This window comes from the organism of the source record quoted next, unplaced genomic scaffold (genome assembly GCF_019419815.1).
Source record: "Pyrus x bretschneideri cultivar Hongxiangsu unplaced genomic scaffold, Pyrus_bretschneideri_v1 Contig20, whole genome shotgun sequence".
In the NCBI taxonomy this organism is placed as follows: Eukaryota; Viridiplantae; Streptophyta; class Magnoliopsida; order Rosales; family Rosaceae; genus Pyrus; species Pyrus x bretschneideri.
In genome coordinates this window covers 4,737,647-4,879,760 of record NW_025999502.1, presented here as the reverse complement: position 1 = coordinate 4,879,760, position 142,114 = coordinate 4,737,647, and the positions used below count along the sequence as shown (strand labels likewise).

At 35.9% G+C, this 142,114-nt stretch overlaps 14 protein-coding genes, 1 long non-coding RNA gene and 1 other non-coding gene across 25 annotated transcripts; 7 read left to right on the top strand and 9 right to left on the bottom strand.

The window, feature by feature from the left end:
* Window positions 1–4,815: 4,815 nt before the first annotated feature.
* Window positions 4,816–16,135, bottom strand: LOC103945354 (sister chromatid cohesion protein PDS5 homolog D). 2 transcript variants are annotated; one of them, XM_048583935.1, is made up of 13 exons: window positions 15,858–16,135; window positions 13,978–14,181; window positions 13,657–13,838; window positions 11,622–11,748; window positions 11,304–11,501; window positions 9,890–10,942; window positions 9,672–9,761; window positions 8,034–8,107; window positions 7,195–7,246; window positions 6,901–6,981; window positions 6,756–6,799; window positions 6,033–6,107; window positions 4,816–5,869 (listed from the first exon to the last, which is right to left on the bottom strand). In XM_048583935.1, the coding sequence occupies exons 1-13, from the start codon at window positions 15,960–15,962 to the stop codon at window positions 5,029–5,031; spliced, it is 3,126 nt and encodes a 1,041-aa protein (XP_048439892.1). In that variant the 5' UTR covers window positions 15,963–16,135; the 3' UTR covers window positions 4,816–5,028. The 2 variants fall into 2 exon arrangements, with proteins under 2 accessions (XP_048439892.1, XP_009354186.2); XM_009355911.2 differs by having other exon boundaries at window positions 4,816–5,878; window positions 15,858–16,134.
* A 1,668-nt stretch (window positions 16,136–17,803) lies between these two features.
* Window positions 17,804–17,921, bottom strand: LOC125477183. The gene has a single exon (XR_007258349.1). It is a non-coding gene; the product is annotated as a 5S ribosomal RNA (ribosomal RNA).
* Window positions 17,922–18,475: 554 nt separating this feature from the next.
* LOC103945353 (probable CCR4-associated factor 1 homolog 7) lies at window positions 18,476–20,006 on the bottom strand. 2 transcript variants are annotated; one of them, XM_048583709.1, is made up of 2 exons: window positions 19,766–20,006; window positions 18,476–19,512 (listed from the first exon to the last, which is right to left on the bottom strand). In XM_048583709.1, exon 2 carries the CDS (start codon window positions 19,497–19,499, stop codon window positions 18,675–18,677), a length of 825 nt encoding a protein of 274 aa, XP_048439666.1. In that variant the 5' UTR covers window positions 19,500–19,512; window positions 19,766–20,006; the 3' UTR covers window positions 18,476–18,674. The 2 variants fall into 2 exon arrangements, with proteins under 2 accessions (XP_048439666.1, XP_009354185.1); XM_009355910.3 differs by having other exon boundaries at window positions 18,476–19,640; window positions 19,766–20,005.
* A 1,297-nt stretch (window positions 20,007–21,303) lies between these two features.
* On the bottom strand, window positions 21,304–28,320 carry LOC125477100 (factor of DNA methylation 1-like). Of its 2 annotated transcripts, none has more exons than XM_048583934.1 (8): window positions 28,092–28,320; window positions 26,427–27,336; window positions 26,075–26,256; window positions 25,171–25,260; window positions 24,791–25,078; window positions 23,292–23,504; window positions 22,318–22,555; window positions 21,304–21,554 (listed from the first exon to the last, which is right to left on the bottom strand). In XM_048583934.1, exons 2-7 carry the CDS (start codon window positions 27,325–27,327, stop codon window positions 22,325–22,327), a joined length of 1,905 nt encoding a protein of 634 aa, XP_048439891.1. In that variant the 5' UTR covers window positions 27,328–27,336; window positions 28,092–28,320; the 3' UTR covers window positions 21,304–21,554; window positions 22,318–22,324. The 2 variants fall into 2 exon arrangements, with proteins under 2 accessions (XP_048439891.1, XP_048439890.1); XM_048583933.1 differs by having other exon boundaries at window positions 21,304–21,562; window positions 28,092–28,319.
* A 2,324-nt stretch (window positions 28,321–30,644) lies between these two features.
* LOC125477043 (factor of DNA methylation 1-like) lies at window positions 30,645–37,791 on the top strand. The gene is made up of 8 exons (XM_048583796.1): window positions 30,645–30,737; window positions 31,824–32,730; window positions 32,921–33,102; window positions 33,901–33,990; window positions 34,089–34,376; window positions 34,974–35,186; window positions 36,124–36,361; window positions 37,005–37,791. The coding sequence occupies exons 2-7, from the start codon at window positions 31,833–31,835 to the stop codon at window positions 36,352–36,354; spliced, it is 1,902 nt and encodes a 633-aa protein (XP_048439753.1). The 5' UTR covers window positions 30,645–30,737; window positions 31,824–31,832; the 3' UTR covers window positions 36,355–36,361; window positions 37,005–37,791.
* Window positions 37,792–40,128: 2,337 nt separating this feature from the next.
* LOC125477097 (aquaporin NIP6-1) lies at window positions 40,129–45,175 on the top strand. Its single transcript, XM_048583926.1, has 5 exons — window positions 40,129–40,651; window positions 40,951–41,175; window positions 41,429–41,623; window positions 44,064–44,125; window positions 44,480–45,175. Exons 1-5 carry the CDS (start codon window positions 40,412–40,414, stop codon window positions 44,676–44,678), a joined length of 921 nt encoding a protein of 306 aa, XP_048439883.1. The 5' UTR covers window positions 40,129–40,411; the 3' UTR covers window positions 44,679–45,175.
* On the bottom strand, window positions 44,563–48,045 carry LOC125477099. 2 transcript variants are annotated; one of them, XM_048583932.1, is made up of 3 exons: window positions 47,343–48,045; window positions 46,644–46,682; window positions 44,564–44,700 (listed from the first exon to the last, which is right to left on the bottom strand). In XM_048583932.1, the coding sequence occupies exon 1, from the start codon at window positions 47,930–47,932 to the stop codon at window positions 47,594–47,596; it is 339 nt and encodes a 112-aa protein (XP_048439889.1). In that variant the 5' UTR covers window positions 47,933–48,045; the 3' UTR covers window positions 44,564–44,700; window positions 46,644–46,682; window positions 47,343–47,593. The 2 variants fall into 2 exon arrangements, with proteins under 2 accessions (XP_048439888.1, XP_048439889.1); XM_048583931.1 differs by lacking the exon at window positions 46,644–46,682 and having other exon boundaries at window positions 44,563–44,700.
* A 279-nt stretch (window positions 48,046–48,324) lies between these two features.
* LOC125477098 (60S ribosomal protein L7-1-like) lies at window positions 48,325–51,490 on the bottom strand. Of its 3 annotated transcripts, none has more exons than XM_048583930.1 (6): window positions 51,295–51,490; window positions 50,858–51,058; window positions 50,130–50,227; window positions 49,901–50,038; window positions 48,770–48,872; window positions 48,325–48,673 (listed from the first exon to the last, which is right to left on the bottom strand). In XM_048583930.1, exons 2-6 carry the CDS (start codon window positions 51,041–51,043, stop codon window positions 48,458–48,460), a joined length of 741 nt encoding a protein of 246 aa, XP_048439887.1. In that variant the 5' UTR covers window positions 51,044–51,058; window positions 51,295–51,490; the 3' UTR covers window positions 48,325–48,457. The 3 variants fall into 3 exon arrangements, with proteins under 3 accessions (XP_048439887.1, XP_048439886.1, XP_048439885.1); XM_048583929.1 differs by having other exon boundaries at window positions 50,858–51,049; window positions 51,295–51,489; XM_048583928.1 differs by having other exon boundaries at window positions 50,858–51,052; window positions 51,295–51,488.
* A 6,451-nt stretch (window positions 51,491–57,941) lies between these two features.
* Window positions 57,942–59,387, top strand: LOC125477144 (zinc finger protein 3-like). The gene has a single exon (XM_048584080.1). The coding sequence runs from the start codon at window positions 58,334–58,336 to the stop codon at window positions 59,141–59,143; it is 810 nt and encodes a 269-aa protein (XP_048440037.1). The 5' UTR covers window positions 57,942–58,333; the 3' UTR covers window positions 59,144–59,387.
* A 4,422-nt stretch (window positions 59,388–63,809) lies between these two features.
* Window positions 63,810–65,949, bottom strand: LOC125477136 (uncharacterized protein At2g39795, mitochondrial). The gene is made up of 3 exons (XM_048584054.1): window positions 65,634–65,949; window positions 64,599–64,930; window positions 63,810–64,296 (listed from the first exon to the last, which is right to left on the bottom strand). Exons 1-3 carry the CDS (start codon window positions 65,883–65,885, stop codon window positions 64,128–64,130), a joined length of 753 nt encoding a protein of 250 aa, XP_048440011.1. The 5' UTR covers window positions 65,886–65,949; the 3' UTR covers window positions 63,810–64,127.
* A 385-nt stretch (window positions 65,950–66,334) lies between these two features.
* On the bottom strand, window positions 66,335–70,828 carry LOC125477137. The gene is made up of 4 exons (XM_048584055.1): window positions 69,246–70,828; window positions 68,458–68,507; window positions 68,331–68,383; window positions 66,335–67,344 (listed from the first exon to the last, which is right to left on the bottom strand). Exons 1-4 carry the CDS (start codon window positions 69,476–69,478, stop codon window positions 67,003–67,005), a joined length of 678 nt encoding a protein of 225 aa, XP_048440012.1. The 5' UTR covers window positions 69,479–70,828; the 3' UTR covers window positions 66,335–67,002.
* Window positions 70,829–83,023: 12,195 nt separating this feature from the next.
* Window positions 83,024–85,314, top strand: LOC125477122 (deSI-like protein At4g17486). Its single transcript, XM_048584002.1, has 3 exons — window positions 83,024–83,676; window positions 84,110–84,397; window positions 84,785–85,314. Exons 1-3 carry the CDS (start codon window positions 83,529–83,531, stop codon window positions 85,030–85,032), a joined length of 684 nt encoding a protein of 227 aa, XP_048439959.1. The 5' UTR covers window positions 83,024–83,528; the 3' UTR covers window positions 85,033–85,314.
* Window positions 85,315–86,128: 814 nt separating this feature from the next.
* On the bottom strand, window positions 86,129–90,336 carry LOC125477123 (DCN1-like protein 4). 4 transcript variants are annotated; one of them, XM_048584003.1, is made up of 10 exons: window positions 90,178–90,336; window positions 88,927–89,008; window positions 88,237–88,311; window positions 88,113–88,149; window positions 87,388–87,471; window positions 87,213–87,273; window positions 86,992–87,098; window positions 86,830–86,895; window positions 86,473–86,621; window positions 86,129–86,382 (listed from the first exon to the last, which is right to left on the bottom strand). In XM_048584003.1, exons 1-9 carry the CDS (start codon window positions 90,188–90,190, stop codon window positions 86,520–86,522), a joined length of 627 nt encoding a protein of 208 aa, XP_048439960.1. In that variant the 5' UTR covers window positions 90,191–90,336; the 3' UTR covers window positions 86,129–86,382; window positions 86,473–86,519. The 4 variants fall into 4 exon arrangements, with proteins under 4 accessions (XP_048439960.1, XP_048439961.1, XP_048439962.1 ...); XM_048584004.1 differs by having other exon boundaries at window positions 86,129–86,377; XM_048584005.1 differs by having other exon boundaries at window positions 86,477–86,621.
* An 11,496-nt stretch (window positions 90,337–101,832) lies between these two features.
* Window positions 101,833–102,880, top strand: LOC125477156 (ethylene-responsive transcription factor ERF003-like). The gene is made up of 2 exons (XM_048584108.1): window positions 101,833–102,021; window positions 102,236–102,880. Exons 1-2 carry the CDS (start codon window positions 101,939–101,941, stop codon window positions 102,738–102,740), a joined length of 588 nt encoding a protein of 195 aa, XP_048440065.1. The 5' UTR covers window positions 101,833–101,938; the 3' UTR covers window positions 102,741–102,880.
* Window positions 102,881–105,630: 2,750 nt separating this feature from the next.
* On the top strand, window positions 105,631–106,475 carry LOC125477162. Its single transcript, XR_007258335.1, has 2 exons — window positions 105,631–105,996; window positions 106,147–106,475. It is a non-coding gene; the product is annotated as an uncharacterized LOC125477162 (long non-coding RNA).
* Window positions 106,476–115,314: 8,839 nt separating this feature from the next.
* LOC125477166 (1-aminocyclopropane-1-carboxylate synthase 1-like) lies at window positions 115,315–120,835 on the top strand. Its single transcript, XM_048584123.1, has 4 exons — window positions 115,315–115,662; window positions 116,194–116,324; window positions 118,707–118,838; window positions 119,391–120,835. Exons 1-4 carry the CDS (start codon window positions 115,492–115,494, stop codon window positions 119,392–119,394), a joined length of 438 nt encoding a protein of 145 aa, XP_048440080.1. The 5' UTR covers window positions 115,315–115,491; the 3' UTR covers window positions 119,395–120,835.
* Window positions 120,836–142,114: the final 21,279 nt, after the last annotated feature.

Below are 142,114 nucleotides of genomic sequence, written 5' to 3'. Positions count from 1 at the left end.
AGAAATAAGTGCAAATACACATATGCATGATAGTCATCTGAGTTAACTTTTAGATGAAATCATTTAGAAAAATAAAAGGAGCATTGTAGATATGGCAAAATTTTCATAATCCTTCGGTGTTTTGTTATTTTTAAAAGTCGTGAGAAAATTTAAAAATAAGTAAGCCTATAAATATTTACTAAACAGATTTAATGTTTCACATTGAAGTGACACAGTTTTTAGGAAAAAAATAATCTCAAACTGGACCTTAATAACGTGTGATTGGGTATCAACTACCACTTTGGCACTTCAATTTTTTTTTTCAAATGCTATTATTCTGAAGGGGAAATAATGGTGTAAGGTGAAATGACCTGAAATGTCAATACAAAGCGAAAGTCAAAACTTTTATTTGGGGCAAAGGTAAGAGAGTCCGGACTCAACAACTATTTTTTTACAAGACAAGGCCTTTGGAGGGAAGAATCATTGACAATAGGGGATCTCCAAAGAGACTCTTAAACCTACCTAACTTAAAGCTTCAATACTAAAGAGTCATTATTCCTTTCATGACGACATCATGTGACATTATTTTACTATACTGTGTCAAAATTCAACCGTTCATGTTTTTTATTATCATTTAAAGTTATAACTTAAAGCTTCAATACTAAAGAGTCATTATTCCTTTCATGACGACATCATGTGACATTATTTTACTATACTGTGTCAAAATTCAACCGTTCATGTTTTTTATTATCATTTAAAGTTATCTTTAGAAAAATTAATTAAAATTGGAGACTGTTAAACAATCCATATGTGTGGAATAAATTGGTGACCACTATAACCCATAACATCTTCATAATCAACTTTCAACTTGCTTGATTCATCTGGATGATTAAACAATTTTCTAATCGAATAAAATTCTTCAGTTTGAATGATGATTTTTAGATGATGACAAAGAAAAGGAACAATTTGCATTATCAAGTTTTTACGATTACATAATGTCATATCAATCATGTAAAAAATAATGACTTCTTACATGTAAAAGTCAAGTCATATCCATCATATCCATGCTAAACCACCAAGTTCTCAAGGCTACTTTTAAAGCATCCTCCGCATATTGTACTGGGAAATTTTACAGTACTCCTACATAAAAAGTATTTGTCAATGCTTAAATAAACTACAAAATCTCTCTAATTTTCTCGAATTTCTTAACTTTTAGAATTCTTTAAAATCGATTCCTAATTAAATACACCTGGAATGTTATAAATTCTTTAAAATCTTAATTGAATACACCCGGATTTCTAAGGATTTTAATAAACTATCTTAAAATTCTGATTGAGTACCCTTTAAATTTAAGAGAATTAATTAAAATTCTGATTGAATACCCGTATATTTATTAATAAAATTAAATCCTTCAAATTCCCAATTGAAGACACTATAATGTTTGAACTACAAGCCACTTAATACTATGGTCTACTGGTATTCCTCTTCACTTATAAGTGAGAGGTCTTAAGAATTCTTGCCAAAGGCGAAATCGAATCAAATTATTATGGCTCACACATATCTCATCCTTTGCAAATAACATATGTTCACCACTTAAACTTCATAATCACAACCGTCAATTTCTTATTCTTTATTTGAAGATCGCACCTATCCAAAAATCATTTAGAATCGAAGATCATTTGGTCATCCAAATGTATGGACTAAATGAGTGGTTCATCACGAATATGTCATTTGGTACTCATATCGTCGTTGGTTTGTTCCATACATTTGGATGCATAAATAATCTTTGATTCAAATGACTTTTAGTAGGGACCTTCAAATGAAGATTAAGAAATTGAACATTTTCGATTAGTGAATTTATATGGTGAAGATACGTTATTCACAAATAGGTAAGATATGTGCATTCTCCTAGAATGGGATGCAAGCATTATCATATAGTTAATAACACAAATGACATTGTTATTACTGTAACAAAATTAGTGTTTACATTGTAGACATCATATTACACGGTTAAAATAAGTTGTTACGTGTCAAGGTAAGTGCATTATAAAATTATCATTCGAAGTAAAGGGTACCCATACTCTTTATCTTTATATATAAAGCCAACAAACCCTTTTGGGGTCACAAGCTTCACCAAATTTTTTTGGACAAAAATGCCCCCAAAACAAAAAATTTCAAAAGCAACCCAAAATAATGTAGGGGTATTTTCGTCATTTTAATAGTGTTTTTTTAATAATTAATTCTTTTTGTACAATTTTTTTTAATTAGTACCTCACAATAGACTAGCAATAATGTAATTTAATAAGTTGTTCATTAAATATTATTTTCTCTATTTTTAAACACGTTCAAAACATCTTAAGAGACGTATAATGATGGTTATAAAAAATGTCTTTCGCACGTTCAATTGATTGGTTTTTTTTTTTTTTGAATAAACGATATTATCTACACTGAGGGGGTGGGGGTGGGCTTAGCCTCATAATAAACTAACAATAATGTGATTCAATCAGTTATTTATTAAATATTATTTTCTCTATTCTTAATGTAAATTCAATAGAATGTAGATGGAAATTAAAGGACCAATTTTATTATATGAATTTAGCTACTTTGATTGGTTTGTGAGGGGTTTTTTCTAGTATGATCTAAGATTATTCATTTACTTCAAATATTTGACTTTCCTTTTGTCAATTCACGTATATAAATACATTTAAAACATATAAGTCACACGTAGCACGCCGTAATTTAAAAAATATATTCTACACGCGCGTGAGCGCGTGCATGAAGGCTAATTTATTTTAAGGGTGGCATAGACTAACCCACAAGAAATTAGCTTTCAAAATGCCAAAACACCTAACTATAAACTCTCACCAACCTCCATGTCTTTGTCCATGCGCGTGCATGAAGGCTAATTTATTTTAAGGGTGCCGTAGACTAACCCACAAGATATTAGCTTTCAAAATGTCAAAATACCTAACTATAAACTCTCACCAACCTCCATGTCTATCTTTGTCAATTGCGTGACATGATGACATGATAACAATTAACAAGGATGTACTACCACCAATAGAGGATTAACGCATATATTTCATTCTTCTAACTAAAGCTTCTACCCATTATTTTTTTTAACAAACGATATTATTTAAGGGAATGAGCTTAACCTTACAATGGACTAGTAATAATATAGTTCAAATCTTCTTTTGGTGAGAATTGAATCTAACACATCTCACTTACAATTAAAAAGGAATACCACTGAACTGTAGAATATCACTAGACTATAGTACTAAGTGACTAAATGACATCCTAAGTTATACTATACACACCACAAGTGTCCAATCCAACCAAGAAACTTCAAGACCTTAAATCATTATATTATAGGGGATGGATCCGTAACACGATATTTTTTTACATAGATTTTAAACCATTACATTATCCCCTATCAATAGTTAAGATTTAACCTAATATGCCAATTAATTTGACTTTTTAGAAATTAAATATATATTGGAAATAAAAACATGAAACCTTTTTTAATTATGACTCTGATTTTCTCTCCTAATCCCATTAACTTTCCATTTTTTCCCTGTTCTTTTCTCTTGGTCTTCACCAACAATCTCTTCTGTTCTCTATTTTTATTGAAAATTAACCGCAGATTTAAGTTCAAACTTCATACAGTGCTGACAAAAAAAAAACCTTCCATCTCTCTTCTCTATCCATCCTCAATTGAGATAATTATTTGGTTCTGCTAATCAAATTTTTAAGAGGAAATTGTAGCAATGACATATCAACTTTAACTCAATTGGAGTAATGGTCACTCAACTAAAATTTGTAACCATTGGTCCCTTAACTCATCAAAACGTGCAGATATGGTCATTTTCGTTAATTTCGTCAGAACTTCCATCAAAATGAGTCACGTATCACGCACGTGAGGTTGAATCAAAGGGCAAATGCAAAACAATCTTATGGAGTTCACATGTGGGGTTTCTAGCAATTAAAATCCCAGATTCCAGTAATCCAATAAGCTAAACAAAGTTCAAGACAAAAAAATTGTGCAAACTTGAATTATCCAACAAATTGTTCATACATGAAACATGTATATAAACAGAGACTCGATTTAATAAGAATTTGAAGTCAGGACTGTTGCTTCGCTGCGCATCGCGCAATGTGGCTTCGTGATTTGGACTCTTCATTTTTCCAAGCTCACTTTAGTATCATTCCTGCAAAATAATAACCAAATCGAAAATCATTGGTAAAGTTCATCTCACGCCATAGTGTTTTATTGAAAGGCTGTATCACTTGATTGTGATCATTGTTTGTGATCATTCAACAAGGACCTAAAAGATAGACACATCATGAGACCAGATTACATAGAATTGGAGAGAGAGAGAGAGAGAGAGAGAGAGAGAGAGAAATACCTGGTAGGATGGTATTGGAAAAATGAACCGAGATACAGACCTCACTTAAGTCCACCAAATGCTGAGTACGGTTTGAGCTCAGACAAATAAAAATAACGCCACACAGTCCTGCATTTTCTTTTGAATCGGACCAACTATCTAGTCCAAGGTAATGCCATGCACAGGACAGCCTAGCCCCACCCTTTAATAATTCCATCAAATGTGCCAAGATTGCATAGTATGGGCAAAAACTCTTTTCGTTTTCTGCTTTTAGTATAACTTGATTATTATGGTACATTCTTTCCTACGAGTATGTATTTCTGCGCGAGCGCACGAGAGAGAGAGAGAGAGAGAGAGAGAGAGAGAGAGAGAGAGAGAGAGAGTACACATATGAAATCATACAGTTCTCATGTCCAAAGGAAAAACCCATAAATGGTGATGGGAATGAATCTAAGAGAGAGCGAATAGCGCTTCTGCAACGGTTTATATATTACTTCATATAAAACCTACATCAAATGGAAAAACCACTGTCTGGGTGCATGTTACTGTGTATACAAAAGAAACAAAACAGAGACTAGCCGACACTTACGTTACTAGAGCTAAAATCATGCACTTTCGAGCTTGCCCATCAATCGCTACCTGTCATCTCTATATGCACTTTAGTCTAACTAACGTTAAGTGATCTTGCGTTCTCTGCACCCTTGCCCAATTCCATCAGTTCTTTGAAGCATTCCCTACCAGAAGGTTCAATATCGACTTTTGGACTCTCTCCCTTCAATAAGGTCATAGTCTCCGGTGTGAGCTGTGCAGAGTCAATACCAGTCTTCATACCAGCCTCCAATTCACCAGCATACATTTGGCCATTATCCTTCAATCCGGCATTTTCCTTGGCTTGACCCCCCTCTCGTTCATCAATAACTTTATGGTCACCTACTGCAGCAGAGTCAATACCAGCCTTCATATCTGCCTTCGATTTACCAGCAGACATTTGGCCATTATCCTTCAATCCGTCATTTTCCACGGCTTGATCCCCTTCATGTTCATCAATAACCTTATGCTCACCTACTGTGGCAGAGTCAATACCAGTCTTCATATTGGCCTGCACTGCACCAGCAGATATTTGGCCATTATCCTTCAATCCGTCATTTTCCTTGGCTTGCTCACCTTCACATTCATCAATAACTTTATGCTCACCTACTGTGGCAGAGTCAATACCAGTTTTCATATTGGCCTCCAATTTACCAACAGATATTTGGCCATTATCCTTTACTCCGTCATTTTCCTTGGCTTGATCATCCTCACGTTCATCAATAACTTTATGCTCGCCTACTGTGGCAGAGCCAATACCAGTCTTCATATTCGCCTCCAATTTACCAGCAGATATTTGGCCATCATCCTTCAATCCGTCATTTTCCTTGGTTTGATCACCGTCACATTCATTGGTAACTTTATGCCCACCTAGTACAAAACAGTCTGCAGATTTGCTTCCAGCTGAGACTCCACGTCTAGACATCCTTCAAATGAAATTTCAGTTAGGGACCAAAAGAAATAACAGTTCAAGACAATCTGAAAGCAACCAACTCTCTGCGCAAGATTGTTGATTGGATACTCATGTGGCATCCTCAAGTCAAGAGCAGGTCTAAGAGTAGGTGAAAGAGGAAAGCCAACCTTTTTGAGGACAGACCGGTGTTTGTTTGTTTTGATGGCTCTGATTTTGGTTTCCGTTTTCTCTTTTGTGGTAGTCTGATCAAGATGCACAACCGAATCATTAATAAGATTAGAGAGGCATGTACATGGAAGCAGCCACACTGTGCTAGGCGAGGTAAATACGATATCAACCATTTGGTGTGAAGAATGACTTATGAGCAATCTAAGCTATACTCTGCATAAAATCTTTGACTGTATTGAATTAAGGTTGTGGTTACTTATTTTCCACTGCTAGGGTACTTTTGAAAGCCTATTGCATTGATCCTTTAGTTTGAAAACTCAATATATAGTAATATGAAATTGCATCTGTATTATTAGGTTAACCACTAAAAGAAGAAGCAAAACTTATATGGAAAAAAAAAATTATAGTGAAAATACATTCAAAACTCTATTAAGGGAGCTCATTACTGTCATATAATTGTGACAAATACTCAAGAAAAACTTTTTGTGTGTTGTCGTGCAAAAATGCAAAGGACATCCAAGGTTTGTCCAGAACACGATGAGAATTTCAGGAGTAATGATGACAAGAAAGATTAGTTGTGCTTCCCCTAATTGTCTAAAGCGGCCAGAGAGAATCAGTTTTGCAAACACCAGTTTAACCATAAAAGACAGACACTTGTCAGAGGCACAAGAGAGTGAATTTTCTATGAAGTTAACTGATATTATTTAGGGAATAATACTTACGTATCAGAAGCAGCAGAAGGTTTTAGCAGATTCTCCAATTCGACCTGTTGAAGAAAAAGAAAAGTTACGCAGGATAGGGAATAATAACACCAATGAATAAAATATGAATAACAAAAAAAAGTGCAATTTAAGGCACAACACATACGTCTGGCAAATCATCTCCAATCAGTTTCCAGCGCTGCTTTTTGAGGTTCAGGTTTTCTTCATCCCCATCAGCATACAACACCTGTGCAAGAAGTCAAACAGAAAAAAGTTACGCATCATGCTAAGAAAATTATGAAATGAACCGTAACTGTCAGGCTAGATGACCAAGGAGATCATGTCTATAACTCAAGGACTCTAGTAGTGGAAGATCTTCGATCTAACATTTCATCTTTGTGATACGCAAAAGAAGACAGACAATATAGCATGAAGACCAAAGATCATAAATCCAACTCACCAAGTGTTTCTTTTTGGCAGGGTCGTAAGAAGAAACAACACCTTCATAAAACCTGCAGAGAGAAATTTCATGCAAGAAAATAATCATTTGGGGTTTAAAACTCCAGCGTCAAGACTTAGTGGGGCCATATAAAAAAGCATTGAAAAATCGCATCAAGAATAAAGCATTAACCCAAGAGGGATTTGACTCTTCTGGCAGTTTGGGAAGCCAAAAATTTCACCCATGGGGTATCTACTGAAGGGATCATAAGCGGACACAAAATAACACATCAAAACCTCCTGCAAGTCATGGTCAAGTTACTGACTTCTTGCATTGGATCAAGAACAGAGATATGGATTCCGCAGCAAACAATACAAATCCAAAATTCAGTGCCAAAGAATCACATTCATCATTTTTTGAACCCCAAAACGTCCTGTTTTATGACATACTATATCAACCTTCTCCGTCATATGAGATAGACCTGACCCAGGAATGAAGAAACAAAACCCATTTACAATAATTTCAATATTGACAAATCCTAACCAAGATTTTGCAAAACCCTAACCAGATTCTGTACAAAACTACAAACAAAATGGCAAGTCCCCTCTTGAGCGAAGCATACCCAATTATAATATCCACAAGCATATTCATCAGTGTCCACTCGAATCCACTGAAAGTCATGGAGCCTTTTTATTATAGCAAAATGTTATTTGATAATGTTTCCAAGTCCTAAAGGCATTAGTGATCAATAAAACCTAGCAAACATAGAAACATGAAAACAACTGACGGTATAAGGTGAAAGTAAATATTGACTAACTACAAATAGAATGTCATTTTATCATCAGTTCTGCAATACTCACTTTTTGTCCTGTGGCCACCAAACCTTTATTCTTCTGTCAACCAACCGTTCACCGAGATCAGGCATTTGAGAGGCCTAAATTGGAAAAGTTGAATTTACAAAAACAAAAAATTATTAAATATACCAATAAATGAATAGATAAAAGGGGATGTGTGAGCTTAGAAGTTAGAAGAAACTGAAATTCGTTACCTGGAAGCATGTTCTTAAAACAATACATTCAAATTAGTAAGGATATGTAATAGCTAACAGAAAATACCTGCCTAGCATGCTGCATACTTGACTAAATACATCAGGGGGGAAATGGACATTTGGTATTCAGGAAAGCATCCACCAAACTTAGTTTAAGAGTAAATGAAGTAAGAAACATATTTATTTCTGTCTTTTGGTTGCATTAGCCCACCCCAAGGGCTTAAACAAGCACATATTGATTGTGCATTTTCACGATAATGGGAAGGTGATTATTCCCATATAGTAGGACACAATACTTTAACCACTTACATAAAAATAATAATAAAGGTGACAGACTTGTTGGTGTTTTTCCACCTATAGTGCTGATAGATTAGTAAAAGGTTAAACTTATTGAAAAGAATGTGTAACAAATCATGCAAAAAGAGATGTAAACTAATACATATTGGCACAAAAATAACTGCAGAAAGCATGTATAAGCATAAAGGTTTTTCCACAAATGAACACCACGGTTCCAAATCCAATGCGCTCTCCTTAATATCTTTACTTCTCTAGTTAGAACTTATTCTAGTGTAACTATAAACTATAAAGAGAGATACATGTTAACTTTGGAGGATTCCCAAGTTCAAAAAGTACACCATAGTACCAAATCCAAATCCAATGTGAGCTCCTTAAGATATTAAATCTCCAGTTGAAAATTGAAATCCGCAGAGACTACCCATACCTCACTGTTTCTGCTCTATTAACTAAGGCCCGTTAAAGAAGTAAGAAACGAGGAAAAATATTATAAGACCGCAATACATTACTAAAATGCATTGGCCTTGCTACTAGTTTAATACTGTCCTTATCATCAAGGGAAAGAAAGCATGAATTATCAATTTTAATGCCACTACTTAACTCAAATACACCTGATTTCAGAACTTTGTTGTTGGACTGAATATTCCAACGTACAAAGACCAAACTGAACAATAACAGCTTTTTTTTTTTTTGTCCATATCTTCTGACAAAAAGCAGAGGCATGGAAGGAGATATTGAGAACCTTTTACATATTAGTCACTGAGATTTTACTCAGGTTATATCTTTTGTAATCCAATAACAGTGTTAATAATACTGTTCATTTGCACTGCTTCGTCTACAAGACGATGCTAAAAGGGCCATTTAGATTGAAATAAAAAAGTTGAGGGCCACTAAAGTATACAGCCAACCTAATGTTGTTCATCTACACTTTTTAATTAATATTACTCAAACAATGGTCCAAAGTGACAAAGTGAGGATAATGGTTGAGTTGAATGACCAAAAATATATTAAAAAAAAATAAAAACAAACAAACAAACAAACAAACAATACCAAAAGTATACTTTTTGTTCAAAAGAGAAAAAAATTGTAAGCATGATTTAGCACCAAAGTATAACTAAGCATACTTTAAATTGCAAATGAAGTTTAGAATCCTTACCTCTTCCTTTTCAATGATACGCTTCCTCTTGAGAACCACTTTAGGGGTTCCTTCATTATCTTCATTCATTTTTTTCGCAGACTCAGAAATCTTTTGCAGAAGTGGATAATTTCATATGGGAGACCCAGCCAAATATAGAAGAAAATTCAAAGTCATTACTAGTGACAACTTAAAATTTCAATATCTATTTATTTTTGCATCATTGTCAGAGAAAGTACCTTGCTACCAGATGCTTCAGCACTCTCCTTTTGAGAAGCATAATTCCCCCTACTTTTCTTAATACGACGATGGACAGATGATGGATCAGTGGTACTCTTCGTTTCAACATCTAAAGACGACTGTTGTTGTGATGCTTTATCAGGATCACTAGGAACTTCAGATTCCTTATCTGTGACCACATTTACCGAAGAACGAATGCAGCCCTCATTTGATTTTTCAGCAAGTCTAACATCTCTAAGCTGCTCCCGTAGTTTTTCTCCTATGTTAACAGTCCCCTTATATTTCTTTCTCAGCTTGGGCTTTTCTTCTTGAGGAGTTCTCTCCTCAATTTGAGCAATTGAGAGCTCTTGCTTCACAGCTGAAAGGGAACTAGGATCAGCAGCATGGTCTGCTACAACTTTCTTCTTCGGTCGGCGCCTTATGTGTTGGGATCCACCAAGAGGGTTGTTCGGAAGAAACAGAGAAGCTCCTACATCCCTTTCAGTTTTAGGTTTGGAACCAGGTGGCTCCCTCACATTTTTAAGCATCAAGGGCACATCAGCCTTTGCATGAAGAAGATCATTTGTAGGTGAAGGATTAGACACCTTGTAATCAGACTTACCGCTGGCAGATGGTTTTTGAGTTTTTCTCCCACTACTAATCCAAGAATGGTCATAGCCTTCCGCTGGGTTCATTAAAGAATTTGGCTTCCTGCCTCTCTTTTTTGGGGCCGAGGATGGCTCAATTTCTGATTTAACAGCGTTCAGAGAGAGTGAATTGTTGGGTTGAGCATTGTCATATCCTTCTTCTGAACCCTTCAAAGATTTTGATTTCTGACCTCTCTTCTTGGGAGCCGAGCATGGCGCAGTTGCTGATTTGATAGCTTCTGAAGAGGAGTTGTCTGGTTTAGCACTATCTCTTGAATCAACAACCTTGGAGGGTTTAGTACGATGGCAATGCTGTAATCTTGCAGTAGAATTTTTATGTCTGATGTGTTCATCCTCAGTAGAAGTGGCTACAGTCTTTTCAACTTCTCTGGGACAAACAGCAATGGCCTTGGGGCCCTCGGTCACCTGGATAATGAAGAAGTTTTTTTATTGATGAGTGTAAGTTTCAAATGAAAAAGGAAAAAGAAAGGAAAACAAAGAGGAGAGGAATGGACATAACAGTAAATATACATGAACAAATCATTCAGTACTTCCTAATTCACATACAAGCACACATGCACAAAGACTTATGTCATAACTCATAAGCTAGATCATACAACTTTCCTCCCAATAACTTTTCCTGACATGCCATGTAATATAAGCAAAGCAGTGTCATTCCAATTTCTCTAACAATCTCTACATAGAAAGTAGCATAACAGTAAATATATATATATATATATATATGTATGAACACATCAAGTCTGACAATATCACCAGTTTGGCTTACCAGAATCTTCACAGAATCATTAACATGATCATGTTTCACAGCTTGACATCCATTTTGGCATATAGAAGCCACTATTTGAGCATAATCATCCAAAGCAGTGTCCATGGACTTCACTGCTTCCACTAGATAAGGTTTAAGCTTAGCTGAAGAATTGTCTATAACCTTCTCCCCCAATTTCCATGAAAAAGGTGAAACAGTCTGAAAAAGTAACAGGCATCTTAAGTGAAGAAACGGAATGATTTATAACAACTTAATAATAATAATTCATAAAAAAGAACAGAACAAAACAAAAAAAGATGTAAAGGAGAAGATTATGACCTGATTTTCCTTTCTAACACTGGATAGAAGAGCTTTGACAAGATCCACAGGAATTTCTTCACTTTCATCTAAAACCATGGTCATAATAGTTTCCATGGCTGAAAATACAGAATGTGGATGATTGGACCTTAACATTAATCAAGTAGAAGCCATAAGTTGTAAATCATTTGAAAGAAATACATGAACTACTGTATTTGAGATAGTAGACAAAGCTTCAAGTTGTCATTAAAATCAAAACACACCACGCACAGAGAGATTGTCTATTTTATAACTTACTGTTTATATGAATAATTCTACAGAAAATAAATAGCATGAACACCACAGATACAATGATTGTCTATTTTATAACTCCATACACCTTCTCTGTCATTAGAAGTAAACAAAGAAGACCCTGTTTCTTTCCTCCACAATCATGTCTTCTGAGAAAAGATTCAATTGAGAATGCTCAGCATAGTTATTTTAACTTTTCCCTTTCACTTCGAAAATTTGGTGTAGATTCCATCTGTTTTGGTGGTGACGGTTTGGCCTAAAAACTGCTAATCTTTGCTAGCAGGTTTGGGTTGAGGGACACAAGAAGGCTATGGAACAAAGTTCAGTTTCGGGCTCTTTGAGCTTCTGTCTCTAATGATTTTAGGCTTATTTCTTTCTCTTATATTTGGTGGGACTGGAAGTTTGTGGTGCTGTAGTCCTTTTAGCCTGTTTGGCTTTTTAAGCTGGTTCTGTTTCTCTCCCGCTTTCTTTTCTTTTAGTGGTCTTCTAGACCACTTTCTTTTGCCCTTTGTTTTTTACACTATTCTAAAAATCCCTATCTAGCGCCGCCTAGGCGTTAGGCAGCTGGCCACCGCCCCGATTAATGCCTAGGCGTTTGAAAATTAAGAAAGGGCACATAGACCTGCTAAGGCGCCCGCCTAGACCGCCTAGGCACCCGCCTAGGCTGCCCAGACCCTCCTAGGTTGCAACTCACTTGGGCAGAAAATAGGTAACTTTCATTTTGCATTTTATTTTTTTCAATAAATTGTAAGAGACTTGTCGAATACTTAAATGAGCACACATTATATGCTTGTTCCCCATGTTTTCATTATGTTCCAATACTTCATAATATATGTGTCATTCTAGTTTGTAGTTTATGATGAAATTTTATATATTTTAAGTATAAACATACACTTATTTATATGAAATATAATGGATTTAGTTAAATCTGCCTAGTCCGCCTAGGCGCCTAGGCGCTAGGCCTCAGCTCGCCACCCGACTAGCGCCTAGCGTCTTTTAGAACCTTGGTTTTTTAGTCAAATGAGAGTAAAAGTTCAAAATGGATCTTTGAGAGCAGAAAGTATCTACAAGAGAAACTGTGAAGATGATGATCTGATGAGGAAAATTGTCTAAATTCATTACGCAAATGAAACTATGAATAAATTTTCCAGTGTTTTTTTGTTATTCCCTCTTCTTGGAGTGCAGATAGGAAACCCTACAAATCTCTGGCTCAAGATCAGTGCAGACCATACAATCTGAAGAAACTCATCAATAATTTCTAGGTGCATAAAACATACAGTTTTACCTCGCTAACTCTGATTAGCTAACTGTGGTTTGACGGAAAACATGCCCAGTATTAACGTGAAAATTCTGCCCCACTTCAGAATAGCATGCTCTTGATACGGACAATAAAAGACAAGAAACCTCTAGGAATCAACTTGAAATAACAAAAATAAAAACCCTACTATTCCATGCAAACAATTGCCTAACTATTAATAAGAAGTGGAGCAGTACAGTTTTTCTCATGCCATTCACGATATATAAATATGTGACACGAAAATTCCTATGCTTCCATATCAAAATACCAGATAATATTACAGAAGTTTCTGGTAGTTGTATATATCTAATATATATTAAAGCTCATTATATGAGAGAAAACTTCACTTACCAAAAATGAAAGTTTACAACAAATTTCATTTCTCAATTCAACCACGATTCACATTCCAGCAAAGCATCATCAGAAGTCAATAAGTAACATCATAAACAGCATGAATAAAGCTCTTACTGGGTTATTTTCAGGAAATGTTGAAACATCTTAAGAATTAATGCACTGCAACCAAGGTCCAGCATCAGCAAGCTTGACCTGACCTTTGCCACAATATGAAGAATGGAAACTGCCTTTCTATAAAAGGGACTGGAAACATACGAAAGTTTCTCAAAAGCTGCTACAGTCAGCTGAAAGATTTCCTGTTCAACCAATAAATGGAAAATGAAGTCCTAAGAGCCCATAAAATTAAAATATATGCATTGGAGGATGCAAGATGTAGAACTTCAAAATGATTAACGATTACTTTAGATTGAAGACAGTTTACTAGAGCAACAATACCTTCATCCATTCATCATTGTATGGAGGAACCGGTGCTGTTATTCTCGTAAGCTCAGTAATGCAAGAAGCAACATATAGCTTCACATCCATATCTGAGTGCCTAAACAGCTCATCAGAAATTAATGCCTTCATTATCGGTAGGAGTGCATCTTGCATGGACCTGTGTGGTGCTTGCTCAACATTTGACAACAAACCCTCAGCTTCCTAAAATACAAAAAAAAAAACAGAGGATCTCAGGTTTTCGCAATCTGAAAAGCCATAAAGAAAAAAGAAAAATACATGAGATAGGTATAACGAACAAAACAACTAAATGAGGACAAATCATAAATAGATTTATGCATATCATCAAGACAGAACAATTAACTACTGCATTTGTAATTATCTAGTAAAATCTGTGAAAGAGCAAGGTGGACTAGACATGCTTGAAGCACCACAAGAATCAGCAATATCACTATAGCAAAGTTCTTAGGTACGAGCCGTTAACCATGTAAAGCAGCCGCTTCCATCTTCCAGTTCTCACTGGCTAAATCTTCTAGAGAAGATAGGCTTCCAAGAAATAAGCCATATGTGAGCAATATGATTTAGTGCAGACAGAATACTAAGGAGTAATAAACCAACTGAATGGCATCGAAGATAAACTTTATCTAATTTAAGAAAATGATCATCTCAAGCCTTAGAATACTAAGGAGTAATAAACCAACTGAATGGCATCGAAGATAAACTTTATCTAATTTAAGAAAATGATCATCTCAAGCCTTACTTGTCAGACGTAGAGGAAAAGTGTATATCAATTTCAAAACAGGCTAAACCCCTCTCACATGCAAGCCAGTCCAAAAAAGGGCAGCCTACTGTGACTGTTTCTAGGGAGACAGTTTTCACAACTTGAACCCGAGAACCACTAGGTTGCTTGGGCAAGCCAAATTGCTGCTCAAAGATAAGCACTCAATGAAGGTGAGTCTAATAACCCAAAATATGTAGGGCCTTGTGAAACTAAGAGACTAAAAAGAAAAACCACAGATAATCAAGTTTAAGACCAGACGAACAAACAGGCTCTAACAATAAGGAAAGATCATCAATAAGTTTAAACCTTTGGAAATGTACCATCATCAAGTAAACAAACATGTCTTTGCAATTGGACCTATCAATATCTAAGTATGATTTTATTTAGGCATCTCGCAGATTATCAAATCTGAACAGAAATGATGAGGAGGTACTTATTGGAAGTGTATAGAAATCATTAATTTACTTATTATGAATTTGCGTAACGTCATAGAAGGTTAAACAACCTACACCGCCACGCATGCACACACACGCAACATCTTTTAACAAGCAACAGTATACATTCATTATCTTTTGATAAGCAACAATGTGAATCAAATATTCAAATATGAAAAATCATAGGCAACAAGAAATTGGGAAATAAAAGTCATCTGTTCATTTAAAACACAATAGTGACTGGAGCAAACAAACATCAACAAGAAACCGAAACCACATTAAAAGGCCAATTTTTAGGTAAAAATTGGGCAAAAATAAGCCCCCATTTAAGCCCGACTCTAAAGAATTCAGAAAATGATGATCAACCCATCTCAAGCCATCACTCATTTGTATTCTAACGTTTTCAATTAGCCCAAAAGAAACCCAAATACACACACAGAAACCTATAAAACACCAACAGTCAGTAATTCAACAAAATGATGATCAACCCACTTCAGCATTCCGGTGAATTCATCAAACCCAACAAAGAAAATTAGCTCAGTAAACATGTATATGACCATATGTGTGTATCTATCTGTGTGTGTTGTCTAAGCAGTAAAATACAACACAGAGAGAGAGGGAGAGAGAGAGAGAGAGAGAGAGAGAGAGGGTATAGGGGGCATTACACCAAGGAATTTGAGAAGCTCCTCGGTAGCAGAAGGAGGGTTGAGGAGAATATTTCCAGCCTCCTTGAGCTGCTCCTCCAGCTCTTTCTCAGAGGAACAAGACATTTCAACAACCACCCAGAAAACAAAGCAGCCAAGTTTTAGGGATTTAAGCCCGAGTGTTGGGCACCCTACTCTCTCTCTCTCTCTCTCTCTCTCTCTCTCCAGTTAGTGTCCTGGGTTTTTTCGGTTATGCCTCGCACGCCATCAAAATCCCATCCTTTGTGCACATTGGCGCTTTCGTTCTCGAACGCTGGCCTAAAATAAGAGATGATTTTGATACCCTTTTTTTAGCTTCTTACACACTTTTATTTTATTATAACGGTCGATTTTGTTTGATTTATTCAATGTGATGGATAACAATAAAAGAGCGGGTGAGACGAGATGTGAAAATCAATTTGGTCAAATTACAAGTTTGCCCTTGTAATATTTGAATTTGGAGGGTAATGGTATGATTTTGATGGTATTGTATTGGCTAATAAAGTCATTGTAGCACCAATTTTAGGTGAAATAAGTTACATGCCATATGTTCTTAGATACGGTCATTAAAAACTGTATCCTGGTTGGAGACATAGAATTAGGACACGTTTGATGAATTTTCTAGAATTTCTATTCTCATAAACCATGAAAATGCAAGATTGCCCTTTTTATATAGAAAAAAAATTTATTAAAACAAAAAAATCTCTTGTACAACCGTTGTTATTACAATCGAAAATAAAAGCATATCTAATACAACGTTTTTAAACTTAAGTCACCCTTTTAAACTTAATTCAATTAATTATTTCCTCCAACTAAGTAATCTAAGTAATTAGTTCGTAATACCTTAATTCAAGAATGCGGTCAGCGATCAATTAGTAACTATATCGATAAGAGACAAAAATTAGCGTTTAACAAAAAAGAGAAATAGTAACTATATCGATAAGAGACAATGAGATGACTACTCTTTTAATTGTTTTAACGGATTTAAACCCCTATTTAGGACTCTTAAATTTGATGAGTTACATTTTAAATATGCAAAAAAATAAAATAAAGTCTTGTCATGTCATGTCAGCTATCACAACACACATCATATCAGAGCAAAAATTGAAAAGCATATCAATTCCCTTTAACTTTTAAGAATGACAAAACTATGTAAGTTGACCAAAATCAAAATCTAGTGGAGTGGGAACTTTACTTTAGGATATACACATTATTATTTTCCAAAAATATAGTAAGGCAAAATAAAACCAATACGGTCAAAGAAATATTTAAACTCATATTATTTTTATTACATCAAACTTACTTTTTACACTTATATTGTATTTAGGTATAGTCCACTTTGAATGTGAATAATATCGTTTGTTTAAAATAAAAATCCTAAATTACCCACAAACTCAGTCTAATATGTAAATTAATCTTTACGCCGAATTAAAAAAACCAAAATCTAAACCCTAATTGGTGGGAAAGTCGAAGTAGAGATAACGTTGAATGGCGCTAATCATGGCCTTGGATTTGTTCATTGTTTTCAAAATAGAAACTGCGGCTGCGCCTCAAATTGTGGTGGAAGGCAGCAACAAAACCTTAGAATGGGAATTTGGCTTGCTTGAAGTAGAAATGGGTGAATTTAAACGAAAATATTCATTAGAAATTCCATGGAATCCCTAGTTGCATATCTTAAGTGTTTGGGAAAATTATTACGAGGAAATTATCATAAAATACTACAATGAAATAATATTATTTTAAGAAACACGTGAACAATTAGGTTGAGACGCGAGTTTTTCGGTTTTTTTTTTTAAAGATTCAAGCCCATTACGGTTTGACAAAATCCACAAACTGATGCAACACCATATCCCTCAACTTCGACCTCCAGGATACAAACAACAACAACACAACAAAGCTTTTTCCCACTAGGTGGGGTCGGCTGTGGGGGGATGCAACACGAGGATTTCTTAGGAGGTCACCCATACTAGTACTACTCTCGCCAAACTCGCTTAACTTCGGAGTTTAGATGGAATCCGGTGCATGTGAGTTGGTATGATCGCATCCCAAGGATTCAACGTAAGATAGGAATGCCGATTGTTGACTACTTGACGCCCTCCCTCTCCTCCTTTATCCAGACTTAAGACCAACAATGTCAGATAAACTTACACAGGTAGAGTTGAGGATGCATAAGCCCAACAAAATTGTTGTGTGACTCAAATCTATATACACAAAAGGAAGATGGAGAAAATGGAAATTGTTGTGTGACTCGAATCTATCTACACAAGAAGAAGATGGAGAAAATGGAAAAGATGATGGCGAATACCCTCCTTCGATTAGAAGCCATGGAACTGAAATGTGGTGGATGTCCTGTTGTCAAAGTTCGGCAGAGATTGTCAAATCTTGCATCTTTGAGTTTGAACCCTTGCAGGAGAGCTCTAAAACTTCAAAGTCGCCATCTATTCGTAAAAAAGAGCGTGTTTTTTCTCTATGAAAGCGTATTAAGGTTGAGTTATTATAGGAGAAGGCAAACAGAGTAAGGGTGTTAGCCATAACAGAACGTAATTGTTTTCACACGTCAACAGTTGAATTAACCTATCCTGAACGGATGCTTCAAAGTCTAAAAAACAAACATCCGAACCATGCTTTTATATGCAAATGCAACCCAATCCGTGAGTCGAATAATCGAAAAAAGTGCAAGCAATGAGAAGTACCAAAGTTGTGCCAAATTTGTACATGAAGATGCAGTATCAGACACAGACAAGGTTAAGAAAGAAACCAGCTTTCTCATCATGTTCTCTTTTTCCTGTTATTTTCTCTTCAGAAAGTATCCTGTCCATTATCCACACCTAAACCATACAAGACACCAGCATACTTCTCCATCGAACCGCTAAAGAAACTCTCTTTCAGTTTTCTGAACGTACAGGACGTGAGCAAACTATCCGAACCTGCCTGGTGACAAATGCCAACTCTCTCCACTTCCAACAGTTCCGCGAGCTTGTTCAACCCGCCATGGAGGCTATTGCAAAACTTCATCAGATGCTTGATATCGTATATTTTTGGAAAGTATATGTTGATCAAATTAAAGAACCCTGCTTGAGTTTGGGGCGAGTTCTGGCAGGTCAAAAGCTTTAGCAGGTATCCAAAATCATAGCCGCTATGGAAAGTGACCCAATGCACGTTATCATTCAACACAATCCCAGACGACATTAGGAGCTCCCCAAACCGCTTTGCATCAATACCCTTTTCGTTGTTCTTCTTAAAATCGATGCCGCTTTGGCGCAGAAGCTCAATAGAATCACTGGAGAATACATCCTTATTGAGATTGAACTCGCGGAAATTGAACTGCCAAATGCATTGTTTATCAGTTCCACAAGAGGGAAAATTCCCTTGCTCATCGGAAAATGTGAGGCCGAGCTGAATCAGCTTGAGCATATCCACATTGTCCTTCAAGGTCTGGTAATGGTAGTCGTAACTGTTCTTGAAATTGCCCACCGGACGAATAACAATGCCCGGAAACTCGGTGTCCATGGCGACATACGGATAATCATCGACAATTTTGCGTATCAAAGCAAATTCCTCCTCCAGATTGTCGTTCCACACCTCACGAATATGAATCGAATCGATTTTCGGTAAGAGCGGCATTCCTCTGTAAAAACTAAAAAACCCACCAAGAATTTGGACTACAGCCGTGAGATTTGAAAACCCCCAAGTGACAGATTCAATCAAAAACGCACGTAGCGGATCCAATTGAATCCACTAGATTTACATGAACCCCAATCAATTCTGTTACACAGCAATTAAAAACGATACGAACCCATCAAAAATCATTCAACAAAACTCCAAGCTTTTGATTAATTGATCGAAATATGCATTAGATTATATACAAACACACAAAAATAAGAACCAACCTCGAATCAAAGGAAAGTCAACATGGCATCACAAATCCGACCGTGGGTAGGACTGAGAACTTGCGGGCTCAAAGGAGAAGGAAGCCAGAAAGCGAGGTTTCTAGAGAGAGAGAGAGAGAGAGAGAAACAGAGGGATATGGTGAGAGAGAAGATGTGCTTCCAGATTTTTTGTTTTGGTTATGTTTTTGGTTTGTTCTTGGCTTCTTGCGCTCAACGACGGGCAGAGAAAGAGAAGAAGAAAGAACAAACAGAGATAATGAATACAAAAGCGATAATATAAAAATATTTTTTTTTAAAAAAGGACAGAGGATTTTTATTTTTCAGGTGAAAGTGACATGGCCTTGTTGGCCGTGGGATCCACTAGGTCAGCCTCTTGCCACTTTGCAAAACTTAATTGGTTGGCTGTGGACAGGTGCAAGGCAATGGAAGGGGTTTGTGTCATCGATCCCGTGCACTGTCACAGTTGTGGCCCGAGATAGCACAGTGTCATGTGCAGCAAAATTAACATGTAAGATTGCGTATGCTACCGTAATAGTATATTTGTCGCATTTGAGCTTTATCTCGTAAAAAGAGATGCTGATAATCCACACCTATAAAATTAGTAGAGAAACTCTCGGGCAAGTATTATGTGCCATGAAAGTTTTTGTCTAATGGAAAGAGATGGCGAACGGGAACAGATTAGATTGAATACAATCATTATCTACCAGTGTGTGATCCATCACTTGCATGTTTCTCGACATATTATCATTAAAAATAAATAAGAAATGAAACAACGGATAATCTTAGAATCTAAACAATTATTGATTTTTGAGAATTTTGGCTTTGATAATTTTTAAAAGACAAGCTAAGAATCGAATGATTTCAATTATTGAATCACCTCTAAAACAAGGTTTTAAAAGACGCTACGCGTTTATCGGGGACAATGGGCTGGGATCTAGGGCCTAGGTGGCTAGACCGAGGTTTAGACAGACATTACAGATTTATGTAAATTTATTATATATTATATAATTAAGTACTTATTTATTGTTAAAAAAAAACACATATAATTGCATTGAGATACATAAATTGCAAAATAAAATGACATAAATTATAAAGTATTAGAACCTATTGAAAATATGAGGGACAATCATATAATGAGTGTTCATCCAAATATTCAACAAGTCACTAAAACATTATTGAAAAATTAAAATGCCAAATGAAAGTTATAAATTTTTTGTTTAAGTGAAAATAGCAACCTTAGCGCATGCCTAGGCGGGCTAGGCGAACGCCTAAGTGGGTCTAAACGCATTTTCTTAATTTTCAAATGCCTAAGGACTAATCGGGACAGTGGCCAGCCAGCTAACGCCCCAGGCTCCGAAGCTAAGCAGAGGTTTTTAGAACAGTGCTCCAAACTCCTCCATTTTAAAAATACAAGCACCATTCAACCGAGCTTTGGGTTGGATCAGAAATCAAAATAGCTACATGCACCACATTTCCCTCCAACTTGCTCCAAAATATTTTCTGATTCGAAACAGAATTTTCACGCTGGAATCAGAATCTCCAATCCAACAACGTCAAATTATAATTATTTTGTCCAGGAGGTACTCTCTTGGCATTCATAATTCAAAAGTAGTAGCGTAGTCAATAGAGTCATCAATAGAGGTTCACAAGCACTACAGTAGATGCAACTAGACAAAGTAGAGTCCCTACGAAACATGATTTCCCTGCCATCCGATCCAACCGCTGGTTGTAGATTTACCATCGACCCTCGCTGCTCTGGATTTCCTCTTCTGCCCTCCTGCTACCAGGCCTGCCACACTACACCTCACATTGTGTGAGAAACAAATCTTGACAATGGTTGGAAGAATGGTTTTGTTTCCAACAGTTGATTCTATACACAAATGTGTTACCCAAATCCTCGAGATTCAAGTCATTTAAACGCAGTTGCGTGTTTGCAACAACAATATGCTTAGGTTGAATTCGTACAAGATGCATAGAGATATAAAAACGAACGGAAGAAAATCATAAGTTACTAGTTCCCCTACAAACTTTATAATACAAGAACACCAGAAAGGCAGAAACCACCACACTTGCTCTAACAGGAATTCTACTAGACAGAGATTGCTAAACATAAATGTGTTCTGTTTTGTTTTTCTTTTGTAAGGCATGAGAATTGCTTTTCAATCAACTATTATCCCCACCACAAACTACATATTCTCTACACTGAGTGAAACATGTCTCCAAACTTGAGCCTCTTAATTTTCAAAAGACAAACTGATTAAAATGGAACACGAATCAACAGCAATATCTAAAGTGGTTTGATGTATTGCAAAGGACGTCAAATGTATGTCTCTATCGAATTTCTAATAATCATTTTAAATAACAGCTGAAATCATTGGTGTAATAATGAATGCATCAAACCAGAAAATGAAATTAACAGTAAAAGGAAATTGTTAATTCGACAAGGCAATACGAAAACAGAAATTTTTTTAATCTAACAAATTGCCCACAACAAGAGGACAACAATCCAATATATTGAGAAAAATTCAACTTCCAAATAATAATGAACTAACCTTCACTTCATGTTCTCTTTCGCTTGAGTGTCTTAATACTCTTTAAGACAAAACTGATAACCTCCTTCAGTGTAGCTTTCCTTCCTTCTTTAAAGTTCCAAAGTTCAGAGATAACATACCTCCCACTTGGATTGTAGTCATTAAGTTCTTTCAAGGCTGTAACGACACACTCATGTATCTCATTGCCCCACTCCTCCTTCAGATTCCGTAGCTTCTCATCTTCCTCATCAAGTATTTCCTGCATCACATTGCATCTCAGCAAATTAATCATCTTCTAACCACCTTCCAATTGTCCTAATGAAGGGGTGATTTAACACAACAGTAACATAATTACATATAGCATCTTCATATGCATAAAAACTTGAATCTCTAAAAAAATTTCTTCATTGTATCCTCAATAAGGAAATTGTTATTCAGCAAAACTTTTACCCAATATATTTGAACACAAAACAGAGGAAAAAAAACACTCATATTACGGAGTTATTAATAAGGCTACTCTGATTCATGCCCAGGTATAAGAAAAAAATATATACACATATCAATGTCAAAATGCAAGCTAACAGAAGACTTGGTGCAAAACCGAGCGCAGTGGCGTTCTAGGATTCATACAGCCGACCCTACTTAGTGGGATAAGGCTTTGTTGTTCCATGTTTGAATATTTTGTAGACAGGTAGGGTGATAGTGGGAAATGAAAGAATCTCGAGTGCAGGAAAGATCAACAAAGAAAGGGTGCCTAGTTCTTGCAAAATACTAATTTATGTTTCAGAATTGGTATATTGATATTACTAAAAGACCAAGAAATAGTTGAAAACAAAATAGGAATATTGTGTGTATGTGTGTTTTGAAATAACGAGTTACTAGATAAGCTTTTTATCATGATATCACTGCAAGTTGGGAGTTCACATCTCCACTTTCATTGTTGGTTAATAAATGAGTTCGGAAACCATCAATTTGATGGTATTCAAAAGACATACCTTGGGCTCTTCATTGACTGTTATAACTTTGAAAGGATGCCAATCAGGATTTGTCAGATTATCCTGCCACAAGGAGCATAGAGTGGAGGCCTGCACCTGTGCTTCCTCAAGAGTGAATCGTTCCTTGCATGTGTTCATGAAGGGCTTCTGATCAAGATCACCCATTCTCTTTATCCCAATATTAGATCGACCACTCAACATTTCACTCAAACCCTGGATAAACAAGTAAGAGCTTTCATGACTTCATTATCTCTCTTTATCATAAGATGAAAATATGCTAATTACAAATAATTTTTCCAGTATTTTCGTTTTATAAGTATGAACCAAACAATTATGCCAAACAGAAAACACAACTAGCAGCATATTTCCGAACTCTATATTATACTCTGGTCTGAGCCACAAGATTATGCCAAACAAAAAGCACGTGAGATTTGATGATTACTAAACAGAATTTATCATAGATTACTAACTCATCACCCTAAAGTGCTTTGGCCATTTCTTTTTCTTTCTTAATGTACTTTTCCCAGCCTCCGATTCCATTACCTTCCAAGGCAATGTAGTGTGGAAAGAATAATCATAATAAGTCACTATGTTAACATTAGAAAGTGGGATATACGTTTCATAGAATATCAAAAGTATGCATAAGTTTGTGTCTATACAAAACAAATAAATAAACATGTGTATATACTATATTATTATTATTATTATTATTATTATATATATATATATAGAGAGAGAGAGAGAGAGAGAGAGAGAGAGTAATGGGTTCTTGTGCGTTGTATTGCCAAACTATCAATCAAAGTACAAAATTAAGATGGTTCCACCTTGTCACTATTCCAGTTTGATAATCAAGAAGCATAACTTGTGAGACAATCTAATAAAAGAATATCTCTATCCACACACACAAACATACATTTACAGATATAGTCCACCATTATAAAGGTGACTTCACGTTTGTGGGATCCCGCCAATCTACCAGAGAGTAAAATTATGTTAAATAAACTGTAACCATTTAGAGTTTAGGAATCAGCTCTCATGTTTTTGGCCAAGTTTACTCTTCCCCACCTAGATTAATAAACCCTGTCAATACACTGAAACAAAAGATTATGAAGAAAAAAGTAAAATGTGAAGGGTCCAATGTTCTGAACCATATATTTTAAGGCTTCCCAACAATCATCCTCGCGAAAAATCAAAAACATCTAAAACCTACTGTCTTTCGACAAAGAAATTGGCGAACAGTGTTTCAACAAACCAAGTAATGATCAGATGATAACCAAAATGGCTAAACCAGTTCCACTTCGGTTGGTTTTCTTGGATGATCTTAATTGAGCACTTAAAAAACCGTACAGTTTTCATTGTGGAACCACAGTGTGGGTCCAGCCCCAACAATATGGTCCTTACTTTTCTTAAAGTGTGGGCATCCTTATAACAGGGTATATAAAATAAATATAACTATCAATAAACAAAGTTCGAACTAAAATGGAGGAAGAAATGCATACCGCTATTAATTCTTTACGCGCTTCTTGTAACTCATCATTGCTTTGGCGTTCTTTGGTGATAAGAGTTTGATTTAGAGATTCTAAATCCTCAAGTTCATCAACTTTTTCCCCCAATTCATCTTCCATTTCTTTTATCTTCGATTGAACCGCAGCATCATCTTGATCCCCCAGATGCTTCATCACCTCTAATTTCCCTTTTAACTCTTCAATCTCCATCTCTAGCTTCTGTTTAGCATCCAGTTGCTTTTCTAACTCAAGTATTTTATTTAAGGCATCCTCTTTTTCTCTCTGAAAAGTTCAGATTCCTAGTCAGTGAAAACCATAGAAACACAGATATAGCAAGGAAATTTTCCTATTGAGCTTAACATTACATTTCACACCTTTTGCTCTTCAACCAGCCTCAAGACACTCTCATCAGCCTTTTTCTGCTCCTCGGAAGCCAATTGGAGTGAATTGTTTCTCTCATCATTCTGGAAGGGCAGAAACTATTTTAGTACCCAGAACACAAACCAAGCAACGGCTTTACCTACCGGCTGTGCATTTCTAAATTTGATTTTTTTAGCACATGGCTGTGTTTGAATTACTAGACAAGTTTACAGGAGCTTAGTTTGTATGATTATGACGATAAACTCTTGACCCATTTACAAACCAAACTGGATATTGAAACCTCCATAAAATAAAAACCAATATGAAGCAGAACTCACATAATTTTGATGCATCCCATAAATTAAATGGATATAATGAATCATTATGACAAATGGACTGTTTACTACTTAACTCCTAATGCAGACAATTAACCCCTTCTATTGAGGTCTCAAACTGTTCCAGTCTCCCATTAATCACATATGAAACTGGGTATGACTTAAATCTTATACAGACAGGAAATGATTCTAATACTACTTGATTAAACATGCATACATTTAGCCCCATTTATAGAGGTGTAGAACTCTTTCAGACTCCTATAACTGCATAGGAATTTAGTACGTTCCAACTCCATTAATTAAGCTATAGTTGGAACAGTTAATGATTGAGTAGGTAAAACAGCTTTCATCAAGTTATAGAATTTGACAATTCAAATTCTTGAAATATCTACAGACCTGATTAACTAATAAAATTAAATCCAACTAGACAAAATTCGTCTGTTTTTGTAGCTAATTGACAGAATACAGGTAAATCAAAAAGAAATGCAACATATGGACTGCTGGTAAACAAGTAGATTCAATGCTTACCTTAAATTATTACAATGCAAAATATAGAGTAGTACAAGTATGTGATATATGTTACCTTCTTTTTATCCTCGTCAAGTTTTTGCCTCTCACGCTCAGTCACTGCTTCACGTTTGTTTAATTCTTTGCTCCAGGTATCAAGTTTCTTTTTCTTAGACTCCAGCTCATAATTCAATTTCTCTTGCTCCTCTAATATTCTCTGAACATTATTTCTTGCCATTTGCTGCATCTTCCTCGTTTCTGATAAGCTCGAAAACAGTTCGTCAAGGAACCCCAACAATGCCATATATATAAGAGAATCAAGCAAAGATATAAAATTCACCACAAATGCATAGGCACATTTAAACACGAGCATGTGCTTCACACATGCCCATCAAAAAACAAAGCACAGGAGAAGGGCCAGGACAAACCTTTAACAAAGTCATTGTGCAGCCGATCTTTCTCTTCAAGCATCCTACTTAAGGACAGTGTCCTCTCATTGTACTTGTACCGCAGTTCATCCAGATTCTCATTTGTCATATCAATTTTATTGGCCAGGCTTGCCACAACATCATTTCTTTTTCTAGCTGCTTCCTGTACAATGTCAGACACCGTTCTAAGCTCTCCTGTCTTGCGAAGAAACTCTCCTATCTGCCCTTGGGAATGATAATCATCAGCGCGCGCGCACCACCCATAGATGCTTGAGCCAGGCTGTTCCTTTCTTGCATTCCAATCCTTTTTACTTTGACAGTCGGTTTCAAACATCTTCTCAAAATCAGTAGCATTCCCAAAACCACTCCAATCTTTACTGAAATATACCACAGCGCATGCAGCAGGATCGCCTTCGTTCCACAAAGTATGAACTTCTGAAGGTTTACATTTTGAAAACTTTCTCATCCAGTATCCAGAATCTAGAAGATCTTTTCCATCCTTTGGCTGGCTCACTATGTTTACAACAATGCCAGTCCAAGGCCACACGTAGAGATCTTCTTGCTTTTCTTGCTGTGCGACAGGTGCCGGTAAAATTGGACGTTGTATTTGGTCTCCTTCACTGGCTAGGTCATTCTCCAAGTAGATTGACAAGGCAAGGTGGTTGGCTTTCTGTTTTGCATTTCTGAGAGCAGAACCTTTGGCCACCCCTGAAGCATGTTGGAAGAGTTCGTTGAATTTGTAATCTTGTTTCTTCTTCCCCGCACAAAATGGGCATCTAAGAGTCCCATTAGGACCCTTTACTTTATATTTTCCCTCCCGCAACAGCTCGTAGGGTTTATCTTTGTATTCATGGATCTCGGAATCACTAATATCAGATTCATCTTCAGAGCTGTAGTCCATCTGGATTGTCTACAAGCATCACAAATCATTGTTAGAAAACGGACTTAGTTTGGCTAATCCATAAAACTCCAAACCCACAAAACCAGAATACTTTATAGGAGACAGTTTAATGGCCATTACAACATGATGTCACTCCGAAAGGTCAAAGTAATAAAAATTTTGAGCAAAAGGAAAAATTCAACAGACAATCAAAGGCTTTAAACGTGTTTAAACTAATGAATTCAATCTGCAAATTACTCAAGAATCAGAACAGTTTCTCAACAAAATCCCAAAAAATTAAACAGTTTCCCTCATTTTACAAAACCCGTTGAACAAAGTATTTTGAAATGCGATAAACTACATTTCAAAAATAAATTTTATGCTTCAATCTTCAATCTCATAAACTGCATTTCAAATGTGAAATCGAATTGAATAAAATGTTACCCACAAAAAATAGGGTTAAGTACAAAAAGCTACCCAACCTTTTTTTCTGGGTGATTCCAAATTAGTCTCAACCTTTTAAAACATTACAAATAACTACCTAATGTTTTGAAAATCAGACATCTGTTATTTGGAATGTTTTAAAAGCATAGGACCAGATTGGAATCAACTTTTGAAAATTGGGCAACAATCTGGACTTAACCCTCAAAAATAAATACAGAATTCGCTAACCCACAAAATTTGAGGCCACATTTCAACATGAAAACAGCAGTAGATCGATATAATCAAACAAATCTTCAGCTCAAAAGCGCGCAGATTGTAGCGAGAAAAAGAGAGAGACTTACATTGGAGGGCGACAGTCGATGAGGGCAAATGGGTCTGTCTTCCTCTTCGTCTTCTTAGGGCGAACGAGTAGAACGTTCAGCACTCAGTAGGAAGCCCTAAATACTGGTTCCGAGGTGAGGTGAGGTGACGATCACGTGCCTTCAGGCGAATCAGGCCTATCGGACTGTTGCAGAAGTGAGCCAGTGACTGAGGGAAATCCCTCTTTCTACTACTGGGTAGTTGACATTCCCGATGCGTTAAAAGACACCCTATTTTAACTTGTATGAAAATACATAACTTTACGTGGAACTCGATTTTAATCTTATTTTTTCGTTAAAATTTAAATTTCTACATTTAAACATTTATAACATGATTTTTGCTTCAATTTATCTAAATTATGTACATATACCATTTAAAATATTTACAATTAACAATATGACACATCCGTTTAATTTAATTTCCTTCACATTTTCATTAAATACGAGCTCGTGACCTTCATGGAAAGGGACTCTATTTGGAGGCATTCTCGTAGTTCACAGGCTTACAGTATAATATACCTTTTTACTTGAAAAAAATTCTTCTATATTTGTTAATTCTCGTAGTTTATGATGTACGATGAAGGGATATGATTGACAAATCTATGGGATCTTCACAAAAATGATCCCAATTCCTAAGGAAGGACCAAACTGGACCGCACTAAACTATTTGATTTTTGCAGTTTTGAAATGGTTTAGGTTTGAAACTAAACTACAAGCTAAAAAACGGTTGGTTTCGATTCTATCTAGAACTGAGTCAAACCGAACCAAATTGCATAAAATAAAAATATTTAATTTAATAACCAATTAGGTGTTGGGGTGTGATTGGGTATTGTGAACACTCGAAGTATAAGGTGGGAACAAAGGCTTGATCTATGCGTTGTTGGAGTCAGTCACTTAATTAATTATATCGACATTTAAGCATTCAATTCGGACTTCTAAATATATTAGATTTTATGGGGCTCGTTTGGCATGGACTAATTGGTACCACATTAAGTCATTCGATGACTAAGAAGAAGAACAAGCAAAGAAGGAGGATGGGATGTAGAAGTTCAATAAGGATATATATGCTTTGGTGGAATACTTGGCTAGGCCTCGACTTTTCACCAAGAGCAACTGTTCTTTGTTCTCGCTTTGATTTTGTTTAACATGTGGATGAATCAACCGATATGGCTAATGATTGTGTAAATCCCATGCGATGAAACTTTATAGTTTTAATTTGTGAGTTAAAATTAAAGGACTATTACTACAATTTTCTCTTAAAAAAAAAGTAAGATGGTTTCAATTGTCATTTTCCTCTACAACTAAGGGGGTCCCACAGATAAGATCAGATTCAATGTTTTTTTATTACAACAATATATTTTACACTAAGGAGAGTAAATTCGGCTAAGTCATACAATGGACAACCTAATTGGTATCAAATTTATCATCCACGAGATTCAAACCTAAGACCTCTTACTTACAAGTGAAAAAAATAGCATTAGATTGTAAGATCATATTCGATGTTTGAAACTCCCCTTTACATCTTTCTCTTTTTATAAATTCAAATCAAAATTTTCAATAATAAAAGCACTCATCTTTAAGGTTTAAATGCTTAATTTGTTCTTTCATTAGAAATTTAAATAATTTTGTAAGAGAATACATGCGTCATTAAAATCGAAGTTATTTCTTAGCAGTTTGGACGTAACACAAAACCATTTTCGTATTGTCTTGAAAATGCTTTTTTGATTTCTGCATGCCAAATGCAGCCTAAGAAAAAAAAATATAGAAAAGCTTATGAAAATGCATTTCCAATTTCGACAGGGAAGTGTTATTGACATTTTAAAAATCTTATTCTACACTCCTCATAATTGTATTTTTCTTTCCAAATATAAAAAATCTGGAATGTACAATGAAATTTTTGAAGTACTAATAATAATTTTAATTTCCGCATACCAAATGGAGTCTAAGAAAGAAATGCATTTCCGATGTCCGCATACCAAATGCAGCCTAGGGAATGTAGCTTCTTTAGGGTTTTGTGTTTTGTGTGCGCTGGACTCCAAAGCTGACTTTGGGCTTTTTTGTGTTTTGTGGTCCATTTTCTTTTCTTGTGCTTACCATGTATCTTGGCCTTTACGTTTGTAATTGTTATTTGTTAGAAATGTATTTTACCGTTTGACCCCAAAAGAGCCCATATAGAAGTTAAAATTAACAAAAGTAATGAAAATTAGGAGGACCGACCGTCTCTCTCCCGCATATTAAATATATTTTACCATTCATCTAATTATTCGATACGTATTTTTTACTTAATTTTAGTTTTTCAAAGTTGAAAGCTTAACATTTAATGTGAAAGTTAGGTGAAAAAAACACATGACAAATAAAAATAATGTTAAAAAAACTAAATTTACTGACAAAATTTTAGAAATTAAAAAATTGATGATTGGTTTATTACTCAAGCGTTAATAAATATGTTCCAATTTATATTGATGATATATCATTTAATTTATAAATTTTATCAATAAATTTAATCTTTGGATAAATAATTAAGTAAATGGTGAGCATGGTGTGTGCTCACCTTTCACATAAACAAAGAAGCTGAAGAGAAAGAGACGCTTTTGGACCTCACTGTCGCACTCTCTCTCTCTCTCTACTGTAAGTCTCTCTTTCTCTCACTACAATCTGCACTTCCTTGCTGAAAAATTTGTTTGTTATGCTGATCGTATGCTACCTGCATGTTGAATTCGGCTCCAAATTTGTGGTTAGCGATGAAATTTTTTGTTTTGGGGAGCAGTATTTTTTTTGTTTGGCATTTCAAAAACAACTTGTGTGATTGAGCAATGTAGGGAAGGTGACGTCGTTCAATTTTAGTGAGAGAAACTCATGCGCTAATTTCCCTTCCGCAGACATTTGTAAACACGATTAAGCCATTTGATTGAACATACGAGTTTCAGATGACTTCTTTTCTGTGACTTATGAGTGAAACTGATGCTGTAATGACCACTAAACTATTTTCTTGCAATTTTTCCAGTAATGGGTTTCATGATGTTCGGATTTTTGCAAGCAAGTCGGTTTCCTAAAGTTGATTTGTGATGCTTGTACACAATCCAGATGGACTACAGCTCCGGAGATGAATCCTATTATTTAGTTATTTTCGTCATTGAGCTTGAGCCTATCTTTTTTTTTTTTTTTTTCCTGCGAAATATGTAGTTCTTTTATTGCAAATGAAATGTAGTTAATCCGGTTGAAGATTGAAGGATGAGTTTTACTGAAGATTCAGTTACTTTGTTGAGAACATGTTTAGAGTTCAGAACAATGGTTAGAGAAATCTGGTTTTGTAAATATGAAGCTTTTTGATTCTTGAGTAATTAATTTGCACAAAAACAATTCCCTTTCTTGGGTTTTTGTATTCATTAGTTTCAATATTTTCTTTTGCTCAATTCTTTTATGGGAACTTTAACGAAAAGCTTCAGGTATTGTTCACTTTGATGAAAAACCACATTTTTACACTAAAAAATCAATCCGGTATTATTCACTTTACCCTTTATTTTGTCCTTATTATTAAAACTCAAAGTTTTCAAGCACTTTTCATTAGTTTTCATTTTTTTATTGCTTTGACCTTTCGGAGTGAAATCATGCTTGAAGCTGTCTCCTTGCAAGTATGCAAGCTTAGCGGGTTTGCTGTTTTCTGGATTAGCGAAATCAAGTCTGTTTTCTAACAATGGTTTGTGATGCTTGTAGGCAATCCACATGGACTACAGCTCTGAAGATGAATCCGATATTAGTGAGTCCGAGATCAATGACTACAAAGATAAACCATATGAGCGATTAAGGGAGGGAATGTATATAGTAAAGGGTCCTAATGGAGCTCTCAGATGCCCATTTTGTGTGGGGAAGAAGAAGCAGGATTACAAGTTTAAGGAACTGTTCCAGCATGCATCTGGAGTGGCTAAAGGTTCTGCTAACAGGAGTGCGAAACAGAAGGCAAATCACCTTGCCTTGGCCATCTATTTGGAGACTGATCTAGCAAGTGAAGCAGACCCAACAGAACTTCCAGTTTTGCCTACACCTGTCGCTCACCAAGAGAAGGAAGAAGATCTCTATGTGTGGCCTTGGACTGGCATCATTGCAAACATAGTGAGCCAACCAAAGGACCCAAAAGATCTTGATTCTCGATACTGGTTGAGAAGGTTTGCTCAATTTAGACCTACCGAAGTTCATACATTGTGTACTGAAGAGGATCGAGCTACATGTGCTGTGGTTTACTTTAATGCAGATTGGACTGGTTTGGGGAATGCGACAGATTTTGAGAAAATGTTTGAAACAGATCATCGCAGTAAAATGGATTGGAATACAAGAAAGCAACAGCCTGGCTCAAGCATCTACGGGTGGTGTGCACGTGCTGATGATTATCATTCCCAAGGGCCAATTGGGGAGTTTCTTCGCAAAACTGGAAAGTTAAGAACAGTATCGGACATTGTCCAGGAAGCAGCTCAAAACAGAAATGATGAGGTGGCCAACCTAGCCAACAAAATTGAGTTGACAAATGAAAACCTGTTGAAAGCACAGTACAAGTACAATGAGAAGACGATGTCTTTAAGTAGGATGCTTAAAGAAAAAGACAAGCTACACAATGACTTTGTTAAAGGTTTGTTCTCACCCCTTTCTGTGGTTGTGTTTTGCTTGTGTTTATCAGCATGTGTAAACAATTGTCTGCTTTAAACTTCCCCTTGCATTTATGGGGCACTATTTGATTTTCTTACATCATATATGGTATTGTTGGGTCCTGTTGGACATTCTGTTACCGTTCTTTGCTGACTTGTTTTTGCGCTTATCAGAAACGAAGAAGATACAGGACATAGCAAAACATAATGTCAAGAGAATATTAGAGGAACAAGAGAAACTGAATCATGAGTTGGAATATAAGAAAAAGAAACTTGATACCTGGAGCAAAGAATTAAACAAACGTGAAGCACTGACTGAGCGTGAGAGACAAAAACTTGATGAGGATAAGAAGAAGGTAACACATGTTACATTCTTGTACCACTAAATATTACTTATATTAAGAATTTAACTAACCATTTTATCTACTTGATTTCTTGCAGTCCATGTGTTGCAGTTTTGTTTGCTATCCCCAGTTTCGGTCTATTAGCTGCAGATTGGTTAAATGCAATCTAGATAGAAATTGTTCTCTAACTTATAATGGGAGCTTTAGATATTTCAAGAACTTGAATTGTTAAATTATGTAACCCATTGAATGCTTTGATAACTACTCAATCATTTAAGTCTTTCAAGTATAGCTTAATTACTGATGTTGGAGTCTACTCGGTTTCCTATGTACTTATAGGAGTCTGAATGAGTTCTAGTCCTCTATTAATGGGGCTGACTGTGAGCATTATTAATCAAGTACTAATATAATCATTTCCCATATGTACAAGGTGTAAGTCATACCCAGTTTCCTATGCGATTATTGAGAGACTAAAGGAACCCGAAACCTCATTGGAGGGGGTTGTTGGATTTTTTGCGAGTGTAGTAGTCAAGACTTATTTTGATTATATCAAATCCATTATTCCATTCTGGGATAGGTAAATAAATTTTAGTTTACTTTTGTGTGTGTGTGTGTGTGTGGTTGATTTCCTGTTTGGTTTTTAAATTTTGTCAACAGGTAATCCTCATAGTCTTACAAGTTACGATTGTCCTACTAAGAAACACAACTGTGCACATATCTGATTTCCTTGTGCAAAAAAAGAAGGGAGGAAAATGAACGTGATAGTGTATTCATCTGTTTTGGGTACTAATATAGTTTTTGCCTGTCCAGAATGATGAGAGAAACAATTCCCTTAATTTAGCTTCTGAGGAGCAGAAAAAGGCTGATGCGAGTGTCTTGAGGCTGGTTGAACAACAAAAGGTGTGTGAATTTTATGTTAATCTCACTAGAAACTGTCAAGCTTCCTTTCTAGTTTGTTTTCTGTGGTTTTTCACTGACTTGGAATTTTAACTTTTCAGAGGGAAAAAGAGGATGCCTTAAATAAAATACTTGAGTTAGAAATGCAGTTGGATGCCAAACAGAAGTTGGAAATGGAGATTGAAGAGATAAAAGGGAAACTAGAGGTGATGAAGCATCTTGGGGATCAAGATGATGATGCAGTTCAATCGAAGATAAAAAAAATGGAAGATGAATTGGGGGAAAAAGTTGATGAACTTGAGGATTTAGAATCTTTAAATCAAACTCTAATCACCAAAGAACGCCAAAGCAATGATGAGTTACAAGAGGCTCGCAAAGTATTAATAGCAGTATGTCTACCTTTTTTCTTTGTATTTCGGGCTTTATTAGTTAGTAGTTATTCTTAGTTTGTGTATTGTCTTGTATGGAGGCCTTCATTTTACAAAAGTAAGGACCATATTGTTGCGGTTGACCCCACAACGTGACCATCCATTTTTTAAGTACCCAAATAAGATCATTCAAGGGAAATAACCAAATTGGAACTGGTTTATCCATTTGGTCATCATCCTGTCATTCTATATTCGTCAATCACTTTGGAAAACTTAAATGGCTAAGTTGTTTTAGATTTGTTATATTCTTGCAAGGATGATTGATGGGAAGCCTATTGAATCATTGGACCACATTGCAGAGTATACCCACAATATGTTCTTATTTCTCTTCTAAGACAAAGAGTTCTCCTACTCTTACACATTTAGACATACAAATTCCAGACTAGAATATAGTTTTGTACACCTATTCCGCACGTTAATTTCATACATATAAAACCAAAAATAATTTATCACTATCTTGTTAGAAAAGGAAAAGAAGAAAAAAGAGATATGTTATTAGTATATGTTTCATCATATGATTCAGATAGTGAAGTCATAAAGCTCTTACTTCATCTCTAGGGTTTAAGTGAATTGTTGAGCGGTCGATCTCATATTGGGATAAAGAGAATGGGTGATCTCGATCAGAAACCCTTCTTGAAAGCATGCAAGGAACGGTACTCTCTTGAGGAAGCAGAGGTGCAGGCCTTCACTCAATGCTCCTTATGGCAAAATAATCTGACAAATTCAGAGTGGCATCCATTCAAGATTGTAACTGTTACTGAGCAGCCCCAGGTATGTCTTTTGAATACTGTAAACTTGATGGTTCTGGGACTCAGTTAATAAACAATAATGCAATTGAAAATGTGGAATGCAACAATGTTATCATGTTAAAACACTCATCTAGCGACTTGTTATTTCACTTGTAAATGTATGTTTCAACAGATTCTTGGTTCTTTAGTAATATCGTGATACTAATTCTGAAGCATAAATTAGTATTTAGCAAGTACCTTTTTTTTTTTCTTTCTTTCTTTGATCTTCCCTGCTTTAGTCAACAAGGTTGAAACTTCCAGGAAAAAAACTTCGAATTGGGAGGGCGATCCTCCCGGTAAACTGATCATACGCCAAACCGACACAGGTTGAAGTTACAAGACACATGGTTTATAAGACTCAGACGGGTTGGGTTGAGCTGGTTTATTTGAATACTTAGCTGGCAGTTTTGAATTTAAGAAAATTTTAATTGGACTGGCGGGCGATGTTAAAATAGTAATGTCATTCCTGTGGACTGAATGGAATTTCATTTGTGTCCCTATCTCTCCGTTTGGCAAGGGTCCAGCTCAGTTTCTAACATTCTCAATTGAATGGTAGGAGTTATGCTATGTGCTTCTGAAACTTTACACTGACAGTCATACATACGTATTTTATTACATACCTGGGCGTGTTACAGAGTATCCTTGCAAATGTATCGTATTGATAAAGTACGCACTGTGATTTTTGTTCTTTTTGGTTTTTGTTATTGTGCATTGAAAAATATTGGGTACAAGTTGGGCCGAACAACGTTTTCCTTGTGGAGGATGCATGGAGAAAAAATTTCAAGAGAGAAGTTTATAACTTTTATGCATGATAACATGTATTATTATTATTATTATTTTCGTGCCAAATCACCTGTACATTAGGACAATTGGAGGGTGGTTAGAATATGATTAATTTGCTCCGGTGCTGTGTGATGCAGGAAATAGTCAATGAGGAAGATGAGAAACTGAGAAGTCTGAAGGAGGATTGGGGCACTGATATATATGAGTGTGTCGTGACAGCCCTGAAAGAACTCAATGAGTACAATCCAAGTGGGAGGTATGTTATCCCTGAACTGTGGAATTTTAAAGAAGGAAGGAAAGCCACGTTGAAGGAGGTTATCTCTTTTGTTTTAAAGAATATAAAGACACTCAAGCGAAAGAGAATGTGAAGTGAAGGTTAGTTTCGTTATTATCTGAAAGTCAACTTTTTTTCTCAAGACATTGAATATTTCTCTTCTTGGGGCTTATTACTGCATGAAAAAAATTTGTGTTTTTTTGATTCCCTTGCTAGATTCGCTTTTAAAACAGGATGCTAGTTTTTTTTACTGTTATTATCGTTTTCTATTTTGAAGTATTCATGATTCTAACAACGAAAAGCTTTCGCTTCTATTTATTTCAAAAGACTATTAGAAAGTAGAAACAGACTTGCATGTCCTCTGCAGACTGCAAGTAAGAGTAATATCGGCAGTCTTATCAACCGGCAATTTTGGCAAGTTCTAAAATAAAAGAGAGCTTCAACAATACTGGCCTGTATGTGTCAATAATTTAGCACGCATTGAAAGGCTTGGATATTTGTTAGTTTTTGAGAATATACCTCAAACCACTTTGAATATTGAAGCTCCTGTCTAGTACAGTTCAGTTACAGCAGTCCCATGAGAACAAGTATGGTAGTTTCTGGTGTTTTATCGTCAAAATTTGGGTGGAACTAGTATAAACTGCTGGAACCACAGTGGAGTTGAAACCATTCAGCCAACCATCATTGGTTTACTCACGCGCATCTTGTCACGGTATCTTTTCTTACTTAGGTTTGTTTTGAAAGGCAATGTTAGCAGAGGTAGATGAAATACGGAGCGCAGTACATATACAGACTAGTTGGATGGACAGAGCAACGGGGCAGGGCACCGTGTTCTTTTTGGGGGCTGTATTTACGTGTTTAAGTTTCGCCTCTGCGATTACAAGAGCTTGCCGTAATTGCAGTAACAATACTTTTGACTGCTTATGAACCTCAAGTTATCTTTGTAAACATGCTTTCACCATCTCTGTTGTCCATAGCTTTTACAAACTTTACAGTAATGAATGCGTTTTGCCGTTTTGGTGATCAGCCGTGGGCATGCTTGAAGCAAATACTAAGAAGTCATAACTAAGACCGACGAAACGGAAAAAGAAGCTTTCTGCTGCCGGGAGCTGAACCTGGATGATAACTTCAATCCAAATTATACAAGCCTCATTACAGGAGGGGAGATTCGAACTCAGAACATCAAAACATCGAATGCGAGGGCAAATGTTCTTAATCAGTTGAGCCGCAATCTCTAGTTTAGAAGATTTCTTAATAACGATGGCTAACATAAAATCAACAAATAAAACTCAAAGAAAAAGGACAGAATATCGTGATGAAACCTAATCTGCTATTCTGCGGTAAAAGGAGATCAAACGATTGGAAGGGAAGGGAGGTACGCACGAATAGATGGTCACATGAAGATGAGAATTTTTGTTGTTTATGCCCGGCCCCTATACTTATTCTTCCGTAAAAGAGAGATTTTTCAATGTGTCTGGTACACGTGTCGGTATGTCATACATACAAAAGGGGAGTTATTTATATTTTCAATTATTCCTTTACTTTTATAATTACATATGACGTGTGTGGTCGTGTCAAACACATTAAAAAATCTTTCCCACAAAAAACCCCTTTTAAGCTTTTTCCACTTGCATAATATGTTCAAACATTCCCTTTATGCTCTCTTCTCCTTTCCATCAGAATTTTTTCTTTATGTTTTTTTTTGGTGCAAAATCACTGAAAGTATAATTATCCCATTATCCCGTATTCACTTGAATGGGCATGTGGTTTGGTTCTACTGCATACACAAAAGAGTTGAAATTACGGGTAATGCTAGAGAGATTAAATTTGTAGACAAAATTTTACAAATTAAATGACATGGAAATTGATGGTTGGATTATAACTTAAGCATTAATAAACGTGTTCATTTCTATTGGTGTCATATTATTTAGTTGGCAAATTTTGTCTACAAATTGTCTCCCTAAAATTACCCTGAAATTAATATTGAAATAAAAAAAACATAGGGGATAAGAGGAAACTTGCCAAAATTGTACATATAAATTCTAAGACATGTATAAGGGAGGTAGGAAAAGCATATTCTTACCATTATAAGGAATCATTTACACTAGCTTACAAGGTGTGAGTCGTAATAATTAGACATCAAATTCATCATCTATGCATGTCGAATCTGGAATGTCCCATTTTTCTTCCTATGGCTAATGAAAGAATCACTTTTCTTCCTATGGCTATTACATGAAGAATTATATCTCTTTATTACGTGAAGAGTTATATCTTCTGGCAACTAATGAAAGAATCACTTTTATTCCAATGGCTATTACGTGAAGAGTTATAAGAGTTATATCTTCCAGTAGCTAATGAAAGAATTATTTTTATTCCTATGGCTATTACGTGAAGAGTTGACTTTTATTCCTATGGCTATTACGTGAAGAGTTATATCTTCCGGTAGCTAATGAAAGAATCACTTTTATTCCTATGGTTATTATGTAAAGAGTTATATCTCTTTATTTTCCAGCACGAAGAGTTATACCTCTTTCTTCGAGCTCGAAGAGTAACACCTCTTCCTTCCAATACGAAGAGATACATTTTCAGCGGCTGGCACATTCAATGTTTTCACGCTCAAAAATATGTTTCCATACCATTCGATCAACACCATTTTCTATAATGATATTTTCGTAATATATATATAAAACTAGAAATCAAAGAATTCTTCCATATTTGAAAATATATAAAACTAGAAATAATACTCAATCAATCTTTCTATTAATTTTAATTATACATATTTTCATGCATACAAGAAGGCATCTTTCGATTTTAATCTTAAATTAGTGTATCTCAAGATTCTAATAAATACTATAGTGGTCTACCTTAAACTATGTATTATCAATCAAAACTGGAAAATATCACACACATGCATATTTTAGCGTTCTGAGATAACTCTGTATCTAGTTAGCTATTATGGCCATGTGCTACAACCTGGTTTTATAAACATTTATAAAAGAAAACTCTAAACCTATTGGTAGAAGCGGCACCATTTCCTCATCATTATCTGAAAATCATCTCTAAAAATTTTCATTTGACTTGGAGACGGCCCATATGAATCAAACAAATTGACAATTATGAGGGTATTATTTACCATAACAATTATGAGGGTATTATTTACCATAACCATCGATGTGTTCGACACATATGAATGACGGAACAGTCTCCAAATTAAATAATTTTTTCTAGAAATGATCTTTAGGTGATGGAAAAAAAAAACAAACAGTTCAAATTATAGCTTTTATAAGATAAATTATGTCATGGTATCATATAAAAAGGAACAATTAATTACATATAAGCAGCTAAATATTATCTTTGAGTATCGTCTCTCCATAAGAATGAATAAATCTTAGCAATGGCTTCATGTGGCAATAATACGAGGATAACAGACATATCAAACAAATTCCCTCTAATAATTAACCCAAACAACGCAGTACACACCCATCCATTTCCGAAGATTTAAGACTAATTTGGAAGTACTTTTAAAATGACTGAAAGTACTTTTAGAGAAAATATTTTTGAGTTCCAAAAGCATTGGAAGCACTTCAAGTGTTTTTTTTTTTTAAGATTCACTTGTATATTTATCAAGAATTAGTCCAAAAAATAGTCACAAAAAACGTTTTTAAAAACACTTCCAAACTTACATTTACCTTGTCATCACTTAAAGTTGCTTTTCTTCCCTCCAATTTACTGCCATTATCTTTCTTTCTTTCATTTGATATCTTTCTCCTTTCTTATTTCCTCACCATGTGACGGGTTTTTGGCATACACAATTATTGAGTTAAAGATACTCAATCACTATTTTGCATATATTTTGAAACCAAAGATAAAATAAAGCAAGAAAATAAACAAATCTCAGTTTCTCACCGTCCACTTCCTCATCTCCAGCAGTTCCAACCACTTCTTTTACGCAATTTTTTCCCCTTGGGATTCTCCAAGTCAACCTGCAGCCTAACACTACTACTCTATATAACGACAGATCCCCCTCAATGTAACTAAAAGCTCAAACTTTCTCTTCAAAACATATAGACAATCCAGTGCAACTGAAAGCTTAAACTTTCCCTTCTCTTTTCTCTTTTCTCTCTGTTTTTTATTGGAGTTATATACAACTGATGGATAATAGTGAGGAAGTTCCATCAGCTCCTTCGACTCCTGTAACACCAGGGACTCCTGGTGCCCCTCTCTTTGGCGGGTTCAAGCCAGATCTCAGAAGTAGTGGGATTGGTAGGAAATCCCTCCTCGGGAGCTGCGGCAGCTGCTTTACTGTTGATCCTTGGGCTTTGGAAGATGGCACATTGCAGCCTAAAGTTTCCTGTGCACTGCCTTACCCTCCTGTGTCACTTGCACGAAAGGTAATTCACTAAAACCCCAATTGTACTCAAGTTCATAGTTCGAATCCCTCATTTCGTTGTTTTTTGGGCTTGTAACACCCCATAATCCGATGTCAAAGTTGGAATCTCTCTTTTTTCTCGTTTTTATCAAAAGTTGGGTCGTTTAGTAAATCAACCGTACATACTCTTAGTAGTTCAGGCGATATTTGTGCAATTTTTGCGTCGCATGTGCTTAAAGAATATTTATCAAATTTGAGATCTAAGACTAACCCATTTTTGTTTGATGCCTAATCTGTGATGGGTCGGTGCCAAAAAACCAGGTGGGAGCTGAATTCTTAGGCACTTTCATACTAATATTTGCTGGGACAGCCACAGCCATAGTGAACCAAAAGACACAAGGGTCAGAGTCCCTGCTCGGCCTTGCAGCCTCCACCGGTCTCGCTGTCATGATTGTCATTCTCTCGACAGGCCACATTTCTGGGGCCCATCTCAACCCCTCAGTCACCATTGCCTTTGCTGCACTGAAACACTTCTCGTGGAAACATGTGAGTGATGAGCTATGAACACACAAATGCCACTGCATCTTAGAACTAATTACCAACATGCCAGTCCTCTAGACCTTCTGGATAGTGATGTTCACGCTCCCGGTTTCTCGTCCGTTGATTCTCTTTTTAATTATTCAATCGTAAGACTAGAGAAACAAAAAGATTAGTACATAAGAGAGAAAATGAGGGTGCAAAAATCATTTCTAACGTTCAACTTTCCGGCTAATGATGGCTGGGGTATGGTTTTTGGCAGGTGCCGTTATATGTGGGAGCACAAGTTGCGGCGTCAGTTTGTGCTGCGTTTGCGTTGAAGGTGATATTTCATCCAATCATGGGAGGTGGAGTGACAGTTCCTTCAGGGAGTTGGAGCCAGGCTTTTGCCTTGGAATTCATGATTAGTTTCAACCTCATGTTTGTTGTTACTGCTGTGGCCACCGACACTAGAGCAGTAAGTTCGTCTCCCTATTTTAATTTTTATCTTTTTCCAAATTCAAACTCTTTCTTTTTAGAAATAAATATAGTTTGTATTAAAAAAAAGGGGTTTTTCGATCTAGGTCCAAAAACAAAGGTAGTTTTTTAACTAAGTCCAGTTATCCAATTACATATTTTTATACCAATTTTGCCTTTTTAGATAAAAATATTTAAATTCTTTAATTTTTGTATCATTTATTCAGTTTTTAATTTTGAATATTTAAATACTAACTAAAATATTATCTAGTAACCACCTAATGATGTTTACCTATAAAACCGATAAAATTTAGTAACTACCTATTGTATAGGAAGAAAAATACTTTATACCAACAAAACAGATGTAATCTACCTACAAAAAAAAAAAAATAAACTACCTATTGTATAGGAAGAAAAATGCTTTATACCTACACAATAGATATAATCTACCAACAAAATAAAAATAAACTACCTATTTTATAGGAAGAAAAATGCTGAACCTCCATGGCAGAACATTAGAATAGAAATATGATATAATATACCTCTATTAAAGGAACAAATACTAAACAAAAAAAAAGGAACAAATACTAAGTTTCAGTTTACCTTTATGATACGCACAAAAATACAATAAAGCAAATATAAATGCATGATACTGTATTATTGCTTGCAATTGATACTGTATTGCTGAAGGAATATGTAAAAAAATTGTGAAAGCTATGTAAAAATTGAAATTGTCATGAAAGAATTTGGAGGGAGGAACACAAAATATCACCCATGAAATATGATAGAAGAAAGAGGATGATTGATTCCATGATCTAACAAAGGAAATTGTTTAGAAGAAGGAAAAAAAGGAGGGATGAAACGGACTGGGGGTTGAGATTTTATTGCTATAACTAATCCTACAATTAAGGAATTAGTTAAATCACAAATAATCATATAATTAAGAAATTTTGAATATTTACTACAATTTATAAGTCTAAGGGATAAATATGGTACAAATTATAAATAAGCTTACGTGGAATATCAATTATTGGACCTATTTCAATGCAATGGACTAATTATAGTAATGGCTCACAAAATTGTATCTATATCAAATTATTCCTAAAAAAAAATAGTATAAATAACGAGTATAGTAATTTTCAATTTGAGTTTGAACAGAAAATAAGACTCTTAACCGTTCGAGCTACAAAATCTATATATTCTATTAAGAGATACACAATACTTACATAAGAAAGGCAAAATAGTAATTTTGTATCTTTTGAGAAAATGACAATTATATCCCCATTTTCCGTATTTTACCTTACTTTTGATACACAATATTTACATAAAAAGGGTAAAATGGTAATTACATAATATTAGGAAAAATATGCCCTTATTAAGAGATCTCATCATCATTGTCTCACATTCTGTTTAAAAAATTTAAAAATTAATCACACTCCTTAATCAAAAAAAAAAAAAAATGAAATTGTTCACACACAAAGTATGTACTCATCTTCTAGTATCTATTAAAATTATGGAAGTTTTAACGAAAAACCCATTATATTGTTCACTTTAACGAAAAACCATATTTTTACACTAAAAAAATCAATCATGGTACTATTTACTTTACCTTTTAGTTTGTCCTTATCATTAAAACTCAAAGTTTTCAAGTCATTTTCATTAGTTTTCCTTAAAGTTATTGCTTTTGAGGAAAAAAATTTGTGACATTTAATTGTTGGCAAAAGATTAGATATATAGAGTAGTTGAAAAATTGGTCCCCAATATTATATTTAATTAAATCTGCATCCAGACAACACACCCTTCTAGGATTAAGGAGACAGGAATCCCATTATTAAATATGTTTATCAACAATTGCATGAGACAAGGGTCAATTTTCTATGAATAAGTATGGGTTAAATTCGGATAACTATTCAATCAATATTAAGTAATGATGTTTGTAGCATTAAATGATGAGGTGGGCAAATACTAAACTTGGTCTCTACTATTCATAGTCTTTGGAGAGCTGATTCCCCAAATTTATCATTTTAGACTAAGTCCAGCTGTAAATTTACTTAGCTAAACTGTGTCAAATTGAAGAGTTAAAACTCCATAAATGACTTGAGAGTAAAAACGCTAGTGAACCTAACAAATGTCCCTTCAAAACATTGGGTTGTTATTTGAAATGTTTTAAAAGGTTACAACAGATTTAGAATCACCTTTAAAAGTTGGGTAGAATTTTATTTTATTTTTTTTTTTGGGTTTTGGTAAATCTTGACGGTACGAGAAAATTTTATTGAGGGTAGTTATCCCGACTTAGCCCATATAATATTAAAAGTTTATATCTCACCTTAACCTTAAGAAGTAGAAACTAGAAACACATCCAAAGAATTAAATATGTAAAATTATTAATAAAACAGCACATGCATACATGACTGACAGATCAAATTTTTAACCATATACAGGTTGGAGAATTGGCGGGAATCGCGGTGGGAGCAACTGTCATGCTTAACATACTCATAGCTGGGTATGTCACTACTCCAACCCACTACTCCCTCTACAATATCTTACTTTTGGGCTGAATAATGAATCTATAATCCTAAGAACATAATTTAGTTATGCCCGATCGTATATTCCTTTGTGTCTGTCTCCCATCATGTTAAACGAGCTAGACACGAGGAGATACACACATCGGGATCCCCATTTATTCACAACGAGTAAGCAATTGCCATGTTATATGCCATATCATATGTTAATGCACTCGGATCACACAATTCACAGGCAAAACGAATGCATTCTTAAACTTACGTAGAAACACACATCAATGCTATTTCAGGATGATCTCTTGAAAAGTTTCGTTTTCTTTTTCACAATTGTGCAGGGAAACAACAGGAGCTTCAATGAACCCAGTGAGAACGTTAGGGCCAGCCATAGCTGCAAACAATTACAAAGCAATATGGGTCTACCTCACTGCACCATTTCTTGGGGCGCTCTTTGGGGCGGGAACCTATACGGCTGTCAAGCTGCCTGAAGATGTTGACAGTATTGAAAAGCCTTCACCAAGGAGCTTCAGAAGATGACTGATCGACATTCTCATCAGGCCTGCATCAATCATCCAGAAGCTCGGATAAGGATATAATGCAGATGGTGTTGCAAAGGGAAGTGAGATAAAGTACAGTTGCATGATGATCTCTGGTGGGTACATACATATATAATACAAATGAAATAGTCTGTATCGATAATTTGCCAAGATACGCATTCTCTCCCATCCCACTCCAAGAAATAAGAAATTTAAAAAGTATAAGAGTATAAATATGAGAATTGACCCCCTTATTTGGTAAAATGAGGGCATATGAGATTGACATATTGTGGTCCTTTCTTAATATACAAGGTTTGTGAGAAAAAGAGATTTCGAGGAGTTCAAGCAGTGTTACTTTCAAGGTTTCGTAGTTTCCCAAACTACCAAAATTCACTTAATGTGCATAAAGGACCGTATCTACTATATTTTGTCACATTTCTCTCCAGTCATTTCAAAGTTCAAAATCAAATAAAAATTCCATACAGATCTGGTTTTGCACTTTTTAGCATAAATAGTATATGCAATCAATTGATGTGTAAATATGCTCCGAAGGCATGAGAATTACAATGACAGCCTACTAACTCAATAAGAAGCTATCCCGCTTATTCTACCCCCAAAGAATGCATCTTTTCTAATTTCAACACCGACACCAACAGTTGATACACATAAGTTATATTGGACTTGGGTTGAAGTTTCTGGGCTTGAAATGCCCAATATATCTAATTAGATGCATAACCTGTCTATGCAATCATAGGAGCCATGCATACAATTAAAAGGAATATAGTTCCTTTGAGTAAAGAAATAGGTGCATAACATTCAACCACAAGAACAACAACAAAGCCTTATCCCACTAAGTGGGGTCGGCTATATGAATCCTAGAACGCCTGGCTCGGTTTTGTGTCATGTCTTCCATTATATCCAAGTAGTCCAAGTCTTCAATTAGATCCAATGTTATGCATAGACAGGTGCATAACATTCAACCACAACAGAAAATATAAAATATCCATCACTGAAGTAAAGGATCAAAATTCAAACAAAAAGTTTCATATAAGAGTCAAAACAAGCTGAAATTTGACAGGGGCACTCCAGAATGAAATCCAAGAGGAAATACTTCCTCATAGTTCCTCAGGTAAACCATTTGGCATCAAAGTTCGAGTCTATCATCCCATTCAAGTTAGTGACCAAGCCTATGAGAAGGATGCATAGGAGAGTTAGACGATGTTTACTTGTTTCTTCTTAGCTTAAGGGTGTTAGAAAATCACATAAGAGAACGCGACATAACTTTGCAACTAATTTGGTTTCAAGCACAATCTTACCAAAATTCTTCCTGGCTCTATCTAATTATTGATTTTTTGCAAAACCAAATGTTTAGAATCAAGCTAATATGTCTGTATGCAGACAATCATCCAGGCAGCTACGCAAGTTGATCTGTCATAAATTGACAAGTGAACAACAAGCAGTAGGCAATACATATTGCCAAGATAACTGGTTTATCATCACCTTGTAAAGATAACTGGTTTATCGGTGAGATTATAATTTGATGAGTCCAAAAGTTTTAAAAACATGTTAAACAGCAGAAAATCCAATACTTTCCATTCAATTGGAGAAGCACACGTTAATATTTTGAATGACATAAATGCGTCTCAAACATATGGTTAATCCTTCTACAATCCACAAATCCCTCTTTCAAATGTGTTAACTTTTTCTTGCAAGTGCATCGAATGTATCCAACCTGTTCCAGCTTTATCTACAATTCTATATCTATAATGCCCATGTCGAAGAAACATACACATATACTTGGTTTTACCGATAGTAAAAACAAATATCTAACCCATAATGTATAAAACAAAAGTGGAAGAGCAGTCACTCTCCACTATTGTAAAAACAACATCCATAATCTAAGCTTCTTTGTATATAAAAAAAAGGATCCAAATAATCTGAGTTAGAACTTAGAGAAACACTCAACTGAGCCGCAAGCAGTCTTAGGAGACTGCCTTTGTCCAATCTGCATAAACAAGAAAGAAGGATCCATCCTTAAATTTTTATGAGGATGAAGCTAAAATTTGTACGGGAAGGGTCCATCCACTAACCAAACTGATATTTCTTATCCCGAAATTGTACAATTTAACTTCAAAATAGCAGACATTGCAACCAAAGTTATCTACTCTTAGTTTTCCCGCTTTTTCTCAGGTTAAGTAAGTGTTCTAGGCTTCTAGCAACATATTTCTGATTACATGTATTATTCTGCGCCAAACCTTGTACAAAGATGATACACATACAATACATTAAGGATATAATAAAGTTATGCAATGTTGGGGTCATTTAAAAGCAATCGCAATAATTTAATGTTGTAAAAACAAATACAACTTAAAGCTAAAAGCAAAAACAACATAAACCACAGCTTTCTGATGCCTTGAACAGAAATGTAACTTTCTATTAAAATCATCAGAAATGTGTAGAAGCAAGTGAATGAAGTACATTGTACAAGCGATAGCTCACGCAGAAGCAAATGAATGAGTAAACATATTATCAACTACATAGAATTTAAGCAGACATATGAAGAACAACCAAATCACCATATCTGTTTCTGATCCTACACTACACTGTTCAGCATTTCAGAGAAACTTAAATTGTATTTAATGGAGTAATAACAAGATAAACTTACCTAAAGTTAACGAATTGCTCGAACGATTGCCGCAATGAAAAGCTCAATGCCGTCATCTTTTGCTAGCTTCTGCCGCAATGAAAAGCTCAATCCTCTTAATATCTCCAGATCACAACTCAAAATTTCACTTTCTCGTATTTTCCCACTCTGGCCAACGAACTCCTCTCCTTAAACACCCAAACTAACCCAACCCCACCAACACTTCCCAAAAACCAGACAACCCCATTACCCATTCCGACCCAAAAGCCCATTCAGACCATCGAAACCTCTCGGACCCGACCCGTCTCATTCTCGGGTCGAGTCACATACTTGACAAAATAAAGCACCAGCGAGCCGATTAGGACGCCAACGAAATCGGCGACGGCGTCTTTAGCGGAGGCTCCGGCGGACCTGAAGAACCCGAGCTCGTCAGCGAACTCCTTGGCTGCGCCGGCTAAGAGAGACAAGATGGATCCGAACCAAATAGAGTGACGACGGAGAAACGGGTACCGGGTTCGGTTGGCGAGCGTGGAGAAGATGAGCGTGAGGGAGAAGCAGAAGAGAACATGTTGGAGCTTGTCTGGGGCTAACCACGGGTCATTGTCGTCCATTCGGAGATTCGTAGGAAGGAGTGTTTGGTTGGGAAGAAAATGAGTCGAAAGAAAGTTTGAATTTTCTCCTTCTGCCCTCTTATGTACATGAACAAAATAAACAAAAATGATACGAAATAATCAACAGTTTCTTATCATTCTGTAATTTTTATTATTTAATGAAATGCTTAACGTATTGATCGTTTGCAACGTTTCTCGCTTTAATTGTCTCTAAGCGTGGATTAAAGAAGCGGTGCATTATCTTTTATCTTTCGCGTTCGTCGTCATATTCGACGCTCTTTTTCCTACCCTGAAGTTTTGTCTCATGTGGTTTTCGTAACACATCCGCTCTAGTTTTAACATTCAAGTATAGAAATGTAGAGAGACATGCTAACTTCTAGTTCAAACCAAAATAACAATTCAACCTTTTGACTCCCTTACTGCATCAAGGACACCATACAATACTGTTTTTGTTTGCATAGAAAGATAAAGACAACGACAATCCTCATTAAACCAAAATCATTGATCATAAGACCTCCTCACATGCTAATTCATCTTGCTAATTAGTTCATTGATCTTATCCCCGCGATCGCCCGCGTCTCCCCCGTCCTTGAATACCGTTTTTGAGCCCTTTAATCCTGCTTCAGGCTTGTTGAGCACAAAGGGCCATAAAAAGCCGGTAACCTCCTTAAAATGTGGGCCAATCGTAGCAATTTCATGAACTATATCTTCTATGCATATAACATCATGCTGCCCCATTGCCTGTCGGATAAAAGAGGGGTGTTTACAAATTGAAATAAGAAATCGATGACTGGTAACCAAACTACGCTCAATATTCGGTAAGACATTACCCATTACCTGTTCAATAAGGTTGTTGTCTGTCAGAGGAACTTTCTTCTTGTCGATCTTTGCAAAGCCCTTCTTGTAAATCAGATCCCTCACATTCTTAAGATTAGGATACCTTCGGAAACCAGAAAAATATCATCATGAGTCATGACCACGAAGCATTGGTCAGTAATATACAAGCAACAATCCAAGGGGAATCGAATTGATTGCTAGATCCTATAAAATGGACATCCATATTATTCAATACAATGATTTAGTTAAATTTGCGGGAGCCCCCCACTCAAAGCACTGTTGTTCAACAGGGATGCAATTATGGTGAATGTTGTCTAGCCACATGCACCAAAAACAAATATTATGCGTACATAACTATTGTCGCATCTGAACATGTGTTCGGTCCTACAACACAAAATGGTAGTTCAAATACTAAAACAAAAAATATTTAAATCCTGTGACACAAGACATGAAAGATGAGAACTTAATAATTACGTACAAAATGATTTCAGGCATTTGGTGTAAATGAATATGAAAAAGTAAAACAAATTCGACTAGATAGTTGTCTCTTAAATCTTAACAGCCATAAAATCCCACTGATCAAGATTATAGATAACAACTAACATCCTATGCAATTTCTCTGTGTAATGAAAAATCCCTATACCGGTTATCAGAGAAGAAACCAAAAAACCAATTGAAATATCAAGGTTTGAAATATTAAGCAGTGCCACCAAAAAAAAAAATTACAATACCGAAAATTTATATAAAGTAAGAAAACCCCGGTATCAGCTCCTCAGCTGATACCGAAGTACTAAACCTACAGTTTTTAAGTGTTTTGATGACAGGTTCCAACTTTGTTATTGTACATGGCATGCAAGCATTTGTTGACAGACAATTCGAGCTCACATATTAAGCTCAAAAAGATTTGATACAAGAAGGGCTCGGATACATCTAGATAGAATGTCCAAACACATGGCAATTCATGATGTCTGAATAAAAAATCAGCAAACAATAAATGATTTTTTTTTTTCCCACTTTTTCTATTATAGAGAAATCAGCTATTGCTACTGTGTTTTGTCATTTATATATCCACTTAAAATATTTTAATTCTGGCATAAAAGGACAAGAATCGAAGGATGCGCAAACACCTACCCGTAGGTAACATATGGCTGCACCCTCTGCAACTTTTCTAATATAGCATCAGTTGCTTTCACAAAGACAGCATTGAAAACTTTCCTCAATTTGAGACTGTATAGGGCCTTCCTAACAACAGGGTGCATGTCATTTTTCCTGGAAAGAAGTATTGAGAAATTAGAAATAGAGAGTTCAAGTTAGAGATAATAAGCAAAATAAAACATATCATGTTAAACTGAAAACCTACCCCTGTATGCGGATGACCAAAAGAAGCTGTGAGTTAGTTGCCTCCAATGCTGGCCTTTTTCTCTTTAACCTGTGTCTCATATGGACGAGGTCCATCTCCTAATTAAAGAAACAGGTAATTTCAATCAAGGACTGCATTAGAATGTAGACAGGCTAGTGAATATACAAATCAAGTCGCAGAAACAAACAAGCCTGTGGAAACATCATCCCGCTCAAGGATACTCAATACTTAGCAAGAAAAAACTTTTCAACAAGCTCATAAGAGCCGTCTATCTTAAGTTCTGAATTTTAGCATAATACACAACTTCTACTACATATTGAAATATTTAAAAAACTGTCTTTATAACGCAGGTTTTAACGCATTATTCTCAAATCCCACGTCTCAGAGAGAAAGTTCAGTACAAAGATCTCAAATTTCAACGGTAAAACAAATTCAATCTTTCTCCTGAATGAAATCGCAATTAGAAAACATACATGTTCACAATCTCTTTACATCACAGATGAGGGTCTCTAATTATAACACTCGAGCATAAAGGCAGCACTTTACAGCATTTGGGAACTTACAATTAACAGAGTTAATGCCCACTTTTTCACACACAACAACATAAATCAACGCCGAATTTAAACTTGATAATTGAGTTTCATTGCACAATACAACAAGGAAAAGCATGAAAAGCAGCAGTACAAAACATCGCTTGCAAATAAATTACTAAAAAGCAAAAGGCTTACCCTGTAGCGATACTCTTTGACAAAATCCTCAGGTTTCTTAATATATTCTTGCTTATTTTGCTGAGACTTAAACTTCCTCTGCTCCAATTGCTCTTTCCTCCTCAAAGCCAACTCCTCATTGGTTTTCCTTCTCTTCAATATAACCTCCGGTATATACGTCAACGGCTGCGCCACCTCTTCCGTCATCACTCCCTTCTTCAACCACACAAACCCACCAATAAATAATCAGAAACTCAATCAAAATATAAACTTTATCATGGTTTCCTAAACTCCCTTCTTCAACCACACAAACCCACAAAAAAATAATCAGAAACTCGATCAAAATATAAACTTTATCATGGTTTCCTAAACTTTCTCAGGAATCAAACAGAACCCAGAAGAAAAGATGGAAAATTATCATTAAAAAATATGGAAAATTGGAGAGGGAGAGGAGTTACCTGGTATATGAGTGCTTGAACGCGTCTGGGTTTGGAGGCTGCGTATAACAATAAGAGTTGAAGGTTTGAAAAGCGGAAGGAGCAGAAGCAAAATGGCTGAAGGAGAGTGAAAGAGGAGGAGAAAGACCAAGCGGCGCGATTTGGGCTTTGGAGGGGGTTTAGGGCAAAAATACACAATAGTGTTGTATACCCAACAAGGGGTAGATTTTATTATACCCAAGAAGTTGCTAATTATACCCGATACTTATTGTACCCAACATAAATCGACCATTAAAGACTAGGAAAAACGTTTAATTCTCTCTTCAAGTGTGCAGAAGGGTAGCAATTTCAGACATGGTAAGTTACAGATGCAAAAAGAGTACAAATATTAGGAACTAAATCCTTTTTAGATTCAAATAAACTGAGTCTCCTGAGCAAATGATTCGGACAATTTTGGTCAACTAATATTCTAATACAATAATTCATACTATACATTAAAAAATTGTACGATCAGGGTAAAAAAAGTTATTCATTAAACATATATGGTGAGTTCATCAACAATTGATGTTCAAGCTAAACTTCTATTAGTTTTCCGTTATAAAAAAATACAATGTGTCTCGCATGGATAAGTTAACTTGGTTTTCAACAATTTGTGGCAACTATAACTCTTGAAACAATGGTGTCTATTAATACCAATAGCTCTACAACTGTGAGAAAGTAATCGTCAAAGTCGGATTCGATATATCACCATTGTCGTTCATTGGGTTACTATCATGATTAGTAATTTAGTAGCGTGACTGGTTATCATTTCGTTGTTTCCATCACAGGGGAGAACAAAGCTAGTGCTTGTACTCAAGCAGCAACTTCACTGTACTCTTCAAAGAGCCAACCACCATCGTTCTCACACGCTTTTGTGTCCCAATTGTTTTTACGTTTGTTGATGCACAAAATCGATGAGAACTTTGGTATAACAGAAAGTGTTAAGTTTATGACATTTGCTCGATTGCTCCGGTCACTAGTGAGGATAAGTATGTAAAGAGATAAAGACAAGGAAGCAAACACAAGATGTACGTGGTTCATCGAGATTGGCAACATTCACGAAGTAGAGGAGTTCTCATTAATAGTGAAGGGTTTATACAAATACATAGGTTCAAGCTCTCCTTTAGTGAGTTCTAGTGAATAGTTTAGTACAAATGACATTCGAGATTATTGTTGGAGAATGATCTCCTTGTATAGAAGAGAGTTTCTAGCTTTATTTTGACATTGACATGTGTCGTGATGTGATTGGCCTCTAATGTTGACATGTGTCGAGTTGTGATTGACCTCCTGGTTGAAGGGAAATTCTTGTGGGTCCTTGACGGTATAATGCTGATCGGTGCTCAGTAATTTCAGGATTGGTCAAGTATGGCACAAACAACGTTCAATTCTTCAATTGCTTGGAGGAGAGGACGTCCGAGTAATTTTGTAGGCAATGAACAAGCAAGCATCATCAAATCAAATGTTCTGGTCTTCTTAGTTTAGTTCAAAGGACGATTTTAACTCCCACAGGCAAGGTTTATATACTTTGTTTGAACGGAAGACTGGCAGAAGTTAAGATTTGGATCTCAATTGCCAGCGAGGCATACCACAAAAGTTAAATTAACAAATTTTCACCATGAGAGTCACATTAAAAATGCAGTGTCATTGATCAACCACAAAAAAAATTTGGCATTATTTTTAAATCGATTTTCATATTGGTTGACTCTTTTGTTGGCACCTTAACATCTTAACCTAAGGTATCGTCGTTGACAGTTAGGACTGTTCATAAGGCCTTGGCAATGGGGAGTATTTATTTTCTCCATAATTATTAAAGCGATCCCAGTGTTTCCTCTCATAATATTGGATTAGTCTCTCCTCCTCATAATCATGGTTTCAAGTTGAATTTCGATGGCTCTGTTATTCTCTACAGCCGATGGCACAACCTCTCCTCACCAGCAGCTAGCCCTCCACAATAATGTATTCAAGTTGGCTGGGCTAGTAAATCCTTCCTTATGCAGTTAAGTTTGAATTCAACTCCTATAATTCATATTAGATTTAAATATTGCTTCTAATTGATCCCAATGAAAATTATAGGCTTCCTTAAAACTAAAAATTGAAGGTCTTGGGTTCAAAACCCCTTGCTGGTGTGGAAGCTAGACTTGTGATCAGGGGGAGGTTGAAATACCTCTGTGAGTCTTCCTGGTCCCAAAATGAGTAGTTAACCATAACTTGTCACCAGTTGTCCTCTTTTTATTTATTTATTTATTTATTTTAAAATGAGAATTAGATTTGATGGATGTTACATTACTTACACTTCAAAACAAGTTTTGTTAGCATTAGGCAAACGAATAAACAATATTGAAAGATAGCTCATAAGTCATGGCAAATCACATCATGTTCATCAACACCATCAAAAGCCCGTCCGTTTTGTGTCTCGTGAATCATAAGTATGTATGGTGTCAAAATCACACTTTAAATTTAAAGGAGGAATATATGATGAATTGAAAGGTAAAACTTGGCAAGACCTCGGCAAGGGACTTAGGAAAGTTCGACTTCTTGAAATTCTAATCTGTTTGACTGAAAAAAATAAAAGAAGAAAAGGAAACATATGGTTTGTATCCAAGGGTGTCATTTGTTTTTTAATGTAAAAGGAAATGAGAAAAGAAAAGAAAAGAATTTAATCTATAATTATGAAGGATCTGTTAAACAAAATGGCTAAACTAATGTTAGAGTTTTGTAATTACGAATAATTTTGGACATATAATCATGGTTCCTTTTTTTCTTTTAGGTTTTTTTGGACATATAATCATAGTTTGTTCTTTTCTTTTAGGTTTTTTCTTGTGTTCCATGGCCGAAAATATTGACTTAAAACAAGCTCTTCATCATGGCAAGTAACTTCAACAAGTTAATCATCTAAATTCTTTGAATTTTTGTAGTTTTGTGGCGTCTAGAGCATCTCTGATGGGCTTCCTAAATGAGCTCCTAGTAAAAATATGAGGAGAAGTTAGAAAATTTCATCTTCAATCATACTCTCTATCATTTGCTCCTAGGATAACAAAATCTCTAGGAGCTCGGCTTCTAAATTAAGAGAGTGACGGAAGAGATACTCGCATTAATTATTGTTGTTTAATAATATTTTAAATAAAAGCTTTATTTCTATTGATTTATATTATGAACTCCTTGAATTAGCGGGTATGATTAGGGTACAAAAAACTCTTAAATAACTTTGTAGTCACTTTAGCTAAATTTGACTTAAAATTAGAAAGTATGATTGGAGATGTCTATTCATTTATGCAAAAGACATTTGGTATTTATAGCTAAATTCTTAAGTTTCTCTTCGTCATATCTACCTTGAGGAAAACGTTGTTGCATACGAATTTGCTGCGTTAGGATATTCGAAGAATTAATCATGTATCTAGTTTAGTTATTCCTCGCTTAAATTATCATATATGGATTTATGTCATTGATTAGCTATCATACTATGTCTAAGAGGAAAGAGGATCCTCTCTGGATCCTCTTTGTGAGGATTCTGGAAATCTTTCAATCACATTCGTTCATTGTACCTCGTGCGATCAGAAATTATTGTAAATTTTTTTATTTAAAATTGAATATAAACAGTACCGTGATCCTCACAAAGAGGGTCCGCATAGGATCCTCATTCGTCTAAGAGCATCTCTTATAATGAAAGCTTGCCATAACAAAAATTGTGATTACAGTAAAAATATTGTGTGAGAAATAATTTATTTTTGATACAATAATATATTTACACTAAACGGTGAGTAATTTGGATTAAGCCACACACTAAGTTAATTATATAAGGCTATTTAGCCAAAATGGTCCATTGAGACTGAAATCACTCATCTCTCTTTGATCCCTGAAATTTAAAATTGATAGAAGTGGTTCTTGAGATTGTTCATCATTAATCATTTTAGTCTTTTTGTGAAAAATCTACGTTAAATTGAAAAGATCACCAATTCAAGAGGAGTGGTTGATTTGACAAATATAGACTCAATTTAGCGGAGATTTCTCACGAAGGACAGTGGACAATCTTAGGGACCACATCTATCGATTTTAAATCTCAGGGACCAAAGTGATGAGTTATGTCAATCTTAGAGATCATTTTAGCTAAAAAGCCATCATATAAATATATATAATAATAAGTTGTATAAGATTCAGTATCCACCATATCCAAAGTTAAGACATCTCATTTATAAATAAAAAAAATATTATTAAATCGTAATAATGAGCCACATGTGAGAAATTTTGTTTTGTCAAAGGAAGTCTCAAGGAGTACTCATTTTTTTTTTTCAATAATTATTTTTTGCTGGTTTCTTTTCCTAACCAGCATGCCGATCCAATCAAGTTACCCATTCCTTTCCTTTTCCTTCTTGATAGTTAGAGTAGAAAAGAAAAAAAAAACCCTTTGGGAATGAAAGCAAAGGAGATATATGGTTGTCTACGAAGATGGTTATTACTTACCTGTCAAATGTCAAAGAATTATTTCCCAAGGCAATGCGAGAAAGCAAAAGGTTGGAGGACAAAAGTATGCCTACGAGAACTATATACCATTGCTTATACATGCTAGCTAGTATTCTCAGTCATAGACGGCTAGTGAATGCATATTCTAACAAATTCCTATGATTGTATATGTACATGGACTTCAAAAATCTAAGAACCACCAAGTTAGTTTGGAAGCATACCTAACATTTCTTTGTGGAAAATTCAACATGTCACCAAGACCAATAGCTATTTGATGACAGACACAAAATTAACACGTTTATTGACACACTGTCATATAGATGCATCTTACATACAATGTTATGTGCTATTCAAAAATATAAAACTAACTCATGTATTGACACACTCTTTAATATAGCTAGATCTCGCATACAATGGTAGAAAGCGCATGTATAAGAGAGCGTCAACAATTGTAAGTAGCAGCTTAAATTACTCAGTTCTTTTTAAGTAAAGAAGATCATTTGTAGCACCTGTTTTACATTGTAAGACTCATAGCGTCTCCAATAGCATAAATCTTGCCACATTGATTAAAGACCAATGACTCTTTGCAGGGTCAACTCTAAAATTTTGGGTGCCCTAGGCGAGCCATTGTTAGGAGGCCCTTCAGTTCATACTTGCTTAGGAGAAAGCAGGGCACGCACGGATTCTAAACACAAACCTTGAGGGAAGTAGCTTGCGTGTTTTCCACTACGTTGCTTGTCAATTTGTAATATTTTTTTCTACATTTACTATATAACATATATCTATTAATTAAAAAACAAAAATTAGGGCCCTTGATTCCACCCCTTCTGACTATCCTCAGAGCCGACTTTGTCTTTTTGTTAAAAGGTTTTTTACATCTTGGATTCGCTTTTCAAATCAATCATAGACATGTTTAAGATTGTCAATGAGAACTTTCCAAGTAAATGCAATGGGGGATATTAGATGCGTGGTTTGCTTTAAATGAATCTTATACATTATATACAGGATTGGGAAATTTCAATTTCATCCATGTAGTTTCAATTGTTTTAATCAAGCTCTTGTAGTTTGCTAGTTGTTTCAATTAGATCCCAGCTTGAGGTTCAAATTTCAATCAATTACTTTGACTGGATAATGTACGTGTAAAATTTTGCTTCTGTAGTTTGACTTGAATTCCTATCTGGTTCACGAATGCAGTTGTATTATTCCAATCACGTCCCACAGTTAACAATTGGTTGCAATCGACTCAAATAGTTGAAAAAAAATCAACTATCCAATTAAAAATAGTTTCAATTAGCCAATTGCAATCAAGGTTAACTACGAGACTTAATTGAAACTATGACGTTACGAGTAATGTTAGACAAATTAGTTTTCATATCAAATTTGTAAATTATGTGACGTGTCATTAATAAAAAATAAATATATTAATCAACATTTACATAATAATTTAATTATCAACAATCAATCATATTGTTTATAAAATATAATTCAAATAGATGGTCTTCCTGCATTATCCATGAAACTACAGAGTTCGAATTGAAATCCAAGTGAAGCTAATAGGACTAAGGTTCTTGTTCTACTGGAGGATCAGTCGCATGACTCTTCTGTTACAAAATATTGATGGAATAACAAGCTGGGACCTAACTGAGACAACCAACAAAGTACGAGAATTATGTAATTTACAGGAACAAAATTTAAATTTAAGCCAAATTGCAAGAATCCCACAGGACTGCCATGACGATTTTTCAAGTATTTAATTCCTATAACTCGATCACCCCTTTACGATCATCAGTTCCAACATTGAATTTGTGGTGCCCTTATGGCCAAATTTACAATTTTGGACATGCATTCATTGTTTGAATACCTTGATATATTTGTATTAATGGGTGGATAAATGAATTGGTACTGAATTTGTCATTTACAAAATTCTAACATAAAACTCTTATTTACAAGTAAACATTCATCCATTAAATCCTCTAAATTGGTTATTATTTTGAAAAAATTTAGACATAATAACTCTCATTTACACGTAAACATACATCATTAAATCCTCTCACTCTATGTTGGATCTCTAGTCTGGTCTGCTATAAGTTATATCCATGACTGCATAGTGTGTGACTAGAAAAGGTTAAACCCCTATAGGCCACAAATGTCAAGGAGACAAACAAAAAGTTAAAAGATACAGTAGAGAGGTATATGCAAGAAAAAGAGCTACATGGATGTTCCTCATTAGTTTCAATCACATTGCCTTTATAGGACCCTCTTTATTTCTCTATAGTACTCTTCTTATTCCTTAAGTCTTGCTATATTGAGACCTTTTAACTGTAAAACAGTGGTCTATCCCTCTATACATAGGGCACAGCCTTTATTACTAATATATCAGAAACATATTATTCTTCTTGCATAATATTAGACCCCCTTTCTTCTCATCAACCCAGAAGGAGAAAATTCTCACAACTTTTCACCATGAAGCCCCCAAGCACCTGATCCTTCTCTCTCTGAAATCTCAAGCAGTTTCTCACCCTCAGAGGCACCGGTACCACCAAACCTAATCCAAGTCTCAAATATGGAAGCCCCAAACTTACAGAACCAACAACTAGTGCATGATCATCACCAAGAACACCCTCAAGCTCAAAACCCTAATCTTGCATTGGATCTAAGCCTCTCAAACAAGGAATCCAATCACGAGGCGAAGCTGGAACTCAACCTCATCAACTGTTTTGATTCAAACAACACATCAGGAAACTCTTCATCAGAGACTTCCAGTCCCAAAGGTACTACCACTACTGATTTCGAGCCAAGGGTTTTCTCCTGCAATTATTGCCAGAGAAAATTTTACAGTTCACAAGCGCTCGGAGGGCACCAAAATGCTCATAAGAGAGAGAGAACGCTTGCCAAAAAAGGGCTCAAGAGTAATTGTGCTGCAGCAGAAGCAGATGCCTTAGATAGGCTTCCAAGTTTACTCTCCTCGTACAGATTCTCCAGCATGGCATCTCTCCCTTTACATGGGTCCTTCAATAATAGGTCACTTGGCATACAAGTGCATTCCACAATTCACAAGCCTTGTTACCAAACAAACACCATTGGAGGACATAATGGTAATAGTGGGTGGCTGAGACGGCCTATTGATCAACAACCTGCGATCGGGCGGCTTGTTCCACCTAACAATGTTTTTCATGTGCAGGGTGGCGGCATAGGATCCTCCTCCTCCTCATCGAGTGGCGGTGTTGGAAGGTTTTCCTATAGTACTAATGTTCGGAAGTTTTCTCCAGAGACGGAAGGAATTGGAGGGTTATGGTGGAGTAATAGTAGTGTTGGCCATTTTAATACTAAGCAAGATGAGTTGCAGAAGCTTGACTTGTCCCTCAAGCTCTAAGCACTTTCCCAGTTTTTTTTTTCCTACAAATTTTAAACCCATCCATGTTAACCGATCAATTTCAGGTTTCCTCTATCTTTGGTTTTCATGTATGAGTGGCAACTTTTGTACATTCCTTTTAGCTAAAGTTGACATTTTCAGAGAAGTTTGTATTGAAATTTTTGGCTTTGAATGTAAATCCCAATTCCAAATGTTGTGACACTTATTTTGTTTTTTAATAATTCAACGGTTGTGATCCATCTAACATTTGATCTCACGATCTATAAGTTGGGCGTCAGAACTTTGAATTTGCATGGTGATGTGTACCAGTAATTCAAAGATCAATTTTGCTACTTAATTTGAGAAGTTAAGTCCCCCTTTAAAGCTAGGAGTAATGCTAGGTAGACCAAATTTTTTAAACTAAATTTGCAAATTTATTGATGTGATTGTAGATGATTGGATTATTAATTAAGTGTCGATTAATGTGTTTGTTTCATATTGGTAACACGTTATTTGATTTAAAATTTGATCTCTCTAACATTACTTTAAAGCCAGCAAATTGCTCTTCTTTTAATTGGGTTCTCAATGCTTTAGATTAGCTGTTAAGGATCAACAGGCGTTAGCATAAACTTTACTCATTCAGTTTTCTCTTTTATTTTTAAGATAGAAATGCTAAATGCTGGAATTGAAGATGGACTAAATGCAAACTAATTAATGCTTCCAAATTTCATATAGTGATATAGAATTCGATTTTGCAAGTGGTGGATTACTTTAGTTGTTACGACTTTCTTCTTTCTTTTACAACATTCCGGATTCAAACTCCTCTACCTTCCTCTAGTGTAAATTAAAATAGTAATATTGTTTGTATTAAAAAAAGATGTAGAATTTGATTCTCACTTCTTTCAAGTGGTGTGTTGATACTTTTTGATATGTTCTAGTAAGAAAAAATAGAGCAATAAACCAGCGAGTACTTGGACAAATACTTATAAATCTAGCCTTGATTACTTTACTCTTTTTTAGCTTTCGAACAATATTCTAAAAGACGGTGAAACTTGAGTACGAGAGTATACTCCTCTAATCAACTTATATACTACCAAATCTGCTTAATACTTGATCATGTGATATTATGTCATCTGCTTAATACTTGATCATCTGATATTATGTCACGCAGCACCCAGGTCAGGTGTGTTCATCTGAGAGACCATGAGGGTCATGTCTATCTTAAACATTTGTTTATAAGGTCCACAAAACGTGCAAAGATTTGGAATCTTGTGATTGTCATTTCCTACTACTACTTTTAATTTGACATGATGGTTTAAATGACATGGGTTTTTGACCCACCTGCAGTTGAAATAATAGACCATCTCTACTGCTAGTGCTATTTGGATCTAAGAGGTTGGTGTAATGTAACAAGCCATGTGAAAGACGCATTATAATGATTAATCACGCTCATCTCATAGCTATCCTCCCTACCCCATCAATAATTTCTCCTCAATATTTTCATTTTCTAAAAGACTAGCTGATGGTCAAGTCACGACAATTTACTCTTCCGAAGATCAGAAAAACTCGTTTCAACCTCTACCTAACCTCAATATTAAATTGTGGGAAAATCTTGATTGCCTTGATTTCTTAGCTGCATAATCTCTTTCATAATTAGGCCACTTCTAATTTGTGTGGGTCCAGATCCATTTGACGTTTACTATATCAGCTTAGTCATAATACACCATGATTATCCTAGAATTAACATGTAAAGGTGACTGAAATTTGTTCACTATGACAGTTAACTGTCATTGAAATCTTAGATTAACAAGGGGTTTTGATAGGAAGACAAGATGTCAATAGTCTTGAAAATGAACGTAAAGTTGGCTATGCTAGCTACTTTCTCTCGTCTCGATCTTGTCATATAATGTTCCAAACCATCTATCTTTTAGATCATTTATTAAAAATCATCCCCGCATAAGAAAACATCCAAATCAATTGTAAAATAAAAAGACAAACCGATGTATAAACTAATAATAAAGTGACTTCCAATATAGATGAAACTTTTTCAGTGAATCATTCTCGACGGATTTTACCTAGAGAGTGGGCATTCCAATCATCCTACGACATTATATAATGCGAATGGTGAAGGAAAAAGGTGAAAGGAGAATGTCCAAAGGAAACGAATAACTACACATACTTTTTCCCGCCATACGTCTTGTCATCAAACTGAATAATCAAACAAAAACAACAAATAAGATTAAACACAAGTGTGAACAACCAGAAAAAAGAGCGTGGTTATCATTTCCCTTGTGGAAGTGAACGTAAAAGTCTTGGGTTTCTGCCATTAGCCGCAAACCAGTTGGGGTGTCCATATAGTTGTGTTACGACGCCTCATTCTTTTACCATTTTGACATTAAAATATTGAAAAGCTTTCATTTTGCCTCCAAATTAAGAAACACTTAAACAAACACTGGTTGGAAAAAGAGGCTGCATGTGAATGTGGAGCTTTCAAGTTGCTGAGATAATGAGATTAGGTGAAAAATTAAACCAAGAACAAGTCTTTCTCCGTTAGGATCTTATAATAATTAAGGAAGAGATTACTTGTCGTTGTAAGATTTGAATATTGTTTAAGACTTGATTAATGGAGGTTTAAGTTTGTCCCATTCAATGAAAAGAGAGGGAGATTACAAAACCATCATCAATCAAAGTTTAATTGCACGCTTAAGAAAGAATTACGCACATATTTCTTTTTCTATCGCTTTCTTGAAATTACTTGGGTTTTGAGAGTTCACCAAATTTGAAAATTGTGCTCTCTCACTGCAATTTGTTTACAAAATAATTCTACAACAAATGTAATTGTTGTCAGACCATGTATGGGGGCTGACGCCTACCCAATGCCGATTGGTCAGAGAATTTTTATTTGTCAAAATTTTCATCTAAACTATTGGGAGGGGAATTCGAACTTGAGCGTAGAGGAATGAGCACACTGCTTTACCCAACTTGACTAAGCCTAGATTTGTAATTACCTATGATTTCCGAGTCTACATGGTAAACTTAGGGTTGGTTTGACAATTTATCTCAACAATTTTGTTTTTGAATCGATTGTTTTTCTCCACAATGTTTAAACTCTTCTAAATGACACAGTTTCTCTATAAAAATGGTTCAAACAAATACAATTTTGCTTTTGAATTGACTGTTTATCTCAATTTGATGGTCATCCATGTACAACCAATCTTTGAAAATCAAACTTCAAAATGATGTTTGAAATTAAGATCAACAAACTTTGCAAGGAATAAGAGGGGAAATCAAAAATCTACAGACGAAGCTAGCAAGGGACATCGAAATTGAAAAGACGAGTATGACACTCTTGTGGACCACGACACAACAATTCTCATTTCCTACGGTGCTCGTGCCTAGAAGTGTCGTAATCAGTAGAACCGTCATTCTGGTTAAAAACATATGACTACTATTCACAAGATCGAACGAATTATAGTCCAACCCAATTCAGGAGTTAGAGGTGAGCAAGTATGATGCAGACCAGCAAAGATAACGAAAACAACATGACATCAGATTTGGAACAGATGCATATTGCTCTAAACTAAAGAGGATAAGACTTTCATCTTATCCAGGGTTTGACCAATATAAACCACACCATTCGCATGTCTGTCTATCAATAGTAAAGCATATTGTAGTGGAATGTGAAGTTCACCAAGAGTAGATAGTACTATAGAGCATCTTTCATAAAGCCAGGACCATAAGTTCGAGACATTAACATACCAAGACATCGATACTTTCCACTTGATCGCAATTTAGTTCAGACTATAAAGCTAGAAACAAACATTACTCTGTAAGTTTCAGTTGCCGACGCAATCCTGCAGCAAAGGAGAATATATGGTTAAGACTAAAAAGAGAAAAGGGAAGTGATGCAGACGTTACATTGATACTCGTTAGCATGACTGGGAAAAGTGGATGCAGACGTTCTATGAGAAGGGAATTATGGCCACAACATCAGCAAGCAGCATGATCCAGGAGAATAATCCATCTACACACCACCAATAGTCTTAAACCTGATTGCGACCTGCAACAGCTCGTTTCCACTTTCCAAGATCATACTTATCTCAATGTGAATGTTCAAATTCATGGAGCTACAACAAAATTGAATAATTGTTATTCTATGTAGCAGAAGCACATTTGCAACATGAAATTTGTGTCTCAGGGACCTAAGCAGGCATAGAACGTAACATGGAAGAAAATGCATACTTTCCACTTCATTAAGGAAATTATATTTCAACCAAGGTGAACTCCCTGCATGATCAAGAAAATAGCAAAATCTGCCATTGCACGAGCCATATGAGCAAAATATACACTTTTTGCTACTTAATTCAAAATGGCTTCCTTATCTAGATAATAATCATCAAATTATCATATTTCATTGTGCCATGAACATATGGCATGCATACTTTAACCAATTAGTCTCAACGCATAACCGGCAGCAAGTAGTGTCATAGTGCTGCAAGCAGCTAATCTAGCTGAGGCAGAAATTATTAAAATAGCATAAATCTCCCACGGGATATGAAGACTGCTGCAAAGTCCCATGACGAAAACCCTAAACCCTACCAGTTATGTTGAGAAGATCTACCCAAAACATGGTAGGACTGAGAAACCATGGTAAATAAAGGGACCCACAAGTAAGGCTTTATAGATGTTAGGGCATGGATCTTGGTGTTGATTGAGAAGAAACAGAAAAAGAAGACAGTTTTAACAAATTTTACAACCTAAACAGATGGCATATGCCATCACTAGAGGGCTCTTCTACTATTTTTGATGATCTAATGCAACAACTTGTCTAAAGCATTCAAGATTAATAGCTACATAATTTCATAATTTTTTTCTCAGATGGAAAGTTAAAACAACAATGAAAGATTTAAAAACATAAGAGGAAGCTCCACTTGCATAATCATGCCAATTTCATTACTCAACGCAAACAGGATTGATAAATCAAGGTCATCCAAATGCTGCACAATCACTCTACTTTCTTTTCAATAAATGATTTCACAGTCCCCATCCATCTAATGAACTCAGTTTTATCTTTGTTCTTCATGTATTCGTGCAAGAAAATAGCAAGATCATCGTTTATACTCCTCGCTTCCAAGAATTCATAAAGTGAGTCTTGCAACTCATCATCAAGTTCCCTGTACACAAACCACAAAAACAAATAAACTGTAACATTTAGAGAGCAGAAGAAAATATTATGAGACCGAAGTACAAATCAGCTTTCAGACTCTATACCCTGTAAATATAGAAAATCAATACACAAGGGGAAAAAGAATCACAACCACAAACAACAACAAAAGACAGGAGAAGGGGGAAGACACAAAAGAGTTCTACAAAATTCAGAAAAATCAAGAATTTTACTCAACCTCTAACTCTTTTTATGTTACTAATGTTCCTCATATAGTAATATATAAAAAGGAGATTAAATAGAATATCATACTTGAACTCAGGACCCGCATAAGGCTGAGCTGGCATCTTCTCAGGTTTTCGGACGAAAAGCTTGTTGATCTCTATAGTATCTGGCCAAGCTGAACACATAATCTCAAACACATTGCCGCCTTCCTTCTTGGAGATATTAACAATCATTGTAATGTGAAGCTGCACATCTTTTCCAAGGCTAGCACCACCTTTGGAATTTGGAACAGGAACAGATCCATCAAACATCGTGGCTTCGATCTTAATGTCTTCTTTCTCTCCAAACTTTGTCTTCAAGGCTATCCATTGCTCACCAGGCCGGTCGTTAACTGTAAACGACTTAAATTTTGTAACTGGCTGAAAAACAGAAAAAATTCGTCATTAAAACCCCAAAAAAAAATGACTCCCAAATAATTAAAGGGAATTCTCTAGATATTATTTAAGAGTGCTTTAACTTTTGATTACAAAAGCTAACCATCGACCATAATTTAGTGACTGTCGCATCTAAGCGGAGTCCTTGGAGGGAAGAATGTGTAGATCCGGTCTTAATCCTATGATTGATGGCTGAGAAAACTCAACTCAGGAAGGAACAACATCTTGAATACAATCTATTATCTCGCCTTGCGGATTGCAATTCAACCAAGCCAAAATTTTAGCTCATGTAGTAGCTTGTTTTTGGCTCGGTAACAAAAACTTCAATTATATTGCATAAGGATTTACCAGAAACCCAATCGAACTGAATGGACATCGATTGCACCTTTAGGTATCTAGAAACCTATTCAAAAGATTTCATTTGTGTTTTTGGAGCGTGCCATTTTTCTTAGCAAGTAGCCATTCAGCCCCGAAACAGAGAAATGCTTATTTTCCAGGTTGATGAAATTTTCCAATCATACGCCACATAAACTAAATTACAAAACGACCCAATTCTCGAAATCCAATAAATCCCTTCTCTTCCATCGAATTCTCATCAACTAAACAAAGCCTAACCCACTTCTTCCCATAAGTCAAAATTTGGAATTTAAGAGCAAAAGACAGCGGAGTGGATGAATCATGTAGGTACCTGAGTGGCAGGAGAGTGATCGAGCTCGTACTGTATTTCCCTCCGGAGGAGTCTGAGAATGTTGCCTTCGAAGGCCGATTTGCGCATTTCGGAGATGTAAGTTCGCCGGAATTGCGATGGTTGGAGTGAAGGGTTTAAGAGGGAGACTTGTTTTTCATGTGCGAAATGCAAAGTGGGCGATTGATGAATTGGGATTCTGGAAGAAGAAGGAAAAGGAGTGGATTTTCTCAGGGGTCGGATTAGGCGCGCCATGGAAGAGACTCCTCGGAATATTTTGCAGTTTCAGAGGGTTTTAGGGTTTAAGGGTCTAAGGGCTTCAGAGTTAGAAGACAAAGTCACAAATCAAAGGGTGGTAGGACCCGTCTGTTGGTGGGCCCAGTTTGGGTTGTAAGGACTAGGGCTTGGCAAGGCCTCCTTAATGAAAGTCCAGCCCAATAATCGGTCAAGTTTTATTGATTCTTTTCTTACGCTTCATTTTTATTTTTAGCCGTCGGACTGAAAAAGTTTATGCATGTCGTCAGATTAAATAAGATAATGTGTGGTTATTATTTCCCTTTTACGATTAACAGGGAAAACGAATTTCAAACTCACGACATCTCAAATACAACACCACTTTTCTCCTTTTGTTCATTTATATTTATTTTTTTCCATTAATTTTCCTTCGATTTATTCAATCCAATACTGTAGATAAAACAAAGGAGTGTAAGAGGAGAGAGGTGTGGATCCCTTTTTTTAATCACAAATATACAATTGTTTCATGATTAATCGATGATGACATGCATAAAACTCTCTTATTTGTCTTTGTATTTTTACTTTTTACACAAGTTATATTGCCGGAAAAAGAATCAAACTCGGAACTTCAAGTGCAAAAATGAATACTTTTACCAAGCTGCAGAGGAGTGATGCTTGCCTTCAAACAATAGGAATCCGCCTGATATTTCAGTTCTGATTTGGTTCTTCACCTTTGCTCTCGAGCGCGATCACAAGCAAGAACCGTGTAACTTGTATTGTAGACCAGAAAACTTGAAAATAACCATCACATTCACAGGCAACATATCGTTCAACCAAAGTCTAGTCTCCAAGATGTTCCCGCTAATCATTTCTGGGAAAAAAGCTCTACAATTAAGTATTTTTTCATTTTGCAAGAAGAAAGTTCGTTGAAGAAAAGAACATCGAATTCGCAACATACTCCCACCTATAAATCAACTTAACCTGTTCAAATGACGTGTTCCCTGTTGCCTATGCTAAGCTACAACCAAAACTGTAGACAATAAGTCAACGACTTCATCTTTTAGCATCTTGAGAAGCCCCTCCATCTTCGGTTTTGCTCAGCTGATCCTTCAAGGAAGCATTAGGAACTGGGTGCTGACTATTTACTCTCTTTGCCGAGGGCCGGTCTTGATTCTCCAGAATCCTGTTTACTAAGGTGATCTTTCTCAGAAGGCTTGCTGGAGTCTGAACTACTAGTGTTAGTTGCCTCTTTTACACCATCTTTCTTCTCACTACCTACTTCCTGATCTTTGGTTAACCCACTGGCAGTTTGCTTCTTCGATTCAACCACTATTTCCTTCAGTGTTTCTTCAAGTTTATCTAGTCTCACTTTTACCTCCAAAAGCTCTGGAACAGATCCTGCTTCTTTTTCTTCGGTAGCATTTACTTCTATTTCTTTTGCTTTCGCTTCTTCTTCTTTCTTCTTTTTCATCTCCTGTTCCTGAGATGGAGATTTTGGACAAGTCAAGGCATTTTAGTGTTACTCGTATATCTTGCTCAATTTCCAAATATGTGCTTATCGAACTTGACATGATCATGTTTCTGTGTTAAAAAGCAATGCTCCATCTTTGAAATTAATCAATGAGTTGAAACTTTCTTGAGTATTGATGGAAAGAAAAAAATTCGGTGTTTGGTAAAAGAGTGCACATTGTACATGATTAGTTAGAATGTTCACTTGGAAAGTTGGAGGAAAAATGTTGCACCCATGAGCTTCTAAGGATCCAATATTCAGCTAGCATTTATACGTGTGCGGCCATAGTGCATTTCTTTTGGCATAAAGTTGGTAATAGACAAATACCAAGTGTGTGTGTGTGTGTGGGGCGAACCAGCCATATGAGTGTATCAGTAAAAGATGCAGTGCGACCTCTTTCTGCAAAGGTTGTTTTGACAGATACATAAGGAGCGTCCAGGTTGCCAATTGTAAATTCAGTGATCCTTATATTATGTCTATATAAAGGACTATTGCGCTAGTTTTGAATTGGAGCAAAAAAAACTAAAGCAAAACAATAAGTTGTATACCACTCAACTAGTTAGAGAGAATATTGCAAGGGCAAAGTGTTTGCTAGAGAAATGAAAAGAGATAAAGGGTGTATTTCTTGTTCTTGTTCTTGTTCTTTCAGGTTTTTCGTCAAGTCTTAATCCTAGAGGCTTGGCAAGATTATTCGTTGTACTCATCATTGATATAGTGAAAGTTTATTGTTGTTGATGCCCCGTGGACGTAGGCACATACCCGGACCGCATAAAGTCTTGGTGTTAATTATCATGCTTAGTTGTTTTTGGTTTCCTGAGTTTGTCTTGTTTTTCTCATTCTTAAACGAGATATTCACAATAAAAACACACAATGGCATACAATCCAATCAAGAGACTATACTACATATGCAATATTTTAAGCTTAAGATCAGCAAAAAAACATAAATGTTTAGTTACCGCTTCCATTCTTCTAATTTCATAGCGAGCATACTGAGCCACCAGATACACAGCTGTTACATGAAATAAGTTTTCAGATAACGATGTGTAACCACAGGAGAAACCAAATATGAAAAGTGATACGTACCCAAGGAAGGCATGCAACAAAAGAACAGTTGTACCAAATGGAAATCGAGCCTGACCACGAAAAGAAGAGAGGCAAAAAACATGTCTCAGTACTGAAAGGAAGATACCAGTAGGATATTCAAAGTACAGAAATATCTTTCATTAATAGCTTCTTTGGAAAGTAATCTACACCGCACAGACACAAATCAAGGGAAACTGACCTACACAAATGGAAAAAAGAAAAAAGGCTTTGCTGCAAAATGGTTAGAATATATAGAATCCCTTTCGGGGTACTAATACATTCTTCGTTTGTTCCATTACATAAGCATTGAACTTCTGTTTTTCTTTTAACTCAATAGGAAAATTTTAACAAATACGGACTGACAATACAAATAATTTACTTGGACTCGACCAAAAACATACCCCCTAAACATTTTACCCATACACCATCATTTCTTGTACATTTCTTGTCCTTCAACAACTTGAAATAATACAAGTCCAGAATTAGCTTAGTGCTTTAGCAGCTGGGTCCAAATTCAAATTTTCACACAAAATTTGCCAACATTCAATCCATTTAAACCTTAAACACCCACCTGGCTCCTTCTAATTTCAACAAACCCTCCATTTCAACACTATCCCAGCTATGTAAATTATCTACCTACATGCACAAAAGCTGTTCGACGAAATGCCAAAGAGAACCGAAAACGACCCACAAATTCCAATCAGAGCAAAAGCAATACCAACGTACAAAACAATCAAAAGAACAAGAAACAAATACTATGTTGCAGAAAACTCGAAGCAAAACAATACCCGAATTTCTTTTTCGAGGGCGGAGCAGTGAAGAGCATTTTGGTGGCGGTCATGAAGTCGAGCTTCTCCAGCTGCTTATACTGCTCCTGGTACGAACTCACACTCGTCTCCTCGGCGTTAGTATTGTTGGCATTTTTAGCGGATTTGGAGCAAAATGTTCTCCTTGGTTGTAATTTTGTTGTGGGTTTTAAACGTTTAGGGAGCCGGACCAAGATTTCTCTGGCGCGAAACATTTGCTTGCGATCCTTCGCGTTCAATGGTACGATTTAGAGAGGCCACCGGTTTGAGTGGAAGAGCAAAGCGGTGCCGAAATTTCGGAATGTATCGGAAACGGGCAGGTTTTACAGATCATTGTGTGCCGGAACTCGGTTTACTGCTGCACCTTCGTCATCGCCAATGATTTACTCAAGAAGCAGATGGTAGCAAGGGCGGACGCACGTTATGGCAAAAGTGGGCAGTTGTCGGCCATCCAGCCGCCGGGATTGCCCTCCACCGGTTTCTATATTTCCCACCAGAGATTGGGTAACCAGGGCAAGCAACGGCGGCGCGAGACTGATTGATATGCCCGAGAAGAAGAAACGAAAATGTATTTTTCAGTTTTTAAACCCTGGACAGAACTACGTCGTTTCGGCCAAGTATATTAAAAGAGGGCTATACGACCTGCCGTTGTTCTCAAAGCACCCTGTCATTTCTTCATCTCTCAGAATTCCCGTTTTCTATTTACTGTTTCTTGCTTGGTGATTGGAATGTGTGTGGCAAGAGTTTAATTTGTTTTAGAATATTTTTATTTGAACTCATATAACGTCATTTTTTTTCATTTTAGATTTTAAATGTGAATTGTCAATTTTATTTTATTACTTAATTATTATCAAGTATAAAATGAAACTAACCATTAAACAAAAATTTATCGATAGACTTACACTCAATAATCAAACTCTACTATCACTCAATCTTTGTACTACGTTCATTCTTACTAAATGACACATTCCAACCCGGAATGTCCACCTGAACTCCGAATCGAGTCATGTTGGGCGATACTAGGAGGGTGACAAAGCCATAAAATGCAGTGATGTGGAATTGTGAGTAAATTTAACCCTAAAAGTGCCTAAAAGTATGAGTGCGCTAGTGAGCGGGAGTGAACCCAATTAACACGTGATGTTAGAGCACAAGTAACGTACAGTAAAAGTAGGCCACGAATTATATTGTCGAAGGTAATCACCTATACCAAAGTTTTCCAAGAATCTTCGTCGACACGAAAGCTCAGCTACTAAAACCTAGAGGGGCGAAAAATAAGGATGAGTGGGTCTAAAAATAAAGCTTTATAAAAACTTTTTGAAAACTTTATAACCCCTCGCCATAAAACAGATATAGTTTCCAAATTATACATACTACATATAGTATAAAAATGCTTACCATAGCCAACAGTATTTCAAGGGTGCCAAACGTCACAACTTTTGTAAATAAATACTTGACATTCGTAATCACATATTTTCGCATAAATAAACATATCACATTGAGTGCTCATCGACACATGCTGACACACGAGTTTATGCAAATGTATTCTGACATGAACATGACTGGGTGTAATAATGATATACACTCTAGTACTACAATCATGTGAAGACTGGCACTATGCGTAGCACATACCAGTCGGAGTTGCCTATTGCAACCTGTACGACAGGACTGACACCTACAATGGATCCAAAGTGAGCATACGATGTGATGTGCACATACACGTGAAAGGCTGGCCCTGGCCTGAGCGAGTACTAACACCGGTTCAGCAAATGATGAGCAGATAACATAAATGTAGTCATGCCACAATGACTTGATAACTTTGGTCAACATCACATTATTTATGAACATAAATGTAATTAAGGCATCTCCTTATAGTAAGCTTACTTAAGCATCCCATAGGATTATTTCATACTTTCCCAACCATAACGCATTTCTTATAAACGTCATTTTAATTATGGCAATCACGTAGAGAATTTATTTATAAATGTATATATGGAAACTAACCAATATAAATATATATATATATATAGAGAGAGAGAGAGAGGTGTGCTATCCACACACCCCATTTTACTTTTCACACATTCCTTGATAATTTATGCTCGTTGATTTTCTTCAATTTATATGATCCGACGGCCGAAAATTAAAAAGGCGTGTGAGAAGTAAAATGGGGTGTGTGGATATCACACCCCTATATATATATATATATATATATATATATCAAGGAAAAGACCCACTCACATTTCATGTCGTCGAATCGAACCTGCCTCATAGCATTGAGAGTCCTTGTGATGCGTTTCGCCTAGAAATGAAACCATTTATGTAAATACGTAACGTACTAATGTATAAACGCGTTTCGTACAAAGTTCAGCTAATCAAGAAACTATTTTAAAATGGTCGAATTTCGGAAAACAGAGGGCGAATTTGGATCCGGCACGTCGAGAAACCAAGGGGCCTTGGGTTTCTCCCAGCGCCACCGCACGCCCCGTCATAAGTGGCTACATTGGTAGCCACACGCCCACCCGCCGACAACCCTCACGCGTTCATGCGCGCCCACGCATTTGCGAGTACGTATGTACCTGCCTTCCTCGCGACTTCCTGCAATTTTGCAAGTTTTTGGTCCAACTTCCAGAGCTTCTATCGAGCTTGATTCTCTACCAAAATCAATAATTCAAAATCCATGTTGTAGTTAGAAATGTAGGGAACAAAACTATACCAAATTAGGGTTGAGTTAATGTTAGTGTTGGTAAAAAAAAAAAAAAAAGGCCTGAAAGTGGCCAAATGACCACGTATCCTAGTTTTCCAGAAATTTGGGAAATTTCATCCCAACATTCAGAGCTAATTTCTAGCTCGCTACCCAACCATTTTCAGTGTTCTGCCTATTTATTTGAAGCTCGTAAGGAGGGGAACATGATCACACCATCATGAGGTCAAAAAATGATCGGAGACGGCCGGAAAAACGCCTTGAATATGGCTTGATAGTCACGGTCCAATTTCCATAATTATGGGAAAACTTCCCCCTTTTAGTTTCTGTATCAAAACCTCATCAAATCAGACACCTAGTGATCTAAAGGTCATTTCTAGATCACGAAAGGGATAAAAGGAGTTGATCCGATGCTTACCCAATGTTGGAGAATGAAGGATCTTTCTGGAGTTCGCAAGGTTAGGTGTGCTAATACTACTATGCGGTGGTTTGTGTTTCTGTGCATGTGTGCATCGATGATGGAAGGGAGAAAACATAGGAGGGGGAGAGAGAGAGTGAAACGTGTTGGTGTGGTGGCCTGAGGACTTGCCAGAGTGGCGATGGTCGTACATTGCTGGGGAGATGGCTCGGTGTTGCTACACCTTCTGTGCAATGCACGTAGCTAAGAAAAGGAGAGGAAGAGCTGTTGAAGGAGTATCCACGTTGATGGTGACTTGTTACCAGGTCTGCAACAACAGCTGGTTCAACTGGGCTCGTCGAAGGAGATGGAGTCGGATAGAAGTCAGCTGTTTTGTGTTGCACAGAAAGTGCAGATAAGGGAGGGTTCGGTTCGGTTCGGTTCGGTTTTTTGCCAAAATCGAAAACCGAACCAAAATTACTGTTCGGTTTGGTTCGGTCCGGTTTTCTATCGGTTTGTGTTCGGTTCGGTTTTTCTCGGTTCGGTTTCGGCCCTGTTCGGTTTTTTTTTTTTTTTTTCTCTTCCAAGTAGCTAAAAAAAATTGTATGAAACCAACTTGCAGCCATTTTGTAATAAGTCCCATTTCAACATAATCGTCAAAATAAGCATTCCAAATTTCTAATATAATCAAAGACAATGAAAATAAACATTCAATTCGAAGTTCAATTATAATCAAGTATTCCAAAGTCCAAAGTTAAATAAACATCAAATGGTTGGGTGGCTTAGGGGGCACCCAAAGAGTGATCCACCTACTTTTTCAATGATAATTTGCTTGCTAACGCTTGGGTGGCTTAGGGGGCAACATATCACCTTTTTTTGAACTTCCACTTGCCATTTCTACATACAAATAATAAAAGAAAAGATATTAATTAAAATATTATTTAAAATAATCTAACAAAATCAAATGCAATAAATAAAATTACCTTTCTCAACTTCTTCACAAAACTCCATCTCTTCAATGGTTGGCTCATGATGTAATGCAACATGAATGGACCTAAGCCAATTTTGAGTACATATCAAAGCCTCCACCATTTTTGGACTTAAAGAACTACGATATGGATCAATTATCCGTCCACTTGTACTAAAGGAGGATTCCGAAGCAATGGTTGATACGGGAATAGCTAAGATCTCTCTTGCAACACGTGCCAAAATAGGGTACTTAGAAACCCCATTCACTCTCCACCAATTCAATACATCAAAGTTCTCATCTTCTTCTCCTTCATTAGGATCGGAAAGATACTTGTCAACATCATTATGCACAATCCGGGCTCTCTTTGCTTTTCTCATTTCACTTTTTTCTTTCAACTTTCTTTTTATTTCGGTCATGCTTGATGAAGAGTCTCCACTTGTCGTTTGAGAACTACCACCACCACTTATACTTTGTTGTGTACTCAAAGACATATTTTCATGAATCTTGTAAAGATCAATCAATAAGTCCTTCACCCCATTTGTGGCACTTTCAACCTTTTCTTCATCCTCACCAAATTGTATCTCAAAATAATCAACAACTTTATCTAATTTGTGGCGAGGATCAAGCACAAGTGCTATAAAAAGATATTGATTCATGTCCTTAAGTGAACCCCAATACTTGTCATATTTTTCTTGCATCAACTTGGAGATCATAGACAAAAGTTCATCATCTTTGTTTTCATGCAAGAGACTTTTGATCTTAAACAAATCACCAAAAGTAGTATGAACGGTTAGAGTATTAGAACAACATACTTTTAAAGTGACTTCATAAAAAGGACTCAAAAAGATTGCAAATATCCCCGCCTCACTCCAATCATCCATCGAAGGTGGCCCCTTCCTCATATTATTATGATTGTCTTTAACAAAGTACGGAAGGTAATGACCATCATCTACTTTTAATCTATCAAAAGCCATCTTGAACTTTAAAGCCAATTCCAACATTAAAAATGTGGAATTCCACCTAGTAGGGACATCCAAAATCACAAGCCCTTGGCTCTCTATTCTCACTTTCTCGACACACCTTTTAAAGCTTTCCAACCTTTGAGGGGAAGATCTTACGTACCTAACCGCATTACGAATGCTTTGTATAGCCGTATTCAACAATTTTATCCCATCATTCACAACCAAATTGAGGATATGAGCAACACACCTCATATGCAAATATTTTCCATCATGCAAGAGTGCATTAGGAATCCCCCACCCACTTATTCGGTGCACCAAGTCCCTTAAACTGGAATCATTTGTGGAAGCATTGTCAACCGTAATGGTTAACACCTTATCTATACCCTCACTCCACTAAACATTACTCCAAAAGTTGAGCAATGGATTCTCCTTTATGATTTGGAATAACACAAAAATTCAAAATCTTTTTATGTAACATCCAATCATCATCAATAAAATGGGCGGTGAGAACCATATAATTGGTTTGTTGAATAGAAGTCCATGTGTCCGTTGTTAGACACACCCTAAATGTCTTCAATTGACTCTTCAATTTATCCTTTTCGGAATAAAACAAGCTAAGTACATCCTTAGCAATTGTCTTACGACTAGGCACTCTCCACATAGGACATGCTTGCATGCAAAAACGGCGAAAACCTTCTCCTTCAACAAAAGTAAAAGGCAACTCATCTATAATTATCATCTCAACACAAGCCTTAGTTACTTCCTCTTGAGAAAAACCTATAGCTTCCAACTTATATTTCGTGCCGGCAAAGGTTAAGATCTTTTGCCTATTTGCGGCAAATATTTCCTTATTAGGACCGTAGCTTCTACATCTTGCTATATGGTTTCTTAAATTAGTTGTACCATTTTTATCTGGGTCGGCCATATATGATTGAGCGCAATACTTGCACAACCCCTTAACTCTACCAACCTCAATTTTTCTTTCAAAGTGCTCCCAAGCTTTAGACCTTTCATGACTTTTTAATGATTCCAAAAGAGCTTCTTCTTTACTTACTTGGTCACTTTGGTCACCTTCTTTTGGAGTTGCATCGGCGGGATTTCCGGATCCACCAAGAGAACTAGGAGTTTGTCGAGGTGCCACCATGGTGTTTTGAGGCGGAGTTGATTCACCAATGTCCATCTAAAATAAGAGAATCATACAATTAATTTTTCAAATAAGAGATTCATTACAATTAATGAATTAATTATTAAACACAAGGGCAAAAGTAATAGAAAGATATGACTACTTACTTCCGATGGTATACTCGAAGATGAGTTTGTTTGATCATGAGGGCTATTTGATTTTGATCTCATTGAGTTTGAACTTGAGTTTGAGGCCCTTGAGACCTTTGACGCCTTTGCGTTCATCTAATTCACACAAAACAATAGGATATTAGTTAGTACTACAAACTTATACAAAAGTAAATGTTAATCAAAATTGGCAAGCACATTAATAGAAAACTAGCAAGCACATTATTACGCTTATAGTCTACTTCTAAATTATTTGTTTGTTCTTATTGTAGGACAAGCTCTTGTTATTCTCAAAACTAGGGAAGCAGCACAAAAGGTTGTTAGAGAATTGGATAAGGGATATTTATTGTTGTCAAATGGAAGGTTTGTAGTTGGCTAATATTCTGGCATAGGTCGTGTCATCAGGTTCTACAGCATGATGCATCTGTTTGCTATTTAGTCTCTATATCTTGTTTTATTTCTCCTTGTTTCTCTGTTCCACTCCCCATTACCAAGTTTTTTATTTTGAAGTCCTTTCTTATGACTTACTGGTAATCTTTTCTGCTGTATCCTATTTTTCTGTCTTATCAATTCCAAGCAGTTGACATGTAAGAATTTTTCACTAGGTGGTATTTTTTTCTAGGTTCTGTTAATTAACTGTTTTTGATTGACGAAGGAGACGAGCTTCTGCCAATTTCAATGTGATTATCAACTTTTACTTTATATACAGCTAATTTTTGCAAATAGTGTGGTTCACATGATGATAGTTTTTATACAATTTGTAGGCCTCTAGTTGGCAGCTTTGGAACTCCTTGTTCCTTAGAAAAGAAGGCACCTTTTTTGGTCATCTTACTATTGAGAAACTACGGCACCAAAATGCATGGGAAATGGTACAGTTGCATCTCTCTCTACAAGCATTAACACATATATGAGAAACACAAGCGTATAATGCTGGTATTGTTTGTTTCTATTTTCACTGCCTTCTCATCTACATGTTTATACTTCTTCCTTTTTGGATCCAGAAAGAAGCCATATCTACTTCACATTGTTCCCAGCCCAGCACTATTGAATACGATATGGCCATGGAGTGGTGTTTACAACAAGAAAGATCAGATCTCTTGTGGAGGAACTTATATAAGGTCTTGGAAATATTCATTGTCATTTACAATATATTGTATTGTGTTTGAATAATATGCGATTTAACGTCTCTGGGTGTTGTTTCCTTTGCGAAACTATCTCAAATGACCTAGATCTTTGGCAAAAGGCATGACATGTTACCAAAACAAACACTTTATGATACAAATCTGATCAACAGAAGAACTCACACAGCTTATACGTTTCAAAACCAATTTTCTTTCAAGAGAACCAAAAGAAGGAACTTTCAACAAGGTGCATCCAATTAACCAAGCAAAACTTGTAAAGCTTTACAAGCATATCTTAGCCTACAGACAATTCAAATGATGAACATAATAAAAATCCTTACTTTAGTTACAATTTTACAAAATTAGGGTCTTTCCTTCAAAATTAGATTTTATTAGCATTCAAATTAGGGTCTGTTTTCATAATTTCAAGCAATTGGATCTTTTCCCTCTTTGTTCTTTGGATTAACATTTCACCAAAATTCAATACAATCATGTATTTAAAAAAAAATGGAAAAAAAACCCTAATTTTAAACAAATTGAATGAAGACATGAATTAGGGGAAACAGATGGGTTTCAATTGAAGTTTTCAAACAAGAAATAATAGAGAATTTTTGAAGCACCTGAGTCACTTCTAATGATAAGTCGCCCGACACCCACTGCCAATTGTTGATGAGAGTACTCTGACCTGTTTAAGACTCGAGCTTCCACTTCCAGTGCTCTGACCTATTTAAGACTCGAGCTTTAGAGGTTTGGTTGGAATGTAGAGCAGAAAATAAAACGTGAGAGTCATTAACCTTTTGCTATGAGTGAGAATGGTCACCACCGCTGACGCTAGCTGGGAATGAGAATGGTCACAGCGAGAGCTTGAGAGAGGATGAATTGGGAATGAGAATGGTCACAGTGAGAGCTTGAGCCTTGAGAGAGAATGAGATTGACAGAGTCTGAGAGAGAGATGAGGCTGAGAGAGGATGAAGAAGACCGAGAGCGGAGAGACTGAGAGCCTTGGGAAAACAGGCGAGACTGAGAGCGGAGAAACTGAGAGAGGATGAAGAAGACCCTAGGTTTAGGTTACACTCGAGGTAAAATGGTGGCGTTTTAGAATTAGGATTGTTAATTAATAAAATAGCATAAAACGATGTCGTTTTGAAGACTTCGGTTCGGTTCGGTTCGGTTCCCGAACCTCAGAAACCGAAATCGAACCAGACATTATTCGATTCAGTTCAGTTTTTTTTTTGTTCGGTTTTTTCGGCCTCGGTCCGGTTTTCGGTCCGATTTTTTTCAGTTTTCGGTTTTTCCAACCCACCCTTAAGTGCAGATAGAGAGTTGAAAAGAAAAGGTGAGGGATGAGAGAGTATGGGAGAGATAAGGTGAGGGAATCCGAGAGAATGGGAAGACACGGGATTGGGGGGAAATGGTGTCGGAAGTCCCACTGGATGGGAATTCAAGGAATAATATTAAAATAATAGAGGGCCAAATATTTAGGATGATGAAATTATTAAAATGCTCTTCGACTTCGTAAGTCCGTAAAATTTTCATTGCAATTCCGAATTCGATTCCACTTGCGCCTACGCGTTCGTAGTGACAAGCACTATGAGGATATGCTAAAATAATGTTTCATACATCTCCCAATACGATGGTCAACGGAAGTCAACTATCTTTGCCTCAAGGGCATTTCCGTCAATTCACTCTTTTAAAATTAATAAAATTGTAAAAATTAGGGAAGGATTTTCACACTAAAACCCTAAGACGCTCTCATAGAGAAATACAAGCTTTTTTTTTTTTTTAGTGATAAATCAGCATATTGACACAAAAGTTTTAGGAAAATCTGTTTAAAACTTTCAAGAAACTTTCAAGAAAATTTGTTTGAAACTTTCACAAAAGGATTTAGGGTCGGTCTTGAAAGTTTTAAGGCTCGGGGTGACCCAAAAAATGAGTCCCAATTTCATAAGAAAAATTATCTGTTTCATATGTAAGATTCCGATAAAATTATACTTAAAAAAAAAAAAACACTTTATACACAATAATTTAGAAACATAGAAAAATAATTTATTTTGTATTGAGATAAGGAAACAAAAAAGCCTTGGGCTTACAAGTAGAAAAATGACGAGTTTTGTTTCCCTTCTATATGAACGTCTAAAGTGTTTTTATATAAATCGTGAAGTGTTTCTTCTTATTTACTAATTTTGTCAATATGGGACTAAATAGAATATATTTTCGAGTCTTTAATTGATATGTATAAGCAATGATTAGCACTAAATTAAACATATTGGTGATATCACATCTTAGTCCGCATAGTAATATATTGCCCGCTTTGGGCCACGTCTCACGGATTTGTTCTTGCGGATTTGTTCTTGGGCTTCCACCCAAAACGCGTCTTACTATAAGGAGGCGGTCATGTACATATAAGGCACATCACCCCCTCTCCCCCGGCGCGATGTGGGATCTTATAATCCACCCACCTCAGGGGCCCAACGTCCTCGTTGGCACACTTTCGCCCGGGGAGTGACTATGATGCCAAATTTTCACATCCCAGTCCGCATAGTAAGATATTGTTCTCTTTGGGCCACGCCCTCATGGATTTGTTGTTGGGCTTCCACCCAAAATGCGCCTTATTATAGGGAGGCGGGCATGTACAAATAAGGCACGTCACCCCCTCTCCCCCGGGCTATGTGGGATATTACAAGTGACACATCATATGATTTGCAAATTTGGTCCACACATTACTCTTTATTTAAGGTTAGACTTGAATTGGAATGAATGTTTGCAACCCACATAACTACTAGCTAGTAACTAAAAAGAAAAGAATAACCACATGCAAATTCGTAAACATTGGAAAAAATAAACATGCACATAACATTTTGAACTCAAGATCTCTCGTTTTAAATAACAAAAACCACAATTACTGATTAAACTTTTTGATCATATGAAATTTTTTATATTATGAAAAGAAATTCATAAAAATTGAAAAGTAAATAAACGCACATAGTATTTCGAACCCGAGACCTCCTCATTAATTTTAAATAAAATAAAACCACCACGTCTAGTTAAACTTTTTTATTTTTTAACCAAATTTTATAAATTTATACTCTTATGAAAAAATATATAAATATACTAATTATGGTGCTCTCAATTTCTTTCGGCCCCGAACGGTCCCCTAACCCGCACTAGGCCAGGCTAGCCCTGTTATAACTTTGTCACCCTCCGAGTGTCTGCCAGCATGCCTCGATTTCAATGTCCATTTCGGATATCTAGGTAAGAGTGTATCATCATGAGTGTTTAATTTGAAAGTTGATACAAGTGGCCCTCTAGCACAGTGATGGAGAGGAATGTTGCCCTTGCACCACGGCCTGGATTCGAATCCCGTCGGTTTTCTAATCTAACAAATCTATCGTTGGAATTAAAAAAAAAAAAAAAGCTGATAAATAGCATTACATATGAGAATCACATGTAAAGAACCATCTACCCCTTGATTCTCCTTTATCCTGTTCAAATCTCAGGAATTAAGGTGATGAGTTATGTCAATCTCATCATTTTAGCAATAATAATAATAATAATAATAATAAAAAGCGTATAAAAAGTGAAAAATAATGTATATAAGTCTTTTCCCTAAATTAAAATTAGAATGAACAAATCAATCAGTGATACATAATAAGACTTATAAAACAAACTGGTGACCTATTCTATACAGTTGGACTTTCGCTTGGTACCTAATAAAAAATGTAAGTCAATTATATTTTGTTAAAGAACGTACATGTGAAACATAGTATTCAATCCAACTTTTTTTTTTCTTAGACAATATATCGATATCATTTAACTATGGGACATGAATTTTAGCTATGTCATATAATGAGATAACTATTAGTCTCAAATTCGCCACCAACTAGAAGCAAACTTAAAATATTTTATTTACTAATAAACAAAAACATTGCTAAACAGATAGCACTTAAATTTCTTTAGAATGATTACAAAAGTACTTTCACAATGAAATAACATAATCACAACAAAGTTGTGCTACCACAATGAAACCATCAACCATCAGAAGCCTTTAAGGAAAATGATTCTCTTTTTCATTTTTTTTTTATTTTTATAAAAATAAGAATTAGTTGTGAGGCCAACACTACATTGAACTTTAAACCGTCTATTTTTCAACTTGCACCTCATAGATTATCCTTACAAAATATTAGCCAAATTGGAAATATTTGAGGCATCCAATTAAGTTCAAAAAATATTAGCGGTCAGTTCAGTGTTGTCTCGCTTAAATTTATTACTAAAACCTTGGCAGCAAACTCAATTTGGGAAAAAATATTCAGTTTATGCTTGTCCTAGATCGGTTCATGCTGGTTTACGGTTCTAACAAAAAAAAAAAAATATATATATATTTATTTATTCTTCTACTTCCAATACCAAACACATATTTCAACCACAAATCCAAACAAATTTGAGTTCCCACTACTAGATCTACAAGATTGTGATCGGCAGATAAAAAGCGTACATTTATAATGTCTCAGATCAAGACCAAAGTGTACATTCTAAACTAAAACTAAAGTGTATATAATGCATAAGATACTAGAAAAGAATGAAGAAAAATAAAGTACAGGGACATATGTGACAAAACAATAAGGTACCGTTTGGTACATGGAATGGGACGGAACGGAGCAGGACGAGACATTCTGTCCCACGTTTGGTGCGCCTAAAACGGGTGGAACGCGCTGTTTCACGGGATAAGTTTTGGGTGATTTTTAGTTCCGCCTCCCCCCTAGAACGACTTGTTCCACCTCAGTGGAACACACATTTATAACATTTTAAGACAAAAATACCCCTTGTCTTTTTCAATATTTACACCATCTAAATCATACAACAAACCCTAACTATCATCTTCTCTTCTCTGCCGCTGTGAACTTTTTCAGCTCTGCATCTCCCCTTCGCAACCTTCCTCCTCATCCTCTTCTGTGTAGCCTCTTTGTGAACTTCTGCTCTGCATTTCCGTTCCAGGTTCGATATAATTGTGATTGTGTAGCCTTTCGGTCTCTCTTTCTTTATATTTTGTAGTGCTTCGATTTGCCCAATACTGCATCTGCAATTGAAAATAAAAAAATTGCTTACAGGAGGTCCTTTAGTAAATTTGAAGTGGCATTGTTATTCTTTTTTGATTTGCTTGTTTCGAGTTCATTAACACCTAGTTCCTAATTCTGCTGAATTTCTTTGTATTTTGTAGTGCTTCGATTTCTTTGTATTCTTTTTTGATTTGCTTGTTTCGATTTCTTTGTATTTTGTAGTACTTTGATCTGCCCAATACTGCATCTGCAACCAAAGATCCGCCTTTGTTTATCTGTTTCCGCTCCCCCTGTTGAGCTTGTTTTGATTTCTTTGTCTTTTGGTTCCGTTCTCCGTCTTGCGCACCAAACGCAGAACTGAACAACTCTCATTTTCTGTCCTACGCATACCAAACATAACATGGAGCCACTTTTTCATCCCGTCCTGTCCCATCCCATCCCGTCTTTTCCCGTTTCGTTTCGTCTACGTACCAAACGGTACCTAAAGGAGGGGGAGAGAAGTGGAGAAAATATTGGGCTTATGCACATGGCCTTCTCAGAAAAATGACTTATCTATATAAAATATAATATAAAATAATAATTTATATTAAAAGACGTTCGGTCTGATTTTTCCGGTTCTTAGCAATTCCAAACAAGTACTGATTTGAGACGTTCCAGTTCGGTTTTCGTTTCGGCTTTGAAAATTTTGGTAACGCAATTTTTTTATCACGGTTCGAATTGGTTTGCCGTTCGACGGTTTTTTTTGCCCACCTTTAATTGTGGTTGAGGAATAAACATATTATGCTTTAAGAAGAGTGGAAAATAAAATTTTATATACAAAAAAAAAAAAATCTTATTTTGTACTCTAAAATTTTCATTTTACATTCAAAATATTTATATTTAAAAAAAATATTTATAAAAAGTACAAATTAAAAATTTTATATTGTCAACAATAATTCTCTAAAACATTACTTTAATTAATTATATTCATTCATCTCATCTGGCTGGGCACTTTCCTTCTTTCTCTTAACCAAAACCGAAAAATAATGATATTGTTTCCTTTATCCTAAAAAAGTTTTAATTGAAATAAGAAACCCACTACATTCCGTAATGATTGTACGTTACTTTCTCCCAAAAAATTCAAATTTTAAAAAGTGGATGAGACTGAGACCAGCTCAGATTTGTAACCAATCAGGGATAACCCTGTTTCCCCTGTAATGCCACTCACATCATTTCCATACTAAATTTCGTGACAATATTAAAAAATATTATATCATTAAATTTGAAGTGACGTAAAATTTATGAGAGAGAGAGAGAGTTCTACTTTTGAGTTTTCATGAGAGAGAGAGAGAGAGAGAGAGAGAGAGAGTTCTACTTTTGAGTGTGTTTGAGCAGTTCTTTCACAGATCCCAGATTTTTACAACACAGCACCAACCATTTTCTTATTAAAAAAAGCCAAGAGCTGCGGCAGCACCACCTCTCACATTCACTTTGTGGAACCCATCATCCATCAGCAGAAGATTCTCCAATTTCTCCTCTCCCACTAGAAAAATCACCAGAAAATCAAAAACCCATTAATTTTTGGAAGCAAAGAAGAAAACCCATGATTTGGAATCCGAAAAGCAACTCGGAAATTCTATTGTAATTCGATGACATTCTTGTTGGAGGATGATGTTGTTGTATAATGAGAGGCAGAGATGGTGGTGGTGGTTGTGCAGCTGAAAATGTCACTTTTTAGTCTGTGAGACTCTTGAGTGCAGCAGCAGAAGAGAAGAGGAAGAAACAAGAGTGAAAATGTTGTGTAAAAAGAGTGGGTGCAGAACTGCCATTGAGGAGGAGGACCGTGGATCGGTACCTGTGTACCTCAATGTCTACGATCTCACACCTTTTAATGGCTACGCTTATTGGCTTGGCCTTGGAGTTTACCATTCTGGTGTACAAGGTTAGTTCTACCAACTTTACTTTGTGTTTGGCTGGTGAGAAAATGTACATAATTATGTTTGGCAGATGAGAATGCGGATATTTGTTGGTTGCTCTTTGGCTTGGCCTGTATTCTGTTTACTTTAAGATGTATGTGGTTCAGTTGGATTAGATTGTGGATTTTGATCTAAAAAAAACAAAACTGTAGGTATTGAATTAGCAATACAAGATAAAAGATTGATGTGAGCCATTGAACTTCTCGAATCCGGAAACATTATTGTTAGTGTGATTCATAGCTACTAATTTCCTTACCAGCTTCTGGCAAGAAATTCGTGAATTCGTTTTCACTTCTTGTTTCCAAGTACAATGAGCTTTACTTGGTTTCTGATATGTTTTTCCATTACTCGTATTTTTTCAATGTTCATGGAGGTTTTTGATTGGATTCACTTGTGCAGTACACGGCGTGGAGTATGCGTTCGGAGCTCATGAGTTTCCAACATCTGGAATTTTTGAAGGAGAACCGAAAAAGTGTGATGGGTTTACATTTAGGAAATCAATTTTGATCGGGAAGACGGATGTTGGGCCTTTAGAGGTGAGGGCAGTGTTGGAAGACCTTGCAGCGAATTACAGAGGCAATGCCTACAATTTGATCACCAAGAACTGCAACCACTTCTGCAATGATGCATGTATCACATTGACTGGAAATCCAATTCCAAGTTGGGTTAATCGGCTTGCCAGAATCGGTAGGAATTATTTGCTTCGATTTATCTAGTTTCTATGGATCATTTTAGTCATGAAACTTTTATAGTTCAGAGGTATTGCTTTGCTGACCTTTCCTTGTATATTTCGTCAAATTGACAACGAAAAGTGCAAATTTTGACAACGACCTTAGAGCTCATCTATGGCTCATCTATGAAAAGGTAGAAGTAGCTAGAATGCACTTAGAACTCATCTCCGAAAAAATAATCTTCTCAGAAAATGCTGCATTCCACTACCAAAAATTGAGCCTAATACTATTTGAATGTTTCGATCCTTGAAAGCATCCGTTTCCAAAGAAATGAGCTTGCTTTGTTTGTTAATAGTTATGTGGTTTTAACACTATTCATAACCAATCATTCCTTATTGTGCAGGGTTCCTCTGCAATTGTGTTCTTCCTGTGACTTTAAATGCGGCCAAAGTTCACAGAATCGAAGATAAGGCAGATGAAGGAGACAAGGACAAGTTAACAAATCAGTCACACAATGCCGCAAAATTGTCTAACTCTCCTTCATCTTCATCATCCTCTCCTTCTGGCACAACATTCCGCAGGGGTAGAAGCCGAACAAGACGCCCTCGTCCTCCCCCTTCGCCCTTGATTATTGCTTCTTCATCCTCTTGATGGTTGAAATTCGCAGCAGAGTTTATTTATTTTCTAGAACATTGCTCAAAGATAAGAAGCAAAGTCAAGTTCTTGTTTCTGTTATCTTTCATTCTTTTGCTGCGATCTTCAATATTTTGGCAAGTGATTTTCTGCCCTGCAAAGTTTTAAGTTGGCATCATCCTTCTGTGGTTTTCTTCTACCCGACTCTTAGGTGGTGTTGTAAAAAACATTATGATAAATGTCAATAACGCATCGTTAGTTGTTGGAATAAATATACTGTAACATATTGTCGATGCATTATTGGAATTCTATATTTTTGTGGTTTAAAAGTGTTGCTTTAGGAAAGTAAAATCTATACCAAATTCATAAAGATTAAAGAAAGTGAGTTTGAATTCCGTTCGCCGTAGATTAGAGTAGTTTTTATACCGTTTTATGAAAAACAAAAATGTGAAAGGTGAGGTTTTCTTGAAGGAGGTTCACTTTGTGATATAGAGAGCCTACAACCGGGAACCTTGTGCTCCCTCCCACAGGATAGTGTCCAGGTGCTTTTGTTTAAAGTTGCTTTTCCTATAGGAAAAGCAAGTTGAAGGCCCCACAAATAACGTGCCCTGGAGGCCTTCACGTTCGCGTACTATTCCTGATTTGGTACTATTCGAAATGAAATTCGGTCCCTTTTCTTTGTTCCTTTGACTTCTACGTCTCAATGTCCTCTTTTCCCCGCCTTCGACTCAATTAGGTTAACAAATACACAACTACTTTATGACTTGTTGGACCAAATTGCGCAAATTTTCGTGCATAGTTGAGGCATTGCTTACATGCAGGTCTCACTGTTCCAAGAGGATCTTATATGACCACAAAATTGTGAGAGCCTCGTTGTGCCAACGCTCTCCTACCCTCAAGTTCGAATCTTTTGCCGTGTCTCTGACTCCATTATGATCCTACCACTAAATCTCAAACAATTACACAGGCAAATTCGTGTTCCTTGCTGATCAATAGAATGTATCCGATATACCCAATAATCTCTCCACGCAGTTCAACATGGATTATGATATAAAACAGTGATAACACCAAATCCCAATTTTCACAAGTGCTTTTATTCTATCAAACACATTCATGATAAAATCTCTCCACACTAAAATAGCATAATTCAATGGCCTCAACTCGATCACCTCAAGTACCTTACAGCATTAATTGGATATTTTAAACAGAGTAAACTATGGAAGCTGTGCTATAACATTCGCCGGACTTTCGGAATTATATTCATATCATAAACATGCAATTTCCAAAGGGTAAATCCTATATTTGCAAGAAAAGAAAATGAACAAAAGTAAATTCCTGAGGCCATTTGATTGTGTTGTCTAAACTGTCCTGCAAAAAGGCCAATCACAATAAAATTTAGGGTCGGTGCGAAAATAAACATCTCACGGTGAGAAAACAAGGATTTGAAGAGGGCTTCACCAACAATTGTAGGGTTTACAGCAGAGACTCAGGTTCACCGAAAATTATCAGCTCTGGCTCTGCTTTTCTCGTATCCATTCAACAAAATTGTCGAGGATCAAAGGCCATGCAAGTTCAGGGTTGTAGTTGCTAAGGTCTGGAAAACTTATCTGTGCAAAGGATTGTAAGGATAACACGTTAGCTAACATATCATGAAAGCAGACTAGCACTTACGGAAAAAGGAAAATGGCAACAACTGATATGCAAAACCAAACGTTGACGGTTATTGGCATAAGACACGACTAGCAGTGAATAAGAAAAATGAAAAGAAGAAACAAAGCAGGAGTGTTCAAATTCACAACCAACGTGCAAGATTACCTCATCGCAAAACCGGTAAAAGCCCATCCATTGATCCATATTTATGACTTTGTAATCATTCTGAATCTGCATTTAGAATTACATTTACCATTTCCAGAATCTTTTTCCCGACTAAACGGAATACCAGTTCATCAATACAACAATATTTATTCAGCTACTCACCTTTAGGTACTGAGTAAATAAGTCAACCTGCGAATGGTATTGAGATCCTAGAACAATATTTAATAACTCGCATATGCTGTCTATATCTATGCTCTTCTGTTTCTCCTCTGTAAATAATAGAAGACAAATACAGATGGTTTAATACATATATAAAGGATAAAAACAAAGGAAAATCAATTACTTTACAAAATATAACCAGATAGACACATTTGACGCATTACCCGTCAAACAATATCGGAATGCATAGGAATAGAAATCCACAAAGTTCGATGGCCTCCTGACCTATCCATTATGTAATTAACAGGAAAAGATCAGAATCTCTGTGACCTCAATCATGTGGATGGGATGAACTAATTAAACTGCGGTAATAAAAGGAAGCAATTTTAAAAATTCTACCTCTTTCTCTAGCTCTGGGAGTGCCTTCTTTAATTTACTTACATTATCCACCCTCAGTGCTTTAAGTCCTACTCGCCACTCTTCCTATAAAAGAGGAGATTGGCGATGTCATGAAACAAATGGTACGGTTAGAGTGATGAATGCAAGGTTCCACATGAAGTTTCACTTTTAAAAGAAAATTATATCAAGAAATATGCGACTTATAATAGAACAAGGATGGAATGGTTAAAGTATTAAATTGAGTTTGGATTTGACGTATGTGGTCAGCATTATTGGAGCATAAAATCCAAATGGAGCATTAAACTACAGCCACCCGAACAAAGTAATCCTTTAAAAGGTCATTCGCTACAGTAAAGCTTGACAACTTAACAGTTAACACTAGTGTCATTTGATCTGTGTTGTACATGTAGGTGAATGTCTATATGTAATATGTACATAGAGAGCACACAGATGTGTCTTTTTTGACATATGCCTTATGTGCATACACTCGCACTCGCACTCGCACACGCACAAGCTCCCCTGTGAAGCCAAAGACTCCATGTATATACATGTAAAATCTCTACGAGTAAACTCACCCAGACATGTAAAGCAAAGTCAGTGCTATGCAATCATCAAAATTAATTTAACAACGTACGTTTAGATGCTAGATGAAATGAAATAAATTGTGGAAACGTACAAAAAATACTTGAAGAATTTTGATATGCAGATGAGCAAGTACTGCTTACCAGGGTGAAGTACCCTTGTTTTTCAGCTTTCATTTTCCTGGCATACATAGTCTATTAGCTTTGACAGTTCAAATCAAGGATAATTCGAAGAAGTGAAGATCAAATGACTCCAAACTGAACTTACCAGGCAAGCATCAAGACCCTTACATCCGTATGGTCAACTTCCAAATCTGAACAAAGACGTTCAATTCCCTCTGGGCTGTTCAAAGAGCACGAACAACTAATAAGTCAAAAGGGTACATCAAATTTTCCCGTAACAAAGGTGTGCGTACATGTAAAAAGTACAGCTTCTCCATGGGAAAAATTTATTAAGGTAGAGTTGATACAAATATGATTAAATTTTGATTGTAATTGAAATGCCATGAAACAATACTACTTTTCTTCTCCCGTCTTTAAGAAAAAAACAATGATTTATGGTAGTTCAATCAGGTATTTGGAAATAATGCGATTCTATTGGTCACTGCGGATTTTCTGGACAAGGAACAATTGGTGATTCATAACAACTCTTTCTGTTGAATAGTAATCATAAAATGTTCCCATGCGGGACCAACAATGATGTTACGTTAGTACAAAAAATGGTGAAACCCAATACATATTTTCATGAAATTCTTACCGACCCCTGGAAGATGCAACTAAATACGTGACAAGGGAAAAATATAATAACATTTTGAATGCCAAAGGAATTACTGAATTAAATCTGTCATTGAGCATGCTCAACACTTTCACTAAAAAAATTATAACCTTTCCTCCTGCTGTAGCAAAAGTAATAGCAAAATCCACAAATTATAACAAGTATTTTGTGCAGTAGACTTACTCAATCAAACCAGAAGATGCATTTGCATATGAATTAAAGACGGCATCAATCCGTTCCAACTCCTTGTTAGCTGCTTTAGTGGCTAAGCAGATTAAGAATAAAGTAGTTATAAGCACAGATAACATGGAATGCTAACGCAACAAGCTAGTAAGCAATATACTAATATTCAAACAGGTTATTATATAAGTTTTGAAGAACACATTCTACAAATACTAATGTCTGGGGCAATCCAATAAGAAAACCAGGTAGCACCAAACCTGAAATGTGTTTCAACCTAAAGCAAGGTTTACTTAGTAATGTGCGCCTCAGGAAGTATCTAACACTTGAGTAGGATAAATTTGACAAAGCTTTTGAGAGAAGTGCAGCATAGACCAGCTGACTGAGAGTTCAAGAACCCTAGGTAAGTGGGGATGTAGAAAATACTTAAGAGGATTAGAAACGTCCGCCTCACTATTTGAGAGTCCCTCCCCGTGACTTCCAAGTACTGAGAAGCCATCGCTGAAGGAAGTATTTTCCCACAATTCTCATTGAGTCCTACGTTACAACCCCAACCATTAATCACGATTAAAAAAGATGCAAACTTCTGCCACAAGACTAAAGTTTAGACGAAACCCGTCTAATATCCCCTGAAACTTACCAAAAAAATTAAACAAACTGTTGTGACAATGTGATATAGACAATTAGTTTGGCCTGTTCGATAACTTTTCCGTCGTCGTTTTCTATAATTTGACTAATGAGAGTGCAATATTGGAACAATTTAAATAGATTCAATTTTATAATTTTTTGACAAATCAGAAACTTTAAGCCTACGCTGATCGGTCATTCAATTTTCTGTTTGAAAGAGTTCATTCTTTTCAACAAATCAGAACCCTTAACCCCCTTCATGCAACAAATATTCCAGCATCCTCACCAATTCAGCTAAAAACCATTCTCCGATTTTCGAATTCGACAAAGCTTTAACCTTTCTTAATTTAATTTACCATTATTTCAGCGATTCAACAGAATTATAAATCAAATTCGATTCTATTCAATCCAAAGAACGAAGCTCAAATCAAACCTGATCTATACTCACAGAAATCCATAAATAAATAAAAAAAGTACAGAATTCAACCACAATTTAAAGACTTTAAAATCGAAACAAAGCAGTCAATACTAATTACTACAAAACCAATCCTGAAAACATCAAAACCGATCAATTCAACGACCACTGAGCGATGCTAAGAAAGAAAATGAAAAGATCGGAGCACGAACCGGAGCGTCTCATCTCGTTCACCCGAAATAACCCGAATAGAAGAGTCAAGAACAAGCGAGCGCGGAAAGCCTCGTCCGAGAGCTCTTTGTTGCACAGACAGAGACAGGCAGAGCGGGGTTGAATTGGGAGGCTCTGATTAATTTGGTGTTTTCCGGGCGTCCTTTGAAGAGAAGGGGATGATGACGTGGCGCCCTCAGATTGGGTAAGGAGTTTTTACTATTTTGGTGGGGAGGGCGGCGTACGATAAAAGGGAAAGTAAAAAAAGCACAGTACCAAATTGGTCCGGGTCGCTGTCGCTGTCGCTACACAGTTTCAACTTTTACAGTTGATTGAAGGAGTTAAAGTTACATTTGTTTGGTTGGATTAGATTCCTCACTGCAATGGCAGGCTGGGATCTGCAAAATCTAACGCTGAAAGCGGAAAAAATAATAAAAGCAAGAGAACTGGTCGGACTGGATCCGGCCCAATTTTATCTGAGTTGGGTCCAAACGCACACTACCCAAAAATTCTCGTACCCGAATTCATCAATCGTAGACTCATTCGTGGGATACTACTAAAGAACTTACCAACATGCTCTTTTCCAGATATTCTTTGTGAGGATTCTGAAGATTCGAGAATAGTATTTGTTCATCGTAAATTACGTGGTCAGTTTTCGTTAGGTACTATTTGTGTTCAATTTTAAATAAAAAAATTTAAAATGATTCCTGACCGCACGATGTACGATAAACGGACACAATTCACGGATCTTTGGGATTTCGCAAAGAGGATCCGATACAAGAACTTACGCTTGGAAGACTCAGTAATTGTTAGATTGCTGCGTGTTTTGAGTTTAGATAACATGAATACGCACATATTAATTAATCATGATCACTTGGATTAGATTTAATTTGATTAAAAGGAATTCAAAGTTTTACTAACCATGCATGTTTATAGCGACTGTATATGCTGACGCTACCCGCCATGTTTTCACATGATGCCATGCTAATACGAGTAACACATCCCGGTCTTCTTATAATGTAAAACATGTGCATTAACAATAATTGGATTGTGGCCAAATCTTTTTCGTGGTACATGAGGTGACACTGACACTACACTTTGAAAGTGATCATCGTGATGACAAATTTATTAATTAAACACATGTAATGAGCCTTGTTAATACTTGTAGTCAAATCTAAACTTCTATTAGTGTTTCATTAAAAAAAAAAAAAAAAGCACATGAGCATTATGGAGCTAAAAATAATTCAAAAAATCATGTAGGTGACATGTGGACTTTTGGGTTAAAAATACAAGATTATTCTCGAGGCATATCAGGATTCCCATGTGCATGCAATGGACAATAACGACTTAATCAAGGAAGAGTCAAAGGTAATTAATATGGAATTTATTTCAAATTCCTCTCATCACTCTTCATCAATCCCTTATTGATTTTATTCAAAAGGGAACTCCCAAAACTTTCTATTTAAATTAGGAATAATTATCATGTTAATTGCAATATATTATTTTACAAAATATCTTGCAATTATTTATCCAATTACACCATATATGGCCGGCCACTCTCCACCAAAAGGGGCCATCCACATTCCTATAAAAATGGTAAGTAATTTGCTACTCACAAACTCCTAAATACATTCTTTTCAAGATTCTAACTTTGGCACTGGAGATTCTTTGACCAAAGCCCCCATTCATCGTGAGTGCAGACTTTTGACCTTCATTTTGCAGGTGCATTTTCGTCAAAGAAGAAGATAGCGGAAATTTGCACCCACAAGCATTATGTGTGGTGTTAAAATCATCCCTTCAATCTAGACTAAGAAGCCAAAATGATCATCTGTCTTTGATAGAGTTGGGGATGAATTAGGGTTCGAATGAAATTGAGATTGGAGGAAAACTGAGGCTAAATTAAGGTGTTTGCTTTCGATAAGATCTCCAAGTAGTTTATAGTAAAGTCTCCCTCTGCGTGTAGGTTCAAATCATCAAGTGCATTATGTTTCATGAGTTCTTTTGAAATTTGTTTGCTAAGCTCCTGATTATTTCCTCGGCATCATGTGAATTGAGAGGATTAGAGAATGCACTAATTGAAATCCAAAAGAGACTTTGTTAGGCTCACACACTAACGGCAATCTAGATTTGGACTGTAATTGCCAACGGGTCATCACAAGTGTTTAATTAATAAATTTTTCACCACGAAGTCACAGTGAAAATATGGTGTCACAACAGGACCACGAATTTGTTTTTATGTGTTTTTTCCTACTAGTTTAAACTAGCATCGTAGTATACTAGTTTAAACTAGCATCTTAGTACAAACTAGCAACCTACCACCGTATTATCCTCTCTATTTATATGTGGAAAGTCTTAGGTTATAGTTCTATGGATGGAGATTTTGATACTACATAATGGATAACTATTGTGTGGCTTAACTCAAATCCTCACCCTTCCCAATATTATTATATCTAACCGGATTTCAAATTTGATATATAACTAATCTAGGAATTTAAATTTTTTAACTAATAACTGCATTTTACTTGTCACTCATATTATTGACTAACGGGTTAATTAGCGCTTGAGTGTGTATTTGTGTGTATGTGGATGTCTGTGTATATGTATACATATGTTGTGACGCATTAAGGATGTCCGCAAATTTTCTAAGACTACTCATAATACATTTCAATGATTAAACTGTTTTTATAGATACTAATTTAAGGATCCATCTCTTCAAAAAATCATTCAAATATATTATATTTTCTTCTTTTGGTCGGTTAAAAACCGAAATAGAAAAGGAACAAAGTCACCAGAAATTGTAGAAGCCTTAAGTGGTGAATGATTATTGAGATGAGTCGCGGACTAAGTCGCTCTCTTTAAGATGTTTTGCGGCTCTGCCCAAAGTATGCAAGCAGTTCACAAATACCACGTTGTCCCCAGGATAAAACAGTCCAGAACCTTCTTCTTCTGATAAAGTTCTTCCTTGCACAGTGAAAGAACCTTCGAACTTACACCCTCTCAATATGTTGCTTTTTAAATCAATATTTGTAAAACTTTTTTTTTCTCTTCACTTTTTTTATATGCCATCTGCCTATATATATGTATGTGTGTCTATATATATATATATATATATATATATATATATAAAAGTAGACGTTGTGGGGTGTACGAACGAAAGAAATCAAGGGAGTTAATGGGGATTTATGGGGTGCAAAATTGTCTGCAATCAAAGAACCTTCGAACTCATACCCTCTCAATATGTTGCTTTTTAAATCAATATTTGTAGAACTTTTTTTTTCTCTTCACTTTTTTTTTTTTTTTTTTTTCCATCTGCCTATATATGTGTGTGTGTGTGTGTGTAAGTAGACGTTGTGGGGTGTACAAACGTAAGAAATCAAAGGAGTTAATGGGGATTTATGGGGTGCAAAACTGTATGCAATCAAATACAAAACTGTCTGTAATCAAAGGTTGATAACAATTTATGTTTTATATTTAATGTTTGTAATGAACCAAAATATAAATATATTTAAAATATTTAAATAAAAACATAACTGCTCCAACAATCCCCTACTTGTTTTAATTTAAAAAAATATATATCAAGCAACATATCATAAAGCTATACATAAGTAAAGGTGTTTCTCAACTTGAACCTGTACATAGTGTTAGTGATCCAGATTATACTAGAGTAACTTATAGTTTTGAACTCTATCTCTGACAACACCACACACATAACTTTATGAAGATGAAGTTCAAAAAGCCAGCACATTATGGCCATGTGCTTGTATCCCAGTATAGTGAATGCTCTAGAAACTTATTCAAGATTTCATAGGAAGCGGCCTCGCTTCCACATTCACATAGGTAAGACTATCAAGGATATTCCTGTAGCTAGATATCTCACTCAACATAGAGTATGTATAGACCTTACTAAGAGAAAAAAAAAACTCAACCTTAAACTGCTTCAGGATGTCCTGCTTCTTAGGGATGGACATGGAATAATATTCCAAATTAAAATTAGCAAGACTTCACTCATATCACTTGTGACTTGTTATTACCCTTTGAATCTATTTCTTGGGATCTCCAATTTATAGGTTGGGTTGCTATCACAAATGACTCAATTTTCTAAGGGCTTTAGTCCCATCCCTTTCGAGATTTTCAAAACTTTTTCTCGTGCTAGTCCTTTCGTCAAATGATCAGCCAAGTTTCTTCAGACCGTATATAATCCACTCTTACAGCTCCATTAGAGAGATAATCTCTTACAGTGTTGTGCTTACGACGTATTTGTTGCCTTTTCCCGTTATAATAATGGTTTTGCACTTTAGCTATTGCCACTGTGCTATCACAATGGATCAAAACTGCTGGAATCGGTTTCTCTCATAAAGGGGTATCAGATAGTAGGTTTCTCAACCATCCTGCTTCTTCGCTTGCCGTAGCTAGCGCTATTAATTCTGACTCCATAGTAGACTGCGCCAAGATAGTCTGTTTCTTAGACTTCCATGACACAACCCCACCACCAATACTAAAAATATATCAACTAGTGGCTTTAGAGTCATCTGAAAGAGTATTCCAATCAGCATCGCTGTAACCTTCTAGGACAGCGGGAAACTTCTCATAGTGTAATATGAAATTCATCATTCTTTTAAGGTATCTTATAAGCCTCTCTATAGTACATGTTGGTTTACAATCAAAATAATTATACTTTCTTAAAAAAATTTCTATGTAGTGAGATTGATCTAAAGAAAACCCATGTTCGGACCTAGTTATTTTCAAACCAAGTATTACACTAGCTTCACCCAAGTCTTTCATATCAAAATTAGCACATAACAAAGATTTGACATTATTCACAACATGAATATTTGAACCAAAAATAAGCAAATCATCCACATATAGGCATATTATAGTGCATATATTACTTTCAGACTTATAATAGATACATTTGTCACTTTCATTTATTTTAAAACCATTCGAAGTAACCAAACTATCAAATTTTGCATGCCATTGTTTAGGAGCCTGTTTCAATCCATAAAGTGACTTATCTAACTTGCAAACTTTATTTTCTTGTCCTGGAATAATAAAACCCTTTGGTTGATCCATATATATTTCTTACTCTAATTCACCATTTAAGAAAGTTATTTTAACATCCATTTGGTGCACAACAAGATCATGAATAGAAGCTAAAGCAAACAATACACGAATAGAAGTTATTCTAGTCACAGGTGAATAAGTATCAAAGAAATCAATATTTTCTCTTTGTCTATAGCCTTTGGCAACAGGTCGGGCTTTAAAATTTTCAATTGATCCGTCAGGTTTTAATTTTTTTTTAAGAATCCATTTGCAACCTATTGTTTTGCAACCAGGTGGAAGATCCACCAAGTGCCAAGTTTGATTTGATTCCAGGGAGTCCATTTCATCATTTATAGCTTCTTGCCACAAATCTGCATCTAAAGAAGTCAAAGCTTCATGAATTGTATTAGGATCTTCTTGTAAGTTATATACATGAAAATCAGGCCCAAAATCTTTAGCTATTCGAGCTCTTTTACTTTTCCTCGGTTCTAATGCAGATTCGCTATGTTCTACAACAGTGGGTTCATAAATTTTAGAAGAATTAGAACCCCACTATTTTGAAGATTAAAAGGAAATTTATCCTCATAAAAATCAGCATCAAGTGACTCAATTATGACATGATTTTTCAAATCATAAAATCTATATGCTTTGCTATTACATGCATAATCAATAAAAACACATTCATATGCTCTACTAAGCCAATTTCAATCTTTTTGGATCAAGTTTACGAACATAAGCTAAACAACCCCAAGTTCTGAAATACAACACATTTGGTTTCTTATTTTTACAAATTTCATAAGGAGAAATATTCGTTTTTGAATTAGGAATATTTAACACATAACAAACAGTCAACACAATTTCACCCCACCAATAAGAAGCAGCTCCAGAACTAAGCAAAGTAGCAATAGTCAATTCACAAAGAGTTCGATTTTTTCTTTCCGCTTTACCATTCATTTCAGGAGAATAAGGAGCAGTAGTTTCATGAATAATTCCATGAGACTTAAACAAATTAACAAATTTAGTGGAATCATATTCTTGTCCTCTATCACTAAGAAATCTTTTATCCTTACGATTAAATTGATTTTCAACTTCAGTCAAGAAAATTTTGAACATGTCAATAGCTTCACTTTTATTTTTCATAAGTAATTCGAACAATCATCAATAAAGGTAATAAAATAATGTTTTCCATTTCTAGTTAACACTATCAAATTTGTATATATCGGAATGAATTAAGTCAAGTGGTTCAGATTCTCTATTGACAGATTTATGCGAAGTTCTAGTGATTTTAGCTTGACTACAAAATTCACATTTTTCAAAATCATTCAATGATAAGTTGGGTAAAAAGCCTAAGTTACTCATGGTCTTAACCAAGCGTTTGTTAACATGACAAAGTCTAGCATGCCAAGTATTAAAAGAAGACAATATGTAAGCAGAAGTATACATTTTATCAACATTCAATTTAAACATTCCATTAGTAGCATATCCCTTTCCCACAAAAACCCCATTTTTAGTAAGAGTATACGTATCTGCTCCAAACGTTTAAGTGAATCCAGCCTTGTTGAGAAGAAAGCCCGAGACCAGATTCTTCCTTATTGCTGGAGTGTGCATCACATCTTTCAGTATCATGGTTTTTCAGAGGTGAATTTCAACTCCATCTCTCCAGTACCAGCAACATCAGTTGAGTGCAAATCACCCAACAACACCTTCCTTCCATCAGCCACATAATATGTTTTGAAAAGGGAACGATCATAGCAAACATGGCAAGAAGCGCCAGGTGTCCACCCACCATCCCTCGGATCCATCAACTACGTTGATTTTTGATATCATTGCAATCAGTTGTTCTTCAACAAGATTTGCCTGAGAAGCAGAGTTTGCCTTATAATGCATGGCATATTGAATTCGTCTTAAAATTGTTGAAAACTGAAATAGAAAATGAACGAAATTACCTGAAAAATGTAGAAGTCTTGAGTGGTGAATGATTCTTGGGATGAGTCGCAGACTAAGTCGCTCTCTTTAAGACGTTTCGCAGCTCTGTCTAAAAGTGTGCAAGCAGTTCACAAATATCATGTCGTCCCCAGGATAAAACGGCCCAGAACCTTCTTCTTCTGATAAAGTTCTTCCTTGCACAGCGGAAGAACTTTTGAACTCACACCCTCTCAATATGTTGCTTTTTAAATCAATATTTGTAAAACTTTTTTTTTCTCTTCACTTTTTTTATATGCCATCTGCCTCTATATATATATATATATATATATATATATATATATATATATATAAGTAGACGTTGTGAGGTGTACGAACGTAAGAAATCAAGGGAGTTAATGGGGATTTATGGTGTGCAAAACTATCTGCAATTAAATGCAAAACCGTAGGAAGTCAAATGCAAAACTGTCTGTAATCAAAGGTTGATAACAATTTATGTTTTATATTTAATGTTTGTAATAAACCAAAATATAAATATATTTAAAATATTTAAATAAAAACATAACTACTCCACCATGGTCGATACAACAATATACACTAATCAAACAGTGGGTGATTTGGGTTAAGCCATCTAATAGGCTAACCAAAGTAAATTGGTACTGCCTTGCCAAAAAGAAAAGAGAGTAAATTAGTAATGAACTTAATTATTATTTATGACAATTAAATCTAAAATATATCGCTTGTAAATAAAGAGAAACATTAGTCCTGATAAAATTCTTAATTTTGCATTGATTGTATCAATCGGATGCATAGATTTTGATTGACAGTCTTATAGCACTATAGGTCAAACGGTCAAAGAAATGAAGGCGGATTCTCTACCCTTCTACTTTTCGTGTCCTTTCGTACTTTTTGTTTGTGTGGTCACGGTTAAGTCACGTCAACATTTTATATTACTATTCTTTTTTGTCTTATTATCTTTATAAAAAAAAAATATAAATGTTGATGTGGCTTAACTGTGACCACACAAAACAGGAGGACACAGGAGGGCATAGGAAGTGGGAGGGCAGAGAATCTGCCTCCCAAATAAATAATAAGAGAATGATACTCTTGAGAATTCTGCGGTGTGTGTGAAGGTTTGATTTTAAGGAGTTTTAACGAAATACTTTCAGTATTGTTTATTTTTAACAAAAAATCATATTTTTATCTTTTACTACTCTACATATTTATTTGTCATTTTTCCTTAAAACTAAAGTTTTTTTTGTACTTTTTGTTAGTTTTCCTTTGATTTTATACATATGTGCGAATTACATGGTGGAAAATAACAAGAGCAAACAAACAAAAGTACAAGAACATATTTTGATATGCAAATATATAGATATTTTATCAAGAATCTAAAGAGATTTTGTTTGCTTATTTCCCTTGCATATCAGATTGCTGTCGATAAAAAGTTTCTCCTTCGACTTAAGAATTAAGTACGAGAACATGTTGAAAATATGGGGACACAAACATATAATAAGTGTTCATCCAAGTATTTAACGAGTTTCTTACAATTTATTGAAAAAAATAAAGTGTAAAATAAAAGTATGAGTCGTGACCTAACGACCTAGGCGGAAACCTAGGTAGATCTAGGCATCTGTTGTTACTATTCAAATACCTAGGAGTTAATCAAGATGGTACTAAGGGAAGATTTTCATAACAGTGGGTAAAATGCAAGAAGAGAGGCCAATCCTTGTGTTAATTATGATAAAGTATTTATCCATGTGATTAAATTGGTAAATGAAAGAAAGTTGAGTTGCTGGGGCATTGGTAATTATATCCCCACCAAGTCAATGACTCAGATTTTGGGATGGCCCCGCAAATATTCTTAGGACGTATTAGGGTGCATGGAGGACAATGAAACTAAAGTGAATCGCAAAGCCACGGTATCTTTGAGTAAATGTCAAGAAAAGAACAAATAAGGCCAAGAATTAATGTCTTCATTTGAAGTGGACTTAAAAAAATAAAAGCTTTTGTTCTTGGACTGGAATATGAATTATACCATATATAAAGCACGCGTAATCTCACCTTTTCCTCTAAGTCACACAACAAAGCTTTCTAGCCTTGTAGCCTTCTAAGAATTTTACTCTAAATCATGTTTGTTTTTTGGTCTACACACCAAAGTAATTCTTTCTAGGCTTGTAGCCTAGAGCCTTCTAACAAAATTTGAATTAATTGTGATCGAATTTGCAAAGGGCTTGTAACAAGTGGTTAAAATCAATTTTCTCTACATTCCAGGTCTTAAGTTTGATTTTCTTCTTTGAAGTTCACTTGTATGAAAGGGTTGTGATAGAAGTGGAGCACTAATCATAAATAACGCATATTGAGTTATGCACGAGCATGTGTAGTATTTCTTCAAAGGTTTCATTGATGACCACATGGAAGTGATATACGATAAAAGGTATCATTTTTTTTGGACGAGTGAAGCTACTTATATACAAAAACTGACTATATTGATGACCACATTTCTTGTATAGGCTTGTGGTTGTTGATACACTACATATTGTGTCATTATTATCTACTACAATGTTAGTTGACATCAATCATATTAGATAAACTTTTTGTAAGTATTCATCACAAACAATAGAATAATCTACATGAAATTCATTTAAATTAGGGAGAGAAATTCATCAATTATTAATTAACAAATGATGTGTTATATATAACATGTTAATATTTTACTTATAAAAAGAAAACTTGATTTTGAATGAGCCGATGACAGACCCAGGATTTCAAAGTCGCCTAGGCTAGATTAACCTTAAATAGAAAGGTTTAGTGGGTTAGGATTTAAAAGGGCGTAGTAGGTTATGATGAGACCGACTATTTTCAATTGTTGACTGGGCTATTAGAGAGTGGGATCATGATTGGGCTCTTAGAACTTAAAAGGGCGTGAAATTCTGTATGGCCTCTAGCCCATATATGCCTCTACAAGCCTGTGCTTGAATGAGCTTAAATATATTTTCGTCTCTTTAGAAGTACCCAATTCATAAATTAACCAACAAAATAATGTAATTATCATAACATTACTTGCTATTACTAATTCATGTATCATAATACACCGTGCACTGCATGTCGAGGTTATATTATAGGATATGTAAAACATTATCAAATATTCACACATAACAACATAAGTTGATGAGAACCACCATGTATATAATGTTCGGATGACACAAAAACTTACTCCTATAAGAGTAAGACATTCAAGAGGCAACAAATACTTGTCCTATATATCATCCTATGGATCAACTTGGCTCAACAACGAATACTAGCAATACCAAATGGCATGTCATGTACGAATGACCTAGGCCTTGCTGCCTTTATAGAGTGAATGAACGTAAATTGGATGTATATTTCGATGTCACCCTTTACATCACATCTAAATATCTGCATGCTTTGGCTTCGCTTAATACAACAAAACAAAAAAAATAATGGTCAAATATAACACCTAACGGCTGCCACTGCTAGTCTACAAGCCCACAAGAGAAGGGAAGAGAAGAGAAGAGAAGTTGAGGGCATGGGCATGGCATGAAAATTACATCAAACATGGGTTTGTATCTTCATCCTGTGTTGTGGCATATGGGAAGGTTTCCCGTGTTTAGAAATTGTGATGTAAGCCACGTACCCATGTCCTAATCACTACGATGGATACAAAAACAACCATGTACCCTCTACACATGCATGCATGATCTACAACTAGAAACATTTTTATACTTTTTCTTTTTGGTATAAAGAAACATTTATATTCTACCTGTTTGTGTAATATCAAACGTTATACTTATCTGTTATAAACTATCGTATTTGTAAATTAAGAAATAGCGTTTTGTAGGAAGTTTTGTGTTTGAATTTTATGAACGACAATAATTCATATGAAAATTGACACAATTGATGTAATAACATTGTGTCTTAAATAAAACAAATTAAATTTTAAGCTTTCTAACTCTAGCGGTAGAGTACTTTAACATTCATAATCTTGCTTGTTTGATGATGATGTATTGTTTAGGGTTTAGATAAACGAGTAATTCTACTTTGCAACCACTTAGGTACAATTATTTGTCTATCTTTTGATGGACGTATTGATTCTAGAATTAATGGCTAATAGGTCTTCACAATTAATTAAAGATTGTTTGGAGTGTAAGTAAGGTTAGAATTCAGTAAAGGCTCTTGCTTGGATCCTAAGAAAGGCTAATATCAGATTAGGAATTAAGGGCTCTAATACTATCCTATTCGGAATTGGACTTGGTAGATCAATCACATTAGCTAAAAGAATCCTATTCACTAAGGTTAAGCATATATGAACACAAGGCTACGGTCCTAGCGCGCGGACACACACCAGAAAACGCCAGAAAGCGCCCAATTAGTTTGAGTGCTAAGAAACGCTAAGTGTGTAAAGGACTTAGCCTGCTAGCTTTGACAAGTTAACATCTCTTTCATCACATGACAATTCTTACCAATCAACAAAAACCCACACCCTTATTACTAGCATAATTAATAAAGTAGGATACAGAATCATTGTTTGGTTGAAAAATTATAACCTTGCAATGATAAAGCTAAACAAAAAAGGAAAAGAACATAAAAGAGAAGGGCGAAAAGCCTTAACCAGAGGGCCCCATTGGTCACAAGGGCCGCAAGAAAGAACGCCTATATAAATCCCCTTTGCCTTCCTACTAGTCACCTCCTCTTCTGCTACTCACACAAAGTACACCATATTGGGCCCCGTCAGACTTTCGAAACTCTTCTCTTTGCACAACAACCACCACCACCACCATGGCTAGATCCCAGCAGCGGTATCGAGGCGTCCGACAGAGGCATTGGGGCTCTTGGGTCTCCGAGATTCGCCACCCTCTACTGTAATTCCCTCTCCGAACCGTTTCTTTTAAATCCTTTACAAACGTTTGTGTCATATTCCTTCAGTATTCAATGAAATATCTTCATATCATGCTTTAACTAAATAAAGCTTGCTTTTTATCCTAATGGTTAATGATAATTGTTTTAATTGAAATTTTTTTATGCATATTTCTTTGATTAATTCTGAACTAGAAAAGCGTTTCGTTGTTTTTTCAGGAAGACACGAATTTGGCTAGGCACATTCGAAACTGCGGAGGACGCTGCACGAGCATACGATGAAGCAGCAAGGCTCATGTGTGGCCTAAAAGCGCGCACAAATTTACCATACAATCCTAACGAGCCCATGTTGCATTCATCCACGCTTCTCTCAGCAGCTTTGATGGCAAAGCTGCACAAATGCAACATGGCCTCTCTCCAAATGGCCAAAACTACCAAACCTGCAGTGCCAAAGGAGGAGCCCCAAGAACAAGTACACATGCCGCTCCCTTCTACCACCTGGATTACCGGAAAAGGGGGCGAGAAGGTCAGGGATTATAGCGGAGCAGAACAATGGGTAGATCATGGGAACTGGGTTGGTGGTGATCTGCAGGGGGTTCCTCATGATCATCATCATCAGCAGCAGGAGTTTATTAAGCCTCTTCAGGATGATCATATTGAGCAGATGATTGAGGAGCTTCTTGATTACGGCTACATTGAGATTTGTCCTGGTGTTTCTGCATAGGCAACGATGAACTCAATTGCAGCTAGAGCTAGCATTTTAGCATCTTGTATGTGGAAATGCAAAATTTTTTATATTAGCTTATATAGCCTTATGTGTAATAAAATTAGTTAGATGAGTTTAAATGAATGGTTATTTAGTTAGATGAGTTTAAATGAATAGGTTATTGACTAATAAATATATCCAAAACTTATATGAGGAAAAAGAACGACAATATATGTAAGATATATAGTACACAGTCTTAGGAGAAATTTTAGTTAATGTTTTTTTTAATATCTTTAATGTGGGGTGATAGTGTCATAATCTCAAAGTGAGGCTCAAAACGCTTCATGCCTCAGTGCAATTAGGGGTGAAACTACTTAATATAAGTTCTAGTTTATTATGTCAAGTTTTGTGATGTTGGATTACATTTTTCAACACTCTCCCTCACATGAGACCACATCTTTAGTGTGCCACATGTAAACCAATTTCACATCAGCACCCTTTTTTTCCCAATAAATGAAAGATTCGTAGTCGAGTCAGAGTTTTGTTCATCGTTACGATAGGGTCTTGTTCACAATTGGAATGGTTGTCAGATCAGATCAAGTTGGAGTAAACCTGCTCCGACACCATGTGAAGATTTTAGCGGGCTAACGACCGACTATTAATCACACTAATACTATCCCAACTTAATCACCTGCACAACAAGACAATTGTGATTTTTATCATAAGGCCTCAACGCAATTAGAAGTGGAACTTTTCAATAAAATTTGTGATTCTCCAACGTGGCACTGCATTTTTCAACATATAGTATTGGTCTCATTTCAGCTTGGTATTTTGATCAAATTTGAAAACCAAAATTGTAAAAATTAAAGTACAAACTCACTGATTATTTATTCTATGAGTATTTAATTTTCATCATGTTAGAGGAGACTTTGAATTCAAATCATACGAATAATAGATAGATGTTGATTAAAAATAGCTTAGATATGAGTACTGTTTGAGTGGAATCTAACTTTAAATCTCTTTTAATGGACAAAATGTGAGAGAACATGGAATGCCTTGATCAGGACAACACGAAAAGGCAAGGAGGGGAAAACAAAATACTTGATATAAACTGTGAGCGAAAGAGTATTATGTGTACAGAACTGTGTTCAGTATCTAGTGGATAAGACATTTTCAAAACCTTTTGTTTTGTACCCGCTGATATTTCATATCTTGAGCTTCAACATGAATCACAAAAGAATAGATTGCTCTGGACTGTAGAAATCTTTAATAAAATATTGCCCATCCATAATCCAACAAAAAAGCAGCACATGAAGTTTGGAAATTCAATTAATGTATAGTCCAATCGACCTAAAAATTTACATTTCCAACAATACAATGCAGCAGGTGATAAATTTGGGATGCCGTCGCCTTGACATTTAGTTCTGCATGGATTCGATTTGAGTTGGATGTCATGGTTGAACCAAAATTGGTTGATGGTAATACGAAATATTTTCCACGAAGGGTTGTCGTTCCATTATATGTATGAAGCGGACAAGCATTCAGTCAATAGTTGTGGCAATAGTGGCAACACAGTGAAATAATGTTAGTGTCCAATTTTCGAGTCAATGTTATTTGTATATAGGTATCTCTCCGAGCAACGCGCAATGACCAGATGCTGCCAAAATATGAACAAATTGTTGCAGACTTGGAGCCATAAATATATGACTGCTTTCCTCCCTCTGCATAGACGTTCCCATTGTTTTCTCACCTGCTTTTCTGAGCTGATATACACATTAGACAGCTTTGTTATCCTTCCAGCTTAGATCCACGGATTCCAATAGCTAAAAGCCTCACTTTTGACCAACAGAAAAAGAAGGGGAGAAAAACACTTACAATCCACTTTTCTGTGTTGACACGTAATACCGTTAAGTAGTGTTATCTTTCCTCAAAAATTATAAGTTGTAGTGCCTGTGAATTTTGATTTTAAGCTTTATAATTAACAAGTCTAAGTGTGTTACAACACGAGCATTACGTTCACTCGTTTTATCTAACTATTAAGTGAATCGCAATTGATATCATAATTGTGCAAAAAAAAAAAAAAAAAAAAAAAGATTAACACACCTTTGGCCGGTTTCATACACGTTTAATTAATTTAGACATATATATGTAGTGGTAACAATTCGATTCAAAAGATTGAAAAATTTGGCTTTCGTGTGTTAATGATTAACAGCTTAATATGTTGTCAAAAAGCGATTTCAACATATATTTTTCTCATTTTGCACACCCTTACTATTATTTTTTATTTTTTTAATAAAATAAATTAAAAGATAATTAAAAACAGACTAACCGTAATCAATTTCACCTCAAAAGGCAAAACATATATTATTGATAAAGCATCCATTGGAAATTGTTATTATTGCAATTAAGTTTTGCAATTGTCTAATCGAAGAATGTTAAGAAGATTGTATTTTTTGCACCACATTGATGTATTATCTCATGTGATGAGTAATGTATACATGTCACGTCAATTAATAAATCTATTTGATTAAGTGTTGGTTGTATGCATTATTTATCATATGAGATTGTACATCAATATGATTTAAAAATGTATTCTCCCTAACATTGTTCTCGTATAATCGTTAATATATCGTCAAAAAGAGATTACAGCTTCATATTTTGAAGGTAGGTATAATGATCTCTGCGGAGTAAAGAAAATTAGAAAAGTTCTACCGACGATAATTACCTACTAGTCAAGATCGAGATGCACTTCGTCCGTTACTTTTGGTTTGTGCTTGTGGATCTCTTCTATGCTAAACAAACAAGGACTTGCACTTTGACAAAAAAACAAGATCATGTAGTTTCCAACAAATAGGGGTCACATGTCACTCTGTTTTTATATTTATTTATGTCATAGTCATGCAGTTCCATCAAACATATACAGTATTGCGCCTGTATTTATTTTCTTGTCAAAAATCTTTGTCAATACAAATGCATGTTATAAATTGTTCCTCTCATTTGGCCGTTCTTTTCCAAACCCAAAACTTTATCTCCCCCCCCTCCTCTGCTTTCCTTCCCCAAGAATTTGGATTCTCGTCAGATCTCCAGGAAGGGGATTTGGCGAGGATCCTAATCCCTTCCCCATAAACCATCCATACCCCATCCTTTGCTCTGATATGCAGACTCCGCACCAAATATGTTTGCCAAATTTATTTCCCTCCCTCGCTGTACCCCCAAAACGGCATGCTAGATTTCCCCTGAGGCCAAGTGTACTGCAGCTTTGGCCAAAGTAAAGGTATTTTACATACGCCTCACCTTTTATCCATGTGTTATTGTGTTTGTATATATTTGCAGGGATTTGTGAATGAGATTTGGATATGGTGACTATATTTTGGTTCTGCGTCTTTAGTGAAGAAATCTGGATGTGCTGTGCTTCTTGTTGCAGGTTTGGCACTTTTGTGCTGCGATGTCTTGTTCGTTTTCACCACTCGGTTATTTTCTCTAGTGTTGCTGCTTCGGTATCTGCTGGCAAGGCTTTTGTGGCAGTGACAGCGGCGGACGCTACTTTCTGCAGTCGGAAATTAGAGATTTGGGCTTCTGTTTTAGTTCATTTTATTGAGTTGGGTTTTATGTATCTGTTTCCATCCAATGTATTTGATTTATTTTGCTTTCCTGTTGGCCTGTAAATTTCTATCGGATTAATGCAATTTTTTTAGACCAAAAAAAAAAAATAATAATAAATTTACTTGAAAGATCCTTTCAAGTCAAAAACAACTATTCGTTTATGAAGTGATTGGACTTAACTCTCCCAACAAAAGTAGTCATCCATTGCTTTAATATGATATAATATTATTATATTGAGGAAAAAACATAATAGCAAAGAAAAAAACGCATAAAATTTGAATCAGGGAAAACAAGTTTGGAAAAAGACAGAAGAAAACAAGGATGGTTAATTACAAGATTAGTGTGGGATTTCACCCCACGCAGTAATCGTATTGTTTAATGTTTATCTCTCTGGAATTGATTTTGTCCCCCGCAACCTTTCTTGTGATCATTTTATTTTCAACTTTTACAGAATTCGGCATATTGTAATAACATGTAATAGGAGTCAAATATAGATCATGTATTCAGAAACTTGTGATCATCTTTACGTTCGGTTTTTGTGACAGAAAACAAAAAAATTGGATGTGTAATATATGAATCTCTCCCGTACACATTTGTGACATCGTATAATTGTAATACCAAAAGTAACATTCCATCTTTTACCCTAAAATGATCAAAAACAACTTATTACCCTGTAATGTGGTATTTAATTTTTTTTCTCTTTCCTTGAAAAAAAAAAAAAAGAAGCAATATCAAGACAGTCAAGATTAATCATGGTACATGGAATTTAATGTGTCAAAATTGATCACAAGTAGGCAATCATATGCCATTAACAATCCCCAAGCCCTTTAAATCATAAATTGGATATGCGTCAATCTTATATATTCTAGTTAATTGGATTCGCTTTATCATTGTATTTGGATACCTGCGGGAATGAAGCAAGCGTGCGGCCGGGCAGCAGGTTGGTGGCCAAACTTCCCATATTGCATGCCAAAACACTTTCAACCCCATTTTTTTCTTCTAAAAAACAACATGTAGAACCAAACAAAGCGCTCTCTCTCTCTCTCTCTCTCTCTCTCTCTCTCTGTGAGCATGGGCATGCATGTAATATATGTTCCCCTTTACATTCCCTTCCACTCCCATTCCTTCACATGGACGACCATGTTATCCTCAAATGTATAGACTCTCGATGTATATATATGCATGTTAGCATGCACATGGTTTTAGCTACCCCTTTTACGATGTAGGGTTAGCTCGCTCTCTCTCTCTCTCTCTCTCTCTCTCTCTCTCTCACCTGGTACTTGTTTACCTTGTAGTTCTTTGTTCACTTTGTCTCACCCAATTCCTTCACATGAGCAAACATTTTATCCAAATAATTTGTCTCAATATGCATGATTGTTAGCATGCACGCACATGGTTTTAGGCTTTTAGCTGCCCGGTCACATGAGCCATGTTATGGCACATTGGAACAATATTTTCCATTTTACCTAGGAGTTCTCACGTCATTGTCTTCCCTCTCCTTTATCATTTTGAATTTTAATACTAAAATCATAAGAAAAACTAACAAAAATGACTTCAAAACTTTGCATTTTAACAAAAAAATCACCTAATAACTTTATTTAATGATAAAAACTAGATAATATATATATATATATATATATATAAGGCATTGGCCCACCGCCTCCCACCATTACCACCCCCCTTCCCAAAAAAAAAGCCACCTTTCCTCCTCGTCATTGAAGTGATCAAGTTTTTGATAAAAATCAAAGATGATTAGTAAAAATGATACTCCTCTCTACAAATGATGGTCCAATATCTACATCAATCTCTAGGAAATTGGCTTGCCTCAAATATTATAGGATACAACCTTTTTCGGTAGGTAAGCTTTTGTTGCAACATCATGCGCACTTGACCATCCAATATCCTTCAACAATACTTGGAATTAACTTTAATCTTGCATTGCAAAACATGTCACTTCCATTCACAAACTTAGCCTTTGACAAAGCAAGATAACACAAACACACGTCTAGTACTATAATCTTGTAAAGTGTATTTTCATGTGTATAATAAATTATATATATAAGTGATATATGTAGATTTCACTCGTACCTACTTAAGGTAAAATAAATAATATACGTATATACACAGTATAGTACTGTTAAGGTTCATAAACATTGTAGTACCGTTAAGGTTCATAAATATTGTAGTACCGTTAAGTTTTATAAGCAGTGTAATAAGTTTTATAAACAATATGTGTGAGGACACGTGGGTCCCGAGCGTTAGTTTTTTTTTTTTTTTTTTTAATTTTTAATATTAAAATTATGTCTTTTTCATTAAAATTTAAGTTATTTTGTTATTTTTATTAAAATTTAAGAGTTTTTCATTAAAATTTAAGTCTTTTCATTAAATAAAGTTATAGCATGGTTTTTGGTTAAAATAAACTTAGCTCAAGCCCTTTTCATGAAAGTTCCCAAAATCATAGGCTTTTAACCTATATTAGCAACAATGCTCACTTTTTAATACAACAATTGGATACCATCTTATGTGATGATTGATATGTCCTGACACGTAATCAATTGTATTCATGTTTTATTGTTGAGAGAGAATCCATTTCCGTAAAAGAATCTTCCATATGTGTATAAGGAGTTGGATTGCTTATCATATTGTTAATTAATTTTATGGTCGAACTTCAACTTTCTTATTTATATTATTTTTAAATAATTTTATTTTTGATTAATTAGAGAATTTAGTTGTGTTTACTCAGTTGGGATTATGAAGGATGGCAAGTCCAACATCAACCAAAATCTGAAGTCAATAAGCCGATATAAGTGAGGGCTCCTTACTTATAATTAAAATGAATTAAGCCAACCCATGGACCTTGTGATCTTGAGTTTGGATTTGGGCTTGGGTATATATTAATATTAATATATCAAGGATGGCTTTGGGTTTTGGGGCTCATCAGATGATTTAAGTATTGGGTTCACATTTTTGTTTTTTGATTCAGCTTTTTTGAAAGGATAAAGTTGCTTCAGTCAACAGTTGTAACAATTTCGAAAGGATAAGATTGATTTCAAAAGGTTGTAATTGTGATATCCCGTCCCTAAAATTAGTATTTTATTTTATTTTAGACATATTACGGAGATTTAATTGAAGTTAGTTTGTTAATTCTCTGATTTCGAGAAAAGTGAAGTGAAGGCATTTCTGCCATTTCAAATTTTACTCGACCTTTTCGGTCAATTCTTGAGTTATTTAGGTAGAGCTTGATTCCACTAGCACCTAGGCGCAAACATATCTTAATTCCGAGTTAAAATGAAGAAGTTACGAGTCTTGAAAGTAATGAGACCTTTTAAACATGTGGACATCCTATAATTAGTAAGGACTATTTGTGGAAACCCAGAAATGGGTAAGTTTCTATTTCGGGAAACTGAACCCAAATCCAGAAACTAACCCAGAAAACCCACCCAATTGACCTCCGCGACCCATGAACTTCTGACGCCAATTCCAGTCAACTCCGGCGGTATTTTTCGATGCCACCACCACCATCTTGAATCTCTCATGTCCCTCTACAAAACCCACCCAAGAACCACCTTGATTAACCACCGTATGTGGCGGTGCGAGGCCATAAAAACCGACGAAAATCAACAATGCTCAGGCCACCCTTTTCATTTTTCCGGTGAATCGGCAAATTGATGACCGATTCCACCACTTGAAACTTATAGCCCATCATCCAAGGAGTAAATCCTGACCATAATTGACCCTGTTGGACCACCGTAGACGACGAATCGATGCCGGGAAGCTTTAGGCACCTGCCGGATTTATCATCAAAATTGATCCTCTTCCGTCCACTTTTGGACTTTGTGGCAGGTATAAAACTTGTTCCTCTTGTTGAGTTCTATCTTCCTGTAAATTTTGGTAGAATTTAGAGTTAGTCGGAAAAGTGAGTTTCCGGTCGCCGGAAACCACCACGCGTGGGGGAGAATCTGTTATCATGGATTTTGGACAGTGAGACATTCTCGATGTCCTGAGCCCATATCCAAAGTCCATTCATCGAAATTCGATACAATGTTTCGATTATTCAAGTTTTTGGATAATTGTACCGTTATACGATTTTTGTAATTGACAACAATCCGACCGTTGGATTGTTGTGCAATGAGCACCTTATTTATCAGTTGTTGGACCTTCAAGAACTTATGGATCGGGAATCCGATGAGTGGATCTTCTGAATTGAATTACCTAGGTTTATTGACCTTAGAGGACCTTTGATAGACATTTGGCTTTTTAGTCAATGTACCCTATTTTAGTGTGTTGTTATTTTTAGAATGTTTTTAAGGCTTGATGGAGCTTAGTTGGCTCATCACGATGATATGTCGTTCTCGGTTGATGTGCGTTTTGATTTACGGTGGCACTTGGCCTTGTTTTACGTGTTGGTCTTATTAAGTTTCCTAAGTGGGATTTTGTGTGTTGTATTAGGTTCTTGGGGGCGGAGTTAGTGAATGTAGAAGTGCAAATAACTCAGGCGAGTGACATTAATATTATGTAATATGGTTATCACCTGTGAAATTTCTTGTTATATACTTTGTGGATATAACATGGATTTACAAATGATTTTATGGAAATGTGTGCTACCATACTATGTTTACTTGATGGTGCTATCGAAATATATATATATATATATATATATATGCTATGCTTGAAATGATTGTGATATGTGAGGCTAGTAGAGGACCGTTAACCCAGTACATGGGGTAATGTGGGATTTAATCAGAATCTGCACCATATGGCAGTGGTACATGGATGGTCCTACTTGGTTAATCCGCAATGGGGGACCATACTACCTTGGGATCGTGCTTGGTTAATCCGCGATGTGCGATCCTTATTGCTTAGGTATGGCCATACATACATATTTAAGGGTGATCATGCTTGGTTAATCTGCGATGGGTGATCACTATTTATAGTATTCGTAGGAATGACTCTGCTTGGTTAATCCACTATGGGGGGTCACTACCTACATGATGTTCTTAGGAGTGATTTTGCTTGGCCAATCTGCAATGGGGGACCACATCCTAATCGGTTGCCTAATGTAGGATTCGGCCGAACTGTGTCTCTCTATAGCCCTAGACTGTTGTTTGTTACGTATATGAAAGTTAAGGTTGAAAGCTTGTGTGACTCAAGCTAAAAAGTGACGATTGAACCAATTAGTTTACATGATGGTGTTGCCTAAAAGATAACAGATTTAGATGTGACTCATTCCTACTTGTAACGAAGAGATGCAATGAGGAAAAGATACCAATCTCATTCCTACACATAAATGTATTTATGATGGTGTGTCATTCCTACACAACTTCGGGCTGTGTGATGACTGAATGTTATCTTGATAAATGTCGTGAGATTCAGAATTGAATAACCATTCTTATATGTAATAATGAGGCGTATGGTGGTTAAATTATGAAATTTGTGGCAATTGGACCCTTGTGATTACTCGAAAATGATGAAAGGCGAGTGGTGAGTCACAATCTGAAGGGAATGACGGAATAATATTGACAGTGATGATATTGATGGTTGATACGTTATACAGAGAAATGTCATATGTGGATGTAGTACTACTTTGACATTTAATCATTTGATGTTATTTTTTTTCACATATGTTATATTATTGTCACTCACACGAGCTTTGCAGCTTATCCGGGTTTTGCTTTGCCCGGTCTGTCCTTATGACGTAGGGTTATTTTGCAGAGTAACAGGTAGCAATTAGAGGAGAAGATTGTAGGTGGTGTAGCTATTATGAGCAGTGCACTTGAGAATAGGATTGCCACTCTTTGTTGTACGTTACTTTCGTTGATGCTCTGATGTATATTATATGTATGAGTCTTGGTGACTATATATTTTATATTGTACCGCTACAGTCCTCGATCGTGCGTTGATTTCGAGTGTATCTTGGGATCTGGTCGTGACAGTAATTGCATCCAACAATTGCAAACGTTGGGATTAAGCCATTATATATATGGTTGCAGGATTAAATGAAAGCATGCTTTTTAATCTTTCACTGAGAAACACATATCAATTGGCCATGAATTCAAGTTCTAGTGCAAAAACTTAGATTAGATAGTTATATCCTGCAAGATAGATGTCTGCGAACTATTGCACTGGTGTGGGGATGTATTTCTGTCTTAGGAGATTGCTATCTTTTCGAAAACAAGTCAGTGATATTTGTTGTGATTTTATTTACAACTTCATTAATTATTCATATTGTGGTTTAATTATTACATATATTATATAATCCGTATTTGATTGGTTTTAAGAATCTAAGACAAAAATATGGATCAATCAAATGTTTGTGTCATTAAGCAACACATAGAGAAACCTGAGAAATTCAAGGGAGTTGATTTCAAACGTTGGCAACATAAGATTTTGTTTTACTTGACAACTTTGAAGTTGAGTCATATCATTATAACTGAAGCCCTTAAAGTAGCAGAATAGGGAGATATCAATGCTGAAATTCTGCAGGCCATGGAAGCTTGGACTCACAGTGAATTTCTATGTAGGAACCTTGGACTCATAGTGAATTTCTATGTAGGAACTACATTTTGAATGCTTTAGATGACCCTCCTTCATATAAGACGGCTAAGGAACTGTGGGAGTTCTGGACAAAAAATATAAGTCTTAAGTGCCTAGTTCCGAGAAGATTGTGATTGAAAAATTTCTGTATTATAGGCTTCATTTGACAGAACCATTTAGCCGTCGAATTTGGACCGACTCGCTTTGGGATCAGTCAATTTGACAGATGGAATTAATGAATAATATAGGAGGAGATTTCTTGTTTGTCATGTACACGCCACAAGTGCAAGGTCTCATCATTACAAGCTTTAGGGCACGATGTTTAAAGGCACACGTCATGAATCCAAAATGACTCCACTTCAACTCTAAGAGTTGGATCAAACATACATAAAGATTGAAGAATAAAAGATACGTATTCCAGCTTATTCTGAAATGCATGGTTTTTGGATAGCAATCCATCCTTAAGGTAATGGGTTGCATCTCAAAGGCATAGTTAAGGGCAATTGTGAGACCATGATTTTCTAGAGCCGAGTAAAGCTGATTCGAATACAGTTATCTTAGGAGTCTAGTCATGGACACACTAGATTTGGGTGGAGCTGGATCAGACGGAGTAGCAGTGCCACTATCACCTTATTCCAGGGCAATATGCAGAGTCCAAGCAATTCAGCTGGATGACCATGCTTCATCTACCATTGCTGTCGAGTCTTCCATCTTTGACACCAGCAAACGAAGAAATGACTTGTGTCACGAATTTGATCCACATGATTTGTGACGACTTTAGACCTGCATCACTCACTAGAGTCGTTAAGGGAATTGATGCAGAACATGAAATAAACACATACATTTGGTATATCGCACAATAAATTATCGAAAGATAAATTTATATACTGGAATAAAGAGGGTGTTGTAAAACAATATATTACTGGCTGATTACGGGGAAATGCTTGCAAGAATAGCCCCTAAAGCAAGAGATTTTTCAGTCTGACCGAAACATGGGATGATACATCACGTGTCACTATACAAATTGTGGGATATGTGTGTTAAAAAGTTAATAACTTAACAAATAAAATTTCTTACCACCTATATAAAAACATATGGTGTACTACCCATGTTTCGGTTATAATGAAAAATTTCTCCCTTGAAGCGAGTTTGCACATACTTGCTAGACACGTGGATTTCCACCTGTGGTAATAAATAGTGCAGTTTGGACTACTAAAACCAAAATAAAATGCTAATCAGGGAAGCGTCATTCGTAGATGGGAAGCTTCATTCCTAGATGCATAAACACCACACATCCAGGGAAAAATAACACAAAAGCAAATACCTAATTGACAGGAAAATGAAAAACAACCCTATATGGATTTGAAAAACCACCAAATGATGTGTTTGTATACACCTTAATATCGTATTTACTATAAACAAATGAAGTTGATATTGAACTCTAATTTGAATAAATAATATTATGTCGATCGTTTTATATTGTGTGTAACATGTGATAAATATCAATTATAAGAAAATTATTAGGCTGGCCGCCACACCGCCTAATATAAAGATTGTTTGAAATAGTGATGTACTTTGAGAACCACCAAGAGGTACTCTGCCGCCACACCGCCTACCGCCTATTATAAAGGATGGTTCGTGAAAAAGTGATGTACTTCGAGAACCACCAAGAGGTAGTCTGCCGCCACACCGCCTATTATAAAGAATGTTTGCCGGTGTACACGTGGTTGTGCAGTTTCTTACATGCTTGATGGTTCGGTATCATGTACAACACGCAAGCAATTACGACATATTGACCAACACTAACAAATTTTGTTACTTCCGTTCTTAAACTATCTTCAACTTTTAAGTTAAAATTTAAAATTTATAACTTATAAAATTTAAGTATTAATCTAGAAATAATATTTTTATTCAAATTTTTCTGGGTTAAAATTTCAACCACAAATCATTAAAGGATGAATTTAGGCTATTTTTTTCTTCTTCTTAAAGTAACATTTTTAAAAGAAAAAAATTATGTTGACTATCATAATTTAATTTTATAAACATTTTAACCTAAAAATATTTAGATTTCGACAAATATTGAAAAATAACTAACCGACACTATGAAAGAATATGAAACACATAAAGAATTTTTTTTAATTACTTGAGCCATTGGATTTAAATTTGGAACGTTGATTTTTTTTTTCTCGTTGAATTTAATGAATTTATAAATATAAAACTAAAAAAAATATACATATATGTTGGACTAGCCCTACCAACCAAAGGGAATCTTGGGCTAAATTTGGCACATAAATGAGTTTTGAGTTTTAACTCATATTTATCCTAAAGGTTAGAGCAAGTTAGAATAAGTTTAGAACCTAAAATTTAAGTTTTACTTCAAGGTTGGAGTACATCTTAGGGGTCGGTTTTTCCACATTTGAATTTCGAGATTGACCTTCCCTCAAATTTTGCTTCCTGTGCTGCTTGCCAGTCAATCTTCCAGTGCCTATAAATTCCACAACTGCTTTACCCTTTGCTTCACACTTCATTGCTTGAAAAAACAATCACTATTGTTGTTCCAGACTTCCAGTAATAGTATTATCATTTCCCCACAAGCTTTGTAGCTTGTGTGTTTGTTCTTTGGACTAAGAAAATGGCCTCATCTGCAAGTGAAAATCGCTTAGTGTTATCCAAGATTGCAACCAATGGAAAACATGGTGAGAACTCTCCGTACTTCGACGGATGGAAAGTGTACGATCAAAACCCTTACCACCTAACTGAAAATCCTGAGGGTGTAATCCAGATGGGCTTTGCAGAAACTCAGGTTTGCACTGTGCTCCGTTGTTTTTCTTCTTCACGTTTAGTTTTTTCAGTTATAAGGAGGTCAAAGGGCCGGGGTGGGGGATTCAAACTCTTGCCTTGGAGTCCCACTAAAAATATTCACTTAGAGGTTCCATCATAAAATCAATTAGTAACGGTGAGAGTAGTTCATAAGCACATGCAAAGTTTATTCTTTAGGATTCACTCTCAACTTGCTCCCTCATGTGTGGTTGTTGGGCTTTACTTATGAAACAATCTGTTCTAATACTGTTCCGATATCATAAAGAAAGTTGAAGTTTTACTATAAAATCAATTGGCAATATGGAGAGTAATCCAACCTCTTATAAGTCCTTACAAAGTTTCTTCTTTTACTGTGGTGAGATTGTTTTACCTTCACATCCTCACAAGTCTCTTTTCCTTATTCATGAGGAATCCCTTATTTTTCTACCAAACACAAAATGCATAAGTTATTACATTATAGTTAAGAAGTAACTAATCTACCAAAATGCATGGTTTAACTTTCATTTGTTTCCAGCTTCCCTTTGATTTGGTTGAAGAGTGGATTAAGAAATATCCCAAAGCCTTATTTGCACTGCTGAAGGAGTTGAGAAGTTCAGAAACGTGGCCAATTTTCAAGACTACCATGGCTTCCCAAAGTTCAGACAGGTACATACACACATATGCATGCATGGCATGGTCCACGGAAATCATTTATTTAGTAATTGGCGCTTTATACTTGCATGATATTAATTAATTTTAAGGCATTGCTACTTTCATGTCGAAAGCATGAGGTGGTTGAGTCATATCTGATTCTCACCGAGGCGAAGCCACCGGAGCAAACGAGCTGGTCATGTTCTGTTTAGCCGACCCCGGGGATTTCAAATATTGTGCGAAAATTGTTTTAGTTTACGTAGGTACTTTGATAATTATATTCCGTGCTGAATAGTTGAGTGCTTAACTCCTCAAAAGCCTTCATAGCCATTATTTTTTTTTTCGAGTAAAATACAAAAAACTACCTCAACTATTGTGTCACGACACTTTCGTACATCATCTTTTAACATTGACAACGTCATACTTTATCTTTAGAATTTGGTACAATGTTATACCTTCCGTTACTTGCCTGTTTACTTTTTAGTTAAATGCTGACGTGTTGATTCGGGACCCATTTTTCATTAAAATATTATTAAAAACTAAAAAAAATGATTAAATATTTTTAAAATAATAAAGAAAAGTATTAAATTTTTTTTTGAAAACCCATTAACCCTCTAGCCGGAAGAAGAAGAAGAAGAAAAAAAAAAAAAAAAATTCAAAGTGAACCCAGTTCGTCCTTCCTCCCCGAAAAAAAAACCCCAACCCCCTGCCAACCCTAAATCCACCACCCTCATCCATTCTCCACATCCTCTTCCGCACCCATCCCTTATCTTCTCCACGCACCCATCTTCTCGTCGACGGGATCTTGTTTTTTTTTTTTTTTTTTTTTTTTTTTTTTTTTTCTGGGTTGCAGGAGGGAGAAGAGAGGGGGGGGGGTTGGTGGGGAGGGGGAAGACAAACTGAGGGTGGGTGCGAGGGTAAGACAAATTGGAAATTTTTTTTTTGGGGGTTGAAGGTTGGGGAAAGAAGATGAAGATGGGGGAGAGGGGAGAGGGAGAGGGGAGAGGAGAGAGGAAGGGGTGGAGGGGGAGGGACGAACTGAGGGTTGTTTTTATTTATTTTTATTATTTTAATATTTAATATTTTTTTTAAGTTGTTAATAATATTTTAATAGAAATTGAGTTTCTAATCAAGCCACATTAGTATTTAACTGAAAAGTAAACAACCAAGTAACGGAAGGTATAACATTGGATCAAATTCTAAAGATGAGGTATGACATTGTCAATAAATCAATAGTTAAGGTAGTTTTTTATATTTTACCCTTTTTTTCCTCATTCGTTTGGTTGACTAGGTGTTCTTTAATTTGTACACACAATCTAGCAGTAGGTTTAAGAATTTTTGGTAGAAAGAAACTTGTGGTGTCCAAGTCATGGGCTTGTCCAGAAGGTTTTGAAATCCTTAAATTTAACACATATTTGGGCTTTTATGAAGGTCACCAGATTTGGTCCAACATAGAGAGTTGGAATTTTCATATCTGGTACGCACCTATGTGTGTTTAGGGTCATAATGAAATATAAATAAGGATTTTAGTTCAATAAGTTAGGTGGACGATCACAAGCTTTTTATTTTTATTTTTTTAATATATATATATATATATATATGTATGTATGTATGTATGTATGTGGGAAGGTCCAAAAATTCTGAATCTCGCCTAATCTTACTCATCATTCTATACTTAATTCTAATGATCACGTATTTTAATTGGTATGATATTTTTTTTAAAGAGGAACAACTGGTGGTAAGCCACAGTTATTCATCCCTTCTGGAGGATGGGAAGACTCACATAGATATTATAGTCTTTTCTGGCCACAGGTTTGCTCACATAGACATTTTAGTCTTCCCTGACCACAAGTTTAGCTTCCAATCAGCGGGTTTTGAACCCAAGACCTCTATTTTTTAATTTGAATGAAGCCTCACAATCCGTCATTTACCATTGGACCACGAGCTCGTGGTTATTTTATCAAACTTGCAATATTATTAATGTGGATTTAAGAACTAGTTAAGACATTTTGACTCCACAGTTAGAAATTTACTATAAGATCAAAGCCATACGCATCATACTCAACCATCCATATTCACATTGGATGATAATTTAAATCAGATTAGTCTCTGTTGTTTACAGCTGGATGTTTAGGCAAAACTTCAACTTCGTCAATTTCCTTCCCATAATTGTTTAACGTCTTTATCTTTATACCATAATGTTAAATTTCCCAATTAGCTTCAATTTCCGTTCTCATATATTTCTCACCAAACTTGATATGCTCAGTGTACCTCTCATTTTCTTATATCGATATGTACAAGCATGAAGAAATTGCTAATTACAAGTCACCAAGCTAAATTAGAAGCTTAACTAATTTTACTCGTAAATTAATTAAGATTTCATATATCTAACTGCAGATTTTACCGAGACCTCGGATGGAGAACTGGAGTCCAAATTGTCCCCCTCGATTGTGATAGCTCCAAGAATTTCAAAATAACCAAAGAAGCACCGGAAGCAGCTTATGAAAATGCCCAAAAAACAACAACAATGTGAGGGGCTTGATCATAACAAAAGCATCAAATCCATTAGGCACAACCCTTGACAAAGACACACTTGAAAGCCTTGTCACATTCATAAGCCAAATGAACATGCACTGTGGCTTATGAAAGTGACAAGGCTTTCAAGTGTGTCTTTGTCAAGGGTTGTGCCTAATGGATTTGATGGATTCGATGACTTTATTATGATCAAAGCTTTCAGTTGGATGAAAAGGAGTTCGGTTTTTCACCGAATTCTCTTTGTGAGGATTCCAGAGATTCATGAATCGTATCTGTTAATCGTACATCATGAGATCAGAAATTATTTTAAATATTTTTATTAAAAAATGAACATAAACAGTATTTGATAAAAACTACGTACGATATATGATGAACGAATACGATTGATGGATTCCTAGAATCCTTACAAAAATGATCTGTAGAGGATTCTGCTGGGGGGTGAAAAGTTTTGATCGTACGCTTTCCATCTGTCGTAGTACGGAGAGTTCTCACCATGCTTTTCATTGGTTGCAATCTTGGATAACACTAAGCGATATTCACTTGCAGATGAGGCCATTTTCTTGGTTCCAAAGAACAAACACACAAGCTATATGGCTGGAGGGGGAATGATAATACTATTATTGGAAGTCTGGAACGACAATAGTGATTGCTTTTTCAAGCAATGAAGATGAAGCAAAGGGTAAGGCAGTTGTGGAATTTATAGGCGTGGAAGATTGATTGGCAAGCAGCACAGGAAGCAAATTTGAGGGAAAAGTCCATCTTTCAAATGTGGAAAAACTGACCCCTAAGAACGGAAGTAACAGATTTAATTGTGGTAGTTTTGGTAAATGGGTCGTAATCGCTTCCATGTAAAAACCTGCACAACCAGGTGTACACCGGCAGCGTACCTCTTGGTGGTTCTTAACTTCTTATAGTTGGTGGTGTGATGGTCAAACTATTAGTTTTCTTATAATTGATATATTGTATGATATTATCACGCAATATAAGAGCTCAATCTCGACTTTATTTGTTTATAATAAAATATAATACTGACGTGTAAACAAACACATCATTTGGTAGTTTTTTAAATCCATCTAGAAAGTTGTTTTTCATTTTCCTGTTAATTAGGTATTTGCTTTTGTTTTCATTTTATTTTTGGCTGGATGTGGTGTTTATGTTTCTAGGAATGAACCTTCCCCGAAACACTATGAGTTTGGCTAGCATTATCTAATTAGTTATGTACCTTTAGTTTTCTAGAATATTTTCTTATAACTTATAAGCCTTTATTTCGTATGTCTTTTCATACCGGCAGTGTACCACTTGGTGGTTCTTATAGTTGGTGGTGTGACGATCAAATTAATAGTTTTTTTTTTATTTTTATTTTTATAATTTGATATATTGCATGATATTATACACACAATATAAGACGGTTGAAATGATATCATTTATTTAAATTAGAGCTTAATTTCGACTTCATTTGTTTATAATGAAATACAATATTGACGTGTATACAAAACATGTCATTTGCTGGTTTTCTAAATCCATCTAGAAAGTTGTTTTTCATTTTCCGGTTAATTAGGTATTTGCTTTTGTTTTCATTTTATTTTTGGCTGGATGTGGTGTTTAAGTTTCTAGGAATGAAGCTTCACCGAAACACTATGAGTTTGGCTAGCATTATCTAATTAGTTATCTACTTTTAGTTTTCAAGAATATTTTCTTATGAGCCTTTATTTCGTATGTCTTTTCATATTTCTCACTTGAAGTTGTAAGTCTATAAATATATATTTATAAGGAAGAAAAGAAGGTAGAAATTATTTGAATTTTCACTTTGAAATTTGAGTTGTAAACTCGTTTTTAAGTGTCTTTTTCTTGTTTAAGAGTTTGTTACTTTGTTCTTTAGTTGTATATACGTCATAGGTTGTTACTAGAAGTGAATCTCTTAGGGCTTTTAGGTCTCTCCTGGCACAAGAAGATAGTGGACACTACTTATCTATCATATCTTTTCATTTTTATTTCCCACCACGTTGCCTTCCTACATCAGTTGGTATCAGAGCATCAACTTGATCCAAGAGTAATGCTATATTAAAGATAACGATGTCAGTTCGAGTTCCTACTACGACAATCAAGTTAGTCAACAAATCTATAATTCTTAAGACTTGAAAATCCTATGAACTTCACTTCTACTACCAGCCTAGACAACTAGAAGAACGTACAAATCAACAAACTCTGAAACAAGAGTAAGGCACTTACCAATGAGTTTACAACTCAAATTTCTATATGATAATTCAAACAACTGTTATCTCCCTTTTTACCTTCCAAATACATATTTATAGGCTTACAACTTCAAGTGAGAAATGTGAAAAGACATATATAAGAAAATATTCTAGAGAACTAAAAAATACATGATTAATTAGATAATACAAGTAATATAATCAGCCAGCACCATAAATATATTAAAAATAGCTCATGTCTTCCTTCTCCACTCACTAGGAGTTTGAAAGCTTCAATCAACACAGTCGTAGGTGCACTAGAATGGATAGAACATGTCGTAGGTGAAACTTCTAGACCAACATCTTCCCTAGCCTTTGTACGATTTCAAGAGTTAGTCACTAGGAATGGTAAAGAGAGTTCCTTTTTTGTTCGTTTGACCCATGAAAGATGCTTTTTATTGGTCTCTCAATAGGCGAAGCAAAACAAAACTACGCTCAATCTAGCACTAGTAATGAGGAAAAATAGGTATTTTGCCTAGTAGTTGTCTTTCTCTTGTCCAGATCGGAAGTTGGAAATAAGGAGTTAGGTATTGAACGATAAAGTTTTTAGATAGAATTGAGAAGAAAGTTATGTTTCAACTCATTTTGAGGGGGACTCGGTATATGGTGTTCCAATTTCTCCCTTTTATTCCTTTCTTCCACCTTTTCCCTCTGTTTCCTTTCGTCTTCCTTCCCCTTCTCTACCTTTTCTCCTTCTTTCCACCTTTTCCCCTTATTTTTTTTCCCACCTTTTTCTCCTCATTTCCCCCACGTTCCCCAATCCGGATCAGCTTTATCCTTCTCCGACTTCACAGTCCGGCTTGGCTCCCACTTTTTTTCAACGCGATTTTTCGCACTTCTCCCGGAAGGTAAGTAGAGCTTTTGCTCGGGTGTTCACACCACCTTCTTCTTTTGGTTTGCCTTGGTTGGTACTGTTGCTGGTGGGTTTTGTCTTACTAGCTTCCTTCGATTTGTGGCAGTTATTGCTATGGTGTGCTGTGAAGGAGTTTGGGCTCTATTTTGGGGTCCTGTTGTTACTCTGTTTTCATCCAGTTTTGGGATTATAGTTTTGTTGCTTTTCAATGGTTGCAGGGGCTGTTCGTTTGGTAAGCGGTTTGACGGGGGAGGGAGGAAGCTGCTAGGGTTTACTTTGGTGTTTTTCCTGTTCAGGCCTCAAAACTATGTTTTGAGCTGTTGGGTTACTATAGAGGTCCATCTTTTTGTTTGTGTGTTTCTTGTATTTGGGCCTTCCCTCTTGTAATCTGTTGTGTTATAAATAAAGTAAGCCGTTGTCTAAAAAAAAAAAAAACTACATTTTGTGTAGTACACCTCTTTATTCCTGCATGTAATTTATCTTCTAATAATATTTTGTGCTTCATGCCAGATGGATCTTTTTTTATTTCACGTCCTGCATCAGGAACTCTGCGAAATATTTGATGGACCTGGCGTCAATTTACACCTCTGCTAAGCCGACTCGTTGAAATCTCCGTCTTTATCTTCAATGCTCGCATATTTCGCCATTCTCTCTTGAATTTTGCTTTCCAAATTCCTACAAAATCCTAACTTTTCTTCACTCCTTTACTCCAATCTAACTCCCTAATCCAAAATTGATTCTCTTTTCGATGTGGGTTTCTATTGTTCCTCTGTTTATTCGGCTCTCACCAACGAGCCCCAAAATCTGCTCGTCAGAGACGAGGACCTGTATGGTGCAAATTTGTACTAGATTAACATCAAGGCGTTTTTCGACGATGTGTAGGAAGAAGGGTGATGATGGCGGTGGCTGGTGGGAGTGACGAAGGGGCGAATGAGGGTGAAGATGGAGGATAAGGATTGTCTACCCTTCCACTTCCGGTGCCCTTATCACGCCCCGATCTCGACATACGTCCAGGATCGACACGTGACGTCATCCAAATACTCGTATAACTTACATACCCCGTCTCAGGAATATGGCAATCACAATTCGAGAATCAAATTGCAAAGAAATCTTTCATTTACCTTATGGCTGTATCTAACCTCCTCGTTAGATTGCCTACGTACCCTCAAATAGGGATCAAGCCATTCGTAGTTCATTTCCACAAAACTAGACGTTTATTCTACTAAGTTCAAGCAGAGAAGCATACCATTCCTCAATCATTTATTATAGCTTGACAACATGTAATTCCTGGACTCAGACTACAAAACCAACCCCCATGAAAACATGATTTCTCTCCCATCCAACATATAAATCATTATGTCTCATCATGATATCACAATTCACAACATACATCATATTTAAGAACCGACAAAACACAAAACCATTCTCTAGCCGCATTAATTAATTAATTTGATCAAAGTAATAACAATCATTCCCATATCTTCTAAATTCATACCTTATGAAATCATAATCGAATCATGAAAAATCCCAAAGGAGTCACTCAGACGTCCAACATCTTTTCTAACTCAATTCACAAGACTCTCGAAACCATTGACACAAATATACATACATACATACACACACACACACACATATATATATATATATATAACTAAGGCTAGAGTTACATAGTTAGGCCGAGCCTACTTTTCCAAACAATGGGATTTTAGTCCACTCCACGAAATTCAACAACCTCGGGTTTTGGGCCATTCAACGGAACCAAACCAAATATGATCGCCTAAAAATGTACCATGTCCAACCAATCATCATCACCTCTAGAATGCGTATGGTCCCCCATTGCAGATATACCAAGCAAGACCATACATGTACCACAACTACGTGGTACAATCTCATTATCACACATTAACATAATTATACGCATACCTGCTATTGATTCCAGATAAGAGCATATTTAGGTGACTTAGTTAGCTTGTTTTCTTACATTTATGTTGTTAGTTCATAGTTATTTTAGTATTTTAAGCTATTTTCGTGTGTTTGTAGGTCCATATGGCTAAAGTAGAAAGAAGGTGCATTTTGGAGCCTTTTGGAGCAAAATTGGACTTGGAATGGATAACATATGCTTGGAGCAAAAGGAATGGACGAAATTGAAGACCTAAAGATGTTAGGATTCCTAATCAAAGAAGGATTCCTAGTCAAAGAAGGATTCCTACTTGAAGTAGGAAAGTTAAGGCAAGGTTTCCTATTTTGGTTTGACCTTTCCTAATCCTAAAAGCCTTAAGTTCCAGCAACATTGAAGGTCTCTTATGCATTTTAGGACACAAACTAAACCTTCCTTGCATCATTCTAACCCTTGCCGTGCAAGAGGATTGCTCATTCCCTATTTTGTGTCCCAAGATCACATTCCTTTTTAACCATAGTCAATGCCGCACCCTACATTCCTATTCTATTCTAAATCCTTGCCTAATTTCAGCCTTAAATCACATTCCCTTTCATATTCTTCCTTGCCGCAAGTTCCTTTCTTTTTCCCTTTGAATTCTGACTTTAAGTCTCATTTTCCTTGTGGATTTGGGGTCTAATTCTTTCCTAAACCATTTAATAAAAGTTAATATCCTTTCCCTCAAATAAATAACCCTTTGCCGCATTCATAGAAGACCCTATTAAGTCATATACACAATCAGCCATCCTTGATTCAAACACCACCCTTTGCCGCAGCCTTCATTCATTCTCCACCATTCCCATACTTTCATACCTTCAACCACACATCCATACACCATTCCTCTACTGTGTCGCACTCCCTTACCAACCCAAATCCACTCCTAACCTAGAAACACATCCAAAATCATCCCTAAAACCTTTGTGCCGCCGCATAGCAAGGAAGAAGAAGAGAAGAAGAAGCCTTGGACGTTTTTGCATTCAAGTTGGATTGTTGGAATGTTTTTAGGTGTAATCTATCTCTTGTTTTCAATGTTTAATTCAAGTTTTCTTTGTTTTGTTGTGAACATAAGAGGCTAAACCCGTTTTAGCTAGGGGAGGCTTTGAAACCATGATTATGTTTGTGATATAAATTGATTAATTCCAGTTGTGATTTCATAAATTGTGAATGCAATTTACTTAACTGTTTGATTGAGAATTTATTATTGTATGTTGATTAGGGAGGCCTACTTAGTTTGCATGCCTGAATTTGGTGCTAGAATATAAGGGAGTTTCACATAATCGTTACAAACTTATATTCACAAGTAGTTAAGATTATTTTCACAATCATGTTAAGTTAAATTCCTAGCATGAGTATCATGATGTCATAGTTACGAATGCTTTGTCAATACTTATGATTTTCATAGAACGTAATGATCTTTGATTGTATCTCTATTATGATGTCATGTAGGGAACTTTTGAAGAATGCTTTGGGTTGTCGAATGATGTCATCCAATCCAATAACTAAAAGAGAATCTGAGGGTTAATTAGTGATGTCACGGTTAATCTGGGGTGTTGAGGTTCATGGTTCATTGAAAAAGTAACTAGAAATCAATTTGTGTTTGAATGTATCATGTGTGGAAAAGAATCCTCTAGCTAGCTAATCATCCATAGTTTTTCCCAAATTCGTCCAAACTTTGCTTAAGTCTTTTAGTTACTTATTTTTATCTTAAATTCGTAAAAAATCCAATCCCCTTTACTTTGTTGTGTCAAATCTGTCCTATTGTGTGTTTTTAATTGTTTTGAGTCAAAACCAATTCTATGTTCATCCAAATTAAGTCCTAGAGTCTAGTTTGGGTCTATTTGATTGTTTTGTGTTGTTTTGAGTCTTTTTAGTTTGTTTTGAGTCATATAAGTTTAGTTAAGAGTCTTTGAGTTTGTTTAAGTGTTTTTAAGTATATTTTTGTATCTATGAGTCAGTTTTCATTAGATTAGCAATCCCTCCTAATCCCCGGCTTAAAACGATCCCTACTTACATCTTTACTACAATTGTCAATAAAAGGGTTTAATTTGAGTGCTATCATTTAGCACATCAAATTTTTGGCGCCATTGCCGGGATTAGCAACTTTGCTAATCCCCTATTGTTTCTTTTTCATATATTTTATTTTAGTTGCTAACCTTGTTTTCTTTTCTTGTTAGTAGGTACTCGTTTATGACTTGTAACTCTCAACCTGTTCGTGCAAACATCTTTGACTTTGACGACGACTTTGAGCACACTTTGAGAAGGAAGAGGAAGGAGACAGAACTTAACTCACCAAGTTCTAGCTCGGAATTTGATTTTGAGGAGGAAGAACAACCCACGGCAAGGGAGGAAGAAGAAGTACAAGTCATGGCAGTGGACAATCGAATAACCAAGGAGCTTTCCGCCTCGGGAATGGACAAGGCAGCACCATTATACATCCAATACCCTAGGGTAGCTCAAGATAAGATTGATGAGTTTGAATTGAAGTCTAGTTTATTGCCCCACATCCCAAAGTTCCATGGGCTATCCATGGAGGATCCAAATAAGCATTTAAAAGAGTTCGAGGTGGTGTGTTCAAGCATGACTCCAATTAATGTTGATAGCAATATTTTGAAGATGAAGGCCTTTCCATTCTCTCTATTGGAAAAGGCTAAAGATTGGTTATACGAATTAGCACCTGGGACTGTCACTTCTTAGGAGAGTATGAAGATAGTGTTTCTAGAGAAATTATTCCCTACTTCAAGAGTCATTCTCTTGAGGAAGAAAATTAGCGAAATCCAACAAAGCCAAGGAGAGTCTTTTCCAGCGTACTATGAGCGTTTTAAAGCCCTTGTCGCATCATGTCCTTAACACCAAATGAAGGAGGAACTTCTACTTCAATATTTCTATGAAGGCCTTCTTCCAATTGAAAGGCAAATGCTCGATGCTTTAGCGGGAGGTGCAGTGGTGAACAAAACTCCTATGGCAGCCAAGACCCTAATTGTAAATCGTGCTTTAAATGCACAACAATACGAAGAAATTGGGCAAAGAGACCCCCCACGGTAGCAAGTACATGAGGTAAGTTCCACATCCGACATTCAATCTCAATTAGCTAATCTTACTTCTATTGTGTCTCAGATGGCCGAAGGAATGAGGATACAAGGACCAAGTGTATGTGGCGTATGTTTTATCCAAGGACACCCTTCTGAAAAGTGCCCTCAATTGATTGAGAATGGGGGATGGGAAAGTGCAAATGCTATTGGATTTCCAAGCTAAAATCAGCCATGGAATGATCCATATTCCAACACATACAATCCGGGTTGGAGAGATTTCCCAAATTTCAAATAGAGAAAGCCTCAACAACCTCAACAATAAGGAGGATTTAGGCAACAACCCTCGGGCTTCTATACCAAGCCATACACACCAAATTAAGCCTAAACACAACCTGCTCAAACCAATCCAGGTACGTCCTTGGACAATAATACACTTATTAAGTTACTTACCAATTTGTCTCAGGGGCAAGAGAATCAAAACAAAGCAATGCAAAATCAAGACAAAAGGGTGGACCACTTGGAGAAACAAATTAGGCAGATAGCGGAGTTTGTAGGACAATTCCGAGACCAAGGCAAACTCCCTAGTTCAACCATTGTCAATCCAAAAGGAGGATTCGAATCTGCCAAAGCAATCACATTGAGAAGTGGAAAAGAAGTTGGCACTAATCCAAAACCATCCAAATCAAGCCCAAACGAAGATGAAAAGCTGCAATTGGAAGAAGAGGGACAAAGCCAAGCCACGGCAAGGGTAGAAGCACCATTGTCGCAGCCACTTAGGGACCCCAATTCATCCAATTCATCTAATTCGGCCAATATAGGTAAGTTGGGTTCAAATTCCATTAATTCTAACCCTATTCCACCCAATGTTCCTTTTCCCTTATAGATTTATGCAAGCCAAGAAAGAGAAGAATGACAAAGACATACTTGAGACGTTTAGGAAGGTACAAGTCAACATTCCACTCCTTAATGCCATCAAGCAAGTTCCCAAATATGCCAAATTCTTGAAGGAGCTTTGCACCACAAGGAAGAGGGTTTCGAATAAAGAGGTAGTAAGGGTAAGTGAAAACGTTTCCACTGTTTTACAAAGAAAGTTACCTCCAAAATGCAAAGATCCAGGTAGCTTTACAATCCCTTGCATTATTGGCCAAACTAAGTTTGAACATGCTATGTTAGACTTAGGAGCTTCAATTAATGTCATGCCATATTCTATTTATGCATCCATGAACATTGGAGAATTGAAAAATGATGGTGTGATTATTCAATTGGGCGATCGATCTAATGCCTATCCAAAGGGAGTTTTGGAAGATGTTTTAGTGCAGGTTAATAACTTGATCTTCCCGGCAGATTTCTATGTTCTTGAGATGAAAGAAACCACCCATTCCATATCCTTGCTGCTCTTCTTGGGAAGCCATTCATAAAGACAGCCCGCACCAAGATCGATGTGTTTAAAGGGACTTTAACGATGGAATTTGATGGGGAAGTTATTGATTTTAATATTTCTGAAACCATGAGATTTCCTAATGATGATCATTCATGCTTCTCTATTGATATCTTTAATTCATTAGCGTAGGAACATCTTGAACAATTGCATGAAGATGCACTTGAAACGGTCATTACAAGTGGAATAGAATTGAAAAATCAAATGGTAGCACCAATTGTACCCCACGACACCAATATGGAATTCCATGCCGTGCCCCTTTGTGATGATGTAATTGAAGTGGTGGCTGCCCTAGAGTCATTGCCATGGCTCAATTGTAAGTCCTCAATCCCCAATTCAATTCCAATTTCAACTAACAAGTTATTTCCTTCCATAGTATAGCCACCTACCATTGAGCTTAAACTGTTACCAAACCACTTGAAGTATGTTTTCTTGGGCGAACAAGAGACATTACTTGTCATAGTGGCTTCCTTACTCACGGCATAAGAAGAGGACAAGTTGGTGAAGGTTCTAAAAGAGCATAAAACATCCATTGGTTGGATTTTGGCCGATATCAAGGGAATAAGCCCTACCACATGCATGCACCGTATACTCATGGAGGAGGGGGCTAAACCATCTAGAGAAGCTCAACGCCGACTCAACCCTCCAATGATGGAAGTCGTAAAGAAGGAGATTATTAAACTCCTCGATTGTGGCGTTATCTATCCCATCTCAGATAGTTGTTGGGTTTCACCGATCCAAGTAGTTCCAAAGAAGTCCGGAGTCACAGTGGTGAAGAATGAAGAGAATGGGCTTGTGCCCATATGCATCCAAACAGGTTGGAGAGTTTGCATTGATTATAGGAAGTTAAACGCCACCACAAGGAATGATCACTTCCCTTTGCCATTCATTGATCAAATGCTTGAAAGGTTAGCCAGTCATTCTTTTTATTATTTTCTTGATTGTTATTCAGGATATAATCAAATTGTCATAGCTCCGGATGATCAAGAAAATACCATTTTTACTTGTCCATTTGGTACTTTTACTTATCGTCGTATGCCATTTAGTTTGTGCAATACACCAGCCACCTTTCAAAGATGCATGGTAAGTATATTTTCTGATTATGTTGAGAAGATTATTGAGGTATTCATGGATGATTTTAGTGTGTATGGTGACTCATTTGATGATTGTTTGCATAATCTCACTTTAATCTTGAAAAATGCATGGAAACTAACCTTGTTTTAAATTGGGAAAAATGTCATTTCATGGTAAAACAAGGCATAGTTTTGGGTCATATCATCTCTGAAAAAGGAATTGAAGTTGATAAATCAAAAATAGATCTTGTAGTTACTTACCCTCTCCTACTTCGGTGAGAGAGGTTCGTTCTTTTCTTGGACATGCAGAATTCTATAGCCAATTTATCAAGGATTTTTCCAAGATTGCACAACCCCTTTGCCGTCTCCTACAAAAGGAAGTGTCCTTTGAGTTCAACGAGGAATGTGAGAAGGCATTCAAGAACCTCAAGGAGAGGCTTACCATGGCACCAATCATAGTCCCACCAGATTGTAGCATGCCTTTTAAGCTAATGTGTGATGCATCCAATTATGCAATAGAAGCTATTTTAGGCCAAAGGAAGAACAAGCAACCACATGTCATCTATTATGCATCCCGGACCTTGAATGATGCACAATTGAATTACTCTACCACTGAAAAAGAACTTCTTGCTGTTGTGTTTGCTTTAGATAAGTTTCGTTCATATTTACTTGGCACTAAAGTTGTTGTATATTCTGAATTTGTTGGATGCTTCTCCTCCAAGAGTTTGATTTTAAAATTAGAGACAAGAAGGGGAGTGAAAACGTGATGGCTGACCATTTGAGTCATTTGGTGTGCAATGAGGAGTCTTTACCCATCCAAGAGACATTCCCTGATGAGCAATTGCTGTCCATTAAGGTAAGTGAACCTTGGTATGCCGATTTGGTGTCAAAACAAGTTCCAAACTCCATAACCAAACACCAACGTGATAAACTCAAGAAAGAGGCACAGTTTTATGTGTGGGATGACCCATATTTGTGGAAATATTGTGCGGATCAGATTCTTCGTAGATGTGTGCATGATTGTGAGTTTAATTCAATTTTAACTTTTTGTCACACTTATGCATGTGGATAAGACTTTGGCACACAACGCACAGCCCTTAAGGTGTTAGAATGTGGATTTTATTGGCTTACAATCTTTAAAGATGCTAGAACTTTTTGTTTAACTTGTGATCGTTGTCAAAGAATGGGCAATATAGGTGCAAGGGATCAAATGCCACAAACCCCTATATTCAATGTTGAAATTTTTGATGTTTGGGGCATTGATGGTCCTTTTCCTTCTTCATATGGTTTCACTTATATTTTTTCTTGCGGTTGATTATGTTTCCAAATGGGTGGAAGCAAAAGCCACTCGTACTAATGATTCTAGAGTGGTTGCAGATTTCCTCAAAACTAACATATTTTCTAGATTTGGGATGCCTAAAGTGCTCATTAGTGATGGAGGGTCTCATTTTTGTAATCGCACCATGGAGGCGTTGCTCAAGAAATATCATGTCACACATAAGGTTTCAACACCTTATCATCCTCAAACCAATGGCTAAGCCGAGGTAATAGAGAAATCAAGCAAATTTTGGAGAAGACCGTTGGGTTAACAAGAAAGGATTGGAGCTTGCATTTGGAGGATGCATTGTGGGCATATCGTATGGCCTACAAAACACCCATTGGGATGTCCCCTTTTCGGCTTGTCTATGGCAAACCATGCCATCTTCCCGTGGAGTTAGAACACAAGGCACATTGGGCTATCAAAACATTCAACATGAACATAGATGCGGCTGAAATTCATAAGAAGCTTCAATTGAATGAACTTGAACAGATTAGGCTTGAAGCTTATGAGAATGCTTGCATTTACAAGGAGTTGACTAATGCTTTCCATGACAAGATGATTTGTAGCAAAACTTTCTCCGTAGGGCAGAAAGTGTTACTTTTTAATTCTTGCCTTCGTTTGTTTCCCGGTAAGTTACGTTCTAAATGGATTGGCCCCTTTGTTATTACTAATGTTTTTCCATATCGTGCAGTTCAAATCCAAGGCTTAAGGAATGGCCAAGAATTTAAGGTGAATGGGCATCGTTTGAAGCCATATTATGAAAGTGTTGAAGGGCAGATTGTAGAGGATGTAACCCTCCTTGCCGTGGGTTCCAATTGAGCCTAAGAAGAGGTTTCGTCCGGCTGCAAGACGTTAAAGCAAGTGCTTCTTGAGAGGCAACCCATACGTTCAAATAAAGAAGCCTTAGGCAACCCAACAATTCATTCAAATAAATCAGATTTGCGTTCCTAAACTCTTCTCTTTTGTGCTTTTACTTTGCCATGCTAGTTATGTTTGTTCGTTTATGTTGTTTATTTGGTTGTGAGTCTTTGTTTGAAACATTGATGACAATGTTTGATTTAAGTGTGGGGGGGGGGGTAAACAAGCTGTTTTTGCATGATTTTCATAGGATTTTATCACCTATCACTTCTAATGTTGTTTCTCATTGTTTTTAAGTGTTTTTAGTGTGTTTTGAATTGTTTTTATGTGTCTTAAAGAGAAAATACGAAAATTTGAACAAAAATATTGAAAACAGTTTTGAAAAACCCAAAAGAGTTGTTTTAGAATTGTTTTTGTGTGTTTGTTTGTGTCTTAGGGTACCTTTCAACACAATGATGAGGATTTGGTTTTTAATTGCATGACTATTAGAGAAAGTTACAAACATGGATGGAAGTTTGATTTACTCTTTGGTTTATACTTGGTTATAGTTATAGTTTACAAATTCACATGTAATCACATGAAAAAAAATCAGTTTTTGTAACATGCTTGAATGAAGGAACTCAAACTAACGCTACATCCCTGAGAGACTGGAGCCTAAAACGTTCTTTGGAGAGCATAAATTTGTGATTTCTTGTTTTCTAAAGTTGTTGCATGATCTCATTATTCTTTGCTTGGTTGCTACTTAGAATGCGTTTTCATCATTATAGTTCCAAATACTAGAACTCATGCCCATTTCATTCAAAGCATGATATTGATTGCATAACATACAATAAGATGAAGTTGTTAGTTAAACCAAAGCCAAAAACCCTTATCCCTTTGCATTTGTATTGTAGGTTTAACCCTTTTGAGCCTTATTTAGCCTATTTTCTTTGTTAACCACATTATCCTCACCTAGCCTAGATTAGGACTTTCCATACCCTTGTTCTTAAAGGATAGTGAAGCATGACTTAGAATGAATTCCTTTTGATCAACATATTGCAGAAAACAAGTGTGGGGGAGTATAAAAGGGCATGGCAAAGAAAGAAAGAAAAAGAGTTGAGAAATAAGTGAGAATGAACTCACAAGTATTGGTTGTTGAAGAAAGGGTCCAAAAGTTTGAATTTGACCTTAGGTTTTGTGTGAATCTTCCCTTTGTGTTTAAAAGTTGATTTTTGCCATCAAAAGTGAATTTAAATGTCAATTCATTACTTTGCTTCCTATTGCTTTAAGAACCTTTATTTATCCTTTACCTTTCTTTGTTAGCCAACACCTTAGCCTCATTACAACCCTCAATTTCTATCTTGATGTTATGTGTTCAATATGTGGAGTTTGAAATTGGTATGAGCATATGGAATCCCTGGTTCTCATTCTAAGTAGTAGCATTCCATTCATGAGATCATATATATGTCATTGTCATAATTCCAGAAAATGCTTTCTTTGTTATAACATATGTGAGTGCTAGTCTACATGTTTACATCAATCTTCTCACATATACCTAGTGTAGGGAGTGTAGTCAGAAAATCTGTGTGAAAATAGAGAGTATTCTAGTGAGGAATTGAGGAAATTCTCTAAGGCATGTTACTACATTCAAAATGTTGTTTTAATTGATTAAATGTGAACTAGTAAGTGGTAACTATGGTTAAGTGTTTGCTCAAGTGTAAAGAGAGCTAAAAACCGTGATAGTAGTGTTCTTTAATGTGTCATGTTCATTGGAAATCCCTGAGGTAAATGTTGGAAGGTCTAGAGTGTGTTTTGTTTTGTTTGTTTTGTTTTGTTTTGCTCGAGGACTAGCAAAAGCTAAGTGTGGGGGAATTTGATAGGAGCATATTTAGGTGACTTAGTTAGCTTGTTTTCTTACATTTATGTTGTTAGTTCATAGTTATTTTAGTATTTTAAGCTATTTTCGTGTTTTGTCGGTCCATATAGCTAAAGTAGCAAAAAGGTGCATTTTGGAGCCTTTTGGAGCAAAATTGGACTTGGAATGGATAGCATATGCTTGGAGCAAAAGGAATGGACGAAATTGAAGACCTAAAGATGTTAGGATTCCTAATCAAAGAAGGATTCCTAGTCAAAAAAGGATTCCTACTTGAAGTAGGAAAGTTAAGCCAAGGTTTCCTATTTTGGTTTGACCTTTCCTAATCCTAAAAGCCTTAAGTTCCAGCAACATTGAAGGTCTCTTATGCATTTTAAGACACAAACTAAACCTTCCTTGCATCATTCTAACCCTTGCCTTGGCTCACCTTACCCTTTCTTTCCTTGCCGTGCAAGGGGATTGCTTATTCCGTATTTTGTGTCCCAAGATCACATTCCTTTTTAACCATAGTCAATGCCGCACCCTACATTCCTATTCTATTCTAAATCCTTGCCTAATTTCAGCCTTAAATCACATTCCCTTTCATATTCTTCCTTGCCGCCAGTTCCTTTCTTTTTCCCCTTGAATTCTGACTTTAAGTCTCATTTTCCTTGTGGATTTGGGGTCTAATTCTTTCCTAAACCATTTAATAAAAGTTAAGATCCTTTCCCTCAAATAAATAACCCTTTGCCGCATTCATAGAGGACCCTATTCAATCATATACACAATCAACCATCCTTGATTCAAACACCACCCTTTGCCGCAGCCTTCATTCATTCTCCACCATTCCCATACTTTCATACCTTCAACCACACATCCATACACCATTCCTCTACTTTGCCGCACTCCCTTACCAACCCAAATCCACTCCTAACCTAGAAACACATCCAAAATCATCCCTAAAACCTTTGTGCTGCAGCATAGCAAAGAAGAAGAAGAGAAGAAGAAGCCTTACACATTTTTGCATTCAAGTTGGATTGTTGGAACGTTTTTAGGTGTAATCTATCTTTTGTTTTCAATGTTTAATTCAAGTTTTCTTTGTTTTGTTGTGAACATGAGAGGCTAAACCCGTTTTAGCTAGGGGAGGCTTTGAAACCGTGATTATGTTTGTGATATGAATTGATTAATTCCAGTTGTGATTTCATAAATTGTGAATGCAATTTACTTAACCGTTTGATTGAGACCTTATTCTTGTATGTTGATTAGGGAGGCCTACTTAGTTTGCATGCTTGAATTTGGTGCTAAAATAGAAGGGAGTTTCACATAATCGTTACAAACTTATATTCACAAGTAGTTAAGTTGAATTCCTAGCATGAGTATCATGATGTCATAGTTACGAATGCTTTGTCAATACTTATGATTTTCATAGAACGTAATGATCTTTGATTGTATCTCTATTATGATATCATGTAGGGAACTTTTGAAGAATGCTTTGGGTTGTCGAATGATGTCATTCAATCCAATAACTAAAGGATAATCTGAGGGTTAATTAGTGATGTCACGGTTAATCTGGGGTGTTGAGGTTCATGGTTCATTGAAAAAGCAACTGGAAATCAATTTGTGTTCGAATGTGTCATGTGTGGAAAAGAATCCTCTAGCTAGCTAATCATCCGTAGTTTTTCCCAAATTCGTCCAAACTTTGCTTAAGTCTTTTAGTTACTTGTTTTTATCTTAAATTTGTAAAAAAAAACCCAATCCCCTTTACTTTGTTGTGTCAAATCTGTCCTATTGTGTGTTTTTAAGTGTTTTGAGTCAAAACCAATTCTATCTTCGTCCAAATTAAGTCCTAGAGTCTAGTTTGAGTCTATTTGATTGTTTTGTGTTGTTTTGAGTCTTTTGAGTTTGTTTTGAGTCATATAAGTTTAGTTAAGAGTCTTTGAGTTTGTTTAAGTGTTTTTAAGTATATTTTTGTATCTTTGAGTCAGTTTTCATTAGATTAGCAATCCCTCCTAACCCCCGGCTTAGAACGATCTCTACTTACATCTTTACTACAATTGTCAATAATAGGGTTTAATTTGAGTGCTATTATTTATCACATCAATTCCACATATCAACCAACATCTAACTATATAGAGCACAACACAAGGGATTCCCTTAATTACTAATTCTACTAAAAATCTAATAAAGTACCCAACTCATCTACTAACTTCCATCTTCATCTCATGCTACGTAGTAATGCCAAGTTCACATAGGTATTCAGTTGGCAAGCATACCCAAATAATTATCAAACAATATATAGATCCCATAATTGTCATAACATTCATTAGAATTATCATTCACATTATTAAAAATTTAGTCAAACACACACACACACACACACACACACACACACACACGTATATCACAACATCAATACACAAGCCAAATCATAGTTAATTAGCATAGGTCTATGGCTAAATATATAAAATTCACATTTCAATAGAAATCATAATTATAATACCAATTCATATTTGCAAATGATACCAATATAAGAAATTAAGATAATAACCATATCACCTATGTTAAAGTTTGGTGACATTCCAACAGTCGGATCGTCGATTCACACTTTTACCAATTAACGTATCGTAGAGAATTTAGGTTCCAACCATCAACTTATGTCATACAATTACCAAAACTGAGCTCAAGGCATCTAATTTAGCCTAAGAATGACATCGACGGCCCTCTGGCCACGCGCCGCCGTGGGTGGCGGTCGGCCGCCCCAACTCGCCAGAAAAATCTAACTATTTCCAAAAATTACCAAAATTTACAGGAATGAAGATCTCAATGAGTAGAGTAAAATTTATACCTACGGCCAAGGCCAATTTGGCCGGAAAACACCCCAAACTGACCACGAACCGTCGGAACCCTAAGGTAGGTGTGCTTCAAATTTGGCTTCCAATCGACTCTGATGCCTCCAACACCGTTTGGGCTTTGTTTCTGGGGTTGAGGGGAGTCTTTTGGTGGTGGTCATGGACGGTGAAACTTGCCGGAGCCACTAGGAAAAGGGATAAAGCCGCTGGAACACCCGTGGGTTTGTGGCTTCGAACTGGAACAATAGGAAAGAAATTGGGAAATCTAACACTACAAATATGTAGGGCTCATCAAGGGCTTTCCATGGAAACCAAGATCACCCAAAACGGAGTTCGGATGAAGGAGATGTGGCCGGGTCAAAATTGGAGTTTTGCGGGTCAAAAATGACCCAACTCGGGTCTCTCTCCTTCCCCCTCCTTGCTCTTCTCTGATTGGGCTGTTTTCCCTTCCTTAAAAATCTGACTGGTTCCCTTTTTATTAAACTAACTTAACCTTTAACCCACACGCGGGAATTAAATAGTTCCCACAATCTATAGTTCACAATTTCAAATGTCCGTAACTATACCGTTATAATTCGGACTTGCAAACGGCTTTCGCCTATGCGTTCGTGGGTTCGAGATCTATTCGAAAACGTTACTTGTGACTTCAAAAGGTCCACGAGTAAATAATAATTTTCCAAACTTCACTCTTCGTAACTAGTTTAATTGAAATCTAGTTTCAAATAAATTAATATACTTTCTCGAAAAATAATATAAAATCTTAATTATACAAATACGTAGATTATAACAGTGAAATTCGGGAACGGGATTTCAGAGCCTTTTCGTGCCCTCCTGTTTGTGTGATCACGGTTAAGCCACGTTAACATTTTATATTACTATTCATTTTTGTCTATTATCTCTATAAAAAATATAAAATGTTGACGTGGCTTAACCGTGACCACACAAAACAAGAAAGCACGATAGTGCACCGGAAGTGGGAGGTCAGACAATCCTTGTCCAAAGATGGATGGGTGTAAGTGGTAAGGAGTAGGGGCCACCGTGTTTTGTAAGTTTTTATTTTTATTTTTAAAGTTATTTAAATCTTAAAAAAAAAAAATTTCTTTGTGGCCTACTAATACTTAATTTGCTTTAGCCCGTCACCTCCTTAAACCCAAATTTAAGGGTACATTTGTTGTACTGGATTATCTTAGAGTGGACTAGTTTCAAGACTTAAGCTAGACTGGTTTAATATAGACTAACCTGAATTGGCTTCAAATAAACTAAGCTGAACTAACTTAGTAAAACATTTGTTACAGTTGGACTAAAAAACAGGATAATGAAAACAATACAAAATAGACCGTATTTAAGCAATCACAATAAATCATTTCTTAGAATCCACACATTACCAAGATTTACATACCCAATTAAAATCAAACCAAACAATTTCTCAAAATTCACACATCCCAATAAATTTCCCACAAATCCAAAAGAAAAAAAAAATTGGGGTAAAAAAAAAAGAGAGAAGAGAATTAAATTTCCTCTATCTGGGTAATTAAGTTGTAGCCGTGATCTTGAACGAAGCAAATCAAACCTCCCATCTTCTCCCCAATAGCCCATACCACATCCTTTTGTAAACCTTATGTGGTTATATAATTAAAAGACAAACCAGGAGTTGGCTGGCTTGATCGTAAAGCAATAGGCATTGAATACCAAGTGGAATGATGTAAGATGCGGCAACACCAAAGTCTTCTACAAAGCACCTAGCCGAATACAACTACTTTATGAGAAGCGTTTGTTGTGTATCTAGTGTTTGCAGGGACCTTAGTATTTATACAGGCTAAGGTATTAAGTTTCTGTCCATAAAGGAATCCCAAATCCCACTTTTTTAGCCTATCAGTTAGGTATCATAATCACATAAAATCAAGGACTCCATCAATCTTACTTGTATTACAAGACACCTAATATAAGATCGATATCTTTAGGAAATCAAATCACAATATCTACATTAATCTCCAATATTACATTCCTATTATATGTTGTAGACTATTTAAGGTTGATTTACATCGGAATAAATCCAACATTCTCCCACTGGTCTACACATATAATATTTATGTTTATACTTGAAATTGGAAATTAATGTCACTTTAATGGCCATGTAGTTGTGATAACATCCTATCCTTGATACAAATTTCTATCAAATAAGTCTTTCAACATGGAACTAACAAGGTTGTAAGGTTGACACAACCCAAAACCTTCATAATTACACATGCTAAAATCCTCATTCACATGAAACACTGTCAAATTATGATTGCAGAGATGAACTTTAATTACCTTAATGCGTCTCAACTTTTATCATCTCAGGTCCTCTTTAATGCAAACTTCTACTGCAGTTGCAAACAAAACTTCATAAAACATAATTAATTCAACACCTATGAGCAAGATGAATTAACATGTTTTTGACACTGGTTCATATACCATATCAATTACTTTCGTGAGAAAATTTTCAACACTTATGATCAAGATGAAAAAACCCTCACAACTAATACAACATATAAATTATGTCATGCCATTTTAAGTCGAACCAAAAGAATTAATCCACACTTACGAGTAAGAAGATTAACCATTCCTTTATGATTTAAAATGTAATTTGCTTAACTAGATGTCAGATATATCGTCATCTGATAATTGACCAACACATAAACATGTGATTGAATGAATCCAACCAGAGATTAAACCGAATACATGGATTCAAAAAACCATACATACCTGATAGGTCATCTGCAAATGTAAGCATTACTAACATGAAACTCAAGCTCCCACTGATATGCAACATTGTCACTTAATTTGCAAATCCATACTTAAATCATACCTTTTGAAATATGCTTGTGGGAACACCCTTACTTAGTCAATGAATGCATATCACTACAAAATTGTCTTTCTTTAACCTTTCCTTAACACCTTAAATAGCATAATCTCAATGAAAGGTAAAACTAAGACATTCACCGTTGTTTATACAAAATCATGCATCCCACAACCATCTTATTTGCATTAATAATTCCATATTTGTGCTAAGTCCCCATGACCCTCAAAATTCTTTCTAAAGATTAACAAATAATCAATCAAGGCATCCAAATGATTGAAAGTAAAAATATACACATACACCCAGTACTCATTTTGCAACTTAAACATATTATTGCCATTCGAGTCATGCATAATTCTAATTTCATCAACCAAAACACATATTCATGGAAGATGGAATAACACTTTAATAGATTTATGCAAGTCCACTTAATGCTCAAAACTTTAGAACAACTCCCACTAAACTTTTAGAGTTTATACACTTATTGCAAATAAGTTAATGAGTGTGAAGCCCAATTTTTTTTCACTAATTATCCCACTTGGGCAAACACTCATTCACTATATTCTTTCAAGGATGTACCTAAACAAAATTGCTTCATATTTTAGACATAATTAAATAGACATCACAACCAACATAAAGTTATCAAACGTAATTTCAGCAATGAGTTACACTTACTTTAGAATTTATCACAATTAATTTATAAGCTTAATTGCCACCAAAATTTTACAGATCAAAATAGACATACTAATCTTCATAAATAAAAATATAGAGCCGTTTTAGGTCAAAATAATTGTCTAAAGTGACGTCTCACAAGACAAAAACAATCTGCCAGCAAAACTGTTTGTACGAGCATGGGTTACTAGTAAATTCACCATACTTAGACTACATGGCAAAAATTTACGAAAATTTGCAAACACATATTAGACATATATATGTTCAACCTATCAAAAATTCAGGTCATTTGATGACCATTAGGCGTGTCATTCACCTGATTTAAATCAAGACATGCAATCTGCCAGAAACAATTATGTGCATCTATCATGAATTTATACACCCATAACAAATTCAATTTCATATCATTTCAATTTCGATGTCCAAAGGAAACTCTAGTAGTCAAATTTCATCCTCTAAACCGACATCATAGTTCAAATGAACATAAAGGAATCCCAAATCCCACTTTTTACAGGCTAAGGTATTAAGTTTCTGTCCATAAAGGAATCCCAAATCCCACTTTTTTAGCCTATCAGTTAGGTATCATAATCACAGAAAATCAAGAACTCCATCAATCTTACTTGTATTACAAGACTCCTAATATAAGATTGATATCTTTAGGAAATCAAATCACAATATCTACATTAATCTCCAATATTACATTCCTATTATATGTTGTAGACCATTTAAGGTTGATTTACATTGGAATAAATCCAACACATTTCCCCTTCTCCACCTACCTCCATTCAATTGTAGACCTCAGTCACCCAAATTCGTCTCTTCGTCGACTCCACTATCGTCTCCTTCTGCAACCTCTCTTCTTTGATACCCACCCCCATCCCCTTATCCAATCAACGTGAATGGCCATGCCGCTGGCGGTGGAGAGCTTCATGTGGCAGAAGCACGGAGTCAAGAACTTGTAGATCTCATCGACGATCATCGTCGTCGCCGTCGGTGGGGTTGTTTGGCGAGGTCGATCGAGTAGACCAAGATAAATGGGCGACTGGACGAGGACGCGAGCATGAAGAAGACGCAAACGGTCTTAGCAGTCGACTTCTCATTGGGGGTTCTTGCTAAGAACTCCTAACAAAGGACTTAGTTGAAGCGTATCCAGCCTAATCCCATTAACTCTATTCCTATTAGAAACAAACACGGTATTTGACTAGTAGCTAGTCCTGGGTTGCATCTGACAATTTCGGACTGAACTATTTTGAGAGACTAAATTAAACTGATTTAATAAAATGTTTAATGTAGTATCGAACTAAAAACTAGAATAATAAAAATAATAATATTTAGTTCTATCTTTTACATGTTTTTTCTTGTTCTTTTTTCTTTTACTTTTCTAGAACACTCCTTCACTGTCCAAGTCCTGAAAGCTCTTCATTTTTTTTCTCCTTCACATCCAACTCCCTCTCTGTCTCTCTTTACTTTCTCCCTCATCACCAAATTCCATTTTTTTTGGCCACTTTCTCCATCATCACTAAATTCAGTTCTTCATTCAATCTTAGAAAAAGCTTCTGGATTTGTCATGTGGGGTTTTTTTTTTTGGATTTTTCACAAGCTTCTGAATTTCATTTGGGTTTTGGCAGATCTGGTATTGGGGTTTTTGTCTTCTGGGTTTTGGAGGGTGTTTGGTGACAATGTCACTATGGATAAAGGCGATGGTCGAGCGGAGATCAAGATTAGGAGTCAAGGAAACCAAGAATCTGAGTAGAGGAGAAACGCTGCCTCTGACAGCGAGTTTGGCATAAACTTGAGATGTGCGCAGGGAAAGTGGATTTAAGGTCTTGTGATTTTGGGTTCAGAGCGAGGAAAGAAGAAGAGTGAAACAGAGAGTGGAGATAGGCAGTTCTCAACTAGTCCCATGGTTTTTGGGGACTCCCATTAATATTCTTTAGATCCGGTTTGATAAATAGTCATCGGATAGTACTGACTAATTTAATTGATCGTTTCGTGTAATATCGGACTAATGATCTTATTATTTATCTTGTGTTTGGTATAACACGGATATATCATTGTACTAAAATAAAAATAATGTTATTATATCTAAAAAAAACCCAAATATTTCTCAAATATTATCTTCAAAATATAGACATCGCCACCGCTTACCAGAAACGTAAAATTAGATATTGAATAAAAAGCAGCAACCATGGAGGTTCGACCCAATCCGATAGCCGACAACTCGTCGGCCATGCAGAAGCAGCCTCAGCGCCACCCTCAACTACTCAGAAAATTTCGAACAAAACCTAATTTCAAATGAACATTGCCCAGACGAAATCTTTC

Bases quoted from the DNA above. Each gene is read 5' to 3' on its own strand.
- LOC125477122 (XM_048584002.1), top strand. From the start codon at position 83,529: ATGTTGTGTAAAAAGAGTGGGTGCAGAACTGCCATTGAGGAGGAGGAC. The intron at 83,677-84,109 runs GTTAGTTCTACC...TCACTTGTGCAG, and splicing joins TTACCATTCTGGTGTACAAG to TACACGGCGTGGAGTATGCG. The intron at 84,398-84,784 runs GTAGGAATTATT...CTTATTGTGCAG, and splicing joins TAATCGGCTTGCCAGAATCG to GGTTCCTCTGCAATTGTGTT.
- LOC125477144 (XM_048584080.1), top strand. From the start codon at position 58,334: ATGGAAGCCCCAAACTTACAGAACCAACAACTAGTGCATGATCATCAC.
- LOC125477097 (XM_048583926.1), top strand. From the start codon at position 40,412: ATGGATAATAGTGAGGAAGTTCCATCAGCTCCTTCGACTCCTGTAACA. The intron at 40,652-40,950 runs GTAATTCACTAA...CCAAAAAACCAG, and splicing joins CTGTGTCACTTGCACGAAAG to GTGGGAGCTGAATTCTTAGG. The intron at 44,126-44,479 runs GTATGTCACTAC...ACAATTGTGCAG, and splicing joins CTTAACATACTCATAGCTGG to GGAAACAACAGGAGCTTCAA.
- LOC125477156 (XM_048584108.1), top strand. From the start codon at position 101,939: ATGGCTAGATCCCAGCAGCGGTATCGAGGCGTCCGACAGAGGCATTGG. The intron at 102,022-102,235 runs GTAATTCCCTCT...TTGTTTTTTCAG, and splicing joins GAGATTCGCCACCCTCTACT to GAAGACACGAATTTGGCTAG.
- LOC125477137 (XM_048584055.1), bottom strand. From the start codon at position 69,478: ATGTTTCGCGCCAGAGAAATCTTGGTCCGGCTCCCTAAACGTTTAAAA. The intron at 68,508-69,245 runs GTATTGTTTTGC...TTTCGTGGTCAG, and splicing joins CCCTCGAAAAAGAAATTCGG to GCTCGATTTCCATTTGGTAC. The intron at 67,345-68,330 runs GTAACTAAACAT...TCTCCATCTCAG, and splicing joins AAATTAGAAGAATGGAAGCG to GAACAGGAGATGAAAAAGAA.
- LOC125477166 (XM_048584123.1), top strand. From the start codon at position 115,492: ATGGCCTCATCTGCAAGTGAAAATCGCTTAGTGTTATCCAAGATTGCA. The intron at 115,663-116,193 runs GTTTGCACTGTG...ATTTGTTTCCAG, and splicing joins TGGGCTTTGCAGAAACTCAG to CTTCCCTTTGATTTGGTTGA. The intron at 116,325-118,706 runs GTACATACACAC...ATCTAACTGCAG, and splicing joins GCTTCCCAAAGTTCAGACAG to ATTTTACCGAGACCTCGGAT.
- LOC103945353 (XM_048583709.1), bottom strand. From the start codon at position 19,499: ATGCCGCTCTTACCGAAAATCGATTCGATTCATATTCGTGAGGTGTGG.
- LOC103945354 (XM_009355911.2), bottom strand. From the start codon at position 15,962: ATGTCTTGTTCCTCTGAGAAAGAGCTGGAGGAGCAGCTCAAGGAGGCT. The intron at 13,839-13,977 runs GTATTGTTGCTC...TTGGTTGAACAG, and splicing joins ACAATGATGAATGGATGAAG to GAAATCTTTCAGCTGACTGT. The intron at 6,982-7,194 runs GTGAGTTGGATT...CTTCTTGCACAG, and splicing joins CTGCCAAAAAGAAACACTTG to GTGTTGTATGCTGATGGGGA.
- LOC125477100 (XM_048583934.1), bottom strand. From the start codon at position 27,327: ATGGACTACAGCTCTGAAGATGAATCTGATATTAGTGATTCCGAGATC. The intron at 26,257-26,426 runs GTTTGTCCTGGC...CGAGCTTATCAG, and splicing joins GCACAATGACTTTGTTAAAG to AAACGAGGAAGATGCAGCAA. The intron at 22,556-23,291 runs GTATGTCTTTTG...AATGTGATGCAG, and splicing joins CAGTCAATGAAGAGCCCAAG to GAAATACTTGATGAGGAAGA.
- LOC125477099 (XM_048583931.1), bottom strand. From the start codon at position 47,932: ATGGACGACAATGACCCGTGGTTAGCCCCAGACAAGCTCCAACATGTT.
- LOC125477098 (XM_048583930.1), bottom strand. From the start codon at position 51,043: ATGACGGAAGAGGTGGCGCAGCCGTTGACGTATATACCGGAGGTTATA. The intron at 50,228-50,857 runs GTAAGCCTTTTG...TTCTTTAATTAG, and splicing joins TCAAAGAGTATCGCTACAGG to GAGATGGACCTCGTCCATAT. The intron at 50,039-50,129 runs GTAGGTTTTCAG...ACTTCTTTCCAG, and splicing joins TTGGTCATCCGCATACAGGG to GAAAAATGACATGCACCCTG.
- LOC125477136 (XM_048584054.1), bottom strand. From the start codon at position 65,885: ATGGCGCGCCTAATCCGACCCCTGAGAAAATCCACTCCTTTTCCTTCT. The intron at 64,931-65,633 runs GTACCTACATGA...TCTGTTTTTCAG, and splicing joins ATCACTCTCCTGCCACTCAG to CCAGTTACAAAATTTAAGTC. The intron at 64,297-64,598 runs GTATGATATTCT...GTTTGTGTACAG, and splicing joins TATGCGGGTCCTGAGTTCAA to GGAACTTGATGATGAGTTGC.
- LOC125477123 (XM_048584003.1), bottom strand. The intron at 87,472-88,112 runs GTAAGCAGTACT...CCTCTTTTATAG, and splicing joins AACAAGGGTACTTCACCCTG to GAAGAGTGGCGAGTAGGACT. The intron at 87,099-87,212 runs GTAATGCGTCAA...TATTATTTACAG, and splicing joins ATTCCGATATTGTTTGACGG to AGGAGAAACAGAAGAGCATA.
- LOC125477043 (XM_048583796.1), top strand. From the start codon at position 31,833: ATGGACTACAGCTCTGAAGATGAATCCGATATTAGTGAGTCCGAGATC. The intron at 32,731-32,920 runs GTTTGTTCTCAC...TGCGCTTATCAG, and splicing joins ACACAATGACTTTGTTAAAG to AAACGAAGAAGATACAGGAC. The intron at 33,103-33,900 runs GTAACACATGTT...TTGCCTGTCCAG, and splicing joins TTGATGAGGATAAGAAGAAG to AATGATGAGAGAAACAATTC.